This window comes from Macadamia integrifolia, unplaced genomic scaffold (assembly GCF_013358625.1).
Source record: "Macadamia integrifolia cultivar HAES 741 unplaced genomic scaffold, SCU_Mint_v3 scaffold1129, whole genome shotgun sequence".
Taxonomy (NCBI): Eukaryota; Viridiplantae; Streptophyta; class Magnoliopsida; order Proteales; family Proteaceae; genus Macadamia; species Macadamia integrifolia.
The window spans coordinates 1-123869 of record NW_024868094.1 but is presented as its reverse complement, the minus strand read 5'-3'; the positions used below and the strand labels follow the sequence as shown (position 1 = coordinate 123869).

The 123869-nt window shown below is 38.0% G+C and overlaps 14 protein-coding genes, 1 long non-coding RNA gene and 1 other non-coding gene across 27 annotated transcripts; 9 read left to right on the top strand and 7 right to left on the bottom strand.

The window, feature by feature from the left end:
* Positions 1-718: 718 nt before the first annotated feature.
* Positions 719-3779, bottom strand: LOC122062843 (cysteine protease XCP1-like). The gene is made up of 4 exons (XM_042626495.1): positions 3270-3779; positions 1823-2058; positions 1155-1295; positions 719-1075 (listed from the first exon to the last, which is right to left on the bottom strand). The coding sequence occupies exons 1-4, from the start codon at positions 3736-3738 to the stop codon at positions 860-862; spliced, it is 1062 nt and encodes a 353-aa protein (XP_042482429.1). The 5' UTR covers positions 3739-3779; the 3' UTR covers positions 719-859.
* Positions 3780-9559: 5780 nt separating this feature from the next.
* On the top strand, positions 9560-12965 carry LOC122062851 (plant intracellular Ras-group-related LRR protein 4-like). 2 transcript variants are annotated; one of them, XR_006135111.1, is made up of 4 exons: positions 9560-10936; positions 11259-12172; positions 12249-12529; positions 12706-12965. XR_006135111.1 is itself a non-coding variant. In XM_042626503.1 (4 exons), the coding sequence occupies exons 1-3, from the start codon at positions 10312-10314 to the stop codon at positions 12393-12395; spliced, it is 1686 nt and encodes a 561-aa protein (XP_042482437.1). In that variant the 5' UTR covers positions 9562-10311; the 3' UTR covers positions 12396-12437; positions 12706-12965. The 2 variants fall into 2 exon arrangements, 1 of the variants encoding a protein (XP_042482437.1); XM_042626503.1 differs by having other exon boundaries at positions 9562-10936; positions 12249-12437.
* Positions 12966-26843: 13878 nt separating this feature from the next.
* On the top strand, positions 26844-36530 carry LOC122062854 (Werner Syndrome-like exonuclease). Of its 3 annotated transcripts, none has more exons than XM_042626508.1 (3): positions 26844-27477; positions 29993-30145; positions 30336-31063. In XM_042626508.1, the coding sequence occupies exons 1-2, from the start codon at positions 26929-26931 to the stop codon at positions 30119-30121; spliced, it is 678 nt and encodes a 225-aa protein (XP_042482442.1). In that variant the 5' UTR covers positions 26844-26928; the 3' UTR covers positions 30122-30145; positions 30336-31063. The 3 variants fall into 3 exon arrangements, with proteins under 3 accessions (XP_042482442.1, XP_042482441.1, XP_042482443.1); XM_042626507.1 differs by having other exon boundaries at positions 26845-27477; positions 29990-30145; XM_042626509.1 differs by lacking the exons at positions 29993-30145; positions 30336-31063 and adding an exon at positions 34013-36530 and having other exon boundaries at positions 26846-27477.
* Positions 35682-36158, top strand: LOC122062846. The gene has a single exon (XM_042626499.1). The coding sequence runs from the start codon at positions 35682-35684 to the stop codon at positions 36156-36158; it is 477 nt and encodes a 158-aa protein (XP_042482433.1).
* Positions 36531-40474: 3944 nt separating the features above from the next.
* LOC122062841 (pentatricopeptide repeat-containing protein At4g21065-like) lies at positions 40475-43990 on the bottom strand. Of its 3 annotated transcripts, none has more exons than XM_042626492.1 (2): positions 43302-43481; positions 40475-43198 (listed from the first exon to the last, which is right to left on the bottom strand). In XM_042626492.1, exons 1-2 carry the CDS (start codon positions 43345-43347, stop codon positions 40704-40706), a joined length of 2541 nt encoding a protein of 846 aa, XP_042482426.1. In that variant the 5' UTR covers positions 43348-43481; the 3' UTR covers positions 40475-40703. The 3 variants fall into 3 exon arrangements, with proteins under 3 accessions (XP_042482426.1, XP_042482427.1, XP_042482425.1); XM_042626493.1 differs by having other exon boundaries at positions 40475-43171; XM_042626491.1 differs by having other exon boundaries at positions 40475-43990.
* Positions 43991-51165: 7175 nt separating this feature from the next.
* On the top strand, positions 51166-53514 carry LOC122062856 (protein CUP-SHAPED COTYLEDON 3-like). Its single transcript, XM_042626511.1, has 3 exons — positions 51166-51548; positions 51915-52189; positions 52561-53514. The coding sequence occupies exons 1-3, from the start codon at positions 51344-51346 to the stop codon at positions 53296-53298; spliced, it is 1218 nt and encodes a 405-aa protein (XP_042482445.1). The 5' UTR covers positions 51166-51343; the 3' UTR covers positions 53299-53514.
* A 2713-nt stretch (positions 53515-56227) lies between these two features.
* On the bottom strand, positions 56228-60478 carry LOC122062850. The gene is made up of 2 exons (XR_006135110.1): positions 60215-60478; positions 56228-56532 (listed from the first exon to the last, which is right to left on the bottom strand). It is a non-coding gene; the product is annotated as an uncharacterized LOC122062850 (long non-coding RNA).
* Positions 60479-60577: 99 nt separating this feature from the next.
* On the top strand, positions 60578-64520 carry LOC122062849. The gene is made up of 4 exons (XM_042626502.1): positions 60578-60856; positions 61249-61889; positions 62963-63163; positions 64181-64520. Exons 1-4 carry the CDS (start codon positions 60643-60645, stop codon positions 64223-64225), a joined length of 1101 nt encoding a protein of 366 aa, XP_042482436.1. The 5' UTR covers positions 60578-60642; the 3' UTR covers positions 64226-64520.
* Positions 64521-66205: 1685 nt separating this feature from the next.
* Positions 66206-78791, bottom strand: LOC122062837 (calcium-dependent protein kinase 26-like). Of its 5 annotated transcripts, none has more exons than XM_042626483.1 (9): positions 78594-78791; positions 77513-78358; positions 76748-76891; positions 76510-76662; positions 76254-76369; positions 75195-75362; positions 74076-74300; positions 72968-73116; positions 66206-66460 (listed from the first exon to the last, which is right to left on the bottom strand). In XM_042626483.1, exons 2-8 carry the CDS (start codon positions 78258-78260, stop codon positions 72994-72996), a joined length of 1677 nt encoding a protein of 558 aa, XP_042482417.1. In that variant the 5' UTR covers positions 78261-78358; positions 78594-78791; the 3' UTR covers positions 66206-66460; positions 72968-72993. The 5 variants fall into 5 exon arrangements, with proteins under 5 accessions (XP_042482417.1, XP_042482419.1, XP_042482418.1 ...); XM_042626485.1 differs by having other exon boundaries at positions 77513-78326; XM_042626484.1 differs by having other exon boundaries at positions 77513-78291.
* Positions 78792-87206: 8415 nt separating this feature from the next.
* Positions 87207-87415, top strand: LOC122062857. The gene has a single exon (XR_006135114.1). It is a non-coding gene; the product is annotated as a U4 spliceosomal RNA (small nuclear RNA).
* A 1022-nt stretch (positions 87416-88437) lies between these two features.
* LOC122062840 (pentatricopeptide repeat-containing protein At5g18950-like) lies at positions 88438-90831 on the top strand. The gene has a single exon (XM_042626490.1). The coding sequence runs from the start codon at positions 88755-88757 to the stop codon at positions 90576-90578; it is 1824 nt and encodes a 607-aa protein (XP_042482424.1). The 5' UTR covers positions 88438-88754; the 3' UTR covers positions 90579-90831.
* Positions 90832-91621: 790 nt separating this feature from the next.
* Positions 91622-102768, top strand: LOC122062855 (eukaryotic translation initiation factor 6-2-like). Its single transcript, XM_042626510.1, has 8 exons — positions 91622-91728; positions 92206-92260; positions 94526-94622; positions 94713-94798; positions 94898-94942; positions 101787-101917; positions 102111-102221; positions 102297-102768. Exons 2-8 carry the CDS (start codon positions 92251-92253, stop codon positions 102552-102554), a joined length of 738 nt encoding a protein of 245 aa, XP_042482444.1. The 5' UTR covers positions 91622-91728; positions 92206-92250; the 3' UTR covers positions 102555-102768.
* Positions 102769-105453: 2685 nt separating this feature from the next.
* On the top strand, positions 105454-108528 carry LOC122062852 (protein PLASTID MOVEMENT IMPAIRED 1). 2 transcript variants are annotated; one of them, XM_042626505.1, is made up of 2 exons: positions 105454-106358; positions 106461-108528. In XM_042626505.1, exons 1-2 carry the CDS (start codon positions 105738-105740, stop codon positions 108378-108380), a joined length of 2541 nt encoding a protein of 846 aa, XP_042482439.1. In that variant the 5' UTR covers positions 105454-105737; the 3' UTR covers positions 108381-108528. The 2 variants fall into 2 exon arrangements, with proteins under 2 accessions (XP_042482439.1, XP_042482438.1); XM_042626504.1 differs by having other exon boundaries at positions 105454-108528.
* Positions 108529-108679: 151 nt separating this feature from the next.
* LOC122062853 (mitochondrial phosphate carrier protein 1, mitochondrial-like) lies at positions 108680-109805 on the bottom strand. The gene is made up of 2 exons (XM_042626506.1): positions 109402-109805; positions 108680-109202 (listed from the first exon to the last, which is right to left on the bottom strand). The coding sequence occupies exons 1-2, from the start codon at positions 109749-109751 to the stop codon at positions 109157-109159; spliced, it is 396 nt and encodes a 131-aa protein (XP_042482440.1). The 5' UTR covers positions 109752-109805; the 3' UTR covers positions 108680-109156.
* Positions 109806-111399: 1594 nt separating this feature from the next.
* Positions 111400-114807, bottom strand: LOC122062835 (pentatricopeptide repeat-containing protein At2g13600-like). Its single transcript, XM_042626481.1, has one exon. It carries the CDS (start codon positions 114420-114422, stop codon positions 111678-111680), a length of 2745 nt encoding a protein of 914 aa, XP_042482415.1. The 5' UTR covers positions 114423-114807; the 3' UTR covers positions 111400-111677.
* A 2546-nt stretch (positions 114808-117353) lies between these two features.
* LOC122062839 (mitochondrial phosphate carrier protein 1, mitochondrial-like) lies at positions 117354-122774 on the bottom strand. Of its 2 annotated transcripts, none has more exons than XM_042626488.1 (6): positions 122182-122774; positions 120248-120597; positions 120103-120146; positions 118880-119094; positions 118671-118742; positions 117354-117731 (listed from the first exon to the last, which is right to left on the bottom strand). In XM_042626488.1, the coding sequence occupies exons 1-5, from the start codon at positions 122317-122319 to the stop codon at positions 118695-118697; spliced, it is 795 nt and encodes a 264-aa protein (XP_042482422.1). In that variant the 5' UTR covers positions 122320-122774; the 3' UTR covers positions 117354-117731; positions 118671-118694. The 2 variants fall into 2 exon arrangements, with proteins under 2 accessions (XP_042482422.1, XP_042482421.1); XM_042626487.1 differs by having other exon boundaries at positions 117357-117731; positions 118671-118795; positions 122182-122770.
* Positions 122775-123869: the final 1095 nt, after the last annotated feature.

Sequence of the window (123869 nt, the reverse complement as noted above, 5' to 3'; positions counted from 1 at the left end):
AAACATTAACATCCGGGCACTCCCAAATGGATACAATCACAAAGCGATTGTGGTGCTTCGACATTCAGCATTGCCACCTGTAGGGGCACACAAACACTATTTATAGACCTAGGTCTATCAATTGCATTTGCTGCAAGATCTGCTCTGATATTGGGGAATCAATCATCACTAACAAATTGTCCGTCTTCACTATTTATTTTGTCACATAATTTGCAATTGGATTTGCTTCTCTAAAGTAGTGTAAATCATTCTACCACGTGATTGAATCAATAAGGCTGTTTAGCTGACCAATCTTGAGCCACAGCCCAAGGAATCCTCTAATTATTGAATGATATAAGTACCGCCATAGAGTCCCATTCAATCCATAGCATCTCAAGTGTTAGAACTTTAGCATGTTGAATATAGAAATGCAAGCACTACCCGTAAACAACAATCTTACCACAAACTTGAACCCCAACAAAGATAATTTTGCTTTCACTTCTGAAATCAACTATATCAAGTTAGCAAGGAACGATATCGGCATATGATTGGTAATCACAACACCTCTTTTAGTGCTTTACTATCAATAACACCTATTTGCTTCCCCATGTGTGTGAGCATAGGGTACACTAAGAGGTAGTGTTGCCTCTTCCATCAAATAGACCACAACACATTTATTTTGGAATTTCTATTTCTGCTTTGCAATGAAGTATCAACCTTTTGTTCTCAAATAAAAGAATTGTTGAAGTCATAATTTAGATTAGTTTTATTGAGAACAATACATCAGATTCAACTTTCATCAAACCAAAATAGTACTGTTAAAAAGAGAGTTTCAAAAAAAAAAAAAAAAACACAAAAGGGATATGGGCAAGTAAAACAATCACTTCTTCTTGGTAGGATAAGAAGCCATTTTATTGATTCCACATTTTCCTTCAGGTTTTCCAGTGTTTCTCTTCATCCTTATATAACCTTTCTCTCCCCATTTAGGTCCCCATGAGTTCTTCACGATGATATAATCCAGGTTCTTTGTTGAACCGTATCCAACTACTGTTACTCCATGATCCAGTTCAGCTCCACAGTGCCCATTGAAAATTCCCTGGTGGTAATTAATTTCATCAGTTAGAGAGAGAGAGAGAGAAGAAGAAGAAGAAGAAGAAGAAGAAGAAGAAGCTTACCCCACTGTAAAATTGGAAATCTCTACCAGAGGCTTCAATAGCAACACTGAGAGGCTGGTGGGCCAGTGCCTTCAAAAGGCTGTTTTCATCATTCTCAGGCACATCTTCATAACCACTAATGGTCACTACCTCCACAGCTTCCTGAAATTCATAAATAAAAGTACACAATTACCAACTAAAGAAGCCAACTCAATGGGCCACAAAAAAGGGTGTTAATTAGTTGGGTGTTAATTAGTTTGATTTCGATTTTGATTCGATTTAAAATACAAAATGTGAAAAATCAAAATTGAACCAAACCAAGAATAGGATTACATTTTTAAAATCAAAATCAAACTCACTCAGTTTTATATTCACTCTAGATCTTATTTTAGGTCTTTAAGTCAATTTTTTACATCTTCTTCACCCAAAAAAAAACTAGGGTCATAATCTACCAAACTATTTGCAAACGTTAAAAATGAATATAATTTATCATTCACATTAATTGAAATAGTTTATCAAAAAAAATTAATTGAAATAATATAAAATAATTTAATTTTATCTGGTTTGGTTCAATGGTTTTAATTATCAAACCATATCAAATCAATAAAAGATTCTAACTTTTGTAATCGAAACGAATCGATTTACTTCAGTTTAATTCAGTTTTAAACGGCCGATTTCGGTTTTTTGACCTTTTTCTCTTCACATGTGCCTTCATCCATGAGGTAGGGATAGTCTTCTTCCATATGGATTCCACCATTGGAGACGATGAAAGCGAATGCGTAATCCATGAGTCCTCCATTGCACCCATTGTTGTAGAGTTTGTCACAATCTATCAGCTCTTGCTCCGACAATGATGTCAAGTTTCCGGTCACTATCTGATTTATTCCCTCAACGGCAGCCACAGTTGAAAATGCCCAACAACTTCCTGCATTTTTACCATGAAACCCATCTCAACTTCTACACAACACTAGTTAGAAACTCAACACCGTGTGTATATCGAGAGTATAGAACCCTAAAAACGATGTAGAAAGCTAATGAATATCGCAAACAACAATCACACAGTAGTACACAAATTTACGTGGTTCAGTAAGATTGTTTACTTACATGGTGAGATGAAATTTGTTTCATTATCGGATAATAGAGTTAAAGCTACTCATCTTCATACCTCTCTCATTTTTTACAGAGAAATTAAGAACTCTCATTACAAATATATAGTTATGGATGTCTGTCAGTCGGTTTGGTTTGGTTTCAATTTTGAAATGAGGATGGACAAAACCAGTCAGTAAAGGAACTTTGGTTTTCGATGGGTTTTGATTTTGGTCTAATTTGGTTTTGATTTATTTCAGTTTTTCAATATCATGTTAGTATCGATTTAGATTAATTTATTATCAAGCTTGAACCATAATGAAATCTTACATTCATAACTTATAAGGACGAAAGATTTGACGCAAGCACTTTAAATTTATGATTAAATAATGGTTTATCATTGTAAAGGAAAAATAACTAATATTAAACCGATGAATAACTAATTACTAAGAAGAAAACTAATATTAAAATCACAAAATCAACCCTATTATCCAATTATTCATTCAACTATCCAACTAATTTTGTGTAGTGAATAAGGAAATCAATCAAAGCATTGTTATAATTTACAAATCAATTTCTCTATTTATAACCTCATATTCATTGATTTGTAATAATTTCCTTACAATAAAAAATATTTTCACTAATATTATAAAAAAATGGATAATCAATTCACTAATTTATAATCTCATAATCATTTATCTTTTTATCAGTTTGATTTTGGTTTGATTATTGGTTGGTTTGGTTTGAAATCGATCCCAACATACCTCAATCCAAAACAAATTTAATAAGGATCGGTTTGATTTGGCCTGAGTTTTTTCAATCAGTTTCTGTTGGTTTTGTCCGTTCAGGCTAGGATGTGACACCTCTATATATAACAAATCCAATAAAGAAAAATTTCTAAAATACCTATATAACCTGACAAAATTCATTGAATCCTTGAAGCCTTCGACCTCTTAATATACAAGCCAAAGAATACAAGACATCATGCCACCAACAATAAACAAATAAAGAGAAACTAATTAAGAAAGAGAGTTTTAATCTATTACTTACCGCAACCACCTTGGTTCTTGACATGAGTGACAGCACCTTTCTGTCTCCAGTCCACGGACTCGGGGATATCCTTCACATCTCTATACCTGAAGTCTTTAGAGGATTCTCTCCTTCTGGGCTTATCCAAATCAGTCTTCAAACCAAGATACTTCCCCTTGAACTCTTCATGTGTCAAGTCTGCAAACTCATTCAACCCAAGCCAATAACTTGTAATCTTCTTGTTTGTCTCATCAATGTGCTTCAAGTTATCCTTGAAGATTTCAAATCTGTTCCATTTCTCCTCAATACTCTCATAGACTTTGCCGTGTTTTGAAACCCATGACTCGAACAGCTCAATAAGTCTGTCGATGGATGTCAAATCTTTCGGCGAATAACCCACGATCGAAAAATCGTGAGCAGAGGCAACAAAGACAAGGAAAATGGTTGACATGAAAAGGAGGAGGAGCTTAGAGGATAAGGAGAAACCCATCTCGAAATTTTTTTGATTCAATGAAGGCAATTGGAGGAGATTAGCTTGATGAAGGGAGGGGGTGAGGGGATGGTTACTTATAGGTTTTTGTTTCATATCTGTTGCTTTCAAGTAAAATTGGGGAAATGATTTCTGGAATTCTGAATCTTTAAGCATTGTTCTTTGTAAAAAGGCTTTTACTCCAAGCTTGTTCTTTGTTTAAAAACATAATATGTAGAAGAGTAATAGGAAATGCTGGATGGTGCATTACTGCATTTGATCCAAAATGTGAACTATCTATGATCTATGGGTTGCGGTCTGAATCGGCAACAATAGTGATTGGACTCGGCCGATTTCAAAGTTGGTTTCCCAATCTGATTCTAATTTTCCTTAGCCTTGGCTGAACTCATGGGTGTAGGGATGTTTTCCAATGCCGTCACACATTCTGACCATGAGTTCTACACTGACACTCTTTTTCCGCTCGATCAAATAATCTTCTGTTGATGAAATTGTTTCTCACATCATGATTGGTGAGTCCTAGGAGATTTTTCTTCCCCCCTCCCCTCCCCACCCCAATAGCACAGTATGAGCATGGGAAAATCAAGGTTGTTTAGGTTTCCTGTTAAGTGATTACAGCAAGTGAAGCCACTTCACACTCACAGAGAAGCAAAGCTCATTTTCGCATTAAGTAGGCACAAACAAAATTTAAACTATATAAATTAAACCCAATTTAAATCATACCGAATCCTACAATCATGTGTCTTTATTGATTTTTTTGAAATTACCTACTATGTATTTCTTTGTTAGGTTGTGTAAAAAGGGTTGAAATCTACCGGATGTGACATTATGGGACAATTTCTTCGTGAGGTTGTGATTTTCTTTCCAATTTTATTTGTTTCAATAAAGTTGAAATCTACGGATGTGATTTTCTTCCCCTCTCTCCTCCCGCATGAAATGACTTTTCTACCCCTAATTGATTGATCTGATAGAACACTCTAATTGCCTCTCGCCTTTCAGCATGGGCTGGAAATACCTTCCCTTTGGTTAAAGCCCATTTGGGCTGGGCCAGCCGATTTTCAACACCAGTTCTGGTCCCAGTCTAAGATTTCGATTGGACAGTACAGCCATTTTAATTGGTCTCATTGATTACCATCCACCAACACAACTTAAAAATTCAATAGCTCACTTCAATTTTATTGATCAAAATCCGAGGATAAAGACCTTAGGACCTGAATCTTGATCTCATCCAAGGGTCACCAGTTTGATTGGAAGAACATCAATATGGACCCAAAATAAATGGGCCATAGTTAAAACTCATCTTGACAAAACTGTGAAATAAAAAAAATGGGCCCAAAATGTGGAGAGGTGAAGAAAAGATGAACCAATTATCCAAAATATTGGAAACAAATTAACCATGGAATCTTGCCGACTATTTCTAGTTTTCTGCAATTAATCTTAATCCTGTGGGAGACATGTATTGATGGGTTCATGTATGATCATCATCTCTTTAATGAGAGACACGTAACAACTTGTGGAGGTCCCAACCCATCTTCCTGATGTCCTTGGATCCAAGACAACTGGGTCCTGATCTATCTATCCATTTTGAATCATACACATATGTGGAGCAAAAGCTTTATTATCCAAAATTGTGGAACAAATCCCACACATGTAACATGTCCCATGTGTTAATGTTGCACTTTGATGTAAAATACAACTATGATTTATATGATATCATGAGTATAGATTATGTAAAATTGAATATATGGTTCTACCAAAATATATATATATATATATATATGGTTTGAAAAATACCCTCGATCGGAATCGATCGATCCATACTTGATCATAGTAAAAGTGCAACTCATTGCACAAGGCTCTCTCTTCTATAGGGTTTGGGAAGGGCAAACATAAACAACCTTATCCCCTGATTCGCAAGAGAAACTGTTTTCAAGTTTTGAACATATAATCAACATGTTGCAATAGAACAACTTAGTTGTTATGCCACGAACTCGCCCCATTATACTTGATTAAGAAAAGAAAACACATTATATTTGTATTTTGAGGGGCAAAAAGTGTCTATATCAGCCCTTATGTAACTGTATGATGTATCAATGTCATTATTGGAGATCACTGACACCTTGCACTAAAACCAAGGATTGAATCCTAACCTTGAAAACAAGTCACATTATTCACTTTGTACGGTTCCAGTAATCCACCAAGAGCTTGTTCATCACCTCTCTCTGACTGGGTTGTTAGTCATGGTGCAGGTTGTTAATGGGACCCTTGCAGCATGGGTTCAGGTTTCCTACCATCTCTCCAGACCAACTTTGGCTTTGTGAGTTGTTGAAGGAAAACAAAAAGAATTTGAAATTACCAAGAACTATTTAAATCAATCAAAAAAATTAGTAATGTGATTGCTATATGTATCATGAAAGAACTCTAAGCAAAAACCCTTTTCTTTGGAATCAGTAAAGTGAAAGGTTATGGAAAAATATAAATGAATCTTCTATTAAGATTGATTTATTGAAAGAGGGTTACCAATTTCCATGGTTTGATATGTAGAACAATCCTTTTCCCAAAAAAAAAAAAAAAAAAGATAAATGTAGAACAATCATTTGAAAAGATGGTTAGATGACTTAGATCTACTTGAACTTTTGGATCATCAAGTGTTGCCTTTATTTGTCAAGGAACCATGTGGACATAGGACCACTATGTGTATGATAAAGGTTTTTTTATTCAATTTGTTGTTCAATCTTAAATAGGAAGAGAGTCACTGATTAGGATGTTGCAAGTTGAATTATAGTTGAAAGAAAAAAAAAGGAGGAACCTCTATACTTTTTGAGTGATTCAGAGATTAAATTATGGAATTATTATAAAAGTTAAAGTTTTATAATACAATTATAGTAGTACTAGTAATGCTTTATGGGGTTTGACTGTTAACCATAAACTAATTTATTCAAGTATAGCTGGGGAAAGAATGCTTTGATGGATGAATAATAAGAATAGCTAATAAGGTTTTAATCAAGAATAGTAAATTAATTAGAGTAAACTAAGGAATATGAGTTATTCTACTAACAATAATTGTCATAAATAAAAATTTTGTCAATTAGATGGCTTATAATGACAACTAATTAATGCTCAAGTGGGAAGGAGTGATACAAAGTAAATTAAATTCTTCAAAGGAAATTATTTATTGTCACTAAATGACTGAATTCCTTTACGTCATGTGACCACCTTGGGCTCTGTGCATGAGCTTTTTCGTCGTTGGATGTGCGTCAAACGCCTTGTTGTGCCACAGAAGATCCAAGTTTGTCACTGAAGTAATATTAAGAAGTCATAAAATTCTTTTAATTGCCCCTATCTAATTCTCAAAATTTATTTAATGCAAGGGTAAAAAACATATGAAAGTTATTTAATACAATTTTTATGTGAAATGATAGGATACAAGATATCCTCATTGGGAAAAAAATGTGCTATACTAAAATGACAAAAAAGTAAGGTTACAATCTTGTTGTAACCAACTTTGGTTGACCCAAGATTTTCCCTTAGTAAAAAATGAAAATAAATTTTGCTTTCATTTCAGTAAAAGTTAAAATGGCATAGTAAAAACCCAAATTAATTTCTATTCGATCTAAACCGTATATGTTAACCCAATGGGGTAGCGCAGTTGATGATCAACGAACTTGGTACGAGCCATAAATTAGGACGTTCTGAGTTCGACTCCCACTAGGCACACCTTAGGCCACTCACACATGGGGTGTTTGGTGCTCTTCACAACTTTCAGTGAAAATTGAATGGTTCTCATTCAACCCTGGTATGACCCGGTCCATATGATTATGAGGTCAGTATGGGCCCACGGGGCAAAAAAAAAAAAGATCTAAACCGTATATATATGTCTTAAAATTGAGACATGTTATCAAATTTGATATGTGATCAATCAAAGAGACTTCTTATCTATATAACAATTACATGACAATGAGATTAATCTATATGGAAAAAATAGTTACATGTCATGAAGTCTTCGACGTATTCCTTGCAAGGTAATTGCCTTAACAAATCTTGTTAAATATGTCACTTGGATTTATTGTTTTGAAATGAATTATGTTCAAGAGCCACAATGCTGCATTTTGTAGAAGTACCATGATTTATTGTTAATATGGTAATACGATGTATAAGTACAATATGATAAATCCACCTTGAATATTTGTATGACTGTTTCTATGAAGTTTCTTCTTCGACCATTCACAATCGTCCTCAAATAAATAAATAAATTCTATAGGAAATTGTACAGGGGAAATTGAAACATCGATTCCCTTCCAATCTGAATCAGAATTGGCTGGAGCAATGATTTAATAATCAGTATCAATATTAGCATAATATAGGCGTGCAAGGTGCAAGTTTGGCCCTGACGGCCCAAACCCGCCTTGATCCTGAACAAGTACTGACCCAAAAATTGTGACCCTGATGGCCGGCCCGATCCTGAAATTTCTGATCCTGAGTCAGGTTCAGGACAGATAAGGGTTGATGTCTTTGGCCAACCCTGAATCTGACCCTGATTTTTTTACCCTGACTTTTGGCCTTGGTTTTGGCTCAGCTTGACCCTGATTTTTCCCCTTGATTTTGACATTGGTTGTGACCCTGATGTTAACCCTGAATTTAACATAATTTTATATATTGTTTGACATTGAGTCATTGACACCTCAAAACTCCTAATATATCTTCTCACCGATCTGTCTTGTTTTTTTTTACCAAGAAATTTGTAACTTTGTATTTTTTATCTCCTCTTTATTATGAATATTTTTTATTTGTAAGTTATTTCATATTTTGTAGGGTTAGGGTCAAGATATACTCAGCCCTTGATGGCAAACCAAGGTCAAGGTCAGGGTCATCCCAGTCTAACCATGAAAAAATCAGGGCGGGTAAGGGTTGGGTTGAACCCTGAAAGGTAGGGCTAAGGTTGAAGTTTTGCGACCCTGAGTAAGGGTCAAGGCGGGTTTGGACCCAGTTAAGGAGACTCAGGGCTGGGTTAGGGTTTTAAGAAACCCAACATGGCCCTATTGCACCCCTTGTATAATATCATCTGAAATTGATTGTATCAATTCCGATGAGATAATATTACCCTTATCTTTCATAAAAATTAGAATTTTTTTTTTTTATCATTTCACCCCTAATAGTGATATAATAACTAATCTCGAATTAACCAAAAATCATGATCAATCTCAATACCAATATGATATGATCAAATCATATCTGGGAGTCATCCGGATCCCAATTCCATATGATTTTAAACTCTATCTGAGAGAGAGAGAGAGAGAGAGAGAGAGTGTTTGGGCGTGGGGTAAACTGAAATCAGTTACCATATAATAAAAGTAACAGCTGGATCCTGCTGGCCAACCTTTGAACATGATCTACCTACAAGGCTGTAACAGCCACGGTGGCCCAAGCCCAATCCAATGTCAAAATGACACATTTACCCTCATATAATCCTCAAAGTTACTGAAATGGCAATAAAAACCCTATTTTTCTGGACCGTAGACTGGGCTGACCGATGATCTAACTCGAATCGTGGACCTTCTTCGTTGTCGGGAAATGTTGACCATTTGACCTTTTCTTTTGCTACAATTTAGAGCACCATCCAGATGGCAAGAACGTGTTCAGGAACTGAACCAGCTTTGTCACAGTCTTATGGCAATTTGGTTATTCTCATCAAAGATTAGGGCATACTTTGAATAGAAAAGATCTCTCTGACTACAAGATAGAGACGACGCGTCGACGACGAGAGTGCTCGAAACCGGTTAGCCTTACTCCCCCCACACCCCCATTTTTTTTTTACGGTTTCTGTGATGAAAGCCTCAAACAGATTTAAAGACTACTTAACTGAGACGGGTAATAGCAATCGTAATAAAAAAAAATTAAATAAATAACACGAACCCATATCAGAAATCGGAAGTTGCAGGTAATGGAGGATTGGAAATAGCTGGATTTTTGTTCTTCTCATAAATAGGTACAAAAGACAGAATTTCAGGAATAACCCAGAGATCTCCTCGCAGCTGGTTCGAATGTATGTTTTATTGTATTCTTAGTCTTGTATGGTATAGTCAGTCTCGATTTGCCCCCCCAAAAAAAAAAAAAAATCCATGGAAGTGGGCTACGAATTCTAACTCTTCTCTTCCTCTGTGTTTTTTTGTCATTTCGAGTTTTCTCGTTCTTGCTGTTCCCAGATGGTTATCCGTCCATGGGTTTTGCTCTGTTTTTGGTTTTACAGTGCATCTGGGTAAAGGACGTTCTAGGAAGTCCTTAGGAGGTGATTCAAGTCTCCTATTCTCTGCTTTCCTTCCTCATTATCATCTCCATTTGGGTATTTCCTTATTTTTCGATTTCATAAATGCTGGGTATTACTTGCTTAGATTTATAGGGAAAAAGTTCATCAAGAAACCGAGTTATCAAGAAAATACGTAGAGTTGTTTCCTTTTTTTGTTTTTTTTGTTTTTTCGATCTGGTACTTGGATTTCTCGTTTTTCGTGTGAAAAAATATATATTTTTTTTCTATTTAAGTTCTATTCATTTTGTTGAGTTCTTCTAGAATCAAGCATTATGGGTTCCTCTGTGCAATCCATTGAAGGGGTTGTTGAGGAGATCATGAGAACTCACAAATCTCTGCCCACTAGGCCTGGTATAGATGAAGTTGAAGCTGCGAAGGTCTTGATCTGGAATGTTGAGAAGGAAGAACAGTCCAGAATAGATGCAATATCTAAGCAGAGAAAGGGCCCCAGTATCCCAGATGAGTTGTTCTTTGTGATGCAAGAGATGCAGAAGAATTTAGTGTTTTTCCAGAGTAAAGAACAGAAGAGAGAAGCTTTGCAATTGCTTGATCTCGAAAACATCCATGCGCTATTCGATGAATTCATCCAAAGAGCATCAAAATGCGTCCCTTCTGCCTCCAATTCTAATCAGCCTGACAGCTCCAACGGCTCAATTTCCACAATTTCGAGCTGTTTCTCTGCAAGCAGTGCTTCTGCCTCTGTTACTGGTTTCGAATCTTCAGGGACTTCGTCTGGGTTCTACGCTGAGAAAGAATCTCTAAGGGGTTCTGAGCTGTTTACTAGAGATGATAGTTGTTTGAAGACGGCAAAGGCATCCTTTTGTAGCGATGGAGTTCGAACTGTTCCATATAGACCCCTTGTCTCGGATTCTTCTCTCAAATCTGTATCTACTTCTGGTGAGTTAAGACTTTCCGATTGTTCTTTGTTCTCCTCTCTTTTCCTTGTTCCCTATATCTTTTCCATCCCGGTTATGTAATACCTTCCTATTCTAAATTAGAAACTGGAACAGCGATGAGCCTTTCGTATTCTAAATTATTTGAAGCAAGTTTCTGGAGAGATTTGCTGACATTTCTGTTCTCTCTCTTTTGAATTACTTCATGTGTTCTATGTGCAATTTGGTTTTTTGGATGTATTGCAGTGAATTTAGATTGTTAGTTTATTACTGGAAGTACTGTATTCTAGTTTATTTTTCTTATGCCTTAAGTCTGTTGTGTGTAGGTCAAGATGGTGAGAAGTTGAGTCTGATTAAATTAGCCAGTTTGATTGAGGTCACCTCAAAGAAAGGTACAAAGGAACTCAACCTCCAGAACAAGTTGATGGATCAGATAGAATGGTTACCAGATTCAATAGGGAAGCTTTCAGGTTTATTAACTCTCGATTTGTCTGAAAACCGGATCGTAGCTTTACCAGCCACAATTGGAAGGCTTTCTTTGTTGGCAAAACTAGACCTGCGTTCAAACAAGATTTCCGAACTACCTGAATCCATTGGGGATCTCTTTAGCCTGGTTTATCTAAATTTGGGAGGGAATGGTTTAGCATCTCTGCCTGCTGCAATCGGTAGATTATCCTGTCTTGAGGAGCTCGATGTGAGCTCAAACCAACTTTCATTGCTTCCTGAGTCAATTGGAAACCTTGTTGGCCTGAAGAAGTTGAACATTGAAACAAATAATATTGAAGAAATCCCACATGCTATTGGCCAGTGCACATCCCTTGTTGAGCTAAGAGCAGACTATAACCGCCTGAAAGCCATTCCAGAAGCTGTAGGGAGGATCGCATCACTTAAGCTTCTCTCTGTTAGGTATAATAATATCAGACAACTACCTACCACAGTGGCATCTCTAACCAACTTGAGGGAGCTTGATGTTAGCTTCAACGAGCTTGAAGCAGTGCCAGAGAGCTTGTGCCTTGTGACCACACTCGTCAAGATGAATGTAGGGAGTAATTTTGCAGACCTACAGTCGCTACCACGATCCATTGGGAACCTTGAGATGCTGGAAGAATTGGATATCAGCAATAATCAAATACGTGTCCTTCCAGACTCTTTTGGGATGCTATCGCGGTTGCGGGTGCTTCGTGCAGAAGAAAATCCTCTGGAAGTGCCACCTAGGCATATTGCAGAAAAGGGTGCACAGGTAATTCAGTTTCGAGCAGTTTTCAGTTTTTGTGGATACATCGATTTCAAGGCTGACCAAAATTTTGTGTTTCCAGGCAGTCATTGAATACATGACTGAACTCGTTGCGAGGAGGGATATCAAGGCACAACCAATCAAGCAAAAAAAGAATTGGACTCAATTCTGCTTGTTTTCAAGGCCTAACAAAAGGAAGCATGAGGGTCTGGACTATGTGAAAACCTAATTTTGGAAGCTCGAACAAGGACAGAACATTTCACTCTATTGGGTAAAGTCCTTTGCTGTCTTCTGTTTGACGTGCTCATGACATTTTAGTCCTTAGCATTTCCCAGCATTACGCAAATATGTGATTTCTGCAAGGTAATGATAAAGATCAGACTCTCAATTAATACTCAATGAAACAGTTGATGTTAGGTGTATGCCCAATTGAGGAATATTACTTAATATTTTTCTTATATAACACTATGGCACTTTTTTGCATCTCACTTGGTTTTGTCGACCCTCATCTAGAATCTTTCTGACACCTATTTTTGCAGGGAGTGAGTATCAGAAGTTTGATGGAAACTCTTATGTTTGTACAAGGAATCCTCCTGGTCCAAGAAATGAAGGGCTATGCAGATATGACTCTGATCTTTGCTTTGTAGTGTAGTTCACATTATCTGTTATTTCTATTTTATTTTTTTATGTCATTGAACCCCATTGACCTCTAGTGTCAAAGAGAGAGAGAGAGAGGGAGAGAGAGAGGTTGTATTCCACAAGCATCAATTGTTAAATAAATACATATGTTCTCCCTTTACACTGTTATTCTTCGTAAAATCTTTTCTCACAGAAACTGATATTGTTTTCTTTTTGCAAGGAAATTTTGGTTAAATATTTAGCTTTGAGTAGTATATTTACCTTTATACCCATGGCCTTAATATAATCTGATCAGAGTTTTCTATAGTGTATGTGTCTCCTGTCTAGGACTCTAGCTGCTGAATTACACCGAAGGAATCTTCTTTTTGATAAATTGTCCGTGGTATTACTTGAAAAGTACTCGAACTAAAGGTCTTATTCAGACCTGAATTTGGGAAAATTTCTCCTTCCAATCAGTTGTGATGAGAAGGTTGGTGATAATGTAACTAACCCAAAATGCTTTGATGAGAATCAACTTGGAACTTTGAGCGAAGTTATGTTTTCAAACTTTGCAACTGCAATATATAGTTTACCTGGGTGGCATTGGGTTTTTCCTGGCTTGTGTCTTCTGGAACTGACAATTGCCCCCAGGTTTTAAAGTTCATGGGTTCATTTTGTGTTGTCCAGGGTATTAATCTATCAAAACCATAGAGTTTGACACTCAACTTGTTGATTTTGCTGATTCTGTCTGCAGTGAAGTCAATTTAACTTAGAAATATTGAAATTTGGAATATATCAGTTACTGTTGAACCCTCTTGCACAATATCACTAGTTAGGTTTTAATTTGAAGTATCATCCGCAAATATTCATCTGTTCTAATTTTTGTAATGAATGTGAAGAAATCAGTAATCAAGCAAGTAGAATATCTTATTATCTTGGTTGGGTACCAAAAAAAGGAAACATTGGAATATTGGAACTAGCGCATGGAAGTCTCCTTTGTTGTACCATTTGACATATTCTTAGAACTAGTGCATGGAAGGACCTTGAATGTGCAAGAGAGAATTTCTCGTCCAAGTTGCCTACCTCATGCTCATGTTCCTTCTTTGAATTATGACAGGTTTTGGCTGAAGGTGAATTATACAATGTACTCTTCTACCTTCTTGGTCATTGGCTGCTATTATCCTATATTATATTACATATTCTGCTGTGTACCACTCTCATACTTGACCTGGATGAACATGAGAATCGATTGAAAATGGAACCTTTACATTCATGAAAGGATCCTCATCTCATGATTTCTTCGGGTTGTTATTCATCACCAATACCAGAAAGCCTATCCTGTGGCTGATAAGTCTTTGCAAATGGAGCTGGTATTGATCCTATAACACAGCTTTTCTCTTGGCCAATATGATTGAGTCTTGGTGCTCCCAGAACTATTATTGTCTAATTAAGCTCAAGTTGTTTGTTTTGGAAAAGAGAGGATACACTTGATTTGACTCTCCTTTTTGGCAATGGCTTACACTTCCCTGTAGTTTTTCTTATTTCTTTCCATTCACTTGACATAAATAGATTTCAAGTCATATATATGAAACATTGCTCAGGATCTTCTTGGTAGGCTGTGAGGATAGGAGGAGGCAGCTCTACCCTCACACACTGTGGCCTTTGTCCGTGGGAGTACAGAGCCCACAGACATGATCTTCTAAGCTAGTAATTAGCCTTCGTGGATTACTCTACTTTGCAAGACCTTTGGGGCCACCTTTTCATTCTTTGCCCTCCTCTTCCTTGGCTTTATTTATTTTGCATTTCATTTTCTGTTTGCCTCGTATGGTTTTAGAAACCAGAAAAAGGAAGACCAGATATTGGAAGGGTATAGGCCTATAGGGCCCTCTGATAAATAGAAGCGTAGAGAGACAAGGAGGATGGAATCTCTGTGGTGGAGCAAGACCACTTAGAGACATGGCTTCAAGTATCAGGATCAGAGGCCAATAACCCCAATTATACCTCGATGCAATGATAAGGTTGCTCCGTTGCAATCTAGAGGTCATGGGTTCAAGTTGAGAACAACTTCTCTATGAAGCAAGGGTAAGGATGCGTGCAATATGACCCTCTTCAAACCCCACAATAGTAAGAGCTTTGTGCACTTGGTACACTCTTAAAGGTTTGGTTAATTTTGGGCTGGATTGGATAAATTTATGTCTAATCTGGATTGCATTATCGAGTTTAAAATCTTGCTTAGTTTGTGTTTGTTTCACCCTAAAAGGCTTGGTCTGGTTGCAAGGAAAATGAAGCTGAAGAAAGGGTGAAATTTTTTTAACCAAAAAATGGAATTGTTGTAATTTTTACTCAACATGATTGGATAAAAGAAACAGTTTAGGGGATGCAATCCCCCCCCCCCCCTCCCCCCTTTCTAAAAAAATTCTCTAACGTAGTTGGTGAGGTTGTGGTGCGATAAGACCATCTTATCACGAGGTCTCAAGTTCGAGTCTTTTGGGTGTTACCTTCTCCCTCCCCTCTTCTATAGTGTACTCATCCAAAAAAGGAAATTAAAACAATTTTCTTTCAATCACGGTGATACCCATCATTGTCATGGGATGGGTGTCAAAAGTAGGGAAAGGGTATTTCAGACCTCCCAAGTAGAAGGGGAGTAATAATGACCCTAGGATTTTAGGTGAACCCTTCTTGCACTTGTGTGATGACTCATGGCTTTTCCTTTGTGTAAGCTACTTGAATTTCTTACCATATTTGGTAATGAAAACTTTTAAGATGTAAATTTTATTTTATATTTATATTTGGATACAAAGTAAAATGATATTTAATAACCAAATATGAAAAGATTTTGAATTAGAGATATAATCATGTGAGGACATGATTACAAAAGTTTTAGGTTTAAAAGTTTTATTTTCCTTCCCTTTAATTCCATTGTGACCAAATAGAACCTCGAGACATGGCTTCAGATACCCTGATCAAATTGGGCAAACCACCAAATACAGGCCAGTTTTGGGTTCATTGAATTGTAATTGTTCTACCCAAAAAAAAAAAAAAAAAATCCAACCATATAATATGGGTGGAGCCGTAAAGTCCTGTGTGGATGCTAATAATACAAGTGATGAAGAAGCCATCAGTATTTTGCGAAAGGGATGGAGTTCTCTGTCTGGGAGTGTGGTATACCTTAACACTCTCTAAGTCTATCTCTCTCCTCCCACAATAGGGGGCATAATGCCATTTCGTATGAGGAGGAGAGATAAACCCAGGGAGGAGCTAGCATATCCACTAAGCTCCCAAACAGAGTTCATTCATCCTGCATTTTGAAATGGATGTTGTTTTGCAATTGTCTGTATTGCATTTCAATGAAACATTTTCTCCATTTTTGATTTTTATACAATTTTGAATTTTACAGAGAAACAAATACAGCCTTAAAGAGACGGATCAATGTGCGAAGAGAGGTGCAACCATGGATTGAGAATCTCCTGGTTCTGGTCCAAACACCCCCTTGTATCCAATTTGTGAATTTCATGTGTTAGCCAATCTTATGCAGTAAGGTGTGGCTTAGAAACTTCGAATGGGGGCATAGGATCAAGGTTCTAAAACTCAGGAACGGTTATGGGATCAGTCAAGGTCGATATCATTCTGATATTGATCTGAATCGATTTGAATTAGACCATATTAGACAGATATATCCCTATTTTTCTTTTTTAAAGTCATTTTTATTACAATTTTACCCTTGGACCATACATGTAACATGTGTATCGGGATGGGTCACGATTAATATCGTTCCAATCCTACCGGCCAATTTGATCTGAGAATCAGAACCATGCACAAGATAGACCTACTCCAATTATATGAAACAACCTATCGACATTTTCGGGGTAAGTCTGTGTAGTTCTCTCCCCCCGGACTTCGCACATGTAGGAGCCTTGTGCACCGGCTATGCCCTTATTTTTATGAAGATCTCTCTCTCTCTCTCTCTCTCTCTCTCTCTCTCTCTCTCTCTCTCTCTCTCTCTCTCCACTTTAGCAACTAATAACATTTGAAAATTTCACCTAGAAAAATGACAATTGAAAAAAAGTACTTAAAGATCAAATTTTCTCGAGGCCATGATGAATTGAACTGTGGCGCATCTAACCCTAGACCATATAAGGGATCATATCTGAACCATTTCATTGTTCGGCCACCTTCAATACCTAATCTCGCTTTGCCTTCGGTGAAAAAAAAAAAAAAAGGCGGCCACCCATTAACCATAAGTTTTTGGATAAATTTTTGAAAAGAGTTGTGTTCTAATAAAGGCTAATATAGATGCCATTACGACTTTAATTTGATGGGTGACAGTTTGATAAATCGTAATTATTCCAAAGATTAGGTATCTCTCAAGCCTAAGTCAACGATTCAGGGTCGAAAGAATAAGAATAGTAAGACTTTAAAGCACAATTATGATCCATTAGTTTAATCCATCTTTTAGTACCCTTTGGTATCATAAGGCTTAAAATAATCAAGAAATTTGTTTGGTACCTGTCTGTCACAAGCCTCACACTCATGGATAACATTTTTTTTTTTTAATTTGTTGATGATTAGAATTATAGAAATGCTCAATTAAATTACCCAACATGATAACAAATCATTTTCTGTAATACATCAGCCTAACGTAGCACCTCACCCTTAAAAATATATATGGGGAGAATATTTTCTGTTCCGGAAGTGTACCCTACACTGACAATAAAGATCCACTTTTTTTTTTTGGTAGCTCCCCTTTTGGTATAATTAAAAGGGGCAAGGTCATTACATAAGGGAGAAGAGAGGGAGATAAAACAGGGTTAGGTGGTGTAGAATATACTCACGGATAGAAAACATTCTCCCATAATAATAATAAGAGAGGATTCTTTGAGCAAGTAGTGCACCCACGAGGTGCAATAAAACAATATTGTCCATTGGAAAGGAATAAGGTCATTTGACGTGAAAATGAGGGAAATAGATACATATGAGCTAGTGTAACTTAACGCAATGGTTTAGAAATTTTTTTTTCCATAATAATAATAATAATAAAACAAAAGGTTTTATGCACACCCATGTGGGTACATGGTCATACATTCATTCACTGGATGAAAGAGAAAAGGGGATATGATCATATATATGTACATTGTTGTACATAAAAATTGGGTCCCAATAATAATAAGAGGAAATGATTCTTGCCTGGGAGTATAACCTCTACTAGCGCAACCCTTCTCTCTTTCTATGTTTTCCCTTCCCCTCCCCTCACCTCAAATAACCTCTCTGCCCCTTGAAATGATTCTTTTCAGAGGACACTCTGTTGGGTATTTTTGCCGGCATAGGCTACACTCCAAACAAGAAAGACACTACCTAATTATATATCTCTTCTTTACCAATTAATAATAATAATAGCGCTTCACAAACTACCAACTATATCTCATATATTGATTAAACCATTGTTGTCAAAAGTATTGTCGTCTAGGCGTCCAAGTGCCTTGGTCCACCTAAGCGGGCGTCTTGATAGTGTCACTTTATGTCCAGGTTCCTTCCAATGCCTTAGGTCAACATCTATGCTGCCGTGACAATTATAAGTTCAATAATATAAATGGTTTTGCATTTCAAAAACAAAAAATTAATAGATTGTCTCGTCCTCAACTTTAAGCCTTTTTACCCTTTGAGGTCAAGTCTCAAATGAAGGGTGAGTGTGTGCGTTACCAGCACATATTTGCCCAAATTGGAGGTAAGGTGGGCCAAATTTAGGTGAGAATTATGTCCTACAGTCTTATATGTATAAGAAACTATATTGTCATTGGTGTGGTGTGTAGATTCTCTTTTTTTTTCCACCTCTTATTTCCACCTCAGTTTAATTGGATAGAGTTTAGAGATGTAACTGATCCGGTTGACATTACATATCTCGACTATGGCTGGACTTGACCTTAAAAAATTTTGGGCCTATGTGGAGCAAGGCTATTAAGGCTAAATTTAGGCCCGGGCTTATCAGGCCACGGGCTGGCCCAAAATTTTTTTTTTTTTTTTGGGTATAACACATTGTAGTCTGAACACACAACATCTACCTGTTAAAGGTTAGGCCTTTTCGAACCCATCAAATGGGCTAAAAATTGGGAACAAGAATTTTCTGCGAGGAAGCAATGAGCGGTAGTAGGGATATCAATAAAGCCCCATCAGCACGAATCTTTCTTGAACCAGAATAGGGCCTGGTTGAGACTTTCAGCCCATAGGTTGGGTTAGGATTGAGAATTTCAGGTCCAAAAACAGGTTGGGTTGGGCCTGGGTTGAGACCACCCAAGCCAACTTAATACTGTATATTAGTACATAATAATATAAATAACCCAACCCAACTTAATACTATATATTAAGTACATAATAATATAAATATGTTAATAATTGTAAATGGGTACTTATAGGAAAAGGTTTACAAAAAATCTCTCGCTTTCCAAAATCTACATATATACAAAAACATTGGTTTTTGACATTTGCAGTGTATCTAGATCAAGCATTCAAGTACAACCAATAGTACTATATAAATATATATATAACATAAAAATAAAAAAGTAACCAATACTACTAGGCTGGGCTGGTCTGGGCAGGCTAAGCCTGCCTAATAAGAGTCCATTAAGGTTGGGTTGGGCTAAGCCCGACAGAGTTGGGCATGGGTTGGGATATCTTAACCCAACCTTGGGCTAAGCTGGGCTAAGATTGAATTAAGAGACCTTAGGGTTGAGCTAGGGTTTTAAAAAATCAAACCCAACCCGAGCAATGGACACAAGATCCAATAGCGGGTGGTGCATACCTGAGCTTTCCCAACCGTTAACTACAAAGATTTGAGTCCAAAAATTCGGCTTAATTTTTGTGAACAAAATAGGTTCCATGGTACCATAACAACCTGTTAAATAAACTCAATAAAAAAATAAAATAAAATAAAATACCATAAGAAGATGTTAAAACATTTGTAGCAAATGATGAATTTGGTCACTCTATCATTTCTTTCCTAATCAATGATTGGATTCTTTAAATCATTATCCCATGTGGCACTTTAGTTATATAGTCCATGGACGCTTCTATGTATTGCACCACCCACCCCCAACGACCCCAACTAAGATTATAAAACAAAATATCGGTACTATATCAGTCACTGCCAACACTGATGCCAAATACGTGTTGATTGGTACCAAGATTTCCTAGGAATCAATTCCATAAGTACGCTAAGTTACTCTACGACCACCCTACGGTTGAGCTGATCTTCGACACTATTGTTTCTGTGTTTCGATGATCATAAATCACCTCAAACGAGTTTTAATTTTATTTGCGACCTGATTTACAATCATTCTGATAAAGACCATTCTAAACGAGTTTTGGTTTTCTTTACGGGCTGATTTACAATCAGCCTATCCAACCCTGTAGTTCTCTGAGTCGAGCTCCGATGATACCGATACATTGACCATGATTTGGCAACGACCCACTCCATTTATTTATATGAAAACAAGAACCAAACAACAGCAACAACTAACTCTCATTATTAAAAAAAAAAAAAAAAAAAAAAAATGAAAAAAACCAACACCAACTAACAACTAACGTGTAATTGACAAAAATGCCCTTGGAAGATAAAATGTGTTAAGGGGTAATTGACGTAATTTGGAGAATGCCAGTTTGGCAAATACCCCACATAGGATTCCCTGAGAAATAATAAGGGGTCAAAAGAATCACAACCGTCAAATATAAATGAATTGAATTTAAGATTTGCAAATGAGGAAAATCACATAACTTCCGCTGCAAAAATTAAAGACCCCATATGATTCTTCCGCTGTTCTCGCGATTTCTCAATTCTGATAAGAAGTGAAGAAGTAGGGTTTCAGTAGAAGAAGAAGAAGAGAAAGCAAAATCCAGCCCAGGCCTTGAAGTCTGAGTCTGCCAGAGGAAATGTGGGTGGCAATGAAGAGGGCGGTACTGAGGTTGGTGAGTAAGAGACGGAGGTTGGTGGCGGTGTTTATGAGGAAGGTAGTATGGGTGTCGCTGCTGCAACTGAAGAGAAAGATAGGTGGGGTAATGAGGAGATCAAGAAGAAATAGAAGCCAAGTGCAGGAGGTGAAGTATGATATGTTGAGCTATGCTAAGAACTTCGATGATGGGCAGTGGCAGCAGGAGGAAGCGGATTTCTATCGTAGCAGATCTTTCTCTTACAGGTTTGGTCACCCCAAAATCCTCGATTTCTGAATGAGATTTCTCATCCACAGAGACTACAATACAAACGGTTTCTATCTTCTTCTTCTTCTTCTTCCACCAAGTTCAAACCCTTTTCCTCCCTTTATGTTTCCAATTTCCCTGTTGTTAATTACTGCAGTTATAATTGAAGAATTACAAATTGAAGCTCTCTCTCTCTCTCTCTCTTCCCCCATTTTCCAATAGGATTTGGGGCTAACGTAGGTTGGTTGAAGGCTTGTAGCCATCTTGAACATAACCTTCCATGTCCATATCAGATTAAGCACATTTAAGAATCTAATTTGTTATTGGGCCTGGTCCACGGGCCCACGAACAGAGGACAGTTAAATTTAAATTATAGCTGCATGTTGTAGTCATCAAAAAAAATATTTTTAGCGTTTTTTCGTTTTACATAAACAAGAAAATGGAATCTTCTGTGTGGTGTTCACAGTTCATTTTTCTAATTTTTTTTTAAGTGAATCAGTTAAAAAAATATTAAAAATGAGAAATGTTGAAACATGATAACTATATTCCAACATTTGGGTTTTGAAAAAAAAGAAAAAAAAAAAACATCGGAGTTCTGTTTTAAACGGAATTTTGACACAAATGAACGAGACTAGTTTTGACATGAAACATCATTTCTTGAATTGAATGACTAACAAACGCGACCTATGTCTCTGGCATTTGTGGGTTAGGCTTGAGCAAAAGGGTTCCTTTAGATACTCATAATCACACCATTTTGGGCCCGCAATGCTACCTACCTATGTCTAGAATCTAGATCTGTGGAGGGAGAATGAGATACTCATAATCACATAATTTTCAAGGAGTTCTGTAATGCTCAGCCTCTTGAGAAGGATCACCCCTCTTATTCTAGTCTTCTTGGGCTCTCCTTCCACAAAGAATTGTGAAGGTTAACGTGGATGCTTCCTTCATTTAGAGAAAAGGAAGAAGTGGACTAGATGGGAGCTTGCGCTCTCGTATTCTCTGAGCCATCCTTTATGTCATCTATCATTGTGGGAGAGGCTGAAGTTATTAATGGCATTGTCGCTGCCCTAGCCAGGAAAGGCATATCCATCCGGTGTAAGACACTTCAGTCTCATTCCACCTCTTGACCTCTCCCGCTCTACACGGTGGAGGCCTCGGCTTGTAACCGTTTTCTTTTGAATAAATTTCTTCTTTACCAACAAAAAAATCACATAATTTTCAGTTCTCTCATACTACTGTTTGCGTGGGATCATGCATGCGTGCTCAAATGTCAATGGGCTTTCATGGAGAACAGAGATCATACGAGTCAATGACCAACACCTGTTCTTTTTATTCTCAGATATACCCTTCTTTATCCTTGTAATGACAAAAAATGGGACATGTGTTGATCGTTGATTCGTACAACAAGGTGATCGTACAAGCAACGGATTCTATCTCGCTTTCATGGAGCAGGGCGGGTAGATCTTGCTTTAAGAATTTAAGTTCTTTGATTTTTTTTTTTTTTTTTTTTTTTATTCATCTACTAAAAGAATGGAAAATGGAAAAAATGAAAATCAAATAGCATTCATAGTCGATTCCAAAAACAGGTGCATTAATCAACTAATTGAAAATGTGGTTGGCAGATTCTACGGGTGTTACCAGCGCTGCCCTATTTTCCATGCTGAGATATATGATTGATCCATGGACCATAGAGTGATCCCACCGTTGGGGTGACCTCGAGACGTGTATCCGGATCCTCCCAACTATGAAATCATTCTATGGTCCATAAACTCTAGGGAGAGGATCTAGATCCAGATCCAGATCCAGTGAGGCACTAAAAAAGAGAATGCTCCATCCATCCAGTGTCTTGGCACATAGAGCACTTGAATGAAAAATGGGAAAATGCTCCATCAATCCATATATATATATATATATATATATAAACACATTATCTTGAAGGGAGAACCATGGAAGTAACCGTATCAGTTGGAATCAAGATCGGCCATGGTCGATCCCATTCTAAATCAACCGATTCACCGAGCCGATTCCTTGTTCTTGAAACCTTGCGGAGCAGAGACACCGGAACTGAAAAGAAGTTGTTTCTTCCAACCCATAAGAATCCAAATTCTAGCAGGAACTGAAGAAGTGGTTTCTTGCAAAGAAGGGCGCGCTCTCCTCTCCCTCTCTCTCTCACTCTCTCACTCTCTGACAGATTCCCTCAATTTCGAAAGCAATCTCAACAAAAGGATAAAAACCTACAAAAATCTCAAGTCTCTCTCACCCAATCTGAAAGAAACCTCTAATAGCAGAGGTACCATGGCCTCCATCTATAGTACTTCTCGTTGTCAATACAATGTCACCTTAATGGAAGACAACATAATCGCCACCGTCACCCACAGCTCCGCCGTCGTCGGCCAATGGCTTTCAATAATCCATCGAATCCACCACCGTCGTTTCCACAAACTCATCGTTGGCTTGGATGTCAAATGGCGTCCAAACTATTACAGTTGGGTCACAAATCCCATCGCCGTTCTGCAACTATGTGTTGGCCGGAGATGCCTCATCTTCTAGATCCACCACTGCGATATCATCTCTCGATGTCTAATCTCTTTCCTCGAGAATGATAACTACACCTTGTTGGGGTCGGAATCAAAGAAGATGTAAACAAGCTTTTCAAAGATTATGACTTGTGGGTCGCTCACACTTTGGATCTCCGAACTCTGGCTGCGGAAAAGCTGGACATGGAGGAGCATAATAGAGCTGGGTTGAAGAAGTTGGCATTGGAGGTTCTTGATAAAGAAATTGAGAAGCCTTACCATATCACTATGAGTAATTGGGACGATTTCGAACTTAGCATTGATCAGGTCTACTATGCTTGCATCGATGGTTTCCTTTCGTTCGAGATCGGGAGGACTCTGATATCTGAATACCATTAGATGAGACGATCAAAGTGGATTTAGGGTTTAGGGTTTAGAATAATCCAAATATTAAATATTTTTCTTTCCCTCCATCCCTTCCTTCTTAATGAATTGTCTTGTTAATTACTTTCATGAAATTATTTTCATTCAGATTTTGGTTTCAATTGCTTCCCTGAGAAAATCCCTTCTGGTATTTGATCTTTTTTGTTTTGTCAATAACTTCATTCAGTGCAGCCTTCTCTTTTTGTGGATTAGTTGAACTTTATTTTAGGATTTTCTGCTAAATAGGTGCTTTTTTTTATCATAACTTTTGTAATATATCATTATCTGCCATTTAATTGGTTTGGAGAATGGTTGGGTATGCCAGATTCAGGGATTTAGCAGAAGCTAGGACTCCTCTCAAGGTGTTCTTAGGTGCACCTTCTGCAGATCTTCCTTGAGATGTACCAAGGAGGATGATGATCTGAGGACAAGCCATTAGGGCCCTGTCAAAGTAGTCCTCATATAATGTTTGTGTTGATAGGATGGCTCATCTGGTACAATTCCGTGAAATATCACCTTCTAGGGATGACACGTGTATTGATACCAATGTAATGGTCAAGATCTGGTACAACTAATAAAACCTTAAATCAGTGAAGAGTCATTTAAATCAGATCTTGACCATTGCATTGGTATCAATACACGTGTCACCCCCTGAAGGTGGTATTTCACGGAATTATACCAGATCGGAATTGCAGACGATTTTTTCCCTCATGAAGACCAATATGGACTTCTTTGACAGTTCTAGACTTCTGGTCATGAAGTCATTCCATGCAGTTGTAAGCTACACAAGTGTTGTTGGTATGCTCCCTTTAGCTTAGATTATTTGTGAAATAAACAATTTCAAAGGACCAAATCACTTCTGCCTGATGTCCATAAGTTTTTTGGTTAACATCTAACAACGATCTAGTCTTCGTTATGTACAGTTTAGTTAGAAAGGCTATGAACAATAAGCTCTATATTAATAGGATTCAACTCCTCTCTTTAGTGTTCATCGCTCAAGCCTTGCCCATAGTTACCTGGGTGAGAGTCACGTGGCGAGGTGATGATCCAACAGTTCTTGACATCTTGTCCTCCGAGTCTCGATCAACACCTTGTTCTCCATGCATTTTTCAAACTGTTGGATCATTGTCTCGTCACGTGGCACTTGTCCATATAGTTATGAGCCAACCTGAGTGATGGATGCTAAAGAGAGAAGCTGGATCCATATTAACATCGTTTACCCTAACATTTATGTCTATTTTATCCTCCTTAACCGATAAAGTTTTTTATTTTCATTTATATATATATATATATATTTATATATATATATATATATGAAGTATCAACCGACCTTTATGATAAAGAATGGTAAAGGAAAAAAATGACCAGCTTTAACAAAAAAGAAGGTCATGGAAATAGGGATCAAATTTATGTCACCCACGAGGAAAATAGAAACTTTTTCACTCGTGGGTTTTAGTGTGATGAGAAATTCAGATGAGAATCATGAACAACATGACGAATAGTTTGGACAATCGTATAAAAGGTGGTATTCCCTTCAAGGGGGTGTCAAATGTTAGCCTTCTTCTTACCCCAAAAGAAAAAAAAAAATAAAAATAAAAAAAAATAAAAAAAAATAAAAAAAAAAAAGAAAGAAAGAAAAATCTTTGCCTTTACCGATAGGTTTGATCTGGTCCAACTTGTTAAAGCTCAACACTGGACCCATCGGTTTGTAAATCATCTGATGCACAGCCTGACCTAGCTGGATTATTAATGGGTCGATAACGGTGTTTGATTGTTGTACAATTGGCATCATTTTGGGCACTTCTTATGTGGATCAGACAATTAGCATGTTTAAAACCTGATTAGCATTGATTAATAATGGAACGATCAAATAGAAGTGTATACAGTCTTGACCTATGATGAGACTTGAATATTATCAAAATATTTAATAATTAAACAGTTAATTAGAATGTGAGACCTTAAATTGGTGAAGACTGATTAAACTTTATTCCCTTCTATGGTGAAAGAAAATCTTTTGCCAAAACAAAAAGAAGAAGAAATAAAAACACCATATCAATTCTAGATAACTTTTGCCAAAGAAAAAGGGAAAAGGCTACATCATATCAACTCTCTTTATACAATACATGCATTGTATTAGGTACGGTAACCCAAACATTTTGCAAGGAGAAGGCAAATGAATGTGATTTCTTGAGTGTGACCTTGAGAAACACATTGTGGGCTATGCTATCTTGTATCGAGAACCCTGATTATTAATTGATTAGGCCAGTTTCAAACTTCAGCTGGTTGGTTCAGGTCAAGTCTATTAATGTAACCTAACCTTTGACACATATACTCTAGATTACTTAAAAAAATTTCATGTTCTAAACCTAAAATAGGATCCATCACATAAATGTAAGAATTTAGATCAACTGCATGGACGATCACCTGATCGTACATGTGAGCATCCAACACGTGTAAAGTTAGATAAACCCATCTAAAGATGTTGCTCTTGTTTTCCTTCGTGCTTTGGCTAGCACCATAAATGGATAAAGGTTCATTTGCTTAGATAGTTGATAATCCGTATTCAATTCATGCTTGTATAAGGTTAAGAGAATCTGTATTAAAAAAAAAATCGATTTCTAAAAACTATTTCGATTCCATTTGAAAGCTAATAGCAGATACAAATTGGGATCAGTCACTATTAGAATCGGCCTGAGAACCCTGGCATCGGCTCTCAAATCCAAAATCACATTCTAGTGTTTTTGGGTGTGAATCGGACGATTGATCAAACCCGATTCCAATCCGAATGGACCGATTCCTGATTCTTGAAACCATGCTGGGGAGAGACAGGACCTGAAAAAGTGGTTTCTTGCAAGAGAAGGAAGCCTTCCTCATTGGGTATTTGGAATAGCAAAGAACTCAAAAAGTTCCCTCTCTCTCTTCTCTCCCTCTCTCTCTCTCTCTCTCTCTTGCTCGGTCTCTTATACACACAATGAGCTCGTTCGCTTTGCGTGTATCTGCAACAAGAAAGAAGCAAGAACAATGGCCTCCGTCTATAATACTTCTCAGCGTGAATTGGAAGTCATCTTCTTCGAAGACAACATACTCGCCACCGTAACCCACAGCCCCTCCATCGTAGACCAATGGCTCTCATTAATCCAACGCATCCATTCCCGTCGTCTACACAGACTCATCGTCGGCTTCGACGTCGAATGGCGTCCGAACAGACACCGTGGCGCAACCAATCCCGTCGCCGTTCTGCAACTATGTGTTGGGCGGAGATGCCTTATCTTCCAGATCCGCTACTCCCGGACCATCCCTCAATCTCTCACCTCTTTCCTCAACAACCATGACTACACATTCGTTGGGGTTGGAATCAGGGGAGACGTCAACAAGCTTTACCAAGATTATGGGTTGTGGGTTACTCGCACGATGGATCTCCGTACTCTCGCTGCCCAATCTCTGGATATGAATGAGCTTAAGAGAGCTGGATTGAAGACGCTGGCGTTGGTGGTTCTTGATAAAGAAGTTGAGAAACCTCACTATATTACGATGAGTAACTGGGAAAATTTCCATCTTAGCGATGATCAGGTGAGTTATGCTTGCGTCGACGCCTTCCTTTCGTTTGAGATTGGGAGGACTTTGATCTCTGACGGTTATAATAGAATTGTAATAAATCAGTGATCTGTTCTCTGTGCTTCTTTGTTACTTTCTCCCCTTGTTTTTGTGTGTGTTGTTAAGGTTCATGTGCTAAAGATGGTTAGGGTTTGAAAAAGTTGAAAAGAAGTAATCCCTTCCGCTTTTGTTGCTTGATTTTGTTCATGAAATTTGGATACTGGAATTAATCTGGATTTCTTTCTACTTATCAATTTTTATCGCTTCTGTAGAATCTGTAATCTGAATTGTTTGTTTAATTACTTCATGGAATTATTTTGATCCAGACTTTGGTTTCAATTGCTGCCCAGAGAAGGTATTTGATTCGGCCCAGCCTTCTTTTTTATGGATTGGTTGAACTTTATCTAGGGTTTTCTGCTAAATAAGTGCTTTACTGATCAGAACTCCCTATGGTAGTGATTATAACCCCAGGATAAGCTACAGGGCTGCAAGCAGGCCTTTCGTAAGACCAATGGGTGATAGTGTGCATGCCAAGACTCAAACCCACAACTACAACCAGCGGACTCGATTATCACTAGGCTACCATCACTCCCATAGCTTATATTTATTAAAGGGGAAACTCTTTTCCTTTAAACCCTTCTTTTTCTGATACTCCACTACGTTTTTGACTTTTACATTTCCTTCTCCTCGACTGTTTTTTGATGCTCTGATTATACCTCTTTTCACCCTGAAACCGTTGATCTTAGTTCATTCACCCCCGTAAGAGTGCAGAGATCAATGATGATGAACAGAAGTGAGGATCCAACCTAGTGTGCATGCCAGGGCCCTCTCAGTTGTTGGATCCTCACTGCCACTCATCGCAAAAGATTTGAATCCTTCATAGTTATGACGTTGGATTCGGCCTTTGATCCGTCTGCAGCCCCTTTTTTCTAGAACAGATGACTGCTGCTTGGATGTGGGAACCATGAGTGGGTGTGATGGTAAACAAAAGGTTGGGGGTTTAGATGATCGGATTCTAAGGTGTTTTGTATTGTAGATTTTAAGATATGGGAGAAGATAGAGTTGCTAGGAGCTTAGAGAACATGAGGTTGGGTTGGTGGTTTCAGAATGGGTTGAGACAACTGAGGAATTTTTTCAGAAGTTTAATTAGAAGTAGCCGAAGGGATCCATCTCTATGGTTTAGGTTCCTTATAGGCATCCGGTATTGATATGGAGTGAGAGAACATATACCCTAGTTTATATCCTGTTAGCCACATAATCTCCACGTGTTTCTTTGAATTTAGAAAAATTTATAGTGCCACGGCCCTAAAGAATACCACTCTCAACAAAAAGACCCTTTACATTACTGACGATAAAGGATTAATAGTGGCATTCTTTAAGGGATGGCAACCGTGAATTTTCCAGTCAATTAGCACGATTAGAAGCATGTCCATATTCTGAATTATGAATCCGGATTACTTAAACAGTTAATAACAATGTGAGACCTTAAATTGATGGAAACTCATTAGATCTGACCAGTTGACATCCCTAAATTTCCCTTCATCTACAGTGAAAGAATACTTTTGCCAATTAATTTGAAAAAAGGAACACCATATCAACTCTAAATAACTTTCACCAAGGAATAAAAGTGAGAGGAAATATCACATCGACTCTCTTTGATCGATACCCTGCTTTGTGGTAGGCACCGTAGCAGACGTTTTGCATGCAGAAGGCACATGAACATGGTTTTTTTGAGTATGACCTTGAGAAACACGTTGTGGGCTTCTGGTAAAAAATTAAAATGTGGAAGCCCATGTAACACTTTATGAACTGGTGAGGATACTTCTAGGTTTTAAACCCAAATTAATAAACTCAAATCCATAAAATAATTCTACCATACGACATGTTATTGACACATTGATGTGCCTTATGATCATCTTCTGGGATTTATGATAGGATTAAATATTTCATTATTATATTGTGTTTAACTCAAGTTGGGAGACATTTTTGATAAATTTGTATTTTAGATGCTTTATTTATTAATTTACATTTTTTTTGCATATTGTTACCACACTCACTAGGAGATCAGGACTCTTGAGTTCAAGTCTCTTGATTGTTACCTTCCCACTCTCCCATCTTCAATAGTGTAACCTTCTTCCCACTCTCCCATCTTCAATAGTGTAACCTTCTAAAAAACTGACCATACTGTGTAGGATATTAAACTTTGGGAAAATTACATGATTACTCATTTTTGGGTTTTCATTTACAAAACTATCCATCCTATGTTTGAGTTAACAAAAATATACAACTGTCATGTTGGGGTTTACAAAACTACCCATTACAGTGTTCGTCTTACATTTCATTCTAGTTTTACCCTTACTTCTTTACACCCAAACTTCCCTGGGATCATTGTATCTACGGCTCTTCCCACCCATATTTGCAAGTCATGGCATGACACCATTCCACTCCTTGCAAACCATTTCTCAACTCGATCAATTTATTTTTGCAGCAGTTACAATTGAAGGCACCAATGGCCAAATTGGCTGCGGTGACAACGGCGGCCTGGACGGGCAATGACTATTTAGCTAGGCACCCACGGAAACCACCCACGAAAACCACCTCCAGATCTGAAGTGATTTGAAGAAGAGGAGGAGCGTACAACAAGGTAACTCGCCTCACCCCCTCCCACCCCTTGCCTTTTGTAGTCCTGCGGCTCCTGCCCCACCCCTCTCTCTATTGTTAAGTCTCATTCTGTTAGGACTTTGAATCCTGCAACTGGATTAGTCCCACTCTGTTTAGGACTTAAAATTCTGCTACTAGATTAGTTCATTTCTTTACCACATGTCCAATTTCAGGCTTCAGATTTCGAAGGGCTGTTGATGAACAACATATCCTGCAATTGCAAGTCGATTGACATGGTGTGACTGAAGAGATGGTTTGAGAAGTGATTGGTAGAAAGAGGGGATGGAGATTTTTGAGTAGAGCAATTTCCACCCAAAGAAGAAGAAGAAGCAGAAGACGACAACGCAACTTGCCATCCCACCTCTTTTCTTTCCTCCCTATCCCGTTCTACAAACCCGAACCACACTTCTTTTTCTTCTTCACAGAGCACCGAACTGACCCACTCTCCACTGCCTTTGACTTCCCGCTACCGGTGATCAGCGGAAATCTCTTCCACCTAGGTAGTCATCATTGAATTCGCTAAATCCGATGTTGTTCTTAGACAGGGGTAAAAATCGCCAGGTTGCACATTGAGATCTGATTACGTTCTTGTATGCAGCCGAGAGGAGGCCCCTCATCTTCAACAGAAGAAGAGCTTGCCCTTGTTGGTCGACAACAAAGACCAAGAATGGTAAAGAGGAGGTTTCCCTGCTCAACTGTATAGGAGAAGGTAAGGGATGGGGTAGACAAGTTGATCGGAGAAGGTAAGATTCAGGGGTAAAATTGTCTAGAAAGTTTCATGTTGCGAGAGGAATATTGTACTGGGTAGTTTTGTAAACCCAAACATTAAGTGGGTAGTTTTGTAATAATAAACCTAATAGCGTGTAATAATCTTGTAATTTTCCCTTAAACTTTTGTACCATCAGCCCTAAAGAAAATTTACGAGGCCATGTTTTGTTTTTTTTGGGGGGGGGGGTAAAATCGAGGCCATTACTATAGGTAAGCTGGCCTCGGCCCATTTAAACCAGCCGGGACCTGTTGGGTGTTTGGTTTGATTTGGTTTGGTTTGGTTTCAATTACTATGATTGAGCCCGATATGCCTCATTGAAACGAACCATTCTTGGGCCTGGTACCAGAAAACCCAAATTCATTTTTTCCCAAACCCAGCCCAACTAATTTAGACAGGAATCTGTCTAATAGAACTAGAGTATTAGACTGATTCTTCTCTCTCTCTCTCTCTCACTCTCAATGTCCCCACCCACCTCTCTTGTGAGGCGATATACTTGCAATCAATGAATCAAACACCGAAAAAGCTGGTGAATAACAAGGGCTAAAGGTATTTAAAACGTGCAAATTTTACTATTCCTTTTCTTTTTTTGGTAGAATTTGGACTATTCTTTAAGGATGCATTTATAGATAATAATTACATGAATTCACAAAAGATGTTTTGGTGGACCTTTCAAAATTAATATCAGACGGGTTGATATTGTTGCCTTGGATTAAGGGTTTCCATCGGACGATTGCTAATCAGTTCCGGTCTCAAGGGGCAAATTGGGAATCGTCCCATTTATTAACTGGTTCCAAAACTAGGTTCCTTAATTGTTCTTGGCACTCAAGCATCAAATAAGTTCAAAATTTTTAAATATACAAATAACATCTCAACTCTCAAGCATACGAATAATTGAATCACTCTTGTGGTGGAAACTGATTGTAAAGAACTTTGTTCCTATGTCACAGGGAGTAACACTGGTCACAGCTGTCCCATTTCTAATATTTTGGATTGTAATTTTCAGTGTGTTCCTAGGGGATGCTCCAATATTATATCAGAATCCTTAATTAGGAGGGCCCTGTCTTTTAAGAACATGACGATTTGGTCAAATTCCACTTCGTACTTAATAGAATCTTGTAATTCAACAACTACAAGCTCTACTCTTATATATGCAATCGTAACTGGTCCAAGCATAACCAATTCAAGATGATTCAATTTTGGTCTTTCAATTTTGAAAGCATGGGGAAACTGTCTCTGAACCGTCCATTCCATTTAGTGATCAGACCAAAAAATCAGCTCTAGCTTAGAATTGTCCCATTTAATGTTTCACAGCTTGGTTCCGAGATTTGACAAGTTGGTCCCAAATTGATACCCCTCACTTGGATTCCATCATCCCGCTAAACTCTAGTAACAAGGAATTGGACCTTTCATTGGGAGTGGCAATGGGTTGCTACGCTAGTCTTTCTGAGCATTAGTCGAAGTGCGTATAAGTATTAGTCGAGGTGCGCATAAGCTGACCTGAACATCTTGGTTAAAAAAAAAAAAAAAACCTTTCATTGGGAGTGAAACCCCCATCTTGAGTCTACTCGCATGAACCACACTCCCCAACCAAGTCCTTTTTCTCTTCACTAAATTAGGTAAAGTTTTACCAAGATCTCCGACCAAGTCTCAATCAAGTTTGCTTATCTTACTATTGGTTCCGGCTTCAGATTAACCTGTGATTCAGCTTTTTTACTGTGTCGGCAGAAGAAGTGTGGTTGTGGTGGTGTGGATGTGAATGGGGAAGAGACAGAGATCCAGCAATCCGGAAAAGATAAGACTATAAGAGCTACATTTGAGACTAGCATCAAACATCAACCATTTATAATTCTAATCTCTTGCCTTGTCTTTCTCAACCACACAAAAAGCTCTGAGCTTGTTGGATCCAAACAGGTTCTTTGTGTTTAAGGTGCTTAATTATATAACTTTCCCAGGTCCCAGCTCGCTCTTGATCTTATGTCTTGTGATGACCCTCTAAATTAAATTCTCACCACAAGAAACAAGGCAGGCAAGCCACATGGGTCTCATTAGTCTTATAAAACCTGTGTAGCAGAAATGATCCCCATGACGCCGGAGTGGCCTGGGATTTTTTTTCTACACCCTCTTATATATTGAGCCATAGGGATCATATTGATACTTTCTATCTCGATTTAATTAAAGGGCAGAAGAACCCAAACGCTTGCGTAGCCATTGTACCAGTGCATAGGCCAATGGAAGGCTGCACAAAGGCATCCATCTAGGCCGGAAGGGCGCTGTGGGGGATGGAGGGCAGTGCGCTAATGCGGTCTTTTAGCGCTTGCTTGTGTCTGAGCATTGAACTATGCAAGAGTGTAGGGTTTTTTTTCTTCTTAAAGAAAATGTGAAACCCATCCCCTTCCTCTCATTGCTGATGCAATTTTCCATTCTGATATTGTAAGAAACCTGTAACTAGAAAATATATCAAAGATCCTATTTAATTCATACATGCACATTGATAAGCCGATCCTTCTCCTCCCATGCTTAGAAGATATGAACCCTACAAAACAATAATAATATATAGTCTGGGGCAATGAAGGATTTAATTAACTTTCTATTTCAATAATATAAGTATCCTACATGGGATCTACTGCTTCATAATTAATATGAATTAATATAATTAATAAGGGAAAATTCTGGCATGCCATCGTTGTGCCCACACCTGTGTCTGTCTCTCCCTTATGAAAACAATGCTCTTACCCTTATGTGTCATGCATTCTCATTGGTGCACGTTGCTAGCTTATGGTAGGAGGGCATGCCTAACCCTCTCCCAATTAATAAGTATGTTGAAGAGAATAAATATTGTGAATGAATAATTGTTATATGGAATTAATATTGTCAAAAAAATTGTTGAAATGTCGATTTGTCAGGGGATGGTAGATAGAGGGTCACAGTAAGAGGAAAAAGAATCTTTCATGATTTGTAAAGCAATTAGAGGGAATACAAAATTTCTTCCTGATTGCTTGTAACCATCTTTCTTTCATTTTTATTGATAAGTTTGTTTCACATGTTGTTATTATATATTATTTTAATTAAATTTATGGGCAGTTACCTCTTGACACAAGTACATGACAGTGGGAGTGGCCAATGAAAGGGTGCATGCTAGCATCTTCAGCGCAGGGCAACATGGTCTTATTGCACATGATATGTCTTGGCATAGATACAGGTCAGGAGGTAGCGTTCTTTCTTCCTAAACTTAGACATCCATTTTCATGTAACTTGAGTACAAAATTCAATTTTTTTCTACCACAAAAAAAAAATGATATAAAATTTTTAATAATAACATTATAGGAAAATAACTTATTTTTATAGGAAGACAAAGTTAAAAATATTTGTACCATATATGGCAGTTTAGTTAGACGCTCAAACTTTCTAGATACTTTGATACTAAGGAAGTATTTCTCATTGGCTAATATTAACCAATGCACATCACATTTTTTTTTTATCTGACATGTAAAAATGTATGTACATCTACATTTTATTCTTTATTTTTCTCTAATTGAAGATAAAATTACGAATAGAAAATTCTCCATCGGTAAACATTCTTGCAATTGAGTACACCCTAAAATATGCATCCATCAGGTTTTCCTCTAAAAAACAAAAGAAAAAAATATAATAAAGAAGAAGTGAATTTCTTTTCACCCATTGTGAATAGATAATTTATTAATGTTAATCCATAGGATCTAATCCTTAGATTGGACCATAAATAGATATTTCAAACCTTTTAAATAGGGATAGAAGTTAATGATGACATTCATTATTCCATTCTATATGTCATATCACTTTGGTGAAGAAATTTAATGGTATCTTCCCCTCACCCTAGGTTAGTGATAGAAAATTTCCTACAAAAAAAATTTCCCCATCAATGATAGGATACCAAGGTGTGAAGAATCACAATCGAGTTGAACGAGGTCAATTCATCCAATCCGGCTCATCCAATCTTTGTACAAAAAACCCTAAATGGCGTTAAAATGTCGATTTCAAAGCTAGATCGATCCAATTCTTGATTCTGTGTTTTAAGGGTAAAAAATTTTTACACCATCAGCTAAAATTTTAAACTACATGCCGACACCCCTTTTATGACCCATATAACTGTAGCAACTCCCGTAAGGTGAAGTGTAATTATTGTCCACCGGAGGCATTATTCATGGCTACCACCATGATTTTGTGTGTGAGTCTCATGTGTTCATTCCTATTATTAAAAAAACAGAAGAAGATGAGATGAGGTTATGTTGTAACTACTACTAACTGGTGACAGTTTTACGAAGGTAAAAAAGAATAAATTATCCTTTTTTTTAATACATGGACATGAAAATGTGAGAAGCAAGAACACAAAAGTGGCCATCCATCATCTTATCTATAGTTCTTGACAAACTTAAAGAGAAAATTACATTACATATAACACCCTCACACAAATACAAACTATAATTATAAATACAAAGTTTTTTCTAATTTGCTTCACAACCCATTGTCCATGGGACCCACCAGAGGGCCCACCTCAACCCAGAAATCGAATATAACAGCCTGTATTAATTAGATCTATGAACACTACATCTCACCTCTTTCCTCCTGTCTCTCTCTCTCTCTCTCTCTCTCTCTCTCTCTCTCTCTTCCTCCCTCAACTACACCCACCTCATCACAACCCACAACCCATAACCACAAGCTTCTTCTTCTTCTTCTTCTTCTGTTCGGTTCAGTTCAGAGAGAGAGAGACACCATGAGCTCAATCCTTGAGAGCTTTCAGAAGAGAAGCTTCTTTCCTTCCAGACCTGTCAATGAAGACCTTCCTGTCTCTCAAAACAACCCAAAAGAGCAAGGCTTGCGTAGGAGGCTCTCATCTATATCCCTAAGGATCAACCCCATTTCGTCCACTTCTGCTCTCAACTTTCTCCCCAGATCTAAATCAATGTCGGCTATAGGAGAATCAGCCGGAGGATCTATAAGGAAATGGTGGGACTGGGGATGGGCTTGGATCAAAAAGCCTGCATTTGCTAAAGATCTGGAGATGAATGAGGAAGAAACAGCCATGTTAGGGTGCCATAACAAAGGTAGCTGGAAACATGTGTTCTATAAGGTAAGATCTGAGTTCAGAAAGCTTATGGGTTCCAATAATGTTGGTTTACCTCAGACCTTCAGGTATGATTCTTACAGTTACTCTCAGAATTTCGATGATGGCAAGAAGACTCAAGCCTAATTAATTAAACCCATGAGAGGGTTTTGGCTGTTCATGTTGAGAAATTAAGATCAAGAATTAATAGGGGTTCTCTGGTTTTCTTGAGTTAGTATTTTTTTTTTTTAATTAATTTTTTTGTTATATTTGTTGAATCGATGGAGATTATTAAATTTTTTTGATTGAAGTCCAGTGAATTGGGTTTGGCGGGATAGAATTAGATGGTGATGGTGGTGCACTACTCCTTGAAAATGTAATACTGAGGGAATAACGTTGAGGAAGAGGAAGGTGAAGGTGGCGTGCAAGTTGGATCTTATGGCTCGGTTGTAAATTACCATATAATATCGCATTTCTACATAATCATCTGTGTAGTAAATATTTTTCTTCTTTTCTTTATTATTGTTTTTTTTTTCTTTTAATTTATGGCTTATATTGAAATTGTTATCTTTAGTTTATGAACCACATTAGGTGTTCTATCATTGCCCGGTCTGTGGTCCCAATATCAGACTCCATAGGGCCAGCGGAGGAGGTGGTAGAACTTGCTTAGTGATTCAACACGTTGAGAGAGAGAGAGAGGATTTCGTAGTTAGATTAAAATTTGGGGAAAAGAACACCTCCTATTCGTGCAACCCTTACACCAAAGCAGCCAATGAAAGGACGCACATGGGTATCAATAGAGGTGGGTATGTCATTTTATTGTCCTTTGTGACTAGACACAAGGACTGCAAGATTAATGAGCCTTTTATTTTTCCCTTTAAAATTTTAGAAAGAAAGATTTTTGCACTACCCATTTATATTGATATCTTACACATTTAGTCAATAATATAACAAAAATGTTTATTTAATGAGAAAAGAGAATAGAGCACATATTTAATGAGAGAGGAGAGCTAAAGCTTACAAGAGAAATGAACACACCGACAATTTTTTTTCCCCCTTAAAGTTTTAGAAAGAAGGATCTGCACACTACCCATTTATACTTTCTAACTGCTTTTCTTTATTTTAACATTAAAATAATAAAAAAATTAATTCAACCCAAATTTAGTTCACCTAACATGTGATGTGACAAACACTAATAAGCCTATATTATGGTAAATTTGATCAAATAACGAGGGAATAACTCCAGTGAGATAGCTAAGTTAACAAGGGACCTTTGTTTCAAGAAGCATGTGGTTTTGAATTCAATTCCTCTTATGTTCTTGGAATCATTCAAATGGGTATTTAGTACTCTTCACAGTTTTTGGCGAAAGTGAGGTACGTCTCATATGAGGGTCATTCTAGCCAAATACGTCATTCGATACTCATTAAAAAAAAAAAAGTTTCATACATAAGAAAACATCGAGGTGATTTCATAATAGAAAAAGTGTATGTCTTACAACATCCTGCAAGTGAGAATAGTTTTATTTAGTCACATGTTAAATACAACATCCATAAGTATTATTGACTCTTATTTTCTGGAGGGTAGCTGGTGATTAAGAGGGCGTAAAACACAGTGGTTCCCTTTTGTGTTCCGTGATCTTTATGAGTCTTGAGGCTTGCACTTTCCCATTTTTCCATAGCTGGTAAAGATTGACAAGTGGCATATTAAAAAATGAGTGGCGGGGGCTGTCATGTAAACCCATTCGTAGGATCCAACTAAGATGCCAGGTAGGATGTTTTAATACCCATCAATCAGGTCTAGGGCTTAAAGTTAGGACAGCGTATTTTTATCTGTCAAATTGAATTAAAGGGATATGGAACTTTTAGTACAGTTTTTCATCATGGAGGGGATGAAATATCGAATTTTCTTGTAAATAGGTTTAACGAGGAGAGAAAATATGATGTCGACCGATTGGATGTGTGTCGCTGAACATAGGAATCTAAACATTGGCATTATGAAGATTCGATTCTATTAATTAAAATTTAAAAATTAGTTGTTCATGTGTCCGCAAATTGGTCATCCTGACTCTTGAGGAAGAAATTCAATCCTAAATTCTTAAATGGTCAATTAGGTCAGTTTAACAAAAGCCAAACAATTAAGCTTTTGTTTACTTTCTATGCAATCATTCTCGATTTCTTATAATTGGTTCTTCTTAATGGTTTCCTATTGGTTCAATTTTTCATTTTTCATGTATAATAATAACAATAATAATAAAATAAATAAATAAAACTATCCATTCACATGTATCTGTATGTCGAAACACAAGCAATTGACATGAAAAGACTACGCTGCACCCTATCTCATGTGCTAAAGAAGCCTATGTGCTAAGGAGACCTTCGTGCCACCTCGCATTAGACTGAACATTAGTACAGTGATTGCACAAGCGTAAAAATTTTTTTCAAATAAATATTTCTATACAATATAATCTCCGTAAATCCCATAATGATATCATTTTCTAACACCTTAGATGAATGGTAAAGATTTTTTTCAAACATTGCCCTTGTAGAAAGTCCATCCTCCTTTTTTTCTTTTTTAAAATATTTTTTGCCAGGTAGTAACTCTCATGAGGACGAGATCTCACCGCCCGAGGCTAAGCGGCTGAGCGGTCCCTCTTCCTCATGGGTCGTAATCATTTAGAAAAGGACAAAGGAAAATTTAAAAGGGAATCCTAATCATTTAAAATGTCTCCGATCCAAATCCACCGACACCGTCACGGCGTCACCGTAACCGTCACCGACACCGGAAAATATTTGAAATTACAACCCGACATCCAACGAAACGAAAAAGTCAAAGGCTCAAAATTAAAATTTCAAAAAGTTAAATTACGCTGCACGCCCCTGAGATTTTGAGAAATAGCGTCTGTAGTCCAACATTTCTTTCCAACTGTGATTGTGCTCTCAAAATTAAAATTTTAAAATATTAAATTACGCTACACGCCCCTGAGATTTTGAGAAACCGCGTCTGTTGTCAAACATTTTCTTTGCTACTGTGATTGTGCTGAATTGACTTGGTTTTCTAAGGTTAAAAAAAAAAAAGTGTTCCATGGTAATAATCATAGCCCCTAGGACAAGCCCCTGCATAACTAGCTGACTTGAATAGTGATATGTTGAGGACATTTTCATCACTAGACTATCAACACATTGGTATTATTGACTTGGTTTACTAGTTGTAGATTTGTAACCCTAAATCATATTTGCTATTGCAACCAAAGAGTCTAACCACCATTTCAAAAATCGGAATTGGATCGGTCAAGATTAGAATTGGCCATGAACAATTTGGTTTCAAGTATCGGTATCATATCAGTATCGGCTGAGACCGATCCCCAATCCCCTGATCAATCCAAATCGATTACTCGCATCATTTCAAAGGTAAAACAATAATAAATAAATAAACGTACTTTTCCTAAAAAATAAGGGGCAAAAGTGACCGATATGCACCATTCCTTTCCGATACTGATCCGGATCATATCAATATTAGCAGAGAACGATACCGTATCAATACCGATACCAAGAACTAAATCCATGCTTGGAACAGAATCAACACTGACCAATCCCCGAATCCCATTTTCATATATGAACTTGTCTATCATTGCCTTGGGATGTACGCATTGACAAAAAGATGATTTTAGAATTCAGATCCTCTCAAGTGCCACTAGAGGCCCCGTGCACATAGAATGGCTGGGAGGACTTGTGGTGTGCGCCTGTATATTGGGCTGCTTGTTTGAGTCCTCCAACCGTGTGTTGGGCCTTCATTGGTACTAGAGAGGATCCAATGGATTTTACTGCCTTTCATGGGCAGGTTTGGATCCTCTCCAGCCAGGCAAAGAGTGCTGTAGAGGGACCAATAAGAGAAAATAGGAGAAAGATAACAGGAGAGCGAGTGACACAAAACCCTCACTGATCCCGCTCTAACACGCCCAGGCTGGAGAGGATCCAAATCTGCCTTCCAACGCCAAAATAAAACAATGTTTGTAGGCTCTATGTCAACGTGAATTCCGCGGTTGAAGTGGTATCTTAGAAGGGCATAATATCAATCCTTATGAATTATGACTAACCAAGTAGCATTCCTTCACACTTATATCTTTGACCTGCAGCATGCAGAATGTTGCGACCTAAGGGTTAAGCGCGAAACAGTCTCTCGACATTCTCAAGGTAAGGCTCCATGTTCTCGGCCCCCGGACCTCACACATGCAGAAACCTCGTGCACTAGGTATGCCCTTTTCCACAGAATGTAGAATCCGAGGCTAAAAGCCTAAGAAACTGTATGAGTTCCTAATGAAGAAAGAGAGAGATTTTACACCTCACAATATCCAGACAAATTTATTCTGAATCCCAACTTCTGTCAAACCATGGTTTCAGTCTGTGCATTGTGTATGATTCCATAATCTCATGCAGCAGACACCTATAATAGATATACACTTCTATTTTTAACAACAAAATGAATCTCCAATTATATTGCTTTTCACATCTTTTACTTGTACATAGTGATGCCATCACAGTTATGGCTCCACAAAATTAGCTATTATCTACAATTCCCACATTCTTGCTCTGTAAAGGGAGGAAAAAATCTTAAATCATTTAAGCATTACCATTGTGTTCCCACATAAGTAGCCACTGTATTCAGATATGCCTCCCTCTTGTGAGTTATATAATCTACCACATATCTCTGCAACTGCATTTCCCATCTTTGAAATGGTGGAAGTTGCAGGGATCTTTGATAACCAAGTTATAGCCAATAAAGGTTGACATGAACTTGCAAGCAGAATGACAATCTCCGCACATTCGGACACTCTTAACTATCCGTATCGACATTCCACGTGGTAATGAGATTAACCCAAAAGCTAATGCTTTGATTTCAGAGTGAAAAATACCTGCTCCACATTCTCCCTCTTCTGAATTGTGTAACAAGTGGTTTCTATCAGCTACATAACCCAATGTCTCCATCTTTTCTTCCAAATCTGCCAATTCTGTGATGACTTCTTTCATCGGAATCTGATCTGAAGCAAACTCATAGATGGTGTTTCTAACTTCAATCCAACTAGAATTAGCTCTAATGAAATAATTTTTCGTTTTAGGCTTCATTGCATCTTTCCACTTTCCTAATGCTAAAAGAACCTGTTCTAGCAACAAAGTGGCTGCAAAGTCACATGGTTCAACTTCTAAAAGCTTTTCAATTGCATATTCTGCAATCTTCATATCTCCATTTACCCGGCAGGAAGAAAGAAGGGTCCTCCAAACTGAAGGCCCCGGTTTGAATGGGATGACCACATCAATGAATTCCAAAGCCTCTTCATACATTCCAGCTCTCCCCAGAACTTCAACCATGCAGCAATAATGCTCCACTGAAGGTTCAATCCCGTAAATTTCATCCATCAAAACAAAGAAATGGAATGCTCTATCAACTAGACCCTTTTGGGCACAAGCTTTCAAGACAGAGAAAAATGTGGTCGAATCTGGTAACTTGTTCTTCCACCGCATCTGGGCAAACAAATTCAGAGCTTCCAATGGATGACCATGATTGACTTTTGCAGAGATGATGGACGTCCATGAAATAGAATTCTTCTCATGCATCTGGTTGAAAGCTGTGACTGAAGCATCAATCTCACCACATACAGAGTACATTGTGATGAGAGAATTGCTTGTGCTGAGGTCCGAGATGAGACCTCTTTTCATCAAATAGGCTTGTGCCTGTGTTCCAACATTTAAATGGACTGGATTTGCACAGGAACTCAGAACCTGAAATGCAGAAGTGGCATCAAGATCCCCTTGAGACCTTTGGATACTGAGTAGTAGTTTGTGGATTGATTCATGGTCCTTGGCCCTAAGGCAGGCTTGAATCAAGAAACCCCAAGAGACAGCCTCAGGAATTAAATTACAGAGCTTGAGAGCTTGCTGATGATGCCAAACCTCCGAGTAAAGCTTCATGAGAGTATTCACTACTGACACATTAGATCCATAACCAGTTCTTAATATCTTGCAGTGCAACTCTTTCCCTCTTTTCACATCCATCAGAGATAAACAAGCTAGAAGAACAGATGTATAAGTGTATTCATTAGCTTTAGCTCCAGCAAGTTGCATTTCACTAAAGAGTCTAAGAACTTCTTGAAAACATCCATTCCAACGATACCCTGTAATAATTGCTGACCATGTAACTGTGCCAGGATCTTTTAGTCTCACAAACACCCTTTGAGCTGCCAGTATCATCCCACACTTAGAGTACATGTCAATTAACGAGCTGATGACATATGGGTCAGCTTTCAAATCAAGTTTTATGATCTGGGAGTGGAACATTTGTCCCAGTCTGAGGTCCGACTGTAAAGAACCCCATTTCAGGATGCTTGCAGTGATAAACTCATCTAATCCTCCTTCTTTCAAGTGTACTTTAAATAGCCTAGGAACAACTCCATCCATGTAATCTAAAACATTGAGATCAATGCACTCAGTGTACATATTCAGAAGAGAACTGATCAAATAAAGATCTGATTCGAAACCAGCTCTGAGTATATATCCATGAATCTCTCTGCCAAGATTCAAAGATCCTAAGCTAGTGACAGCTTGAATCATGCTTGCCAATGTGAACTCATCACAGTTGGAAAGTTCATGCATCAAAGTTCGGAAAATATTCAGAACTTCATGGTTATGGGTGTTACGAACATAGCCCGAGATTAATGTGTTCCAAGAAACCAAGTCTCTTGTTGACATATTGTCAAAAACTTTCCTTGACAAGTCCATATACCCACAACTAGCATAAAAGTCTATTAGACTGTTATAAATAAACAGAGAAGAAGCAAAACCCACCTTAATGATAAAGCATTGGACCTGCATTCCAAAATCCAAGCAGCTCAACTTTGTACAAGCCCCAATAGCAATCGAGAAAGCAAATGCATCCGGCTGGATTCCAGACCATATCATATCACAGAAGAGACTTAACCCTTCTTTCTCAAGCCCATTCTGTGTATATCCACTTAGCATCGAGCTCCAAGACACCAAATTAGGCGACAAAATACAAGAAAAGGCAAGTGACGAATCTTGAAGAGATCCACAGCTAGCATACATGGTCACAAGTGCATTCTCCACAAATGAGTCCATGATGCCCTCTGTTTTTAAAATCCGGCAATGGACTTGACGGCCGTAGATGAGATTTTTGGCAGCAGCACATGCACGCAAAACAGTGGCAAAAACAAAAGAATCTGGTTTTAATAAGGTGTAACTAGCGTCTTGAATCATATTCTGGAAAATCATCAAAGTTACCACTGCAGGCCCATGACGGGTATATCCTGAAATGAGGATGGTCCATGATATCAGCGTCCTCTCAGGCATTTCATCGAACAGAGACTGTGCTTCGTTCATTAGACCAGCACCCACGTACAATTGGAGGCACATATTGAACAGGAGGAGGGTTGGTCTGGTACGTGCAAGGTTTGCTTTCAGTTTCTTAACATCGAGGTTGGTAATGCCGTTTCTGTTGTTTTGACGAAGAAGACGAACTTGGTGGGTGGATGGAAGGAGGTAAGAGGGTGAAGGTGAGGCCAGGGCTGCGCAGGTTAGTGTTGATAGCATGAGCGTTAGCTCCAGAGCTTAAATTCCCTCTCTGCGTGGAAAGCCCAGCCCAGAAGAGGAGCAAGAGCAAACAACATCCAGAAGCGACTTTTACTTCGCTAGAGGTTCTCAATTTCAGGAAAATGAGAAGGGAATCAGAGGCGATAGCAGGAACTGCATTCAGGGTGGCATGGACGGTGAATGGCCTCGGCCCTCCATTTTGGTGTTTCAAACGTCATCTGAAACTTGTAAACATGGCCAGGCTAGCCGTCTTGAACCAGACAGCTCGAGCCAGAGTCTAAAGTTAGACCCAGAATTCAGATTTTACATGGAAAAAATGGAGCGTGGACAAATTAAAACCAGCCCAAGGAAGTTAAGGTAATCCTCTTGAACATAAATATCTTCAGCCTTGTGGATGCTAGAATTCACATCGACTTCTGGACAAGATTGAACATGGTAGGGATAAGATGGGGTGGGCAAACTAAAATGGGTTTTTGTCCTGCATTCAAGTGGGGATCATGAAGGGCTTGGGCTTATGCTTTAGTACTGTGGGTTGAACTGGGCTTATAATTCTCTTCTTTTTTCTTTTTTTTTTCAAACCTTATAATTTAATTGAGGGGCAAAAGAACACCATCGATAGTGTTGCGTATGCTTAAATACATGGGAAAGTGGAATTAAGTTGTGCAAAAGATATGCATGCTCTGCTCCACTTCTCCATGTGTTTAGGTGTATGCAACACTGCAACACTTTCAGATAGAGTTCTTTCTCTCTTAAATTCATTTACTCATTTCATTATGTATGAAATTAATGGGTAATAAATCTTTATAGTTTTCATTTAAAAGTGTTTACGACTCAGGATGAAATTGGGTATTCCATTCATACAGTTATCACATTATGTGTCTTTTAGAATGATGATTTCAAGACATAAATGTGAATGTACATTTACATTGGACAACTTCACATGAGAATCTTAAATGGTGTACTGTCATAAGTTTAAGTAATAAGATCGGGGAAGTATTTGTCAGATTTTACAAAAGAGTTGGATTTACACCAGTATCATAAGGGAATGAGGTCTTGACGGAGCTTTTCACCACCACATTAGATATTCACCGGAAGGGAAAATACTTCCTATGGGGGAGCATGGCCTCTATGTCTACATGGGCACCAATCGGAGAATTCGAGAAAGCATTAACAAGAGCAACACTTTGCATTTCGTGGGGTTTGTCTATTTCTTTTCTCTAAGAAAAATTTCTTACATTCCCTCATCTCTACCTTTCATTATTAGAGAAGTATTGGTATAGGGTTCCTAAATCCAAGTATCAAGAGAAAAATTTCTTGCCTTCCTCCCTCGTCAAGTGGATTTGCTACAGATTATCCTTGCATTGCTTTGTTGCGAAAGAGCTAAGTTTCCTAGATGATGTCGTACCTTTTTTTCCCCCAATGATTAAAAATTTTATTATACCCCACATCATCATGAGGACTGATTTGGCAGATTAGTTGCATTAAAATTTATTTCCCATCATATTCCTTAAACTGATTCCATCACATACAACACAAGCGAAGACTGCACTCATTTTTCTGAGATTTGTATTATTCTAGGCCTGCCGCAACTTTGGGACCTAGAGCATGAAGATGGAGCTGGGAGAAGGTTGACCCTAAACCAACTTGGCCCGCCCAACGCAACCACGGTCAATAGTGAAAATATATCAAAATTCCTAATCATGTTTTGTAACCCAAAAAAAAAAAAAAAAAATTCCTAACCATGGGTGGTTTAAGGAGATTAATTGTTGAAACGGATAGATATTTGTACATAATTTCTATGGTTCAGGCCGATTGCAATCAATTCCAACCATAAAATTAAATGTTGGTATTGGATTAACCATGTCGGCGAATAATTGGCAGATTGGCTCTTTTAAAGACAAATCTATCTAAAAATGATTTTTTAATTAAAATATTGAGAGAAAAAATGTTAAATAAAATTCAATAAACAATCGATATGTATCAATATATATACAGATCTTGATACAGATATTAATTAACTATATAATTCCAATTGTTGAAATCCATGGATCAATTATGTTCCTAGTCCACACTCTAGAATGATGATATAAGCATTTTTTTTTTCTTCTTCTTCTTCTTTTTGGATGGGTATCCAGGCATTTGCAATAAAATATACTAAATATCCCTGCGTGAGTGGTCCTAAGGATATAAGAGGAGTTGTACTCATAACTCATAACTCATAACTCAGAACTTAGAACCATACGATTCCTGAGGTGAACATCACTTACTAACTCGGTTACCCCTTAAGGTTACATTGATGTTTAGGTGAGGTTCTCATATAAGCTCCTCACATGGGGATCACATTGTCTGAAAAATGTTTATATCACAAGTCAAAAAAAAAAAAAAAACCAATGCACAAGCTCCTTCATGTGTGAGGTCTGGCAACGAAAAGTATGCATCTTACACTAAGAATGTTGAGAAACTGTTTCCATCATTTAATTACCAAGTTCACAATATTCATATCTTTACCGTTCATCCAAACATATTCATCTTTTAATTAGAACAACTAATGCACCATTAAATCATGGCCTCATACCTATAGAGGATGAGATCCAATATAAGAAGATCCGCTAAATAATCTAAATTCTCACCATATGGCCGAGGGGTTGGTACATGTAACCATGCAAAGAAAACGGATTGATGTCCTTAACAGTTGGCCATCAAAATAATTCTTTGATGGCTGGCCGGTGGGGGGACCAGGAAGGTGCCAGTTGGTGTACTGTTTTTTTTTCGGTAAAGCCAGTTGGTGTACGGTGCCTGCGTTGCTTTGGGTCCTTAGACGAGAGAGAGAGAGAGATACAAGTAGGGATGCGTTACCTACAGACGACAAAGCCAAAAGCTAAAAGAGCAAAAAGCTCCGGTACGTCCGTTGCAGAGTAGTACAACCTCCTCCTATTCCTAATGCACCAGCACCTTAGGGCTTAGTTGTTAGGCCCCTAGGCCTACACAGCACCCCCCAACTTCCACCTTTTGCCTGTAAAAGCCTCTATTGCACAGTTTTGTAGGACCCCTCGTCAGCACATTGCAGTCCAGTCCCACTCCCAGGGTCCCACCAGAGAGAGAAAAGAGGTGGGGTCATTGTAGCGTGTGCACGAGTGTGTCAGAGCCGTCTCGTCACCTTGAAACTTCACCTTCACACGTGCGCCACGTCTTCTCCTATGTCAATCCAATTTAATGTCTAATAACTAACCCCGCAGCAGTCCCATTTAATGGTCTCAATCGATTGGTTCGATTTGTTTTTTTTTTTTTTTTAAGGTTAAACCGGTTTTAGATTTTTATTGGACCAAACTCAAACCAAACCATTAACAAAGTTTTATTTCGATTGGTTTTGGGTTCTTGATTCAATTTATTTTTGGTTTTTTGTTATCGAATTATAATTGGACTATTATTGGGTTCGGTCCAATTTTGGTTCTACATACATACATAAGGAAATCAATGAAAAAAATGGGGTTTCTGTTTGGAATTTTGGTTTCTTAACGGGTTACTATCGCTTTAGTCCAATTTTTATTAGGTTCAGTTCGCTTTTCAGTTTCAATTGATCTGGTCAGGTTCGATTTCTTTGGTTTCATAAAATTTCAACCCGAGACCAAAACCAATGAAGGACTGTTTATCAGCTTATTACCTCAAAAGCAGTAAAAATTCAGAGACCAAAACGTTTTCTGAAACTCTTTAACAAATGGTTTCAATTTCACTAAATGGAATAAACGGTTTGATTTTGATCTGCCTAACATATTCTGAATCGAACCAAACCATTTAACACGAGAGTTTTTATAGTGAGATGGGTATTTGGGAGCAAGGGGCCAGATACGGCAACTTGAGATCTGAGACCCTCTCTCTCTCTCTCTCCCCTCTGAGAAGTCAGTTATCACAACCAAGTGGAGGGACTGGGTGGATTTAATGGCCGGACCATAAGAATGAAAAAGGCATTAAAGATGCAGCAAAGCAGCAGGGGCAGAGCATAATGAGCATTCGGAGTTCTATGATTGAATATCTATTATTTTTATTTATTTTTTTGTTGATGAGGAATCTTCTAATCTATCTAGTTTTAATGCTCAAATTCAAAGATAAATCTTGATTACATGCAATCACACTTAACCCATACATCTAATAATTAAAAGGATAAAATACGTAACAGATCATATCGAATAGAATGAGTAGATCACGTATCAATGAATGCAGTCTATGGCATGAACCGTATACATTATTTAGAGAGAGAGAGAGAGAGAGAGAGGTGAGCTCCGTCTCAACTAGTAAGTTTGACAGACGTTGCTTCCACACCTGACGTACTTCCCACAGTTCCACTACTAAAAGGGGAGCAAGTGAATGGTCGTGTGCCAGTCAGGTCGTCGTCTTTCACAGCTTCACTCTTTCCCCTCTTTCTCACCCTCTCCTCCCATCTTCCTTCCCATTTCATTAGATAATTATTCATAGGTATTTGCAACATGGTTTTAAACCAAAAAATCCTACTGCCCGGGTTGCAGTCCAAGTAGTTGCAACCCTTACTAGCACCCAAGGAAATATAATATAAAACGGTGTATCTTTGGGTTCACAAATACATTCTTAGATTGAAGCAGCCAAATTTTGTCCAACAATTTTATCTACCACATGCGACTTGACTCAAAGTTTACTACCCTAATTAACAAAACATTTCACTTTTGACAAATAAAACAAAAAAAAAACATTTCACTTAAGAAAAAAGAAAAAATGCTAATCGTCTACATTCTCTACGTCCAACATGGATTTAGGTATCAATATTAGATCGGTGTGTATCTGTCATTTTTACTCTTATTTTTTAGAAAAAAAAAATATATATTTTTTACTGTTTTACCCTTGAAACGATATGATAATTAATCTAGATCAGTCAGGTAATGATATCTCGACTGATATTAACGACTCGGCCAATATAATATCGATACTTGAAACGACATCATGACACATGGTGGTTCGAGAAAGGGAAAAGGCTTATAAAAGCTTGGAACTTCAAGTAATCTCATTTTAGCCATTGAAAATACAAGCTTATAAAAGCCTAAAATGATTGAGCCTTATGGAAAGGAGGAACTAGAAATCAACAATGCTAATCGAAAGTGAGGGAAGTTCACATCCATTGATCTATTTCACCAAAGATGTTCTCAACTTTGCTTAAAAAGGTCAGACAATGTTGAAATGTGTAAGAAATTTTATTTATCATAAAAAAATTCACCCTACAAAGAAGTTTAATTACAAAACACTTTTTGATCAAGTTTTTTTCCAACCACGGTGAAGAAAGAATCCCCTCACCACTGCCATAAATCCATCTAATTCAATTAGAGAGAGATGCTTTCGATCTTAAACAATAGGGTTACAAGTTTATGATGATAAACAAGAGTTCAATCGCAAGTTTAAATAACCAGTGATAAGGAGGTTCTTCTTCCTGAAAGAAAACATTTTGCTAACATTTTTTTCAAAACAAATGGATGAAAGATCATAGATGCACATATGCGCACAATTATATGGATAAATGAAGCCTAAAAATATCCAACTATCAACTCAATAATCCACTTGGTGGAATAACCATGGATTGTGAATAAAGCCCTAAACAAGGGGAATGACATAGAATTGTAATTAAAAAAAAAAAGGCTACTTTCAATCCTACTTCACTGGTTTTAGATAAAAGACTTTATCTCATTGGAAGGAATAATTTATTTATTTATTTATTCATATTTACTAACAAGATTTTACACCAAAACCAGTAAAACAAAGAAGGGAAAATTGGAATCTCTAAAATATGCCAATGGAAAGATCCTTTAAGTACTCAGAAAACTCAACTAAAACCGGCTCCAAATCTCATACATAAGTAAGTAATAGCAAAAGGGTGGTTACCAAAAAAAAAAAGTAATAGCAAAAGGGTCATAAAGACCCAAAAGAAGGACAGCCTGTCACCCCATATCTATTTGTCTATTTTATCTTTTTTGGGTAGGACCCATATATTTTTTGTCACAATTGCTAGATTACACCCAATACGACAGATCCTCAGTTGAATTTGGCAATGGATGGAACAAGATTCGGATGGATCCATGAAAAAAACATGGGACTTAAAAAGTATTCTATAGAAAGAGTTACTCAACTTGGCCAAATCATATGTGGATCCAATGACTCCAAGTACGCATGTTTGATCGAAATTCTATCACTGTTAAGAGGAAAATCCAAGCCATAATTTAGGGGCAGGGCAATCACGTTCCCCTTCTAGTGTCTGGGTATAAGGGTCATATTGGTTTTCAGGATTCTGTTTTTCTTTCAAGATATAATTATTAGGGTAGAATAGTGTTAGGGTTTTACGTGAAAATAATAATCCCAAATCGAAAATATACAATCTCTCCTTAATGACTAGTTTTTTACAACGAGTTTTACTCAACTCCCTAGTGATATCAAGCTGAGATATGGAATGTGCTTTGAGGATAAAGAAAATCTTGATTCCACGTATGCCTCCACATGAAAGAGGAGATTGTTGGGATTTTGTGTGAAAACAATATTCTTACATAAAAAATATATAACCCGATGTGAAGGCTTATGGTTATTTGGGCACCTTCTTCTTAACGGATTGCTTTTGAGGATGAGTTATATCCAAGTCTCTAAAAGGTAACTCAATGCCTATTCAGTCGGGGTAATTTACATGGGCAAGTCACAATGAATTAAAATAAATATATATAACGGTTCAAAATTCATGAGAGAATTTTAACAAAGGGTGGATCATGACCATACTTGCTAGGTATGCTAAGTAATTCGCTGCATCAACTTCTTAATCGCTATGATACCATTTGCCAGAGTCCAATCAAAAACTTTGAGTTTCATGATAGGGAACTTTTCTAAGAGGATGGGACCCTCTATGTCAGGGGTGTAACAAGTTGTGGGTTGATTTCGAAGGATCATTAAGAGGTCATAAGAAATGAAGGATATTTTTGCAATGTGCACTTATGGAGGTTAGCAATAGTTTATTCTTTGAGAGAGAGAGAGAGGTGTGAAGACGAATAATTATAACATAACTCTCCATTGATAGTGAAATAGATCTCATCTCATGCATATAAGTTGCATAATTATTAAACCGTACAAATCTTTGTATTGCATTATATGATTATTTGTTTATTTCTTGCATCATTTTTTATTTTCAATCTTACACCTCTTTGTGGCTGAATTATAGCCCTCTCTAAATTATAACCCTCTCTATGTAACCTACCTCTTAACTGAACTAAAGCTTTGTGATAGTTTTGCCTTATCATTATCATTAATTCAGGTGCAGTGCATGATCTCCACCAGCAACGAAAACAAGAAAAAACGAGGGCCCAGAGCCTCCAGGGTACACTCATTTATTCTGAATTCTGAAAAGCTCATCACAACATGCTCACACACGCACGCAATAATCTCTGCAACCGATCTCCATTTTTTTTATTTTCCGGTCTACACCTCTTTCTTCTTTTCCTGTTTTGGACACTTTCCTCCCAGCTGTGCCTTTTTATAGGCCCTCTTTGTAGCATTTAATGAACCCAGATCTCCCTAATCCTGCCCTTCTTTGCCTTTCCTTCAAACCCACTTCGGTTTCAATACTGTTTCACTTCTTCTCCTTGTAAACTCTGTATCATATATTTATAGAGTTACAATACCCATTTATTCATCTCTCTCTCTCTCTCTCTCTCTCTCTCTCTCTCTCACATATCACTGTTATGATGTTGGGCATGGAGGAGATTCTATGTGAAGTACATGCAAAAGATACAAATGAACAAGGTTTGCCTCCTGGTTTTAGGTTCCATCCAACAGATGAGGAGCTTATAACCTTCTATCTAGCTTCAAAAGTCTTCAATGGGAGCTTTTGTGGTGTGGAGATAGCAGAAGTTGACCTCAACAGATGTGAGCCTTGGGAGCTTCCAGGTATGATTGCTTGCACCTCATGTGAAATAAAAGAAGCCCATATAGCTTCATATATCAACCCCCCCCCCCTTAGATTTGAACTGAGATACATGCATTTTTCTCACCCAATGGATTTATATTTGTGATCTTTTTAATTCAAGTTCTGTCAATGTCAAGTCAAGACCATCAGACCATGAAATTATATTCAAGTTCCCATACCTCTGTCTAGACCTATTGCTGCTTAAATTCCATCTCAATCTTAAAGTGTGGACACTTATTCTGAAAAAGTAGCTTATTAAAGAAGATTTCAATCAATCAATAGCTTTTGTCTTTATCTGTTACACCACAAGGGTGGAAGGTGACCCTTGTGCTTTCTTTCTTCCTCAGATGTGGCTAAGATGGGGGAGATGGAATGGTACTTCTTCAGCTTGAGAGACAGAAAGTACCCAACTGGGTTGAGAACCAACCGAGCAACAGAGGCTGGGTATTGGAAGGCGACAGGCAAAGACAAGGAGGTTTACGGTGCTTCCACCGGAGCCCTTCTGGGTATGAAGAAAACTCTTGTTTTCTACATGGGCAGAGCTCCTCGGGGTGAGAAAACCAAGTGGATCATGCACGAATATCGCCTAGATGGTGACTTCTCTTGTCGTCACACATCCAAGGTAAATCCTATAGTTTATACCCTCTTAGTTTAAACTTCAATTAAGACTTCTTGACATCATTGAGTCTGATTTGTTTTCATTGATTATAATGACCTAATTTATTATAACAGGTGAGATTCCATGTGGAGGATATAATTCCTATTCCTATCCCCGCATGGAGATATGATCTGGACTCATAACCCTCTCTCTCTCTCTCTCTCTCTCTCTCCTGTCTGAGTTGACTTTGTTTTGTTATGATGGACAAGCAACTTGATTATTTAATTTTATTTGTTTTGGATTACTCTTTTGTCTCAACTCCTTCTTCTATAGTAAGTTCTTGCTTTAAATCTCTGGAATTATATACAGTAAGTTGAAGAGGAATATTTTTGCAGGATGAATGGGTGATATGCAGAATATATAACAAAACAGGAGGACAGAAGAAGAACCCATTTCTTCATACTCACAGATACCTTTTAGAAGCAGCTACTGCATTGCCTCAGTTGCTTGAATCTTCTCCATCAACTATGGTTGAATATGAATCCCAAACCCAAACCCAAATCCAAATGAAAATTCTCCAGAACCCTTGTGAAGTAGGTAACCTCAAACACTTATTAATAGACCCAGTGGGGTCTCAACCCCAACATTTGGCCATGAATAGCATGGAGTCGTCTTTGTCACCCATCACCACCATAAACTCCATCAACAACAATAACAACAACCCATCACATCCAGATCAGTCCAATATCATCAAGTCACTGCTGCTCTCACACTCACATCAACAAGAATGGGCAGTGAAGGAAGCAACTGTTCCTAAACAGTTCAAGACAGAGTCTTACCATTCCCATTTTCAACCAATAATAACTGGTGCCAACTTTCATTGCGGACAAGGGTGGTGGGATGATGGTAAGATTCATCATAATCAAGTTCAAGGGAGCTTGAGTAGTTCAAGCTCTTCTTGTCAGAACCAAAACCCATTGCTTTTGGAGATGATGGGAAATGGGGTTTTAGGGTTTACAGAAGCTGTTCATGAGATGTCCACATCAGTTGCTTTCAACAGGACCAGCTTTCAGATGATGTTAGATCCTCCCTCTGGAACACTTTCTCATCAATGTGGTCCCTTGTATCATTGATGCCTTTACTACTACTTGTTGCCACTGATCTATATATATAAGCCAATAGGAATAGAATATATATGTATGTATTAATTTATGTATCTAAGGCAAAGAATCTGCTTTCCTTGTATCTTCTACTGCCAATGTAAATTTGGAACTGTCAACCATCTTTGTAATTCATTTTGGGAGATCTCCTGCAGTTCTTGTAGAAAGATTGCTTTGGATTTTGGTCTCTCTCTCTCTCTCTCAATTCATAGAAGAATGGGGTGAGAGTGATGGGAGGAGTATAGCAAAAAAACAGTGAGTAATGGGAGGGAGGGGCAAGTGATGTGACATTGAAAGAGGGGATTAGGAGTATCATCATTTTGACGTCACCACATTTATGATTGATGATACGTGGCTCTGCATGACTGTGCCAGTGCATGTGTGTTCTTCCCCAGTTGCACAGGCAGCCAATAAGGAGAATACTCATGCGGCTGTGTAACATCGTTGATCATTTTCATCCAGAATGTATATGATAATTATAATGTGTATATATATATATATATATATACCTGCACCCCACCTCATCATCTCACACCGTCCATGGATGTGGTCCCCACACCTGTGGATGGTGTGAGATTGGCTGGGATGGTTATTAGCACGGGAGAGGAACCTGATTCCATAATATTTACTATTCAACTTAAAGATAGGGGAAAAAGGAGCTATCCAGCAGCATGGCTTTTGCACGCAGATGATATGGGTCGTATTAGGCAGAATTTTTAGGGAGAAGAATATCCTACCTCCCATGTCTGATCCTCTTTCTATAAAGAAGAAGATCATATGTCAGTTTCCAGAATCCTCGAGGGTAATCTAAATCTTGAAATTGATAGTTCATATGTTGCTTCTTCGAAAAGAACTTTTGGATTTTGGCATTTTCAAATCTTGACAATGAGGCGGATTCAGAGGAGGGAATATCATTCCTTCATATTTCAAATTGGCATGCAATTTCTTTGACTAATCTCTCTCAAATGGAAGAGACAGAGATGCAGGATTCTGAGGAAGGGATCTAACATGTCAATGATATTAAAGAAGCACAAAATGAAGATTCAAATGGCCCTTTCGTCTATACTTGATGGAGTCACTGTATAAGATTTGCCCCGTATTACCTACACTCCAAGGAATGAAAAACTTATTTTATGGATTAACCTTATGGCCCTTTTATTTTCTTTTCTTTTGCCTTATCTAAGGTTGGTGTGATTCCTATTAGTTTCTCACTAATTTGGCTCGTATCTTGCCTTTTGATTATCTTTCTGTTCCGTAGGCTACGTTTGGTAACCAAGAAAAGAAAAGAAAAGAAATGAATTGGTTTAAGAAATTCACTTTGCACTTGCCATTTCCTCAACCAAGAGATGATTCTTCTTTTGAATTTCAAAATTCACCTTGAAATTTAGCAATGGTGAGGTTTTCTTTTGGTGTCAAAAAAATAATCTTGCCAAAAACACGAGAGAACAAAAGAAAATGCAAAAAACTTCTTTTTTTTTTTCTTCTCTTCTAATGGTACCCAAACATGCATATTATTTTATATTTTCTTTTCATTTAAATTTTTTTTTTTATTCTTTTCTTTTCTTCTCTTTTCTAGATTTTTCTCTTCGATAGCCAAGAGATGAAAAGAAAAAACAAATCTAAAAAATAGAAGAAAAGAAAAGAATGGAAAAGAATTGAAATGGTAAAAGGGAAAAAAAAAGTATGCATGTTTGACTATCATAAGAAGAAAAGAAAAGAATTTTTTTATATTTTCTTGTATTTTTGACAAGATTTGTTTTTCCAGCGAAAGAAAAATTCACCATTCTCAATGTGAATTTTGAAATCCAAAAAAATATCTTCTTTTGGTTTAGGATATGCCAAGAACAATGAGAATTTTTTAAAACTAAGAAAATAGTACAATTTTTGTACTTTTTCTTTCTTTCTTCTCTTGTCTACCAAACACAGCCTTAATATAATTTTTATTCTTCCCAGAAGAAAAGTCTCACCTCTCTTGATGCTTTCATAGGTGTTTTCATTGGCCCCCTGCAATGGTGCAAGGGCCGCACTCTCGAATAGCAAACTCTCGCCCTTAATATATTTAAAATTGAATAAGAAATCAGATAAAATCAACTGATTGACACCCTATTGATGATGATGAATCACAATGAGATTCCACTGATTCACATCAAAATTGGCATTAACCAATCTTATATGCCGATTCAATTAATAACTAGTTTTGATGGGACATTACATAGGAGGCATAGGCGAGTCATTTCAAAGTGGGAAAGAGAGTCATTTCAAAGTGGGAAAGAGAGAGATCGACACAATGGATGCTAGCTTATGATATACCGAAAATGTGCCCAATCTTTTACCTATAACAAAGCAAATTGAGACTGATTGGCCACAACTTTCTGAGTTAGATGGGACATAATAGACCTCTGATTGAACCTATTAGAGGGCAAGGGGATCCATGTAGTTGACTTTATTTAGCCAAGTCTAAAACACATTCTTTAGACCCAGAATCTATTCCAAGAATGCATTTAGGCCAAACAGCCTAAATTTACATTATTGGTACCAACAATTTCAACCTTGCACCTGTAATTTTACCAAGTCCTCACGAAACAATGTGATGAAATGAACTTTAAAAGCTATACTGGGACAAAACGCCCAGATTATTGTAAACCAAATAACAACTTCTGTGGAACCTGTAGAGGAAGCCTGAGAAATGATTTACCCCTGAATGATCTCCAAACGACAGGTACCACAATATATATGTATATATATATATATATATATATAACTGGTGAACACTTCTTTAACCAAGGACTTCAAAACCAGCAAAGGAAACCAGATCTGTGGCCATCAATCCTGATCCAATCAAACCCGATCTCTGATCGATATTGGCATTGGCAAGGATTGGTGACCTCTGAGGAATGAACAATTCCAACAAGTAATTCAGTGTGATTCCATATTATGAATGACAGCAAGATTCACATTTTTATCTACCTCAAATTCTCGATGGACTAGATCAAGACCATCTTGCACTTGTTCATGATGCACAAACTCTACATTTATTCAAAGAAAAATTCAAGTCCAGACTATACTTGGAATCTATCAATGAACATTTGGTTTAAACAAAAACAAGAATTTATGGAGAAGAATTATTGCAAGACCCAGCAACCTTGTGGATCTCCACATGTTCAGCACATGCACCATCACCACGAATGGCTGATTTTTTTTTTTTTTCTGTATCAGAAAAATGCTCATTAGGTGCAACAGTAATAACTATATAGGATGCAGAGATATTTTACAAAAAATAGGGGAGAGGGGCTGCAACTTGAATTTGCACAGCACCACTACAAACTGACAATTATCAGAACAAAATAACCAATCGCAGTTGTCTATTATCTATGATAGAAAAGGAATGCTACAAAGATGATATGATACCATCCCTCAGAAGAAAAAGATGCTGTTTGACCACCGGGATAGCATTTTCCCAGGGGTTCCTTTTTTTACAATCACCCACCCACTACTTTGAAACCAGGAAACTCATCTAGTTTGGTGGCCAGCTGACTCAAGTAACTTGGTGATCCAGCCTGGTTAACCAGTGAGTCCGTACGAAAATAGTTTTTAATTATAAAATACACAAATAGAAAAAATCCAGGAAAAAATAATCATAAATCACCTCTAGAAGACGATTTTGCACAATACTAACACTCTTCTAAAGCATACAATCGAAACATATTTAACAAACCAACAAACCATAAACTTTAAACATCAAACCACAAACACAAACAGCATCCATAATTTCATACATAACCTGATACAAATAAAAAATATTAACCTTAGATGGAGATTAAAGAGACTCAAGTCACTCAACTACTTAAGTAGCTGCGAATGTGATTTCTAAGAACTGAGATGGGAGGACCCACATAGGCAGAGTTGCTGAGATGAAAAAAAAAAGAAAGAAGAAGAAGAGAGAATGGTTGGGCTGTTATGACTAATCAGGATAGATTTTAACTAAATGAACCTATTAAGTTGGGATAAGGTTTTGGATGTTGTTGTTGTTGTTGACCAATTTAAACTTGAATACAGTTGACTCAGGCGATCCCAGAGCAAATCGGCTAATATCTTTCCCATCCAGATTGCCTGGTCACCGAGTTGGAAATCTGAGTTAAAGTGAACTCATTAGAGGATAAAGACCACCAGAAAATTGATGATCCAGAGTTGCCCGGCAGACTCCCAAACAGGCTAACCGGTTTTAAACAGTGGATCGACCTAGCAACGTATCTGTCAATTAGGTCATTTTTTGCAAAACAATTAGGCAGAGCATCAGCAGCACATTTCTGCCTGCTCAATATGTCCAGAAACAAGAAAATACAAATCATGACAAAGTTGTTTGCGAAATTTAGGCAGTCTGTAGAGCAATTCCTACATTTGAATCAGAGAAAGAGCAAGGTACATGACAAGGTTCTGCACAGGCAAATGCATAATTAATAATAATCCAGTTCCTAAGTTTAGGTCCTACAAATCACACTTGCTAACAAATTAACTTCAAAGATATGCACTAATTACAGACTAGAGCTTGGCAGCTTCACCAAACGGTATCCAAGGCCCAGCCTCCCAGATGATGGTCCAATGAAGGATTCAACCCTAAAGTCGTAACCATTATCCATTGCCTAAACCCCACTCCAAGTCTCTAACTAATTTCAAATTTGCAGCTAATATCCCGCATGCCATCCAACAGTATCACCAAACCTGCAGAGGAAGCGTACCCTCTCCCAAACACATGCTTTATACTTGATTCATCATCAATTCTCTTTCAAGTATTTCATCCACTCAACCCCAGGTCAAGTTACAGCATAATGAAATAGCTCCAAGGCAAGGCATTGACCAACCGTGTCGGTACGTAGGTAGGCACAAGACATTGCCATACTACACAGGGTGCCCACTTCAGAATAGTAAATACTTTTAAAATATTATTTGGTCTTTTTTTTTCTTTTTTTGAGCTTGGTTTCTATTTAAGATCCATAGTCAAAACTATGGACCTTAATGCATGCTATCAATTATCATCTATTAATTTGAAAAAAGAAATATTGAGTTCTTCTCACGATATATGTCATTGGCGGCTACAACTGTGGCTGATGCTCCAAATTTCTGCGATGGCATCAACTACTACTGCTGCTCTGAATTTCTTCATCCTTCTTCTTCAATGGTGATGGCCGTGGCTGCTGCTGCAACCTCTTCTCTTCCTGGGTTTGGTGGTAATGGTGGTGTCATGGCAGCAGCTACTGCAACCTCCACCATATTTTTCATCTCACTTGGGTCTGGTGTCACAATGGGTGACCAGTTGCCTTGGCACCTAGGTGACATCTAACCAACTCCTTAACAACTAAGAGTTACAGTCCTCTGAATCTTTCCAGTTATTTACTTTTCAGAACCGAAATCTCCTCTATTTTGAAGCCAAACGACCACTTTGTTTAATACTTGCATCAATACACAGTAGCATCAGAGCAGATCAACATATTGATATAAACAGAGGGATGTGCAGTATCAAAAACATGCAGAGGCCTTTAGTGATACGAAACCAGAAAAATCAAAAGCACAACAAGTGATATAAGAAAGATATAAAGGCACACGAAAACCTTTCATACTATTCCAACCAAATAATGGTTCTAGGCGCAAGAAACCATAAATAAGTATATCACAAATCAAAAGCATGACATGTATCATCAAGGGAGAGGATTCTCCAATAGAGGCAAATAACAATTTTACATGGTTTCAGCCAATGAACAGCTCCAATGAAAATCATTAAAAGTGTGAAGTAAGACTCATCTATATATATGAAGGCAATGGGGGGTGTGTAAGAACAAAGTTTTATCAAAGCAGCATCTTTCATGGGCTTTGAATGGTGGATTCCATATCAAGCTTGTCAAAGAATTTAAGAGATCCAATCCATATTCAGGCAAGACGTCTTGTTCCTCAAATTAATTTTTGTTTCCCCCCTCCCACCAAATGAATCGAATGCAATAGCAAGGTACCATTAGAAGTCAAAACAAAGAATTTTCTACACATAAGAAGGGGGGGGGGGGGGGAGAGTCTGCAATACAGGTTTTGAGATTTTTGAACAAAGTGTACATCTAATGAAGATATGGCTTCTTTTATGAGATAAGTCGGTCTTAGGCCCCGAGGGGTGGATTACATCTCAACTCCAAAATTGTTCCTCCTTGGAGATGAAAGAAAGAAAGAAAACATGTTAGAGGATAAAACAGATAGCTTCACATCCTTATGCATCTACATCCCCTAGCTCCCTCAGCCTCATCCACATCCACAAAGTGAAGATATCTCAAGCATGTACAAGAATATAGATGTTAGTAAAGCTATCAGTACCTAGGTCAACTTCTATAATCTACTATTTGTCTCTGGTCACTTTTCATTTCTGTCTTATGATCATCAAACGATTGCACCCAAAAGTTTTAGCTCCAAAATTTTATTCATCGCCCAAAAAATTCAGCTAGTCAGACAAATTCTAACTAGGATGCACTAAACCAAATATCCAGAGTTTGTGGAGTACCAAATTCATGGTGGAATCCAGCTTCCCTAAGTTTCTTAATCGTGTGTCACGTGCAAATGTGCAACTGATCAGTCTATGAGTTCATAAACAGTTCAAAATTTCTTAGCACATGACGAGCTGAGCTACCTCAGGAATCTATTCCGCTCAGGTAGGAGGAATCTAGTCAACCCAGACATCCATTACATATTTCGTCTCGACAACCCAAAATACAATAAATTTTCCACTCTTTTCTCAATTCAACATCCAGATTGAAAATGCAAAACCCAATGGAAGAATTGCAGGAAAACCTAAAATAGCAATAAATGATCCACCAGCGCTACCAGACTAAAAATCAAGAAAAACGAAGGATCGAACCTTTGAAAGAGAAGACGTTCTACTTGGAAGAAGAACTGTTCTTCTTGTTAGTCTCCTGCGGCGGGGAGAAGATCAAAGCAGCCACCATGGCCCCTGGAAGAACTCCATACCTTGCAAGTAATGCGAGCTTCGCCACCAATGGCTCTCCTCTCATAAACGCCATTAGAAAAAGCTTTTCAATCCCTCCCGACCTCTCCTCTAGTTTCGCGCTTCGAACAATGGATGTTTTCTTCCCGTAGAAGCTCCACCTGACGCTCGAGCTTGACTCCGCTTATAAAGGTGGAAATTTTTTTGGTGGACCAATATACCCTCAATTTCCTTCTGAAATAACGAAAAAACCAAAGCCATTGCGTTTGTTAAAGACTCCTCAGAGCCACAGACGCCATGAGCTTGGCTTGCTTCCTGCAACGCCCATTAAGTTCTAGTTAATGGCGTTTTCTGCAAATGTTCTCCTTCAGAACAGAACCCTAATTCCTCTGGATTTCCAAGTTTTGAAACTTCGCAGCCCTAAATTCGTCATCAATTCTCCATCTTTCTCTCAGAATCATCAAACCAAGAAACGAATTTTGGCCTCTGCATCCACGACAAACGTTGCCAGTGAATTCCAAGTTCAGGAAAATAAACCAGCGTCAATCAGCAGTAGTAAAGTCCTCTCCCAACATATCAGTTGCTTTTTTAGAACATAGTTTTCTTCCATTCGTTTCTTGAGCTTAGTTCGATTTTGGAGATGACTGAAATTGCTGTGACTGTTCTTGGAAGGTGGGTATCACCTGAATTTAACATATTATGTTTCTCTGTTTCACGTATATCTGAGAACGATAAGGGCTAGCACCTTGGAGTTTGCCTGTACATGTTAAACCAATAGAGTTATTTTACTCAATTATCGATGCAATTGTGAAAATATTTTAAGAACTATGAACCCTTTATTTCAAATAAAATTTGGGATTTGAATATTTGATTATCACATTCCTGAGGTCAGAAAATGTTTTAAAAGTTCAGGTTTTTCTGATTTTCCTTCTCTTTTATTTTTATAGATTGGGAAGTTTTTGCTAGAAATGTATCTGGTGAATGGGATGGTCACGGGGCAGAGTTCACAAGTGAAGGAAAACCAATAGAACTTCCTGAATCTGTGGTACCTGAAGCTTTCAGGGAATGGGACGTTCAGGTTTTTGATTGGCAGACACAGTGCCCCACACTAGCAAACTCAGAAGAGCGCATTCTTGCGTACAAACTGATTAAACTACTTCCAACTGTTGGGTGTGAAGCTGATGCAGCAACTCGGTATAGCATCGATGAGAGGAATATAGGGGGTACAGAAAACCAAGTTTCTGGTTTTGCCTATCATCCAAGTGGATGTTTTGTAGCTCTATGGCCCTTGGAGGATCATGGTTCTTACAGATTGTTAGAATTGGAGCATTGCTTGGTTGATCCTCGAAATCGGGAATCGCGTGTGAGGATAATTCAGATTGTACATACAGATAATATAGTGTCATCGTTGCAAAACATCAAGGTGTTCTGTGAACAATGGTATGGGCCTTTCAGAAATGGGGAACAGCTTGGTGGATGTGCTCTTCGTGATTCTGGATTTGCTTCTGCAGAAGCACTGAAAATCTCGGAAGTTGGTGGTGAATGGGAGGGTCCTGTTGCTGTTGCCAGCTTCCTAGGAGATCAAAAGGTGAGTTTCCAGCTTCTTTCTGGTTCTCCATTTTGATTCTTCCTAATATATTAGCATGAATCCTGGATATTTTGAAAAAACTTTGGAGTTAGAGTGACTTTTCCAGAGCCACTTCTTGCTTTTGTTCATTTGTATACAGAAATTCAATATTGATCTTCTGTAGAATTTTGAAGTTGTCTTCAGTTTTTTGTTTGTGTTTCCATGAATGACATTTCATTTTCATAAGTTAACAACTCAACTCTTTAGGCTTCTGTACTGCATAGGTACAGATGAAACTAAGGGATATCTTCTTTTTGTTAAGCCTTAAATAATTTTTAGACTATTATAATAATGCATGGGAAAGTTGGTTTGTGATTGTTAGAAGCCAAGAGGAGTGTTGTCTTTTGAGCCCTGGTCTGCTGGACAAACCTCCAACTAATTCCAACTTATCATTTTCATTCCGGATTCCCCCTTTATGATTTTTTTTTTTTTTTAAATAGCAATTTATATTAGATAAGGATGGAGTAATTTTGCAAAATAACTCTCTCTTATGATGTAACTGAAGATATGGCCTTGGATGGAGTATAATGGTAAAACATCAGTCATGGGGCTGTTTAGGATTAGTTGAATTGAGTCTGAGGGAGATGCTTTTCACGTAGTATATTGGTGGATCAGTATTCATGTGGCTGGCATAACTTTGTTGAGTTAAGCCTGAGCCAGAGACAGAGAGAACTCTTAGAGATCATCTTGTCCAAGTTTTTCAATTAGTGCCTGATGTGAATGTTTCTAGTCCAAGTTTTTCATATAGTGCCTGACGTGCATATTTCTGCCTTCTTTCATTTGTAGCTCTCTGCAGCCAGCAAAGTGGTGAAAGTATAAAACTTTTTGGATTGCCTTCTCTGGGTGTCTTGCTCCCCTAATGAAATTGTTCCTCCTTGCTTCATTCGTACATCTAGTTTCTACCCTTCTAATAATGTAGGAACTCAGTATAAAATGCTCCTCCCCCCACTCTATTTTACCCGCTAAGAATTATCAGATGATTTTCAATGAATTTTGATGTTAGACTGTAATTGTAACTGGATTTGATCTCCCAGAATATTTTCCAAGAACTTGTAGCGGACAAGCCACAGAAGTCAGTAAGAGGTCAACAAGGTCTAGTATTGCTTCCAAAGCAGTTGTGGTGTTCACTTAAAGAAAGAGACAGTGGTGAAATTTATGGAGAAGTGGGATGGTTGTTAGATCCTGGGCTCTCTATCTCATCGAAATGTGTCGTCTCGAAAGATGGGAAATTGAAGGCAAGTTCTTATCAATGCATATTACACTGCTATTGTTTAGAATATTTTGGATTACAAATTTCTGATTCTGGCTTCTTAAGCTCCATTTTATGAGTTCGACACTGTCAAAGGACTAACATCCTTACATTATTGCATGTGGGCCACTAGACCAACAATTTAATGAATTCTATTCCATGTTAGTGATTTCCAACCTAATACAGAGTTCATGAGGTTGGGTCAGTTCCACATGGTACTGTCCCTTTTCAGGAAACCTCTCCTTTCTAACTTTAAATCTCATCTGAAACATGAACTATAAAAAAAACATTTTAAGTTCATGGCAGCATAAGATCTTTAAAAATGTGAACTTACAGTTAATGACCTGCCAAGAAAAATTAGAAACTCTGAAACACCTCATGGTCTTTTTTCTGATATTCTTTGTGCTGCTGGCTTCGTCATTTGCTTTCTGATTTCCTGCACTAGCAATGTTATTTGTCTGTTAGTCTGTCCGTGTGGGTTGAATTCCTCCTTCGATATGCTTTTCTTTTAAACTACCCAAATACTTTGACCTGATGGATAATTCAAGACTTCCCATAGCTTTATATAACTCATTACTTAGTTCACCTACCAATGCTATGCCTTCGTGAGTCTCTTGGTCATTCTCTTAGAAATTAGTAGAAATTTGAATGCTGCATCTGCATTGTATCAACAGTGTTTTGCAGTAATACAGCGTAGGAACAACATATGACCTCTTCACATCTGTGAAATAATCAGACCTTTACTTGATATGGTAACTACAGCACTTGGTGTCAAGACTAATTGCTTTACTCGAATAACTGTCAATTCACCGTTTTATGCTGTTGTTAAACTTTGGCATGTGGCGGTTGTGTTTCTTTTACACTTTCTCATATTTATATCTTTTTAACTCCCTGCTTTGTAAGATAAGTAGTTTTAAGTTTTATGCATGAAAAAATGCATGCATCTACTAGGTTTCAGATGATATATGGCTTCTCTTGACACTATCATGTTTCACTTCCACAGGAGATAGTAATAGCAAATGAAACTGCAGTTTCAGAGAAGAAATAGCTGTTAAGTCTCAAATTCATTTCAGTGCACTCCCATGAAGCCTTCAACTATAAGCTATTTTTTTATGGTTTATTGTATTATGCTCGATGGAAATTATTAACATAAAATTGTATCCCACTGTTAAGGCTTTGGTGGCATGTCATTGTATTTCAGATGTCAATTTTCCTCCATCTTATCATATAGCATATACTTGATCTCAGTTCTCAGACTGGATGATCTGCTGCAGTTGGATGACCAAATGTAAAAAAATTATCCTTCATGGAAAGAAAGTGCATCATTTGCATCCAAGTCATTATAATGAAGTATCCAACATTTGCTTCGGAAGGGTTAATGCAACGAAAGCTACCTCAAACTTACATTGCAAGAACTATGTAGATCCCACACTTCACTGTTCAGGATGGTTATGACAAGTAAACGGTGTCACCATCCCTTCTGTTCGTTAGTTACATGGACTAGCCTTAGGCTTACCAGGTTGAGATCTAGATTTGGTTTAGGTTGGCATTCTGTCTACTTCGGTAGGTCAAAGTTGCCAGCTAGCTCAGCCAGTAAAGTAGGAGTAGAACAAATCAGAACAGGGTATTCTTCTCTCTGACTCAAAAATTGTGAGATCTGTCCATGGGCATAGAATCCTATGATCACCTCATCAATCTCTAATGATGAGGAGGAAATCAGTCCTGTTTTGATCATCTTCAACCTGGTCGAAGCCCCTTCTCCAAAGAAAAAGTTTTCAAAGATTGATCAGACAAACCAAGAAGGAAATTCAATTCTTTCCCCATCTTGTGAGATCTGACATGGTTGGCTTTTGGTTTCGCACAATCTTGTTCTTGTTGTCTTCAAAGTTTGAACCGTCGTGTGGCATGGTAAATTGACTCGTCTGTTCTGGTCTTAAAATCATGTCTACACTTTCTGACCATGGTTGTACTGCTGGAAACTGTGATCCAAAGATGGAGATGCTGATACGCTGTCATTGATTTGGAGGTTGGTGAAGATGACAGTACTAGAGGGGCTTGGGTATTCACCGGCGGCGCACTCATGCACACTAAAGGGGAGGGGGGGAATACATGTGATAGGAGTCAATCCATAAACCTTCCACACTCCTGGAGCCTGCTCTACCAGCAGAGGCTGCACCAATGCGATATGCACTGGATCCACAGCAGCGTGCTTTGCAACTCAGGCATATTAACTGCATTTCTAGCTGTGGTGTGCTAAGCCCTGCTCACTAGGTCTCGAGTTCAAACCTCCTACCAAAGAACACCTGGATCCAGTTTTGATGATCGATTGGCAGAATCTGCCTATTTTATCTGATTCAACCTTCGCGCTTCGCCACCCCCTTCTTTCATGACTGTTGACCCTCATATTTAAAAATTGTCTTCATTTCCTTGGCGTTTTTTACTTATTTCCAAGTAAAACCATACAAAAGGAAAATTTTCAGTAAAATCCCAATTTTTTTGGTCCTGATTTTACCAATGGATTTTTTTCCTCTTCACATGAATTTTACCTAAAGAAAAAGGACCTTCCATGAACATTTTCTGAATTTTTTTTTCAGTATGGGGTCCTTTGTAGCACACACAGATCTGGGCTGGGAGCCCTCAGACACGAGGCCCCGGGTTTGGACATGCAGCCGGAGCACCTTGGATATGCACCACACAGTGTAGCATGCTACAGAGGATCCGCACACATTCAAATGGGGTTGAAATCGTCTACAATTTCGATCTCGTACAATTCCGTGCAATACCACCTTCAGGCGGTGACACGTGTATTGATACCAATACAATGGTCCAGAACTGGTACAACTAATAAAACATTAAATCAGTGAAGAGGCATTTAAATCAGCTATGGACCATTGCATTGGTATCAATACACGTGTCATTGCCTGAAGGTGGTATTGCACGGAATTGTACGAGATCGGAATTGCAGACGATTTCAACACATTCAAATGCAGCCATCTGACTAGACGCAAGGTAAAATGCAAAAAGCAAGTCGGCGAACAAAACCTGAGACCTTCAATAACAGAGCACTTACATTCAATAAAATTACAAGAATATCTCCTACATCCAACTGGATAATAAATCAGGAATTTTTTCTTTTTTTTTTAAATTACTTGGGCCACAAACAGGCATAGCTAGCTAACCACCAAACCTTTACATGCCCAAAGGTTTCGGAGCAGTGGAAGAACCAAAATTGCATTACAAAACCATTACCATCTATTCATCTCTTCAGCCTTTGTTGTACAACCTGCCAACACATGAATGCAATAGTAGAATTTAGAGTTTGATGACCAATAGATAAGAAAGGAAGATCTTGAAAAAATAAATCTCAAAAAGGAAATCTTTCGAAAGAACAAATATTGGAGGCTTCCCAAGATGGCCAACGAACAGGCAAAATCTTTTGTACATTTTTTTTGGAAAGCACAAGATTCCCAGCCAAGAACCAGAAGACGAGAAAACTTCATAAACAAGTCAGTATGGCTACAAAACAGAGTTCAGAATGGCTACAAAACAGAGTATGGTATTATAAAATCTATATACCAGCAGAAAAGGTCCTACAAGATAATAGCAAACAGTTTCAAGGAAGTCAGCTACAAGAAGACCATCATCTCTGCTTGAAAGGGCACGGGCATTTGAGCATCCATCCCACTAATTGTGGAAAAGACAGAAGATACTAAGTCCACCAGCCTTCAGAAGTGGCATTAAGGGATGACCATATGTTCACTGGCCCTCACGTGGAGCACTACAAAGACATCTGTAATTATAGGCACTAATTCCTCATCTCGTGGTTCGGCTGAAGAATGCAAGAAAAGAATGGGGAAATATCCAAGAGTTCTTATAATCACAACTCCTTCCCAGTCTAGAATCCAAGTATCTGCCATCTCCCTCGCCCAACAGTTTTTCACTAAGGACTTGACCAGCTGTGAGACTGAAAAACAAACTAGCAAAGAGGTTTTTTCTCACACCACCAGTCGCTCCAAAATCTGATTACCATGGTGATTTTGAATGTCACCAACCCATTAAACCAAACTGTAAGTTTCTAAGGTAGCCTTCAGCTGTTATATCACCGCAGCTGCCTAGATCATCAAAGCACTCATAACCAAATGGCCTACAGCAATGAACCATCCTCTGGAAAAACACCAAACCCACTTCCCTACAATTAAATTCTAGAGCTCAAGGGCATGGCAACACCACTTCCCCTCTCGGGCTTACTAAAGTATCCAGTCCATGAAACAATACTACTTTAAGTTGTTGAGAACTTCTCAGACGAATTTTTTTCAAGTGACTCCCAACTGGTTGGGTATCAATGCTGCAATGCAGAGAGGAACATGAAATGGATAGGCAAATTGGAGGTAAGGCCGTAAGGGTCCTCTTTCCATCTCTGCAAAGATATTACCCTTCCAAGCAGCTCCCACCCTATCAAGACTGGGTCCCAACAGAGATTCAATGTTTACACAACAGGAGCCCTCATCCATAGAAACAAAAAAACGCAGCCTATATCCCAAGATCCAGGCAAGCCCCTCCAAATTCAGCCTAGCTCTGATACTATGTTACCACCACGTATTCTAAAAGCTCGAGCTGTTAGGAAGGGCACACAACAATTAATATCAACACCCACCTGCACATGAAGGCCCCCACACACACGGCTCTACAGATGACAACAGCACAAGGCACTGGGGGTACAGGGCGCAAAGGGGCAACCACCACCCCCCGGGCTGGCACACCTACCAGGGATCAAACACCTGACCTTCTAGCTCTGATACACCATGTTAAAAGCTCCAGATATTAGGAAGGGCACACAAGGATGTATAAAAACACCCTCCCCAGTATGTGCAAGCCTACACACATGGCACTACACATGACACCAACATGTGGCACCAATGAGTACAGGGCATACGGGCACAACACACTCCCCTACACCTACCAAAAATCTGACACCCAACCTCGTGGTTCCGATACTATGTAACAACCGCTTATCCCAAAAGGCAAACAACAATGTATATCAACAAAGGACGCCCATGCCTGATGCCTCGGCAATTCCAAAAAATGTAACCGAATGTGTTTCAATCTGAAACCGTAAGAGAAGCAATTAAAGTGCAAAGTAATCCAATTCCTTCATTTGATTCCAAAGCCCATTCCCCAGAAGAATTAAACAAGAAAATATTAATTTACATAATCAAATGCCTTCTCTAAGTCTAGTTTGCGAGCGCATCAGGATTGAAACTTCTCAGCTACGAATGACCATATATATTTGCAGTCAATACCCAGTCAAGATCTGCCTCCTATTAATGCCACTTGGAATAAGAGAACACACTCCCATCCTCTTTTAATATTTGAAATTCTTCCTAGAGCCCCCTATCACTTTCAAATCAAAGCATTAAAGTTCAGCCAAACACTCCCACAAGGCATGCTTATAAATCAAATTTAGTGATGGCCATTAGGAAGCCATCAAAGCCTAGAAGCCTTATCCCTTTTAGATTCTCAAGTACGTTCCAATTTCCTCTTCATCAAAGCCTCTCTCAAGCAAAGGACATTTTTCTTCAAATACTTTAATAAATTCAAATGCATAATACAAGCAAAAGTAGACAAGCTGAGTGTCATATGGCACTTAGTTACTTAAATAAGAACATTACATGTGAACCTCTAATTTGACCTAATTATGCTATAAATATTGCCCAACTGGAAGGAGTTAACACAAACCGATCAATGGCTTGGTCGCCCAGTGGTTAGAATGTCACTTGACTTGGGGGAGGTCTAGAGTTCAAGACTCTTCGCCTACAAATGAGAATTTCCTTTTGCTTTAACTATCAAAAAAAAAAAAAAAAGTTTGACCCCGCTGAGGGGTTCCCACCTTCAAAATATCCTAGAGTTCTAAACATTAAATGATGCAGTGCAGCCACTTATGATTTCTTATAATGGACATGTCTGAACCTTGAATGACATGAAGGTGTTAAAAGGATTGGGTTGTCCAAAAAATGCTGCTTTGTTTTGATGCCAATATGGCTAGAACCTGGAGTTTTGAGGAGCAGCATTCCTTGGACAAACCAATCCTTTTAACACCTTCATGTCATTCAAGGTTCAGACACGTCCATGATAAGAAATCTAGTAATTATGGAAAAGGAAAAACTTCTAATTCGGTCTCCTGCATGCTTCTCGCACAAAGCAGGAAAAGAAGGGGGAGGGGGCATTATATTATTTTACAATTACAAATTCATATACAAGGTTCGGCTTAAACATTTTTCTTGGTTACTTTTTTTCATTCTATGTTGCATCAACAGCATACTCAGTATCAACAAAGAAATTCAGTAAGGAATGCAAAGCACTTCTTTAATGAACTATCCAAAAACAAAAGACAGAGTAACTTAATAGCATTCATATTTTATATTTTAAATCAATATTTCCTATTGTAAGTATATTTTCATTTTCCCAATTGTAATGGTGATGCAAAAAATGGACTTATTTTAGTGGAAATAGGCCTTGGGTTGCCTACAGATGTGTTGGGCCTTTACTCCAAGGGGTTTTCAGTGTAGGCCATTTTACTAAGCCTAAAATATTGGGAGGGTGGACTACAGGATTTATTAGTTAGTTATGTTATGGGGTCTCCTAGAATTTTTTTTTTTTTTGGGTAAAGCTCATCTTGGATTGGGATTATTTTACTCTAAACCGAGTTGAATCCTCTTTTATTATTGGTTGTTACTGTATTATGTTAGTTTGGAGCTTTCCTATCAGTTAGATGATGGAAATGCTTATTTCCTATTGGGTGGCTGATGTAAGCTCTCTTCCAAGCCTCGCAGGCTTTCCGAGAAGCAATAAATATATTTATTGAGTAGGCGAGCCTGTGGCGCAACGTTAAGTTGCACTATTGCAACATATGGGTCACAGGTTCAAAACTTGGAAACAGCCTCTCTTGCGAAGCGAAGCAGGGGGTAAGGCTGCATACTTTTGCCCCTCCAGGACCCTGCAATAGTGGGAGCCTCGTGCACTGGGTTGCTCTTTTTTCATAAATATATTTACTAGCCATAGACCCTCACAATCATTTGAAGAATAATCTTTTCAGTTTCTAAAATTTGGTTGTGTGTATTCAGTGGCATACCTGGTGGATTACAGGTGTAATAATGTGGATTCTCTTTGCAGACTTCAGTGGATTCCTAGCCTAAGGTTTAGGCGGATTCCTAAATTGTAATCTATCTTTTCTGTCTATCATTCTATCTTTCTGTTCCAGATTTACAAGGCAGATCTGGCCACTTCTATGCATTGCTGCCATATTGTTCTTTCGATTCAGATCTGTTTTGTTTGTTAAGTTCAGTTGATTCAATAATACTATGGTTTAGTCTTAATATTCAAATTCAGATCTGTTCAACACCCTGAGACTGCGTTGTTTGCTGTTTTCCAGATTCTGCTACTAAGTTGCAATGCTACTATAATCTGTTTGCATACTGATCAGTTAACCTCCATACATTCTGTTTTACTTCCACCTTAGTTGTTCTGAATTCCTGAACTTACCAATTGGTTACTGCATTTTTTTTTTTTATCCGGTTAATTACAATTCCTTATTGCAGTTGTATTGTTCTAAATCTCACAATCCAGCCATCAGAATCTGGTGAAACTTTGGAGGCTTGCTTTGCCAGTTAAACTAGCCTATCAAATGATTTTCTATGAAGTCCTATCCTAATCTGTTAAAGCTATTAAATATCTCTGTTTCTGACTTTAGTTCCTAACCCACCTGTGATCCTGTTAGAGCTGAATTTCCCTGGATCAAGTTTAGTTTTCATTAAATGGTTCCTGGTCAAGGGTTGTATGTAACTTTCGATTTTCTGTTTCTCCAAAAGATGGTTCTCTAGGGAGGAGTAGGCGTCTAGAACTCCACAGGTTTGCCACGTAAAGTCATGACTCAAACCACATATTTTGGCCACCAGGTCCCAGGGCTACATAGTTCACATCTCCTGTTTCCATAATACATACAACACAATGGATCCAAAAACTTGATTGTTAAAATTAAAGAATTGATTACATCAATATGGTTTATAGATAGTGACAAAATAAATATAGGAGCGTAGCAACTGAAAAATCTCTAGCTGAAAACATAGTTCTTGTTAGACAATTCAAATTTTAAAAAGTAACAATAGTATTTAAGAGTCTCTGCCTTTTTTCTTTTTTTCTTTTTTTGGGGGGGGGGGGGGGGGGAGTGGAGATGGGGATGGGGAAGTCTTTGTCCCAAACTCATGAAGAAGGGGCTGAACTTCTCACACAAAACTGTGAATGGTAAGGGCCTATTATATACATTCTAGAAAATACAGTGCTGAGAGGTCCCATCTGCTTCTCATTGATCATGAACCAATTAAGGAACTCAGTTTTTGCAAAACAGCAAGCAATTTGACTAGGTCCCAAGAAAATATGGTAGATAATGGCTCAATCACCAAATTTCATTTCATTTTTTTTATTTTTCATTGGCAAAAGTTTTCCTACTCCACTGGTAAAGTGACCCCATGAATTGGAAACTTGGATAATCATTATACTCCCACCCCCTTTGACAAAGTCGAACCCCCCTCTCCCTTGGCAATCGGAGGGTAACGATGCCCATGGCAAAGGAATTCCTCCTTCACCATGGGTGAAGAGAAACTCGGCCTCTTTCATACTGGGCTCATAGTCCTAGAGAACAGATTTCCCATAAAAACTTGTTCCTTATACAAGCTTTGCTTATATTCTTTCTGTTTTAATCATATTGACAAATTATTTACATATTTTTCATATAATTATATGGCTGTGACCTCTGCCACACTTGTAGAGGTTGACATGATGAAAGCCTGAGACTTAGGGACCTTATCCAGACTTCCACAGTACAATATGTTATGAGTTACCACCATATAAATCTGGATCATGTACACTATATTTACATTTATCTACCTTTACAGTTAGACTGGATGCATTGGAACCCTCAGGAAATGAAAGCAATGTAAGTTTGATCCATATTCTCGTATGGTACTTATACCTGCTTAATCTGTTTATTATTCCATATGATCTACTCATTATATTATGAGCTACTGGTATACAATAAATATTTTTCATCATTTCATGAAATGCCAATCTTGTAAAAGCATGTTGCATACGTACACAGAATTCAAAAAACTAAAAAATTTAACACCCCTTCAATACATTTTCAAAGATATGCTGTTTTACTATATCCCGAAAGATCAAGACATAGACTACCGAAAAAATCCTCTCTCTCTGCAAGGACATGGGACCTCCACTTGAAAACCAGTCCACAATAATCTCCAAGGAAAAAAATCAAACCAACCAGCAATATAAATGCCTTAATATCATATAACTGCAAAAAACCAAGAAAGTAAGAAATGGTGAACAAGTTGGGAAAAATCCGAAGAGTGTGGAAATGTTGCTAGCAGAAAAATCAAGTTGTTATGCACGTAGATCTCCCAACTGAGCCTAACAGACCACCTCACATGTTCATCATGTGTACAAGTATGCTATAGTAGGCCTCCCATCTGTTGTACTCATTGGGTACCTTACACCTCTCTAATAGGCACAAAGTGTTTTCCATAACCAAAATTAAGCTAACGTATGATTTATGCCTCACCCTTCTGTTCACAGTCTAAATTATGCAAGCTAAAAAGGTATTTTACCATTTGGTGATTCAAGTTCGTGTATATTCCCCCCCCCCTTTGATCCTTGAAGTTGAGAACAGTCAAGAAGGACGAAGAGAAAGAGACATAAATGGGTATATGTATATGAAGGATACCTGTACATGATGTGCGTGGTTAGAATTCAAAGAGCTCCCGGTGCATCTCTCATGCTCATATTCAAACTGTTCCGCATGGTTCTTCTTCCGATTCCAGTATTACCTTTTTGCATCATGGCAACAAACTCACCATAGTCTATCCTACCATCCTGAAACATGTATATAATCAACAATAGAATGATTGATCACATGTTGACCCAAGCTAAAAGGAAATAATAAAAGTACAAGGGGAGAAGAGAAGATAATGTCAAATAGCAAATGCATGTTTTAAGTTTAAACCACAAATAACATATGCTTTGGCCTGACATCAGCACCAACAACCCCCCATCTAACATAACTATCGCACATAAGGTGGGCTTGCAAACACAGTTATCACGGCATCTAGGCGAACCAAGGTGTTGGAGGGGGCCTAGACGCAAGGCAACACCAACAAGGCAACCAAGTCAACCAAAACGCCCACCTAGGCGACACTAGTTGTCAAGGCACCTGGATGCCAAGGTGGTTGCCTGACACCTTGACAATTTTGCTTGCAAATGCAATCTAGAACCCACATTATTCAAAAATAGTCTGGAAATTCTATGCATGTGACAGTTGGATCTGAAATCCCCAAAGAGGCTCTTACACACAATCCCCGTATACTGTGGGTTTGCTCGTGAATGTGCAAATTATAGTATATTTTCAGTTCATATTTTCTCCCCACTCCCCCCCCCCAACCGGTCCCTCTTTGATGACCCACTAAAGAAAGAGAAAAAAATTGTCCCTTTTTCTATGGCCAAGTAGGCTAGCGGAGAAACTAGAGTGTCTTCCAGCCTACATTTTTATTAAAAATGCAAACTTTCTGATCTTAAATGCTCTAGTGAAATGTAAATAAAAACTGATTACAAGGTTCTGGAAAGGTTAAACTATGTCGATAATTACAATCTGATCTGGATAAACTACATAAGTCTATAGTCATGAACTAAGCAATGGCAACAAGTGAACCACTTTTGATCAGTGTTGATGATTGAGATACTTCTAATATTCTATACACCATCCAGTGGAAACAAAAGCGTAAACCGACTTTCTGAATAGAAAGACATTAAAAGCTTTCAGAGTTCTCATCACTTACATTGTCTTGATCAACTTCTTTGATAATATCTTCAAGAAGAACATCAGTCATGCCATGTTCTGAGCAAGCCTGCTGGAGTTCATCAACTGTAATGTAACCACTTCCATCCTTGTCAAAGTACGAAAATGCCGCAATGAGATGTTCCTCACGTTCCAGTTTGTTAAGATGTACGGTTGCAGCAATGAATTCCCCATAGTCAATAGTCCCATTGTTGTCCACATCAGCCTGAGTGATCAAACTCAGTTAGCTAAACAGAATCCAGTATACAGAATCACATCCTAAGAACTATAACCTTATGAATCCAGAAGTCTTACAGTGAAAAGAGGTAGAAACCCTTCGCAAATATTCAACAATTTAAGTTTTTTATTCATTAAAAAACAATTAAAAGTTATAACAAGAGAAGTGGCTCAAAAGGATTAATATAGATATATAAGATTCAAAAAGAACCATGGAATTGGAGGAGGCAGAAGTGGCAAAAAACACAATTTGAAGCCACTCTAGCAGAAATTATTGCAACAAAATTTCCCGAGAAGCAGAGAAGTAGAAGCTGTTTAAAGACTCAATAAGAAGTCATCTAAAAGGCATTTTAGCAACAAATTATTTTCCCACTGGAAACATTGGGTCCAAAGAAACAAAGTTTTGTACTGTGCCTTATCCTCATCAATGGTGCATGCAAGTGTCCAAAATGAGCGGAACTCTACCTAGACACCCAACTCATTGTTTTGGTACATACATTTCAAGAAATGAACCTGTCAGGTACTCAGGTGTCTATGCCGAGGATAGTCAGAAAGAGTAGTAGAAACATAAACAATTTCCCCAAACTATATCAGCATATGGGACGAACAGACCAATTTTCTATATTTTTCAACTAATATAGTCCCCAAATTAAATTATTCTGACGCAACAGGATTCATGTGTTTTTTAATTTTTTTCAAAGATTGCCTAATTCTGTTTCCTTTGAAGGAGAATCCTATACTTCTGCAAACCTATCTCTCAGTTCATGGAAACACACCAATATCGCCACAACAGAAAACATCAAAAAGTATTTCTCAATAATACTGAATCATAACAACTTATACATTTTTTTTCCTTTTTCCAAGGGAAACAATATAATCTTACCGCATCCATTAGTTGACGGATCTCTGACTCCTTCATGGTAGAGCCATATCTTCTCAAACCAGCCTTTAGTTCATCAAATGTGATTGCACCACTGTTGTCAGTATCCATTGCCTTAAACATCTCTTTCAAACCGGCAATTTCCTCCTCAGATAAGCTTTCAGCTATGACCTGATAGAACCAAAAGAAAAATGGGATTCAGAAAACCTAATAGTAAGATTCATTACTTAAAGCAAGATTGTTTTGTCGTAAAATTTTCCATGCAAATGATATTTTACATCCTACTTTTTCAAATTAGGAAAAATCCTATCTTAGCAAATATTTTCCTTTTCCACCGTTTTACATGGAAACAATCAGAGCCTAAAGAAAAACAGCAGATTTTAGTCCATGAAATGAACAATTGGGAAATGCACCTATAGTATAAATAGAGCTTCAAAACTACATACCAAACACCAAATGTGTAACAGAACCACTCCGATCTTCACTCACTCATGCAACAACCATAAAATAATAAAGGAATGACGAAATGCAAGCAGAATCAGCTCAATAGAAATATTGATGTAACCGTGCTTCAATTCATGAGAATATTTAAACATAGTTCCCTCTCTTTTGCTCCTCCTGTCACGCACCCCCACCCCCAAGCCTCCTCTGAGCTCCTTGAATGCGTAAAATTTTCCTGTTTTAATGGTACTAACAATAGGACAATTATGACCAATGATAATAACTTAAATTCAACAACACCACTTTTCATCATTTCAGAGGCAGGGAATGTTTTAAGCCTAGTTGGGATGCTCAAGAGGATAGCTTTCCTTGTCTCCCAATCATGAATCCGATATTCCATTTTCATAGTAGTTCCTCAGAACCATCAAATCAAGTTTTGAACACACAACCCAAACAACTACAGAACATAATGAAAAAAATATCAGAGGATAATTGTCTTGACTCGGACCTCCACCATTGGTTAAAGCATAACAAGAATAGTATGTATTCATGTTTTTTACTATGATATTGTAATAGTATGTATTCATGTTTTTTAATATGATATTGTAGTATATTACTCACCCGTAAAGCCATCTTCTTTAACTTATTCATTGCCGAGAACTGTTTGAGGCGAGAAAGGACAGCAGTATCCAATGCTCTGTCAGGAGCAACTCCATTTTCGCATATCCAGGGATGACCTAAATTCAGCATGAAACAGAAAAGTATATCAAAAAGGTATTCCCCTTGAGCAAAATGGAGAGGATCCTGGTTCCTATTACGTAGGACACACAGGAAAGACTTCAAATGGACTAACAAAAGATGCTGTCTTATGTCTTACAAAGTACTTCATGAGCAGTCAAGCGATCAGAGGGCCGAGAAGTGAGCATCTTTTGGATGAGATCCTTAGCACTGTCAGAGATTAGAGGCCATGGGTCTGATTCAAAGTCAATTTGTCCCTTCAATACCGCATCAAATATCCCCTGCTGTGTTTCTGAACTCCAAACAAGAACGTTTCAGAAAAAGATGCAGAATGAATCAGTAGCTTGTGCAGCGTGAGAGTATCACATCCAATATACCTGCCCAAAAAGGTGGTACACCACTCAGCAATATATACAGTATCACCCCTGCAGTCCATACATCTGCTTCCGGTCCGTAATGCTTGCAAAGTACCTCAGGAGCAACATAATATGGGCTTCCGACCACATCAGTAAAGATTTGACCTACAGTATGATATGCCATAGAGTTAGAAAGTGTCACAATCCAAAATATGGAAACTTCAGAATCAATTCCTGAGATGATAAAACTGAGAAGGATTATACTCATGAAATGAATCAGACCTCTTTTGCAATTGTTGCATCAAGTTTAGCATAAGAATCAGGCTAGTTGTCCTCTAGGATACGTTCAGAGTTTTTTCAACAGTCAAAAGGTTTGTGAGACATCAAACCATCCATTCAACCGATAAGAGTTCACAGCCTCAGTTACCATCATGCTCAAGGATTATATATTAAATATCTGTAGGCCATACGTTGTAAAGTCTGAGATCCAGACACATCACATGATAACTTATCCCTTGATATACAAAACGAGAAGTGCAAAATGCTGGAAGCATAGGAGATACAGAAGGCAGTAGCCAATGGGCCAGGAATAAAATTTTTTAGAAGGCCATCATTTCTGAGGGAAGCTTTTCATGAAATTTCTTATGATTAGCTAAGTAGGTGGTGTCGATACTTTCCTTATCATAAGATAGAATTTATGAAAATCCTTTTAGAGAAAATTACCTTTTATATTTCTTCGCAATAACGTATTCAAGAAAAGAAAACGACCCTGAAGGATAGGTTTACCTGGTTTAAAGAACACAGAGAGCCCAAAATCAATGGCTTTGAGTGAAAAATCATCATCTTTGTTGACCAGCAAGAAATTCTCCGGTTTCAAATCCCTGTGCATAACCCCAAGGGAATGGCATGCCTCAACAACACCAACAATGATCTTTGTCAACTCAGCTGCCTTCCTCTCACTATAATGCCCTCTCTGAATGATCCGATCAAATAATTCACCACCAGCACAGAGCTCCATCACGATATGCACATAGAGTTGATCTTCATAAGCTCCTTTGATGGTCACAATGTTATTATGACCAGAGAGATGATGCATTATCTGAATTTCTCTCCTGACATCCTCCACATCTTCTCTAGAAATGAGCTTCCTCTTGGTGATAGATTTACAAGCGTATTCATTACCAGTGGCGATCTCAGTGCATAAGTAAGTGGTACCGAATTGTCCTTGACCCAACTTACGACCCAACGTGTAGAGATCACGGATGTTGGCAGTCTGGTGACCCAAAACGTAATAAGCCTGATTATCGATTCCTCTCCTCATGATTTGCTCCTTTACGGTTGGACTGTTCGGGTCTTTCTTGTGAATTTGTTTTGCGTAATCGTCAGTAATCAGCTGCTGCGAGTTCAAACTAGTTGGTGAATGATCAGAGGTCGAATGCTCGGAAGTGTTCCGCCTAGCGATCGAAGGATCCACGGGCTGACTGTAGCCCTGAAAGTATTTGCTCCCAAAAGATCCTCGGCATGTGTTGCCCATGAAACAACGACAAGACTCCGGGCTTCAAAGGCTTTCCCTCATTCAAGAAAAACTCATTAACCAAAACTGAACAAGTGGAGAGGATCCAAAGCAAAACCCTAATATCAGAATTATCTGTTAATCTTATCAAATAATTGAAAACAAAGAACAGTGCTTCTGAAAAATAACAATTGAAAGATCAGATCGAACAAACTCAAATGAAATTACAAAACAAAAAAAACTGCAAAACTTCAATAAGAAATCAAACACTATTCGATGATGCAATGAACAGAGAAAAAGGACAAGAGGATTGGAGAATCGGAGGAGGGAAATGAGGAAGATAGTTGTTCTTACTAGTTGAGATGAAGAAATGGAATCGAATCTTCGATTTAAAGGTGGTGATTGCTGGAAAGGATCTTTCATGGCTGCTTCGTTATCACATTTGAAGATGAGGAAAGTTTCCAGGAACTGAAATTTTTTAGTTTTTTTCGTTTATATTTTCCGTTTTCTCTCTCTCCCTCTCTCTCTCTCTCTCTCTCTCTCTTATCCGCTTTTCTTCTTCTTTTGTTTTCAGTTGCGACTTGCAAGAGTGCTGACCAGCTTGTCATAGGCCCCCTCTCTCTCCATCTGACGCGGTTTCTGTAAGTTTTATTTTTACAGCGTTAAAAGAGAGACCGTAAGAATTGAAAGTTACACTTTTGAGAGGCAGAGAGGTAATTTCGGTGGGAGGGAGATGAATGGGTTTGACTGTTTACCTCAGTAGTTAAAATGGAAAATTTGAGATTTGTTTAAATTTAGAACATTAATTAAAGTTTAATCGATCAAAACAGAGCTAAATTTAGATAAATGTTTTGAGGTTTTATATCCTTTTAGCCGGATCAGACTGCCACCTCAGCAGAAATTTTCCGCTAAAACTTAAAAGGTCATGTTAATTAAGGTATTAATTTGTTTAAGGCAAAATGGTCGCGTGAAGAAAAATAGGAATGCGGAACGTTCGGAGCTCGGTGAATGTTCACGTAAGTTATATGATTGACACGTGTTAAATATGTTAATCCTGCTAACAGAGTTGTGAATAGTTACAACTCTGTTTAATATTATTAATATTTAAATAAATAAAAAATAAAAATCCCAATATAAGCGGACTTCTCCTTTCATTCTACTTAGAAATCTCGATCCTCTCTTTCTCTCTCTCCTTGTTTCTTCTTTAAGGTTGTTCCTTATTTCTTCTTATTTTTTCACCGCTTTCCAGTCTAGTTGAAGTTTTGTTTACCAATTTCAATAAGGATTTGTATCCATGGTAAATTCTTATAGGTTAATAATATCTACCCAATAAGTAGTAATAAAATCCTAGATATTCAACAGCTTTGTTCACTTTATAAATTCAAATTTGTCTTTTGCCATACATGCAAACTTTACTGTCCAAATCCCTTCCCTGATGATTAATATGTAAACATGGTATTTGGATATGTGTGACCAAGTCTCTCATATGCTCAGTACCTGAAAATAATTATGTTGGTTATTTTCTTATCTCATCCTATCTTGAGAGAGAGAGAGAGAGAGACGATGATGATGGCGGTTGTAGAAAGAAGGAACAACGTCGAAGAAAAAACAAATAGGGAGAGAGAGAGTGAGAGAGAGAGAGAGAGAATTGAGATTTCCCAACAAAATCGAAGGAGTAGTATGTTTATATTAGATTTTTTTTTTTTATATAAAAAAATATTAGACAAGTTAAGTAAGCACATCTGTCATCTCTCTACCCTAAAAACTAGGAACCAATTACAATATAAAAAACTAATAGATGATTTAGATTAATCTAAACTTAAATGAACGATTAATATTAAAAAAAAATAAAAATAAGATTGCAATACGTACTACCACTCGCCATTTGTTTAATTAATAACTCCTTTTAAGTCTGCGGACACCAGAGGAATTCATGGGCGAAGGTGGTGTGCTTTTCGGTCATTTAACACTTATTAATGCAGGAAGGCCAATGGTTCTTCTTCAAGACTTCAACCACGTGATCTGCTCTACCAATCACTTGACTTATATGCTTTAAGAACTGAGTCAACTTTCTACCAAAAAGAAAAAAAACTGAGTCAACTGACAGGATTTGTCGCCTTAGGTGTACTTTTAGGTCATTCAACCACTTAATTCACCTTTAAATAACGTATGGCTACGAAACAAACAAAACCCTACCGTTTTGGCCTTTTCAGGATCCCCACAGTGGTGGGACCAATGCAAATTTAATGCTCTACGTCACAACTCACCCAGATTTTTGGGCCGGGGTTGTTGGCTAATTTGGATTAAGGGAAATTTACTCACCCCTCCATATTTGATCTATATTGACTAAAACTCTCTTATTTTTTACTTTCTTACTAATATTTTTTTATTCTTTTATTTTTACATCTCTTGCTTCTCTCCCTTTTTAAATACCCATATTACTTTTATTTTTCACTTACAATCTATTATATTTTTTTTCTTCAAATTAATTGGTTCAAAACATGGTTTTAACTAAACCACTAATAAGTTTTGTCTCATCCAATCATCAAGGGTATTGTAAACTAAAAAAAATTTGTATCTGATCTATATCAGTATCATATGTTCCAATCGGGTACCACACATTTTTTTTATTTTTTTTAATCCTTAGATTGGTTGAGACTGATACCAATCTAGTACCGATAAAAAAAAAAATAGATTGTTAAATTTGTGATGATGGATGAGATAAAAATAATAAAAATAAATAAATAAATAAATAAATTTTATGATAATTGGATGAGAAATTAAAAAAAAATAAAACTTATAAGTTGTTTGGTTCAAACCATCAGCTATGTCAATATCCTTGATAATTGGATAAGACAAAACTTGTAAGTGGTTTGATTCAAACCATGTTTTGAATCAATCAATTTGAAAAAAAAAATGAAATAGTTTATAAGTGAAAAGGTAGGGTAATTTAGGTATTTAAAAAGAGCAGGGGAGAAAAATATGTAAAAATAAAAAAGTAGGAGAGTATCAGTATAAAAGTAAAAGGTATATGAGTTTTAGTAAATATAGGCCAAGTGTAGGGGAGTGATAGTAAATTCCCCTTATATTAAAGGTGCCAATCGATTTGGTTTTGGATTAAATGATTTGATTTTGTTTGATTGGTTTAAATAATTTGATTTTTTTTTTTTTTTTTATAAGTAGGATAAAAAGGGAAAATAGATAACAACCACAAGTTCTCAAGGGAATGTGGCTTTTCGAGCACCAATGCTCACCAATTATGCTGGACAATTATTGTTTCAATTCATGTTATTAATGATATAAACTGAAATCAAATTGATTAGTAATCGATTTCAAGCCCCCAATTGAGAACCAATTACCAATTGTTTTTTAGTTTGTAATAAGTTACGGTTATATGGTTTGTTATATGAATAATCAATTTATTTTTTAGTTTATTATTTATTTATCTTAATCAATTTTATTTGATTCATAATCAACTTATTCATTTTAATATTTTGATTATATAATTTACTTAATATATTTAGAAAATATATACCCAGTGCATAACGTTTCCACCACAGTAGGCCGTAGGGTCTTTCGATTCTTGAAGTAATTGTTTTCAATTCAAGCCCACAATCACTAGGTTGCAATAGAATAATTTTACCATTGCACCAAGGTCTGGCCTCGTAATAGTCAGAATCGGTGTTTAATGTTTCATAATCAAAACCATCTATTTTAATAATAACATAAACCCCAAAATCGATCCAATTTAAACAGTTCGATCTGATTTCACTTAAAACGGTTTCGGCCTGAAATTAACACCATTAATTCGAATGTTGGACCATGGATCCTTGAACGGTTCTTTCTTGGCACACCGCTTATAGACCAGAGGAGAATAATGCTCCGCATGATCTGATTCTTATGGGACCCACGTTGTGAGGGCTAAAGCTACAGAGTAGTCATGCGCCACATTACCAATTAGAATTTAGATACGGAGGAAATGTCTTAACTTAGACCCAATAATACGTGAGGAGGTGATTCTTCATTTATCATTAAAAAATAACGTGGTGGGCCCATATTACCTATGAGAGAACATGGAAGCGAATCTAAGGGCCCCTTAGAGTTGACTTGTGTCATTACAGAGGCATCTTATGATCATGGGAAGGGGACCACACTTAAATCACATTGGGGATCAGGGTTTTTGAAAACTGAATCGGGTCCAGTGATTCAGATATAACTGATCTGATTCCAATTTTTGAATTTGTGGGTGCAGTGAATACCTTTCCATATTTAAGGCGGTGAAGCCAATTAAATTTACGGATTGAATTAACATATTCGAAACAAGGGGTAAGGCTACGTACACACTATACATTTGCCCCTCATAGACTTTGCAGTAGCAAAAGTCTTGTGCACTGAATTGATTTTTTTTTTTTAATTAAATTAATAAATGTCCAACCGTCCAAGTACATTTTTCATATGTAGTGATAAAGTTTCTTGGAGAGTGTTTGAAAGTAACCCTAAAATATTGTTTCTAAAAGGGAGTTGGATAGGTTGAATTGACCGATTCTGATCAAAATTGACAATTCAAACTCCATATATTTACAAAAAAAAAAAAAAAAATGAAAAATTGCAACTAGACTATGGGGTTGCACATCTAAAGAGGACCAATTCTAATTTTGTGAAAAGAAATAGTGAAGATGGATTCGTCGCCGATTCTGATTTTAGATGGATCCAATGACTAAGAACGAATGTACATACACCTTAAGACTCTTAACTGTTGAATGCACGCTTGAAGGGCTGGAGAGGTTCTAAACCACACCTCATGAAAGGAGGTCTTGTTGAGTTTGATTCTTCTCCAAGACTAATGTAAATGGGTTTTAAAGATAAACTGTTTCTTGGCCCATGTGGATTGTAGGGTCTTTTAGTTGTATAAGGCCAGTTTTAACCTGATCGATCTATCAGAAGATTGGGCCTTGTTTTCTCATTACCAAACAAATGCTTGAGAAGTCTATCGGGGATACACATACAAAAAAAAAAAATATATATATATATATATAAATATATAAAATAAAATAAAAATAAAAAAGGAGAAAAGATTCCTGTCACGCTTGCGTGCCCATGCATTGTAGTGGGGTTTAAAGGCGGCCACATGATATAATCCAAAGTATTGCTTAATTAATCAATTTTATTTCTTTCGGGGTGGGTGAGTGGGGGGGGGGTGATGGGTTAAGATATATATATAACCAATCTTGAACAATGTGATTGGGTGCACTATGACATATGGTGTGGGATAAATAATAGATGCAAATTTGATCTGGTAAAATTCTCAGAGGTTGGTAATGAGTGACAATGAGGATTCAATGGTTTTGGCATCCATCTCAGTTATCATATTTTCATTGTCACTCAGTGTTTCCCTGCAAAGGATTTTTCTGCAACTTAACCCATCCATTAAATTGTTGGATGAGTGAGTCTATTGATTCACACGTGAAAGCTAAACTAGGGTTTATTTTTATCAATCCTCAATTTTCTTTTATAATTACTCAAACTCATTTACCTATAACTTCTCTAAATATCTAAAATTACAAACTTCTATTATAGGAGAATTTTTTATATACTCACGTTCTATTCCTCTTGATATTTTAAAGGAAGAAATAACGCTACCTAATACTGTGTACTTGTACCAGGACACAGCATATTTGAAAAGAGCATGATGTCCTGAGCTGAAGATGCTCACACGTACCCTCCTATTGGCTAGTTGTGTCATCTCCCGCACCCCCCCTTTGCATCTCCTGCATCTTTTCCCACACTCTACAATTTTCTCTGTCTCTGTCTCTCTCTCTCCCACTCTATCTCCCTCTACATCGCCCTTTGCATCTGTTCTCTATCTTCCTCCCCACTCTATGTAACTCTATGTTCTTGTCGTTTTTAGAAATAACCCCTTAATTTTTAGGTCTCAAATCTCAATGTGGCCATTTTTGTTAGCTACTACAGTAATTGGATCCGCCTTTTTTCCCAATGCCTTTTTTAGAATGACAATCTTTTTTAGTCAACTTAAAAATCAATGCATCATGGCAATGAAGCAATAGAGGTTGAGGTTGAGGTTGAGGTTGAGGAAGAGCAAGTATTTATTGATTCTGAAAAACCCCAAGTTTTGACCCCCTCTATTTGATTCAGCTTTTTTTCTGATTTCAAGTGGTGTTGGGGAATACTCTCACATTGGTTGTACCTTCTGTCCCTAATCCCCTCATATACTTATAATCCTTTCACCTATTAATTCAAGTTTTTGGCAAAATATTTTGATGGTATTAGAGTGGGTTATTGGTTACCCTTGAGTATACCTTATGTCCCTCATAGCCAAGTCCATTTCTTATGCTTCTTAAGATTGAACTGCAAGGCATAAAATTCAAAGAATGTAGAAGTGAGCATCTTCAGGTTTTTATAGTTTGAGTAACAAGGGTGGAAGAGAAATAATGATCTTTGGAGAAGTTTTGGATTTAAAAAATACAAAAAATGGGTTTCAATATGCCATTATGGATGTTTGGTAAGAGACATTGAGCTGTTATTTTAAATTTTTAAAGGGAAAATGGTTTTTATTGATGCTTTCCCGTATGTTTCCATTGGCTCTCAACCCCGTTGCTGTTTGATGAACCCGTCTTATATGGAGACTGGGTGCCCCTTGAAGGATATGGATTAGAGTGGCGTTGACGCGCTATGCCTAGTCACGTTAATGGCCTTTGGCTCACGTTATCATCTAACGTCACGATAGGGCATCAGCCTCTCATCACAGTGGGCTCCATCTTATCTTATAAAATAATGAACACGCACCCGTTGTAGTATTGAGTGGCTGAGAACCTGTGACAGTGTTGGTATTATCAGAATTTTCATTGCCGTAGTCATCGCCCACTATGGTTTCAGTATCGGATCGGCTGTATCGAGAAATTCGTATCGATACCAACATTATTATTATTTTTGCTTATTCCTAATGCACAGCCTAGTGCCGAATAGGACTTTATTCACGCACACTAGAAAGGTAGGAGGTGGAACATATTAAATACAACTTATATATTCATGTGATGGAAATCAATCCACTGACCTCCTGACACTTATTCTTTAAGCAAAAGTTGGCTACCAATATAAGAAGATAAAAGAAATGTTTTTTTTTTATTATTTAGACAAGTTTTTATTTAATTAATTATTTATTTTTTGGCAACACAAGAAGAAACTTCACTATTCCCAAGAAATAAAGAAAAAATATATAGTATTATTAGTCACACCTACATGTTAAATTTCATAACCTAATTCAATCAAAAGAAAAAATTTCCCACAATGTCAATGTACTTTCACCCTCTCACACGGTTTATTTCTTAGTGTCATTCTCTTCGTTTTAAACCATTCGGGACCATGTAGATGATACCATTTTTTGTCCCTCATTGGTATGGGGTAGGAGATTTTCCATATTTATAGTAATGTCCTAGGAAAACCTCTCTCTTCTAACAAATGTGGGCAGATATAGCTTATCTTGCCACATTATTATGAAGATGAGAATTACAATGACAAATTAAATATTGCATTAAAACTCATTCTCGTAACATAATAGATTGGAAGTGGGAATGATAGTTAAATATATAGTGATGCTAAAGGACCCTAGCCTCATCTAGATTGCAGATAATTTTCTCATCTTAGTTAGTCTATATTTGGATTTCAAAAAAGAAAATAAAATAAAATATTTAAAAAACTTAAAATTTAAGAAGAGAGAGACACATAAATCAATCATTTTATATCGTCATTTAGGTTGGACTGATTGACTGCATACATGGACCCACCATAGTAGGCATTTGATGATGAGGTATGACCATAGTTAGTAAATTTGGTATTTATCCAAAATTTTTTTTTTGATTATAATGGTTTTTTATGAAGGGGGAAATTATAGCGAAAACCCTTATCTCAGTTAGTTGGTAAATAATAGAGTGTGAGTAAATTATGTCTAGTTACAACAAATTATCATTTATCTAAAAATCGCTGCAAAAACTCAGGCTAGGTTTGGCCTAGGCCTCGACCCAAACCTGGATCAACCTGGATGCAAGGCCCAACCAATCCCGATCAACCCTAACAAAGAGTGAGTGTTTTTCAACCCTAACCAACCCTCAAAGTTAGGCTGCATTTGGTATTTATCCAAAAAAATGTTTATGATTATGACGTTTTTCTGTTCTATAAGAATTAAAAAACATAATAAAACATTTGGTGTCAATTTGGTGTTTTTTCGTTTTTCTGGAACAAAAATGAGGAAAAAAGGCTAGAGACACAAAATGACGGAACAACGAAACCTTGTTTTGTCATTTCGATTCCGTTCCGAATACAAAATGAACAACTAGAGTAATCGTTCTTGAAACATGTTCATCAAACACCATTTTTTTGTTTTAAAACGACATTTTAGCACATAAATTAAAAATTATGTTTTTGACACGAAATGTCGTTTCGGTGCTCAAATGTGGCTCTACCCATGATTTTATAATATGATATATGATCGAGTGTATCGTCCAATCTGTATCGAAATGGCCCATGGCCGATATCAATGCCTACTTGCTCCTGTACCAATGGAACGGTTCTAACTAAAGATAAATCTGTTTGATTCGGTTTAATACGACTGATCCATATCAGTAATAATATCAATATCGGCCAAAGACTGATATTGCCACCGATACCTTCATTTAAAACCATGGTTATGCCCCTATTAGCTACGAAAAATAGCCCTTTTGACTACTCTGCAAAACCCTAACAGAGCAAACCAAACCCTAACCACTCAGCGAAACCTCATTTGGCGAAGTGGGAAAGGCGACATGCTCCCAAATCTGGTTTGAGTTTGAAATCCATCACCATTCACCACCATCGTTTTACTTTCCTTGTTCAATTAGTCCCACATTGGTTGCAAGGACGAGAGATGAAAGAAAGGTGGGTTGCAAAATGAGAGAGTGCAGAAAATAATAATGTATCTTTGCGCTTGGGGGCAATGACGCAGCTAGTGAGGTATTAACCGAGGCGCGTCAATTGCTGGTTGAAAACTATCTCCAAACCTCTCTTCGGCCTTGGGTTCCTCTTGAGACGGCTCCCTTTACAAGGGCAAGGCTTTACAATACAGTTAGAATAAATATTTGAGTAATCAATATATAAAAAGGGTCAACCTTACATGAGGTTTTGATAAGTTGAGTGGCTGTTTTGACTGCTTGATCACTAGGTTATCCCTCACCATGCTCGTGTTTAGTGGTCTAGACTCTAGAGTCTAAACCACAAAAATGGAATAGACTCCACTTATTTGACAAAGTGTCTAACATTCCCCTAAAATGTTGATTTCTATCTCTCCGGTGTCCCTAAACTATTTTGGTATGTCAGATTAGCAAATCTTTTTCATATATCCATATAGGGAAAAGTAAAGCATCATAATACGTATCGATTGTCAGTGGTATCATTGCCAAAAATCATTCGAAATCTAACAATTGAAATGTCTGAACCCCATGATTATTTGATGTATGCATGTTGGATCTAGCTCTTCTCCTTAGTGTCCATTGCATAGGTCTTGCCCATAGCTACTTGAGCGAACATCATGTGGCGAGGTGATGATCCAATGGTTCTTGGTGCCTCATTCTCCGAATGTCTGTGAACGCTTTGTTCTCCATGCCTCTCAAAATATTGGATCATCATTTCGTCATATGGCATTCACCCAGGTAGTTCTGGGTCAATTTGCTCGATGGGCATTGCCACGCTAAGGACAAGAGTCGAATCCATGCATTTCACATGGAGTCTTGGTTAACATGGAGATGATATGGTAGAATCTCTTGACGAATCAGCCGAGATTGGGATGATCATCGATCCTCCCCAACAGATTATAAAATGGAAAAAAAAAATTGTTGGAGGAGTGTGGCCCCAGCTCACGCATGTGGAAGAGCTGCACTCTCCCATAGAAAACGCCTCCCTTTTAAATATCTGCAAAACAGACCTGAGTACCGGGACCTCATTCATTGTGATTTCTCACTCTTTTGCCCACCCTAAAGCTTGAGACTCTTTTTTAGGCCAATCAACACACCAACATCATGACTTATGGAACCCACAATGCACATGATACTGATAAATATTGGTGAGATCAGGCTGATTTGATCTCAGAAAACCATTTCCTTATCTTAAAATCTGTCTTTGTAAATTTTATTACATTTTTTGGGCCGGTTTATAAGTGCATCAGTTGGATGGGTAGTCCACTACCGGTCCATTAGAATCCGAATGGAACAATAATAGACCAGCCCCGATTCTATGTTTTAGAAGCTTCCTAAAAAACCTTGGATTGAATAAGCCTATATTGGTTAGATCAGGTCAGTATCGACCTTGATCGATCCCATTATACAGATATAGAGATATAGTATCCGGCTACGTTTGCTGTTCATATGATATGATTTGGGGCGAGCAGTATCACTTTTTGGATCTGATGGGTTTTGACGAAATGTTGATAATCAACTATGTCAAGATTGAAGAGTGAAGAGGAGGGCTAAAATGGCACCATCTTCGTCTTCTCTGATCGTCAACTTCCTTTGCCAGAACATTCGTAGAATCCAAAACCCTCAACGTCATGGGAAAACAATCCGAAACCTCGTCGTGAAAGGAGGTGATGGAACACAACAAGAACCCCAAATCGTGGATGGAAAACTTCAGCTTCAATTCACAGAACAAATGGCGATTGAGGTCTGCAACACCATACGAACACGACCCAGATGGGAACAGACACTCCTCTCTGATTTCCCCTCTCTCAATCACTGTATGTTCGATCCTAACTGCTTTGGAGAGATCATTAAGCGTCAAAACAATGCTTTCTTATCTTTTCGTTTCTTTCAATGGGTCTCCTCTCACCCTGGCTTCTCTCCTGGCCCTCAATTCTGCTCTGTTCTCTTCGATACCCTTGTCGAAGCCAAAGCAGCCAAAGCTGCCAAATCATTTCTTCTGACCTTCCCAGGATTTCAACCCCAACCTTCTTCTTTAGAATCCTTCATTCGATGTCTCTGCGATGATGGAGCAATCTATGACGCTCTTGGTGTGTTTTCACAGCTCAAAAATTTAAACTTTATGCCTGCTCTATCAGTTTGGAATTCAGCTTTATTGGGTTCTCTACGTATTGAGAGAACCGATCTGGTTTGGGATTTGTATGCTAAAATGATGGAATCTGGCCTAGTGGGCGATGTTGACACTGTTGGGTATCTAATCCGAGCCTTCTGTAAGGACAACAAGCTCTCCGAAGCTTATGAGCTTCTTCGGCAAGTGATTGAAGCTGGGCATACCCCGGATAATATTGCTTTCACCAAATTGATTTCTGGATTTTGCAGAGATGGGAATTATGCTAAGGTCTCAGAGCTTCTCCATTTGATGATAGCGAAGGGTCGGCTTCCTGATATCTTTACTTATCAGGAAATCATTTTTGGGCTGTGCAAGAATGGTATGGGGAATGAAGCTCTCCGGGTCTTCAGTGATCTCAAGGACAGAGGTTATGCTCCTGATAGGGTTATGTACACCACAGTGATTGATGGTCTCTGCAAGATGGGTAGATTAGGGGAAGCAAGAAAGCTTTGGTTTGAGATGATTCATAAAGGATTGAAGCCAAATGAATATACATATAATGCACTCATGGATGGATACTGCAAGGCAGGTAATTTGGAAAAGGCCCAGGAGTTACATAGGGAGATGTGTGATAGAGGATACAGAGAGAGCACAGTGAGTTATAACACATTGATTGCAGGATTTTGTCTACATGGGAAGACAGACAAAGCACATCAGCTGTTTGAAGAAATGCCCACTAGAGGTACCAACCGTGATGTAATTACATATAATACTCTGATTCAGGGTCTTTGTAAGGAAGGGAAAGTAGTTGAGGCTATGAACTTGTTCAATGAACTTATGGTGATGGATTTGCAACCATCTACTTCATCTTATACTCCTCTGATTCAGGCTCTTTGTGAGGAGGGAAAAGCACAGGAAGCAATTGAGTTGTGGAAAGATATGCAAAATCGGAGTTTGGAGCCATTGGTCTGTACTCATGATTATATCATTACAGGATTGTGTAAGCAGGGAAATCCTGCAGAGGGCATGGAGTGGTTGACGAAGATGTTAACAAGTAAGCTGAGGCCTAGGAGGAAGACTTTTAACAGATTGGTTGAAGCTTTCTCTTCAAATGATCAGTTTGATGATGCTTTGCTTGTTTTAGATTATCTGTTTGGAATGGATTATACTCTTGAAGAACCAGTTTGCCATTCTCTGATTAGTCAACTTTGCAAAGAGAATTTGTGTGGAGCCCAGGAGGAAATTGAGGCGGTTTTGGGAAGAGACTGAAGCCTCTAAAGATTAGCACAATTGTTTTGTTCGTTTATTCTTCATCCCTTTTGGAAATCTGTAACCTTTTTTTATTTTTCTTTCCTTTTTTTATTTTTCTTTCCTTGGTTACCAAACATAGCCTTCGGCTTGCTATGAACAATCTTACATATCGGTAGGTGAAACTGAGCTATTCGATTATGAATCTTTTGGCACTATAATGCTTTGTTCTAGTGGAGATTTTTTATGATATTCATTTCATTTGTTTCATTCACTCATGTTCCAAGGGCTTCTTACCGCATCGCCGACACCTTTGCGAGAGGTACATCCATTTGGTGTAAGATGTTGTGGTCTCATTCCACTTGTTGGTTATAGGCCTTAGTTCAATGGTACTTATCATTTATGGACTTACATTTTAATTATTATTTTATTTATTTATTAAATATAATTTTTTAATAGGACAAGGTTCGGTAAATGGCAACATGGCATTCTGCACCAGCATAGTGACCAATGGGAGCCCATGAGAAAGCATCAACAATACAAAAGTTTTCGTTTTTTATATGTGGCAATCAAGTCATTTTGCACTCCCATGTGTCTTGGCACAGGGGATACACTATCTTTTACGATTCTTCTTCCCCAATATTAAAATGCAAGTTCACAATTTTTTTTGTGGGAAGATCGAAATTTACAAGGCATGAGTATCAATTAATTTGTTAATAAGAGGGCTAATTTGATCATTTCAAAATAGCAAGGAAGAAGAAGAGATAAGAATCTATTTTTTGAGGGAAGAATCAGAATTTGAAACTTTTGATTGAGGGGTTTGGGAAAATAGAATATAAGTTCGAGCAAGCGATGGAAATAAATAAATAACACAGATATTTTGGATATTTGTGTTTTCCATTAAATTTTATTAATTTTTTTGGTCCGGTTCATTAGTGGATCGGTTGGATGGGTAGACCGATCTTGGTCAATTAGCGATAAAAAGGCCGTTTCACGCCCAGACGACAAATACCTAGCGCGCAAAAGGGTATTTGGGTCTTTTTGCATCGAGTTGTGTCTGGTTCTTTTCTCCATCCTTTATATACTAAAAAGGAGTATGGATGTTTCTCCTTGTTACAAAGGCGCTCTACGTTTGAACCTTAAAATTGTGAAGCAAAATTCCCTTTCTCAGGTAAGAGTTCATTGAGAGAAAGATCTTCTTAGTTTTTGGTGGAAAAAGTATGAAACTTATGAAGCAACTGAGAGATTTTACAGATTGAAATCTTGTTTCTCTTATTCTATATTTCATGTTATTATCTTTAGAAATGATTAATGAACAGTTTAAAGAAGTTAGATGCGTTCAGTGAAAGCTTCTTTGCTAAAAGAATCTTATTGCTTGTAGTTTATTCAATTATTCGTGCTTGATTAGATGTTGGGTTTAAATATTTTAATTTGTTCCTTCTTTAGTGTTTATCTAACTTTTTTTTCGCAAACTTCTTCCCCAAGTATTGAATATGAGTTGTTCGATTCGTCAAGAACGGTTTCACTCTTTTTTTGTCCGAATTTCCTGACACTGAAATATTCCTTATTTCACTTTCTGGTTATTTCTTATGCATTGGTTTTTCAATTGCTTTACTAAAACTGGTTGTGCTTAAATGTATTGATGCAGGTCTTGTTTGCGACTATCTAGGTTTGATATTTTCATCGTGTTATAATGGCAACCCGTAAGTTCAAAGTTTATTTATGAATTTTTTGGAAGCTATTGTGTTCATCCGAAGCTTACAAGTGCTTACAGGGTATTATAATGTATTGTTTGAGTTAGATGAACTATGTCCCTGTGTGGAGAACTGGGTATTTTTTTTTTCCCCAACATTCTATGTAATTATAATCCATAAGGTGGTCTCCACTTGAAATTCTGTTGGTGAAGCTTTCCCCAAAGACTGAAACTGCGTTAAAAAAAAGGAAAAAAAAAAAAAAAATTCCAAGGATGCATGGAAGATTTGTTGATTCCTCTGATAAGAATAAGCAGAGCCAAATTATCAACAAGAAATGGAAGTTGGATGTGGTAATATATCTGTTTTCAGCTACTTGGCTTCTGAATACACATTTTTGTTATTCAGTCTGCAATGAACATAGAAATCAAGGGAAAAAAGAAATGGAAAAGGGACTGCAATCACCTTACTGAAATCATCTGAGTCCCTAAGGAAGCTCTGGGCCAATGGAGGAAGGATGTGCCTTTTGCTTCATTTATTTTCAAAGTTCAACTGCGACCTAGTGGTCGCAGGTTCAAGCAGGTAAATAGCCTCTACGCGAAAGGGGGGGGGGTTAGGCTGTGCATATTATGACCATTTATAGACCCTGCAGTGTTGGGAGCTCATGCACTGGGTACTTCTTTTATTTATCTTTAAAGTTCAAACCAGTACTTGAAAGTCATATGGAGAAATTCATTTTATGAAGTTGTACTTGTTATTCTTTTCTTCCCCTGCAATCCTGTATCTCGCACGCAAGTGTTCAATTCACTGTCATGGATATGTCTCAATTTGATCATTTATCTTTGGGCCTGAGAAGCTACAGAGCTCGCAAGAGCTTCCTTGAATTTTGATGTGGTCAAATGTTTAAAAATTACGAAAATACAGAAACGAGAGTGTAACGAATCAAAAGTTCTCAATTTTCATCCCACTTTTCTTCATCCCAAAGTGATAGGATGGGCACTTTAACCTTTGCAAAGCTGATACTACCAAGGTAAACTCATTGATATCTTTTTGTGTTTGGCTTAGGAAACTGGGAAACATTGGACTATAATTGGACCCACTCTTTCATCAAAATTTTCCTGTATTCCTAAATTTTTTTGACTCAAAGTGCCCTTGGATTCACACCTCAAGTGGTCTAGTATGGCCTGCTAAACTGGCTCATTTACTTCTGTCAGGTGCGTATAGAATCTCTGGAACTTCAACAACAGCTTCTTCTGTTCTTTTGAGATCTTTGAAGATAGGAAACTCCCCTTTCTTCTTAAAACCTTAGAGATAGGATCTACTGTGTTTGCATTCTCTCGATGATTTCACTCTTAATTTCTCTCCCCTGCTTCTTTTTGGCGTGAAATGCAGTTAGACTTTCGAGTTTCTATTATTCCCATTGGGCTAGAGTAATGGTTTGTATCTCTTGTTCATTTGGCATCTGGAGAATGGAACTTTGTCATTTGAAAATAGAAAATCTCCTGTGTTTATCTTACTTCTTCATTTCTGTATGTGTCCATTGGCTCAATTGATCTGTTTAAGGGGAAGTTTGGATTTATGCCTTGGACATGTTCCTGGTGCAACGGTTGTTCCTCAAAATTAGGTTCAATATTCCAAAGAAGCTAGGGAACAGCGGGAACACTGGGAGTCATCCCCTACATGAACCCAAACAGTCCCTACTAGGTTGTACAAGTCTATGTACCGTACTTATATCTTACCTGAAAGAGGAAGCTCAATTGGTGACATGAAAAGCTTTGATGAACTGATACTTTGTTTCTGGCGTTGAATACCCTCCTCTTCTTTTCCCATTCTTTCCCAACTTGCTTTGACTATCTTATTACTGGGAAAGTAGGCATTGGAAATGCTGAAAGTCTGGAAGACCTAACATTCCAAGCACTTTTTGGCTATTCTATGATGAGTGACATGGCCATGAAACTAAAGTTATGTTGTGATTGTAGATTAAAGAGGTTTCAATTATAGACAGTTTTTGAACAGGTTAAAAACTGTTTTAGAAATTGTCTAGGCATCTTTCTCGTTTTTGTTTCTGTTCCATTTTGCTCAGCCCTGCCCTTTGATATGAGAAAATAGCACATTTATTATTGGTATATAAGTAAGTAAAATGTTCCAAATTCATTTGGTTGTTGTCTTATTGTATATTATCATTACTTTTATATGTGCTGTTTAAGGTTTGTTACTCTACTGTTTCATTTCTGGCTTGCACATTCAAGATTCTTTTATGTGATGAAAACTATGCAGGACTCCAGTTTGAGAACAATTGTGAAGTAGGGGTTTTCTCCAAGTTGACCAATGCATACTGTTTGGTTGCTATTGGAGGCTCAGAAAGCTTTTACAGGTTAGTATGTTCAAGCTGTATAAACCGACCTGTCTTTTTGTTGCCATCTTGTGTTAAGAAGATGCTGATGGTTTCCTGAGTCTCTTGCAGCATATTTGAAGCTGAGTTAGCTGATGCTATTCCTGTTATTAAAACATCCATAGGAGGCACTAGAATTATTGGTAGGCTGTGTGCTGGTAAGGGGTGAGAACTATGAGTTCATTTAGGTTAGAAGCTGATAACCATCCTTTCAATTTTCACGTCATCATTTGCTCATGTATTGCTTATCATGGCAGGAAACAAGAATGGGCTTCTCTTGCCACACACTACCACTGACCAAGGTAATCTTCGACTGCCATAAAGTTACTGAAGCTGTAGTCTTTTTTCCCCCCCTTTTTAATTGAATAAATAAATTTTTAAGAACAAACCTAGGAAAATTTAAACAAAGCAACGTAAAATGATTAGAATGGTAAGGAAGGCCCACTTATGGTTGTTTCTGAGTAATGCAAATTGATATCCTGATGCAGGACAGGTCTGGGATCTCTAATACAAGTCTTCCTTTACTATCGCGCCTCCTTGTTGTTAATTGATGAATCCCCATTCTGTTTGAGAAGGATTAAAGTATCGGTATCGGTCGCCATATCGGTCGGTCAAAATTAAGATACGTATCAGAGGGTATCGTATCGTATCGGAGATACACTAAGATACGCTAAAGATACACACATAAATGGATAGGAAACAATTTTTTAAACACTTTTGCATAAAGAATTTGTTAAAAAAAGCTATTGATAACATGTATTATGCATAAACACTAAATTGAGGGTATCGTACTAAGAATTTAAGGTTTGTAGTTGTCCCCTAAATGTAAAATCCTTGTTCCCAACATTGATTTTCACTTTAATTAGAGAAATATGGCTAACAGCAACTTTGGAACAAAAACCCTTCAAAAAATCGTGTTTTTCTGAAAAATTACCCATCTTGGCCATTATATGACCGTAGCGCATTGTATCGGTACATACTGATACTCACCGATACGTATCGATGCTCACCGATACGTACCGATATATATATATATATCGATACTCACCGATACATGCCGATATATACCGACATATACTGATCGATACATACCGATACTCACCGATACGTACCAATACATATCGAAATGTACATTTTATCTCAATTTTATATTTTCTATAGAGTCGTATCGAGGTATATCGTATCGTATCGATGTGTATTGGTGGTATATTGATGCATATCGGTATGTATTGTAGGGGATATATATCGATACGAAAGGATTTAAAAATTTTATGTATCGTATCGGTCGGCTAAATTTAAGATACGTATCGGAGGGTATCATATCGGTATCGGAGATACTTAAAACCATGTTTGAGACTATAATTTAAGACAAAAGTGGGAATATTGGGTCTGGTAAAAAAGGAATGGGTGAGGGGAAGAGGGTGGTAGCATAAGAGGGAAGAGAGAGGGGGCTTGGCTTCACTCCAAGGTTTGCAGGAATCACTCATACTACAATGAATGGGAGAAATCTCCAAGTTCAACATCATCTTGCTTGTCTTCCATTTCAAAATACAACCTTTTAAAACCCAAAATGAAAAAAATATAAATAAAAATAGAGAAATGACTTCCTAATAATTACTTTTTCCGGCAATAACTACTTCTCCAACAAGAACTCCCTCATAACATTAGTGCATAACAGTTTTGATGCTAAGTAAATTAAACCCAAAACTAGGATCTGTAACGGTGGAACTCCAAGCATAATAGGACAGATATAGAAAATAGAAGCAGATATGAAAGAGACCAGAAGCTAAGTAACAGAATAATACATAGCAGATAAATAACTAAGAAAACAGAATTTCAAACATAAGAAAGTTATCAGAATTCTGTTTTTTTATGAATTCAGACAGACAAATATCAGAAGTTAATGTGGACAGGCTTGAAGAAAGATTGGGAGAAATTTGATAAATCTGAAAATAGTAACCTGTTGCTTCTTGTGGTATATCAGATCTATCAATTAATATTGAAAATTCAAAAATCTCCTATGATATGAGGGGTGCTACTGGAGTGATTATGGAAAAACAAGAAAATAGAGTAGTTATGTGAAATATGGAACTATGGCAGAGAATAAAGAAATAAGACTAGAATTTGAGAGACTGATAAAGAAGCCTAGTTATTGAAGTATGAAGCAAACTGTAATTGAATGGGAAAACAGTGGTGCTGTTGGCCAAGAAAGGGTTGGAAAACTGACTTATGTAATTAAAGAAATAAGAAGATAAGAATAGAAACAGATGGGGTACAGGACTTCACCTGCTGTGACCTAGAAATCCACTAATCCATCCAAGTAGAATGTAAGAAATCCATTTAGCTTGTAGAGAAATCAATTTCCACCACCATGAATCCACATGGCATATACAGAACAGAAACTGTATTGCTAATAATGAAGTTTGTATGCTGTATATCGGTTTATATAGAACTCTATAAACTTGGCTCCCAACATGACTAGAATTTGCCTAATCCTAATTCAACTCAAAGTACTGCTTATTCCTCCAATAATTGACTGAAAAGAATGTAAACCGATAATTAAACTGACTAGGAAATAAAGAATAACTACAACTTGAGCAATCTTAATGAAGGTAGCCGAGTTAACCAATTTGACTTTCAGCTCTTCACACTACAAGGAAAACACTTAAATTATGTATCCCTAAGCTTTACCCAAATTATCTGCCCGTTAAAGTGGCTTATTACAAAGAATTCCCATGGACCGAAGGCCAATACCTATATAACCCCATTCAAGGTTTATTTTGACTAAAATACACCTTTTTCTTTGATTTTCCTGCATTAATCTGGTTCATAGTTTGAACCCGTTTGCCATTTGTCATTTGTAGGTTAGCTGCAAAATGCCAGTGGCTAGGTCTGATTAAATGGCAATTTTCTTAACTAGTGACACTGATTCATCAAGTTTGGAACTTGGAAGGTTGATTTTAGTTTCTCAGTTCAGCATCTTGCATCATCTTTTATGGAAAAACGACAAGAAGGAAAGGGGGCATCTAAATTTGATGTTCTTAGTTGGATGGGCGTTTAGTGAAGTTTGTTCATAGATATGGTGGATGATTGTGACAGTGTTAGTAGGGTTATTTCCAAGATGTGTGGTTACTTAATTCTCTAGTGGGGGAGTCTTAGTTGTCACCAAAATGGTGAAGTGAGAAGGTTATTCCCAATATGTGTTGTTACTTTCCTGTATAAGGCATCCTGATGTCACAAAATGGTTGAGTGAGAAGTTGTAACCTTCTTTTGCTTGCCCCTTATTCCCAAAAGTTATATAATTAGGAGTAAAAAATGTTTTCAAAATAATTTGGAAGTCACTTGTCCTTGTGTCATTATTAAAATCTTCACATTATTCGATTAGGCTTGTGAAATGATAGGATTTACCCTCATTAGGAAAAAAAAATGTGTTAATTCTAGAAGGGCAAAAAATTAAGGTTATGGTTTTTTATAACCAAGCTTGGTTACAACTAGATTTTCCATTTTCTTCAAGTAGAAAATAAAAATCTTCTCCATCTTCAACCAATATTGGTATGGCACCATGATATATGAACTTCGTCTCTTAAATCTTTATGAGCTTGTTTTCACATATGGGACCCTAAAATCAAGAAATCCTACTTTAAGAAATGAATTAGAGGTGGATTTGGTTGCTGCTTCTGACTTCTAACCAGTTGGTTGCTACCCCCAAACCCTACAGTGGTGGGGGCCTTCTGCACTGGGTACGCCCTTTTCTTTATTTTTAAGTGCACTTGCAGGGAAAACTGTTATTGATGGAGATTAGAGGAATTAAAAGACTAAGGGCTGGGTTAAAGATGACTTGGGAAGAAGTGGGGAGAAGATATGAATGGCTTTTGTTAAAATATGTACCACGATATGGGGAAGGTCTCTATCGTGGATGAGTTTTACCTTCCTGCTTTGGTTTATTTCTTTCTCTAGTTAGGATAGATCTTTACTTACTAATTAGGATAGACTTTCTATTTTATCTTGCTTGTGGCACAAGGACTCAATTTCCTAGTTTGATTGTACTTCTTTTGGAGTTAATAAATATTGATGGTAGGGGGGGACTGAGATTACAATCGGCTGCTCCCCTCTTGCAGTCTCTCTTCTCTTCTTCTCTTTTAATCTCTTTCTCTCTTCTCGTACTCTCTCAAGTTACTGGTTACAAATCTTGGTTTTGTAACATGTGATCAGAGCCAAGTTACTAATAATTATTGATTCTCTCTGTGATTGCCGGTTTGAGAGTCGTTTCAAGGTTCTTCGATTTATGGTGAAACCCTAGTTCATCGAAAGAGAAGAACTAGGGTTTCCTTGATGTTCGTTGCTTGTCTTTTCCTGCTGGTTGGTTTCGCCTCAAGACGATGGAGTCATTATGGCTTTCATCTGAGTCGAAGGTTTCTGAGCCCTTTCCCTGTTGTTCAAAGTCTGAAACTGACATCAAGTATCATAGAGAGGATGCGAAAATATTGCCGCTGCTGTTCTGCGTTTTCTGCTAATGCCTATTGGTGATCGACTTGGTTTCAGACTTGTGAGATCACCGCCCCACCTTGAGGTTACTAGTTTCAGAGATTGTCTCGGTATTCCGCTGCTAGTCTACAATCGCAAGCCTCTATTGAAGACTGCTACTGCCTTTCCTGATCTTCAATTTCCTGCTATAGTTCGTTACGAGTTGCTGCCGGAAGATTTCCTTGCTGTTTCGTACGGGTTTTGCATGAAAATCATACCTGCTGGTTGTTGTTTGAGTATCGAGTTGCTTCTTGCTGCTGATGCTATTATCGATTCATTGGTTTCAATGATTTGATGGTTGTTTTCAGTTTTGCGACATACTGGTTGCGATTTTCTAGAGAATTGAGAAGCGGTTCTTTGATTTCTCTAAGGGTTTTGAATCTGTTGTGCTACTATTTGCTGCTATTTTTTGTTGATAGTTCAGGAGCATTGATATACGGTTGGAAGATTTGTTGCTGAAATTCCAGTTTTTCCGCATGCTGGTCGAAGGGTGAAGATAAGTCCTTTGCTTCGATCTTCTTTATACCGCTGCTGCCGGTCCCTCCCCCTATTTTTTTTTTTTTTTTTTTTTTTTGTGGTTTTCAGCCTTGGGTCAGAGAAGTGAGGTTGTGTCTTCAACCTCACAACCTTTATTTTCCTTGTTTTGCTTTATTGCTTCCAATTTTACCCTTCCCATTATCATTTAATCCCTCTTGTCCCATTAATTTGTTTTGCTTCCTAGTTTACCCTTTGGCCATAAGTTACTCTCATTACTTGATTTTCTTATTTTATCTCTAATTTCCAATATTGTCCCTCCCCTTGTCTCTTATGCCCTCATGTCCATTAATTAACCTTCTTTCCTAGTTTATTCCCAAACAATAATTCCAATTTCCTTGTTGTCCCATTGGTTCTTTAACTACTAAATTGACCCCTTGAGAATTCTGGTTATTTACCAAAATGCCATTACTCCATTAATTGTTTATTGCATTGTTGGATGGCCCATAATATTTGGCATTATTGGTCACATACCACTCAATTTTAAGGTTTTGGACCCCTAGATTGCATCAGTTTGGGTTACAATTTTTTTGGAAAATTGGTGTCTGCATAAAGATAATTTGCTATAGTGCGAGGGATATTGGAAATTATTTTTTGCTCTTGACTATGGTCTATGTACTGCTCATCCTTTGAGATGCTAATTATTGGACATTGTATGTCCACGTGTAATGCTACACGTGAGGGGGAGATTGGAGTTATTATCTACTCAATTGTAGTTCTTATATTATCTGCTTTATTTTGGTACTTGTTTACCTCAGCACCTGATGCTGTTACTTGCTTAACTCGGCACCCGATGCTGCACGTGTAATGCTACACGTGAGGGGGAGATTGGAGTTATTATCTACTCAATTGTAGTTCTTATATTATCTGCTTTATTTTGGTACTTGTTTACCTCAGCACCTGATGCTGTTACTTGCTTACCCTGGCACCCCAATACTGGTACTTGCTTACTTCAGCACTTGATGCTGTTACTTGCTTACCACAGCACCCGATGCTACTACTTGCTTACCCCGTCACCCCGATGCTACTACTTGCTTACTTCGGCACCTGATGTTGCTACTTGGTCCCCGACAACTTGATGTCAATATATGGTTACCCCCGCAACCTATTGTGGATACTTGCTACTTACTACCTACCTTCCTTGGGAAGCGCCTTTGATGCTACTGACTTTATGGTGTGGATGATTGGAGTTCTCTCTGTGCTTTCTAGCATCTACCATTACTACTCAAGACCAATGTTATGTTTATTTTTCTATTATTGTTGGTCCAAGTTGGAAGTTTTCTTTTGATATATGTATATTCCAGCTTGAGGGGGAGTGTTAAAATATGTACCACGATATGAGGAGTGTCCCTATCATGGATGAGTTTTACCTTCCTGCTTTAGTTTATTTCTTTCCCTAGTTAGGATGGATCTCTACTTACTAATTAGGATAGACTTCTTATTTTATCTTGCTTGTGGCACAAGGGCTTAGTTTCCTAGTCTGATTGTACTTCTTGTGGAGTTAATAAATATTGATGGTAGGGGGGACTGAGATTACAATCGGCTACTCCCCTCTTGCAGTCTCTCTTCTCTTCTTCTCTCTTAATCTCTTTCTCTCTTCTCTTACTCTCTCTAGTTAATGGTTACAGATCTTGGTTTTGTAACAGCTTTGGTTTGACAGCAAACATGGCCTTAAATAGAGTTGACGGAACAGGATCCAACCACAGTTGGGAAAAAGATTTGTTCAGTGGAGTTGAGTCCATGTTCAGGGTGGTTGGGCTTTCTCTTGTGCTGGGAGGGTTTCTAGAGTTGAGCTTGGTTTGTGTTTATGCTTGTAAATTTTTCCCCCTCAGGGCAGTGAAATCCTAAAGGCTGCACCCTTGGCCCCAAGCTGTTGGGCTGGGGAGGCGAAAGAAAGGAAAACCATCCTAGCTATCATAAACAACTATGCCTTCATGTAACATGGAATGGCAGTCTTGTCAAGACAAACACAGAGTAAATAAGAAGTGGGAAAGCAAGAATAGGGAGTGTGTATGTATATTTACTGTCTGAAAATATAAATATTTCGTTTGACATAACATCTCTGCTTATTTACTTATTCCATTCCAGAGCTTCAACACTTGCGGAACAGCTTACCAGATCAAGTTGTTGTTCAACGCATCGACGAGCGACTATCTGCTCTTGGGAATTGCATTGCTTGCAACGACCATGTTGCTCTTACACATACTGATCTTGATAAGGTAAATTTATCTTCATTCTTTGCAAACTGTTCTTCATGTACCGAATTACAGGAGTTGGAATTTGAGTGGTAATTAAGTCTGCATATTACTTCCACAAAAGTAGGCATTGTGTGTTCGAGGCTTTGTAGTGATATAGCTTTCTGTCCATTTAATAACTTATGATGATTGATTTGCTTGGGGTAATTTTTATCAGGAAACGGAGGAGATGATTGCGGATGTTCTTGGCGTAGAAGTGTTCAGGCAGACGATTGCAGGAAACATTCTTGTTGGCAGTTACTGTGCCTTCTCCAACAGAGGTGGATTGGTATGGAAAAAAATCTTTCCACAACTCATGCTTGACAGTGTACTCCGATTAATCACTATGAAAATGTTGAAACAGGTCCACCCCCATACATCCATTGAAGACTTGGATGAACTTTCTACACTCCTTCAAGTTCCTCTCGTGGCTGGTACTGTTAATCGAGGTAGTGAAGTCATAGCTGCTGGTATGACAGTCAATGATTGGACAGCATTCTGTGGGTCAGACACTACTGCAACAGAGCTTTCTGTCATTGAGAGTGTCTTCAAGTTAAGGGAAGCCCAACCAAATGCCATTGTTGACGAAATGAGAAAATCGTTGATTGACAGTTACGTCTGAGGTTCAATTCCACAATTTTTGCGCAGGTAAAATGCAAGACTTTCTTATACTGCAAATCTTATAATAGAGTTGCTCTATTTACATCCTTAACAGTTCAGTCCTTTAAACTTACTATGGTGGATTCATGTATGTATGTAGCTGAACTCTAATTTTTGTTGGACTGGAGTTTGACATTTGATGCATAATGAGAAGAATACATGCAAACTCTTCTATAGATGGGACCCCTGAGATGAACGTTTTGCGACACAAAAATGCTTTTTGAAAGAAGTCTAAAATGTTTTAATTCACCTAAAAAAGGATGATGATGATTTGATTATCTATCGAGTGCCAATATAGAATCCAGTTAATTTAATTAATTTGAAGGAAGTTAAGGTATCTAATACATTCTTCTATAGCTTTTCTTTCTGGGTGAAAAAATTATCCATTCCCAATATCCCTTTGTATTGCGGGGGTCTATTCCGCTTGTTTTGTTGGCGCTGCTCTCCCTTCCTTAGGCTTGTTTAATTGGGGGAATGGTTGCCTTCTCTTGTTTATTCTTCCTTCTAACTTTCTTTTATAAAAAATTTTGCCTATGCCAAAAAAAAAAAGAAGTATATAATACATTCAGCGGATAGGATTTTGATTGTGATTTTTCCCTGCTTCCCCCTCCCCATGAGCGTGTGTCTCTTTAGAAGGGGTAAATGTTGAGGGCCGATCTAGGTGCAATGGTAAGGTTGCTCCATTGCGACCTAGTGGTTGTGGTTTCGATTCGAGAAACAGACTCTGTAAGAAGGGGTAAGGTTGTCTATATTGCCTCTCCAGACATTGCAAGCAGGTGTAGAAAGTGTAAAAATGTGTTTCTAGATGAACTTATTTGGATGAACGAGCCGCTATTTTTGCTATGTGGAAGTGATTTGAAAATTCTGACTGTTGGATGAAGTAGAGTCTTAGTCTAGATACTTCTTTTTTGGGGGGTAAAAGTCTAGAGACTAAATTGCTTGTGTAAAATTTCATACCTAAATTTAATCATTCGATCTCAATTTTATTGGCATTACTCTCTCTCCTTTTTTGAACCATTCTTTTGGTGACATTTAATTTTTCAATGTTTTATTTTATCATTTGGTAAATTTCGTTTGTCTAGAAGTTTTTTTTTTTTTGGGGGTGGGGGGAACAGATAGATTGGCGAGGGTCTAGAGGGAAAAAAATCGTCTGCAATTCCGATCTCATACAATTCCGTACAATACCACCTTCAGGTGGTGACACGTGTATTGATACCAATGCAATGGTTCAGATCTGATTTAAATGCCTCTTCACTGATTTAATGTTTTATTAGTTGTACCAGATCTGGACCATTGTATTGGTATCAATACACGTGTCACCGCTCGAAAGTGGTATTACACGAAATTGTACGAGATCGGAATTGCAGACGATTTCAACCCGGGTCTATAGAGGTATTAGCTCTGGTTCTGAGGCTTGATCCGTATGACAAATCTGGTGGGCTACCATTTAGAATTTAGAGTATTATATGTAAATTTGGAAGGTCATAAACTCGCCACTTGCACGTTAAAGTCGTCCGCCCTGGGAATTGATTTGAAACGACCCTATAATCGGCTTATTCGATGAATATTTCAATAATTTTGGTGGTTTTACCTAAGAATTGACCGTGGAATGCACTTTAAATTGGATAATTCGCAGATTCTTGAAACTCTGGTCCTGTTGCTACTTTCTACTGAGTTTCATATTATCGAGTCAAAGTCTCCTCATTAGAACCCAACTTATAGTGGATCATGGAAGAGAATAGCACCGGTTGAGAGAGATGGAGATGGTTATCTCCTGCCACTATTAACTGTTTCTTGGATCTGGATCCTCTACAATGTGCCAGTGCATTCAGTATACATTCAACGGCTGTCAACATTGGGCATGCACCCCCAGTCGTCATAGGCACATTGGTGCGCGGGAGAGGATCTAGTTCCATGTTCCTTTAGTCTACCATTCTCACGTGCACCTGGATTCAGATCATCTCTCCAGCTGTTGGACATCCCAACAGACATCCAATGACTGAGAGGACTTGGGCTGTGTGCATCCCATAAGTAGGGTGTCAACCGGTGGGGACGGGCTGGTCTTGGTTGGGTTTAGTCGGGCCGGTCAAATTTTATGCATCGTAAATGCCCGTTTAGCTAAACAATCTTTGCTAGGGCGGACATGGTATGATTCATAATCGGATCGGTCGATCTCAGGCTATAATCGGGTTGTCATAAACGAGCCTTAACTGGGCTACGGAGTTATTTATCTCTAAATAGGCATTAAACGAGCTCAAAACAGACCTTCTTAACTTGTATGCAATAGTCGAAGTATTCAAGTTGACAAGCTTATTCCATTAAAATCACAATTTTACCTCAAACATATCTTGCAAATTCATCATTAATTCACTACCACAATTATATAAATTTCATTTTTACATTTTGATTTTCTATAGTTAATGATACTTGGACTTATGTTTTACTCTTCAATTTTATTGGTGGTGACAAAATGAGAATTTCAAGTAGTATTAAAAGGGTCAAGCTAAGTTGGGCATAAAGGAGTTGATTCAGGTCAAGCTCATAAATGTGTCAGGCCGATCGAGCCCATCAGGCTAGGTGGCATGAACCATGTACTACCTATTTATAAATGTGTCGGGTTCAAGCCCGACACGTTTATTAATCAGGCAGGTCTAGATTGGACTATAAACGTGTCGAGCTCGATTGGGCCTTCCTATGCAGGCTGGGAATTGACACCCCTCACTTAGTTGTACACACCACAAAACCAGTAGCTTGGCGGGAAAAAAACAGATAAATAGAGTTCAGTCCGCGCCAAAACAAATAATAAATTTGCTGGGACCGGATAGGTACCCTCACGTTTCCAGAGAGAAACCACCACGAGAATATGAAAGAGAGAGAGAGAGAGAGAGAGAGAGAGAGAGAAATGGATGACAGACTTTGCCAAGCATATGCTCCATACATTCTACCGATCAAAATTTCCTGACTTTGAAAGCATATCATCCATTCGGCAACAATCCATGGCAGTTTCTCCACCTCAGAACCCAGAAAATACTTTCCAATCCCTTATCCCAATAATCTTTTTTCTCCTCCTTCCCTTGTTTCTCTTCATCAATTTCAACTCCATACCCAGTTCCTGCAAACACTTTCTTCCCCATCATCTTCTTCAATGGAAAAGGAGCTCCCAGGGAGACGCAATTCCAATACTCAGCTCCTTGAAGAACTTGATGCGCTAAGTCAATCCCTCTACCAATCCCACACCTCCACCCGAAGAACTGCTTCCCTTGCTCTTCCCCGGAGCTCGGTTCCTCCAATATCATCTACTATTGCCACTGCTACCACCAAAAATGAGGACAGACCTGAGTCTAGGCCTCGTTCCAGGCGCATGTCCTTGTCCCCATGGCGATCCCGGCCGAAGCTTGATGATGAAGATCTACAGGACAGAGCTACTATGCCATCTGACCGGAAGCAACAGTTGAAGAAGTTTATTGATGATAAACCGGCTTCAACAGAAAAGAAAGGAATCTGGAATTGGAAGCCAATTCGTGCTCTTTCTCATGTCGGGATGCATAAGTTAAGCTGTTTATTCTCTGTTGAAGTAGTAACCGTTCAAGGTCTACCCACATCTATGAATGGGCTTCGACTTTCTGTTCGTGTCAGGAAGAAAGAGACCAGAGATGGGGCAGTGCAGACGATGCCCGCTAGGGTCTTGCAGGGGGCAGCAGACTTCGAAGAGACTCTTTTTGTCAAGTGTCATCTCTATTGCAGTAGTAGTGGCACTGGAAAACAGGTAAAGTTTGAGCCACGGCCTTTCTTGATTTATGTCATTGCTGTTGATGCTGACGAGCTTGATTTTGGAAGAAATTCTGTGGATTTGAGTCTCTTGGTTCAGGAATCCATAGAGAAGAGCTTCGGAGGAACGCGGGTTCGGCAATGGGATATTAGTTTTGATCTATCGGGAAAGGCAAAGGGAGGAGAATTAGTCCTGAAATTAGGATTCCAGATTATGGAGAAAGATGGTGGATTAGGAATTTATGGTCAAGCTGAGAGTCCGGGACCAGGTAGAGGTGCAGATTCCACGTCTTCTTTTGGTCGTAAACAATCAAAGTCTTCCTTCAGTATTCCCAGCCCAAAAATGTCTCGCAGAATGGAACCCTTAACTCCTTCAAAGATTAGTACATCAATGGACTTCCAGGCAATGGATGACTTGAATCTTGACGAGCCTGAGCCTGCTTCTGCTCCTGCTCCTGCTCCTGCTCCTGCACCTGCTTCCTCGACTTCCTCCATTCAAAAACCTGAAGAGATGGAGCCAAACATTGAGGACCTCGATCTTCCAGATTTTGAAGTTGTGGATAAAGGAGTTGAGATACAAGACAAAAATGAGGCAGAAGAGGACAAATCTGAAGACACAGCAGATGAGAGATCAGTTTCTAGTGAGGTGGTCAAGGAAGTTGTGAATGATCAAATCCACCAAACGAGATTATCAGAGCTTGATTCAATCGCTCAGCAGATCAAAGCTCTTGAATCTATGATGGGTGATGAAAATCCAGTTAAAACAGAGGATGAAACTGAATCACAAAGATTAGAGGCTGATGAAGAAACTGTAACAAGAGAATTTCTTCAGCTGCTTGAGGATGAGGAGGCTAATGAATTCAAATTTGGTCAACCTGACATTCATACTTTCAAACTGGAAGCTGCTGAAGAAGCTGACGCCGCTGAATCCAAAGTTTTCCTGTCAGACCTTGGAAAGGGCTTAGGCTCCGTGGTCCAGACAAGAGATGGAGGTTATTTAGCTGCCATGAATCCTTTCAATAATGAGGTAACAAGAAAAGAAACTCCAAAACTTGCAATGCAAATCTCAAAACCATTGATTATTTCATCACACAAATCCATGAGTGGGTTTGAGATCTTTCAGAGAATGGCAGCTGTAGGAATTGAAGAACTAAGCTCAGAAATCTTATCTTCAATTCCAATTGATGAACTGATAGGTAAAACAGCAGAACAGATAGCTTTTGAAGGCATTGCTTCAGCAATCATCCATGGAAGGGACAAAGAAGGTGCTAGCTCAAGTGCAGCTCGTACCATTGCAGCAGTAAAATCCATGACAACTGCAATGAGTACAGGCAGGAAAGAGAGGATCTCAAGTGGAATTTGGAATGTGAGTCAGCAACCAGTATCGGTAGATGAGATTCTAGCTTTCTCAATGCAAAAAATGGAATCTATGGCAATCGAAGCTTTAAAGATACAGGCAGACATGGCAGACAAAGATGCACCTTTTGATGTTTCTCCACTAGTTGAGAGGACAGAAATAATCAGGGGGAAAGATCCAAGCCACCCCATGGCCTCTGCTGTTCCACTTGATGATTGGTTGAGAAATGGAGGTCTAACTACCTCCAAAGGTGATCCTGGAAACCCAGAAACTCTCACACTATTAGTGGTTGTCCAGCTAAGAGATCCACTGAGGCGATACGAGGCAGTAGGAGGACCAATTATCACACTGATTCAGGCCGCACATGTGGCTGCAACAGGGTCCAAATATGACGAGGAGAAGAGGTTCAAAGTGGTGAGTTTGCATGTTGCAGGCTTGAAGGTGAGAGCAGGAGGGAAGCGGCCTCAACGGGATGCTGAGAAGCCGCGACTGACTGCAATGCAGTGGTTGGTTGCCTATGGACTGGGTAAGGCAGGAAGGAAGGGCAAACATATCCAAGCAAAAGAACAGGATTTACTCTGGAGCCTTTCTTCGCGCATAATGGCAGATATGTGGCTAAAGTCGATGCGAAATCCAGATGTAAAATTCCCCAAGCAACAATAGGTGTATCATGTATGGTCACTTTAACTAGCAGTATATTTCACTATAATACGTAATCATGTAATAAGGAAAATGTATTTGTTCAATTAATAAGTTCTCCTTTCCAACAAGATTGTACTAATGAAAATAAAGTATAATATTTGGTGTCTAACACTGGTTCTGTAGCTTCTTGGAGTAATTTTGCGCTTTCTCTAACACCTACACAAAGCAGAAATGAGAACCAACGTGAGAAAACCCTGTTTAGCAGTATCATGAATGGTTATGATTCTAAATAGGAAGCGAGAATCCAAAAAAAAAAAGCAATTAGTGGCACGGTACAAATGCATTTCAGTAATTCATCAGTTTAGTTCCCCTGGAGTATTGGTTATATGGCCAATATGGAGGATGGCCTTCCAACCTGAATAGTAGTAAACAGGTTTTGCCACATGAACCATGGACAAGTGAAGAAGCTTGGAGCTCCATCATGCTGAATGTCAGTTGATCAAAATCAGAATCCCAGATTATATATACATACGAACTCACCATATTTCAGCGCTATGAGGAAGAACTGGACACTGCACAAACAGGAGTTAAAGAGTTACATTGTGTCACCACAATGAACTGTTCCAAGAAAAAATTATGGCAGAAGAGAAAAAGTGCCACTGCTGTAGTAGTATCAACTGTCAATGACTTGATCAACTTAATTTGCCATTTCATTGGAAAGCCTAATAGTGACAAGTAACCTGACGTAACAAAGGTTAACATGGTCGACCTATGATTGCCATTTACAGCTTAAGCTTTTAGTTCACTTCTTTGAACTGACTTTTAAGATCACCACTTGCTGGCCTGAAAGAAATATAAGAAAAATTCAATCTGTAAGTCATTTCATTGTGGAGGATATTTTGAGTTAAAGGTCCTCTTTTGGATAAATAAGAAACTTAATTTGTAAAAGCTGAAATCAGATAAAGTAGAGTTACCCTTTAAACACCTAGGAATTAACAGAACTATAAGGGAATGGTAAAGACAAATGTTTTTGGAAGTTTACCCAGAGAGGCCTTCAGTTGCATAAAATTTTGGAAATCCATCACCCAAGCCCTTTGCAAAATTAAGTTGTGTTTGAACATGGAATTTGATGGCTTCAAAAGGGCAGAGAGCCTCATCAGCAAACACCTGAGAAGACGCACTGCTGATGAAGTAGATCAAGCTCCTGTTCTGGTCAGGAAACACATCAGAGTAAAGCTCCTTGAAATACTGGCCCAACACCAGACCCATCCTTCCTTTTGATAGAGAATGCATCTGGATTGATATGACATTCTCTAGCCCTTCGATCTGTGACACTGTGGGTAAACTGGTTTTCTGCGCTACAATCAACCATCTCTGGATGGAACGCAACATTCGTTGATGGACCCCCAAATCTAAGTCCCCGGACCATATTTGGAAAGCTATTATTTTGATGTTACCTCTAAAGTCCAGAGCATCCACACCCGTCTCCCCCACCCCATCCAGCATTCTTGAACTGTCGGTTGCTGCCCCCCCACCCTTTTTTTTCTCCCTTGTATATTCTTCTCCGTTTGTTAATAAATTATTTACTCATCCAAAAAAACAAAGCTCCTTGAAATATTATTCTGGACTAAATCTGCATCCGCTTTGAACACCATATCCAAGAGACTTCCCAGTCCAACATCTCCAAAGGACAGAAGGGCCTCCTACTCTCAAGAGGATATTTAAACCAGAATAAATGCTGTTATACTTGATGGGGTTCACCGAATTTTATTTTATTTTTTTAATCAGTACCATAGAATTTTCTGTACTAGAGAAAGAAGCTGAAAATTGAGATGCCCTACAGAAGTAATTACTAAAAGAGATCCACCAATCTGTAAAGGAAATAAAAAGATATAAGTAATATCAAGATTAATTCTAACACAAATAAAATTGACAAATAGTATGATGCTAACAAGTTTTTCCTACACAAAAGTGTCGAAAAGAATTGCAATATATGAGTTTTTTTTATGGTCTACGCTTGTTTTGATAGAAAATGCCCAGAAGTAGGTACTTAATAACAGTGGGCCTCACTAAAAACTTTCATCACTTATTTAAACCATAATGCTCTTCGGATAATGGAGAAAAAATTACAATCTTTACTCTACTTCCACCCATTTTGTATTGAATAAAGGATGCCATAAGTACATTTAAAAAAAAAAGTAATAATAATAATAAAACAAAACAAAATAAAAGCGAACATAATATAAGCCTTGGATCCTATTTGCACACAAGTTTTTTCCAAGTGGCAGCCGAGGGTGGCATTCATGTTTTGCCATGGTAACCATTCACCCTCTTTCGGTGTAGCAAGTTTCAGTTCAATAAACCTCTGAACAACAGCAAAAGGAGAGTCAACTCATCTTCCGCCCATCCAAAAAACAAGATCAGCAGAAAATTAGAATACTCATCATTAGTTGGTGACAGATGCAATATATGGTGCAGTAGGGAGCTGATACAGAACAAGGGAGCACACCAGGCTCATCCAGAGGATCCTCCAACAAATTGATTATGGATTTACCATGTCAGTGTCAGCATTACATAGAACCCTCTGAGTGCAGGTTTTGAAGTATGCCCCGGTAGAACAGTGTGTTTTAAAAGAACAATAATGTATATAAAAAGTTGAAAAGAAGACCCCTCAGATATTACATGATCATTTGAATTCTTTTCGGTTTCTGTTTTGTTCATAACATTAATCTCTCCTCAAACCAACCAATATTTTAGATCATGATGAGTAACCCAAGGACAATTTAAACTTGACTCTGTTCAAACTCTAATAAACGATCAGCAATGAACATCTCAAAAGCTATCCATGCATTGGATCAACTGTTTCTGAGAAAACACAAGGTGGTAGTGTGATTTCATTATTGTTATCTTCCTATTTGTGATTAATGTTTGTTTCCTATTGATATGTCATCATTAACTTTCTAATTAGTAATTAAATTGGCATGAACATGCATGGATTTCTTTTTGCCTTTTCTCTAACACCTACACAAAGCAGAGATGAGAAATAAAGTGAGAAAACCTTGTTTAGCAGTCTCAGATCTTTGCCAAAGAATCTTTTCTGGAGGATTTATACATAAATTCAAACAAAATGGCTGCCATAAAAATACGTAAGAGTCCAACATCAGGAAGGTTTGCTTTGTTTTGCTTTTCTCCTTTATGTTATATCAAAGGAGCTCCTTGTATCAAACAACATAGTACTGCACAAGTTTGAGGGCCAGAGAGGAGAGGGAGGGGGGGTTGAAATCTGATAGATGAGAAGATATTCTACATTAACATAGATTACCAGTAATCTCCGCAAGAGCAACATCCTTCTTTGAAATGATGAAAACGGATGGCATCCCGCACAATCAATTCCCTAGTAGTGACAAGAGATATCAACTTTATCACTATGTGACAATCTGTGCAGATCCGAAGATTCTTCATAACATGGATTGGCATCCAAGGAGGCAAGCTGATCAACCCAAAAGCTACTGCAAGTTTCTCGCTATGGTAGCCTTGAGATCTACTCGTACTAATTCTGTTCACATATTTTCCTGTTTCTTCTATCTTCTTAATTAACTCTTCCAACATCCTAAGGACATCATTCATTTGTGGGTGATTTGTGTCATCAACTGTAAACACGTGTACCCTGTTATCAACTTCAATCCAGCTGCAACCAGGGTTCTTCCGGATTCCCTTCTCCCTCATCAATTTTCTTACTTCCGCAACACCATCCAACCTGCCCACATCTGCATATATCTTGGCCAGAAGGACATAACTTCCAGAATCTTCTGGATCCAACTCAAGCAAGTTCTTGACAGCACATTCAGCAAGTTCTGTGTTGCCATGGATACGGCAAGCCCCGAGAAGAGCTCCCCAGATGGTGGCACCTGGTTTGATGGGCATATTGTCAATCAAGTTCTTGGCCTGTTCTAGCAACCCAGCTCGACCAAGAAGGTCAACCATGCACACGAAATGCTCAGACCTTGGACAGAGTCTATGATCTTTGGTCATGGAATCAAAATAGTACTGGCCTTCTGATATTAGTCCTGAATGGCTACAACCCGATAGAATGGCAATGTAGCTTATATGATCAGGTGCCAGGTCCACCTTCAACATTTCCTCAAAAATCTCAATCAGTTTCTTCCCTTGACCATTCTGAGCATAACCTGTCATCATGGCATTCCACGAAACCAAATCCTTATTGATTATTGAATCAAAAACTTCCCGTGCTTCGTTGATGCGGCCACATCTTGAATACATTGTAACAAGACTATTGGCAACTGGCACATCAGAATTGAGTCCAAACTTTGTAGTTTGAGCAATAATTTGGTTACCAAGTCTGAGTACTGCAGCATCAGCACAGGCACCAAAAACAATTGCAAAAGTAATCCAATCTGGATTAACTCCTTCTCTTAGCATCAGAGTGTACAATTTCAGACACTCTTCCTGAAACCCGTATTGTAAATATGTGGCCAACATTGAGTTCCAAGTTATTACATTCCGTTCAGGTATCTTGTTAAAATATGCTCGGGCTCTGTCAACATCACCTAGCTGGGACAACGCACTTATCATTGCTGTCCACGATATTACGTCTCTTGCAGGCATGAAATGAAATACACGGTTCGCATTTTGAACATCTCCACACTTAGCATACATTGTAAGTAGAGCATTTGCAACGGGAACAGAGTCGTCCAGTCCAATCTTGACTGTATGGGTATGAAGTTGCATCCCAACAGATATATCTTTTCTACTTGAACACATGCCTAGAACAGTGGCAAGTGTAAACCTGTCTGTGGCAACTGGAACCTCTCTCATTTGGTTAAACAACATCAATGCTTCTTCTACATAGCCTGATTGTGCATAGCCTCCAATTAAAGAAGTCCATGAGACTTCATTATGTTCAAGTAAGTTATCAAACACCCGTTTTGCCTCTTTCAAGCATCCACATTTTGCATACATATCAATCAGACCACTACCCATGTAAACATCAACTGCAGGTTCGTATCTAATAATATGGGCATGAAGATGTGTACCCCATCCCAGGTCAAGAATGCTCGTACAAGCACTAAGAACACTAGCGTAAGTCATAGAATTGGGTCTAAAACCTTCGTTCCACATTTCTAAGAACATAGAAAGAGCTTGGATCCCAAATCCATGTTGCGACAAGATTGAAATCATTGTGTTCCAGGATACATCGTCTCGCTCAGGCATCTGATGGAACAATTGCATTGCTTTTTTCATGCCGGAAGATTTTGAATAGCCAAACAGCATACTATTCCAGCAAAAAAGACTTGGATTTGGTACCTGGTGAAACACTTGATTGGCTGAGTTCATGGATCCACATTTAATATACATATCAAGAACCGAAGTTTCAACAAATGGGTCTCTCACAAAATCAAATTTCATTGCAAGACCATGCACTTGTGAACCAAACTGAAGGAACCGAATACTACCGCAAGCCTTCATCACACAGGAGAAAGAGAATGGATCCGGTCCACAATTAGAATCTCGAATCATGGATACAAAGACCTTTAAAGTTTCTTCATATTGCAGGTTTTGCAAATAACCTGACATCATTGAGTTCCAAGAAACAGAATCTCTTTCAGGCATTTCCTCAAACAAATGCATTGCCTCAGTCAACCGCCCCCAATCCGTTAAACCATTAATCATCGTATTCCAACTGAAAACGTTGGGACTCTCAATTTCACTAAAAACCCGTCTTGCATCCTCGATTAAGCCACATTTTGAATACATATTCAATAGATGGTTCTGAAGGAAAATTGAAGACCCAAATCCAGTGGACATCAGGTGACCATGAAGCTTCCGAGCATCGGGTATCAATTGGAGATCTCCGCAGGCTTTCATTGCTTCGGAGAATTTCTGGGAGAAACCCATGTAGGATTTGTCCCCAGAAGAGTCCAAGTATAGAGAATCCATTAACTTTCTTGCGAGACCCACTTCGGAGGATAAGTAACGGAGGAGGAGTACATGAGTAGAAGGGCAGACGGGTTTCGAGCGCGGCCATGAGAGTCTGAGGATCATTCAAGGTAGGAGCAGAAGAGAGAGAGATAGGGAAAGTGTAAATTACTACTTACTAACGTGGTTCCTTGGGTCGACCAGTGACCACATGATGTCACGACGTCACGAACTGAGCCGCCCACGATCGTGGGTCAACTAAAAAGCTTGGTGAATAAGCCACGATCCCCACATTTTTTCAGTTTCCCCCCACTTTTCCCCTTCTCTGCGTTCAAATCAAAATCATGAATCCTAGTCCATTCCCTTTCCAAGATTTATATAAATAAGCCCTTCCCAGGCTCCCTTCCGTTCTAGTAGAGCTTAGCTTCACCTTTGTACTATTTTCCCCTACTAAGTACTGAAACTACGATACGCCATTGTCATTCTTCTACTTTTGTACTAGTTTTTGGAAAGAGATAGAGAGAGATGGAGATGAAAGAGGGACGGGAGAAGATAGAAGAAGGTTGGGAGACGCCAAAACGTGGAGAGTATCGAATCCCGGAGACATTGAAATGTCCGCCGCCACCAAAGAAGAAAGCTGTTTATTATGGGAAGAAAAACAAAGATCCACCCAGTAATGGATACTTCAACCCACCTGATCTGGAGCTTCTGTTCACCATTCCGCCACCAAGACTGTAAAAGCTTGATTATAGCGCACTAGGGAGGGAGAAGGGATGGATTCTTGAACTGGGTTCTGGGTTCGAGGCACTCACTTGTCTTCTTGTACTCTCTCTTTCATGAATGTGTTTGCTTTGTCGATACCGTAATGTAAGTCCATGGCCATGGGACGACGCTTGTTTTTTTTTTTTCCCCTCTTGCTTTTGGGTTATAGATTTTTTATTTTTTCTGAATATGTGAGAGCCACTGATTGTGAGGGGTTTCAATTTTGGTAGCCATGTTTATTAGTGAAATGTGATTCTGTTATCAGTTCTTTTTATCACTAAGGCTCCGTTTGGTATCGTTCTAAAAAATCGTTTTTAGAGTTTTCTCGTTCTATTAGAACAAAAAAATAGAATCTTCTGTTTGATGCACTTATGGTCCGAAAAAATGGAATCTTCTGTTTGGTGCACTTATGGTCCGTTTCTGTTTTTTTAGAACAAAAAGTGAAAAAAAAAAACTGAAAAAACGAGATTGGACGGAACTCCACTTTGGAGTTCCGTTTTCCTAGTTTCGTTCCATTTTATAAAAAAAAATTTTTTTGATAAAAATCTGAAATTTTGAAACACCATTTTTTCGTTTAAAAACTGCATTTTGACACAGAAACTGAAATTTTCATTTTTTACACGAAACGGCATTTTTGTTCAGAAACGACGTTTCTAGAACAGAAACGATACCAAACGGAGCCTAAGCCTAATAGTGGATCCACTGTTAATACGGTCAACTGGTCGTATATATGTAAATTATCCTTCTTCACTGCTGTAATGATATAAAGTGGGATAAATGTTGGATCCTCATATATCCTCATATATACGATCAAGTAATAATATGTGCTATGGATCCAATCTCTCTAAAAAACCTTCAACTAAAAAAAATTCCAAAGAACCCAAAATCAGGATCATGATTTGTGTCCTGCAAATTTATCCAAATTGGGTTAAAATTTATTAGAATCAGTTTTGAAATCTTACATATTCCATGCAAGATCAGCCTAACTGGATCATAGAGAATTGAGATAATCAGCTGACACAATTCAATTCTTAGAACCCTGAGTCCAAGGCAGGACCTCGCAATGATTCCTAGTGATTGCGACCATGCTTCTAATAATTAAATCATTCATAAGAATGTGTAGCAATAGATCTAAAGGCTGAGAGCACCTTAGATTTCTCTCTTTTATTTTTTATTTTTTTTCCATTTTTTTCTTTTTTTTCAAGTTTTCTAATTTCGGCCATTTCATACCGATTCTGATTTGGCAGAGTCCAATTTCATTACCGATTCCACTTCCTCGAATAATGATTGCAACAATTATAATTTCATTAAAAAAAATTGCAAGAATTATATTCTCTTAAATGTTTCAACAGAATTATAACAAAAAAAAATTGTAGGGTAAAATCCAACTGGAAGGCCTTCACTCTCCTTCCTACCTGACAGATGGGACCTCCTAAATACAAATTGTAGGGTGCCCCCTCCAGTATTCCCATTGGTTTGTGTCGATGACATACACACTGCTAACTTGTAGATCTCATGGCCTTGCAAATTCTGAGTTTTCAAAAGAAATTTTTTTATTGCCTCTTAATTTTTTTTCTTGGTAAAGTATTTTGATTCACAATTATGACATCCTAACAGTAGGATTCTTTTCACCCAAGATGAAGAGGAACTTTTTTGATTTTTTTGAGGGAAAAAAAGGCTTCCTAATCGCAGAGCCCCTTTGCCTAGAGACAGAGGATGACAAAATAACACCCTCACCACTGTTAAACCCCCAAAACCCACCCCTACTAATGCCCATGTGCAATCTCATTAGTTACACGCTAGCACAAGGCCTGCACGACTAAGGAGCATTCATTTCTTCTTTTTTTTTTAATCTTTTAGCAATAAGTCGGGATCCTTCAAAAATGTGACACAGCAACATTTCATTGGACCTCTAGAGTAGAGAGATTTTTTTGCACAATTAATCTCAACATTATGAGAGACACTGTCTCAAGCTATTAAAAATTTTTTATACAGATTGATACTGGAAACATAGTAGGATTAAGGATTGATATTTGCATGAAAGCATACACCTTATGTTTCCCATTTGGGTCACCATTCTTTCGCAGTAGAAATGGAGAAGTTTGAGATGCCTGAAACAGGCCAACTTATTAGCAGATCTATCACATTTACGAGGGCAACTTTATCATGATATAAATACAGATTGATATCTCAGCTTATAGCATGACAACTGCAGAAAATAGCTACAAACAATAGCAAATCCATATATATACAGTAAATGTTAAAAGTCAGAATCCTTACAATTGGTGAGAGGGGAGAGGGGGGAGGGGGGAGGGGGGTGGGGGTTGGGGGTTGGGGTGAGAGAATCCTATAAAACATACTAATTCAACATATTTCTGAACTATGAGGAAGAAGTGGGTACTGACTGCTCAAACAGGAGTGAGAGTTAAGTTTGTCACCACAATGAACTGCACCAAGGAAAATTGATTGGAGTCGAAAAATAGTGCCACTGCTGAAGTAGTATCAACCGCCAATGATTTCAACGCAATTTGCATTGTCATTGGCAAGCCTTATTGTGACAACTAAACTGAAGTAGAAAAGGGTTTAACATGGTTGAACTATGATTGCTCATTTACAGCTTAAGCTTTTTAGTTCACTTCTTCTAAGTGACTTTTAAGATCTCCACTTGTCGGCCTGAAAGAAATAAAAGAACAATACAATCTATGTCACTTCATTGGGGAGGAAATCTTGAGATAAAGATCCTATTTTGAATGAATAACTTAAGAACTTAAAACTTTTTTCACATAAGACAGGTGAAATTCTGTAACAATATATTCCAATAGATCGCCACTGAAAATTGGATTTAAGTATGAAGACAATTACTATAAAGAAACCCACAAGCTGGATTGTGACACCCCCAGTCCTTATTTATACGTTTAAAGACCCATTCCAGCCTGACCTTGGTCAACCCATCTACCCCTAATTTAGTCACTAAACAAGTAAAAGAAGTGTCTGAGACCTTTTCCAGGTAACATTCCTAGGTGAGTTCATTCTGGGTCAACCAAGGTGGGCTGATGATCCAGCCACCAAAACAGTTCAGTTACTGGGCAAGTTTACTGTACCTTATACACTTAATTGTTCTCCGTCCATTTAAATGAAAGTTCCCAATCCATAATCCATTTCCAAAACCCCTGACTCTGTAGAAAACTGCTACTTTATCAATGAGGTAAAAGCAAACTCGTTATCAACCACCAATATTTGTAAAATATTTTATCTGAGTATGGTCCATGCAGTAAAAGAACCCCAGAAAAAACAAAAATGCTATTTTGCTGAGTATTATATTCATGGCCCAAATAATAAAAAGAAGCACAGAGCAACCTAATAATCCATCTACACGATACAATTAATAGAAACAAAACGAGGTTATTGTATTTGTAACAGATCATCTAATATCCCAAGGCAATAACATATGTTGCCCAGTTTCAAGTATCGCCTTACCATGCTATAACCACAGAAGGGGAAAAGGAAAGAAAAAGAAATAAACAGACTATAGTGGTTTTTTTTTTTTTTTTTTTTAACAATGGATGAGTCTATGAGATGTTTCACTAAAACAAGAAAGAGAGATGAACTTACATTCCAGTTAATACTTTAACGGTGTCATAGAATAACCATTGCAAGGTTACAACTGGTCCCACAAATGTGATCCTGATAGGTAGACTTCTTGTAAACAAATTGACAAGCCCAATATTCTTCACAGCCTAAGGATAATGAAACTCCAAATAAACCCTCAGTTTTCAAAATGTTAAAGTGGACAAAGAACAGGTTGACCAAAAAGCAATTACCTGCACCACACTATCAGCTTTTTTGTGATAAAGAGATGCAACAATATTGTCCGCAGGATTAGAAATAAAGGTACCAACAGCTCCAGCTGTATAGCCAGCTAAACATGTCACCCCCAGCTGTTGAGCTTTTGAGCAGTTTTCTTTCCTTCTTCGAATGATTTTACGATATAAAAAGTCCACTGAATGCTCAAACGTCGAAAACATGATCATAGAAACTGTCCTTGACATGTTACAATATTAAAAAAGTGATATCAATAAATAATATTAATAAAAGCTGCTACTCAAATATATAGAATAATACAACATGCAAAGATCAAGATGTATAAAACTGGAATCCAGTCGAACAAATAGCTACTAAGTAGAGGCAGAATCTTGTGCAGGAAACAGACTGGATACTATGTAGTGTGCATCTACAAGCAACCCCAGCACATAGGCAGATAGATATAGATCTTTCGCACAATGAACAAATTGCCCATGCAATTAAGACCAGCAGAGGCTCTAGTTAGGTAACCTTAAGTAGAAAACACCAAGCCATTCCTTAAACTGATTTTGAAATGAGATTAACTCGAAATATTTATTAGTTCCACAACTGGAAAACAGTTAGGTTGCCTAGTAGGTGTTCAAAAAGGAAGAGAGACTGAGGCCACGGGGGATGTAGCCCAATTCCTTATTCAATTGGGCTATGAGCACAGAAGGAAGCTGTTAGTTTTCCAACTGATGTAAAAAGCATGTTACTTTTTCTAACTGATAGAAAAAAAATTGATACATTGCATTACTATGAACAGACAATGGTTGACATAAATGTATATCCCCAAGACAATTAGGGCAACAAATCGGGATCATAGACCATGACCAAACATAGAGATGGGTTGACCATGTAGATCAAGATTTATTGAGGCTATGTACTCCTAGGATAGACCAACTTGCTACTTATATCCCCAAGACAATTAGGGCAACAAATTGGTATCATAGACCATGACCAAACACAGAGATGGGTTGACCATGTAGATCAAGATTTATTGAGAATATATACTCCTAGGATAGACCAACTTGCTACTTATATGCAACAAGTCCGACAATTATGTTTTCCAATTGACATGAATTTAGCACATTAGCATTGACATGTTTAAGCAGAGCATATGATGAATTATAATACATCCAACTCCTATTTCATATTGGGACAAACAGAAGAAGAATGCACAGAACGGGTATAGGGCAATTACATGGAAGATTCCGACCCCAAAGCGGACCAAGGCCCTTGTAAAAGCTGAAATCAAAAAAAAAAAAAAAATCGAGTTAACCCTTTAAACACCTAGGAATTAACATTAATATAAGAGAAAGGTAAAGACATGTTTTTGGATTTTTTACCCAGATAGGCCTTCAATTGCATAAACCTTTGGAAATCCATCACCCAAGCCCTTAGCAAAATTAGGTTGTGTTTGAACACGAACTTTGATGGCTTCAAAAGGGCAGAGAGCAACATCAGCAAACACCTGAGCAGATGCACTGCTGATGAAGTAGATCAGGCTCCTGTTCTGATCTACCAACACATCAGAGTAAAGATTCTTGAAATATTCATATAGACCAAATTTGCAGCCACCTTGAACACCATATCCAAGAAACTTCCCAGTCCAACCTCTCCAAAGGGCAGAAGGGCCTCCTTCCCTCAAGAGGATATTCAACCCAGAATAAATGCTATTATACTTGATGGGGTTCACCTAATTTTTATTTCGTTTTTATCAGTACAATATAAAGTTTTCTGTACTAGAGAATGAAGCTGAAAACTAAGATGCCATACAGAAGCAATAACTTAAAGTGATCAACCAATCTGAAAAGGAGATAAAATAGATTAAAGCAATATCAAAATTGATTACAACATGAATAAAATAGACAAATTGTATGATGCCAACAAGTTTCCCTGCATAAGACTGTCGAAAAGAATTGCAATACATGTAGAAATTTTTCTTGTGGTCTACGTTTATTTTGACACAAAATGCCCAGAAGTGCCACTTAATTTTACAGTCTTTGAATAAAATAGTGGGCCTCACTAAAACTTTACATCTCTTATTTACAATTTTTGACGATAATGGGAAAAAAAACTTACAATCTTCTCCTCTACTTCCATCCATTTTGCGTTGAAACAAACAAAAACAGAGGAAAAAATAGAGATAATAACGAACTCTTTTTTTCCCCAGGAAGAGAAAAGGATATGATTAGAATTGAATAAAGGAGGCCAGAAGTACAATTGAAAAACACGCACGCACAACGCACGACGCACACACACATGAAATATAAGCCTTGGATCCTATTTGCAGACAAGTTTTACAAATGGCAGCTGAGGATGGCATCCATTAATCGACTATGTTTTGCCATGGTAGCCATTCACACTCTTTCACTGTAGCAAGTTTCAGTTCAATAAACCTCTGAACAATAGCAAAAGGAGAGTCAGCTCACCTTCCACCCATCCAAAAAACAAGAACAGAAGAAAATTAGAATGCTCATCATTAGTAGGTGACAGATGCAATATATGGTGCAGTAGGGAGCTGACAAAGAACAAGAGAGCACACTAGGCTCATCCAGAGGGTCGTCCAACGAATTGATTATGGATCTACCATGTCAGTGTCAGCATGGCATAGAACCCCTGTGATTGCAGGTTTTGAAAAATGCACCAGTAGAACAGAGTGTTTTAAAAGAACAACAATGGATATATAAAAGTTGAAAAGAAGACCCTTCAGATAGTACATGATCATTTGAATTCTTTTGGGTTTCTGTTTTGTTCATAACATTAATCTCACCTCAAACCAACCAATATTTTAGATTATGATGAGTAACCCAAGGACAAATTAAACTCTCTACTCTGCTCAAACTCTATTAAACGATCAAGAATAGCAGCAGCTCAAAAGCTATCCATACACTAGATCAACTGATTCCGAGAAACACAAGATGGTAGTTGATTCCATTATTGTTTTCTTCCTCTTTAATGCCTAATTAGACAGACAACTTTCAGGAAAGTGACTAATGGAAGTATATTTTAGAACTTGATTAACTTGGTAACAGGACTGAAAAAAGGCATTTGGAATCTTCTACATTGTTAAAGAAATATGGGTTTTGGCAGATTCAAAAGAAACCGCTAGAGGGTTTGCTTTAAGGATCATATTCTAGTTGGGATATCAACAAAATGTCGAGTATGATGGCTAAACGTCAGGATCTTCGAGATCAAACTGTTCTCAATGAATGATAAACAAAAAATATATTTCTACTCCACAAATAGATGTATAGAAAATCACAGAGTTCATAATTACCTGCATATTCACTTTCAAGACGTCCAGAGGAGTAATAGCGAGATGGGTCATCCCAGCACCGAGCATTCCTCCCATAGTGCAAACCCCGTAATAAGCAGGTGAAAATTGCTCACAGAATCTTCCATCAACCGCTCTCATCTTGGCTGCCTTTTGTTGTTTGTACTTTCAATTCCTCTGTACTAGAAACGCCTCTGTTACCTGATTCCTGTTCCTGCCTAATTGACACCACTCAAGCGTGAGGAAACGGAGACTGTCCTCCAACTAAAGACCTTCGAAGACTCCAAAGCATCCTCCAGGGTTCTTGGGACTGTTTACGAAGGAGGAATTCAAAAAGACGCTTTCGTAAGCTTGAAATTTGATCAAGATCGATTCCATGACCCACACTTCGCTCGCTGGAGCTTTGAGATTCGTCGTCGCCTACAGCGCAAATGCAATGTCGACAACGGAGAGGGTTTGGAAATGAGTCTTTCGTGAAGTAAAGGAAAGGATGGAAAAGCTCCATGCGGCATGCACCAGACTGCGCCGAATGATACCCTGAAATGGGCTGAAAGCCTGAAACCCTAACCCTCAGCCTTTTCCTCGTTCCACGTTTGAAATCGGCACTGATCGATCCAGTCAAATTCATACCGATCCCGTTCCATTTGATAGGAAATTGGGAGATTCGATTACCGATTCAAAATTTTAGAAACATTAGGCTGCGTTTGGTAGCCATTCAGTTCTAAAAACGATGTTTCGTGTCAAAAATAAAATTTTCAGTTTATGTGTTAAAGTGCCGTTTTAAAACAAGAAAAATAGTGTTTGGTAAAACTATTTCAAGAACGATTATCTAGTTGTTCACTTTTCTTGTATTTATAACGAAATTGAAATGATAGAACAATTTTTTATCTTCCCATCATTTTGCATTCTTCATGTTTTTTTCCCCCCTTTTTGTTAAAAAAAAAACCGTAAAACACCAAGTTGATACTAAACACTTTATTTTTTTTTTTTTTTTGTTCCCATATAACGGAAAGACGTTTTTTCAGATGACTACCAAAAGCAATTTTTTTTTCCTCCACTCCACTATCCTACTGAGTCCCATTAGCTAATGGCTAGTCTACCTACTCGATGCTAGTAGGACCAATGACCTCCCACTTACACATTCGTATGATAAGATTTGATCCCACAGCGTCCTATTGATGCTGTGAATATTAAAGGTCTGTAAGTAGCATTGCGGCCATCTGATATGATAGTTGCGATAATGGGTGGCCTGCTCCTCCTAGGTCCAATAAGTCGGGCCCATGCATGGGTGAGCCTAGGCCTAGGCTTAGGCTTAGCCCGACCTAAGCTTGGGTGGAGGGCACACAAGCATCATGTAGAAGTAAGTGTAACATGCAAGGATTAAAGTATCGGTATCGATTGTCGTATCGGTCAACCAAAATTAAGATACGTATCGGAGGGTATCGTATCGTATCGGAGATACACTAAGATACGCTAAAGATACACACATAAATGGATAGGAAACATTTTTTTAAACACTTTTGCATAAAGAATTTGTTAAAAAAAGCTATTGATAACATGTATTATGCATAAACACTAAATTGAGGGTATCGTACTAAGAATTCAAGGTCTGTAGTTGTCCCATAAATGTAAAATCCTTGTTTCCAACCTTGATTTCCACTTTAGTTAGAGAGAAATATGGCTGACATCAA

Excerpts from the sequence above, each read along its gene's own strand:
- LOC122062843 (XM_042626495.1), bottom strand. The coding sequence starts at position 3,738 with ATGGGTTTCTCCTTATCCTCTAAGCTCCTCCTCCTTTTCATGTCAACC. Across the intron at positions 2,059-3,269 it reads CAAGAACCAAGGTGGTTGCG|GAAGTTGTTGGGCATTTTCA; the intron begins GTAAGTAATAGA and ends GTAAAAATGCAG. Across the intron at positions 1,296-1,822 it reads GCACATGTGAAGAGAAAAAG|GAAGCTGTGGAGGTAGTGAC; the intron begins GTCAAAAAACCG and ends TATGAATTTCAG.
- LOC122062851 (XM_042626503.1), top strand. The coding sequence starts at position 10,312 with ATGGGTTCCTCTGTGCAATCCATTGAAGGGGTTGTTGAGGAGATCATG. Across the intron at positions 10,937-11,258 it reads CAAATCTGTATCTACTTCTG|GTCAAGATGGTGAGAAGTTG; the intron begins GTGAGTTAAGAC and ends TGTTGTGTGTAG. Across the intron at positions 12,173-12,248 it reads TTGCAGAAAAGGGTGCACAG|GCAGTCATTGAATACATGAC; the intron begins GTAATTCAGTTT and ends TTGTGTTTCCAG.
- LOC122062854 (XM_042626507.1), top strand. The coding sequence starts at position 26,929 with ATGGCCTCCGTCTATAATACTTCTCAGCGTGAATTGGAAGTCATCTTC. Across the intron at positions 27,478-29,989 it reads TCCATCTTAGCGATGATCAG|CAGTTACAATTGAAGGCACC; the intron begins GTGAGTTATGCT and ends TTATTTTTGCAG.
- LOC122062846 (XM_042626499.1), top strand. The coding sequence starts at position 35,682 with ATGAGCTCAATCCTTGAGAGCTTTCAGAAGAGAAGCTTCTTTCCTTCC.
- LOC122062841 (XM_042626491.1), bottom strand. The coding sequence starts at position 43,610 with ATGCTATCAACACTAACCTGCGCAGCCCTGGCCTCACCTTCACCCTCT.
- LOC122062856 (XM_042626511.1), top strand. The coding sequence starts at position 51,344 with ATGATGTTGGGCATGGAGGAGATTCTATGTGAAGTACATGCAAAAGAT. Across the intron at positions 51,549-51,914 it reads TGAGCCTTGGGAGCTTCCAG|ATGTGGCTAAGATGGGGGAG; the intron begins GTATGATTGCTT and ends TTTCTTCCTCAG. Across the intron at positions 52,190-52,560 it reads CTTGTCGTCACACATCCAAG|GATGAATGGGTGATATGCAG; the intron begins GTAAATCCTATA and ends ATATTTTTGCAG.
- LOC122062849 (XM_042626502.1), top strand. The coding sequence starts at position 60,643 with ATGGCGTTTTCTGCAAATGTTCTCCTTCAGAACAGAACCCTAATTCCT. Across the intron at positions 60,857-61,248 it reads ACCAGCGTCAATCAGCAGTA|ATTGGGAAGTTTTTGCTAGA; the intron begins GTAAAGTCCTCT and ends TTATTTTTATAG. Across the intron at positions 63,164-64,180 it reads CGAAAGATGGGAAATTGAAG|GAGATAGTAATAGCAAATGA; the intron begins GCAAGTTCTTAT and ends TCACTTCCACAG.
- LOC122062837 (XM_042626483.1), bottom strand. The coding sequence starts at position 78,260 with ATGGGCAACACATGCCGAGGATCTTTTGGGAGCAAATACTTTCAGGGC. Across the intron at positions 76,663-76,747 it reads TGTACCACCTTTTTGGGCAG|AAACACAGCAGGGGATATTT; the intron begins GTATATTGGATG and ends TTTGGAGTTCAG. Across the intron at positions 76,370-76,509 it reads GACTGCTCATGAAGTACTTT|GTCATCCCTGGATATGCGAA; the intron begins GTAAGACATAAG and ends TGCTGAATTTAG.
- LOC122062840 (XM_042626490.1), top strand. The coding sequence starts at position 88,755 with ATGGCACCATCTTCGTCTTCTCTGATCGTCAACTTCCTTTGCCAGAAC.
- LOC122062855 (XM_042626510.1), top strand. Across the intron at positions 94,799-94,897 it reads TATTGGTAGGCTGTGTGCTG|GAAACAAGAATGGGCTTCTC; the intron begins GTAAGGGGTGAG and ends TTATCATGGCAG. Across the intron at positions 101,918-102,110 it reads CACATACTGATCTTGATAAG|GAAACGGAGGAGATGATTGC; the intron begins GTAAATTTATCT and ends AATTTTTATCAG.
- LOC122062852 (XM_042626504.1), top strand. The coding sequence starts at position 105,738 with ATGGAAAAGGAGCTCCCAGGGAGACGCAATTCCAATACTCAGCTCCTT.
- LOC122062853 (XM_042626506.1), bottom strand. The coding sequence starts at position 109,751 with ATGTTGCGTTCCATCCAGAGATGGTTGATTGTAGCGCAGAAAACCAGT. Across the intron at positions 109,203-109,401 it reads GCAACTGAAGGCCTCTCTGG|GCCAGCAAGTGGTGATCTTA; the intron begins GTAAACTTCCAA and ends TATTTCTTTCAG.
- LOC122062835 (XM_042626481.1), bottom strand. The coding sequence starts at position 114,422 with ATGATCCTCAGACTCTCATGGCCGCGCTCGAAACCCGTCTGCCCTTCT.
- LOC122062839 (XM_042626487.1), bottom strand. The coding sequence starts at position 122,319 with ATGAGAGCGGTTGATGGAAGATTCTGTGAGCAATTTTCACCTGCTTAT. Across the intron at positions 120,598-122,181 it reads TCTTGAAAGTGAATATGCAG|GTGAACCCCATCAAGTATAA; the intron begins GTAATTATGAAC and ends AATAAAAATTAG. Across the intron at positions 119,095-120,102 it reads TTGGGGTCGGAATCTTCCAT|TTTCTATGATCATGTTTTCG; the intron begins GTAATTGCCCTA and ends TGTCAAGGACAG.